Source organism: Aethalodelphis obliquidens, unplaced genomic scaffold (genome assembly GCF_003676395.1).
Source record: "Aethalodelphis obliquidens isolate GAN/ISIS:26980383/991018 unplaced genomic scaffold, ASM367639v1 scaffold122, whole genome shotgun sequence".
Taxonomy (NCBI): Eukaryota; Metazoa; Chordata; class Mammalia; order Artiodactyla; family Delphinidae; genus Aethalodelphis; species Aethalodelphis obliquidens.
The window spans coordinates 1,204,010-1,336,093 of NW_020838066.1; the positions used below are offsets into that span (position 1 = coordinate 1,204,010).

The 132,084-nt window shown below is 43.1% G+C and overlaps 2 protein-coding genes across 4 annotated transcripts; both read left to right on the forward strand.

Annotated features, from left to right (window-relative positions):
- Positions 1–5,615: 5,615 nt before the first annotated feature.
- LOC113615681 (steroid hormone receptor ERR2-like) lies at positions 5,616–8,381 on the forward strand. The gene has a single exon (XM_027098373.1). It carries the CDS (start codon positions 7,032–7,034, stop codon positions 8,379–8,381), a length of 1,350 nt encoding a protein of 449 aa, XP_026954174.1. The 5' UTR covers positions 5,616–7,031.
- Positions 8,382–14,166: 5,785 nt separating this feature from the next.
- Positions 14,167–119,100, forward strand: FAM120A (family with sequence similarity 120 member A). 3 transcript variants are annotated; one of them, XM_027098370.1, is made up of 18 exons: positions 14,167–14,837; positions 34,896–35,142; positions 38,970–39,052; positions 53,568–53,696; positions 54,447–54,543; positions 65,861–65,958; positions 66,203–66,480; positions 77,170–77,257; positions 79,032–79,259; positions 81,835–82,009; positions 91,576–91,825; positions 99,639–99,753; positions 105,089–105,298; positions 107,054–107,237; positions 107,810–107,947; positions 110,272–110,413; positions 110,886–110,982; positions 117,188–119,100. In XM_027098370.1, the coding sequence occupies exons 1-18, from the start codon at positions 14,364–14,366 to the stop codon at positions 117,497–117,499; spliced, it is 3,345 nt and encodes a 1,114-aa protein (XP_026954171.1). In that variant the 5' UTR covers positions 14,167–14,363; the 3' UTR covers positions 117,500–119,100. The 3 variants fall into 3 exon arrangements, with proteins under 3 accessions (XP_026954171.1, XP_026954172.1, XP_026954173.1); XM_027098372.1 differs by lacking the exon at positions 14,167–14,837 and adding an exon at positions 15,186–15,367; XM_027098371.1 differs by lacking the exon at positions 107,810–107,947 and having other exon boundaries at positions 14,171–14,837.
- The last annotated feature ends 12,984 nt before the right edge of the window (positions 119,101–132,084 follow it).

The window sequence follows — 132,084 nt, forward strand, 5'->3', positions numbered from 1 at the left end:
GCCTGGGAGCCCAGCAGGCTCCCCAGGGCCTGACTGGGCAGGGGAAACGCTAGGCACACTCCCCCTGATCCTCTGAGCTCCCGAGGGTCCCTCCAGGTGTGGGAACCCCTCCCCTTCCCAGCTACCCCTCAGGGGCACTGGTCTTGTCTGGCCCCTTCTCCTCCCCACTCACTCCCCCCACATCCTACCCAGTCACTCAGGGGCTTCTCCCATCTCCTTGGGCATCAAGGTCCCACACCAGCGTCCAGCAGGCACCCTAGTTGTTGTCTATTGAGACTTAATTTATGGCCTAACATATGGTCTACCCAGGAAAATGTCCCATGTACACTTGCGAAGAATGTGTATGTTGTTCTTGGGTGAAGTGTACTGTATATGTCTGCTAGATATAGTTGGTTTAGTGTTTGTTTACATCCTCTATTTCCTTATTTATCTTCTTTCCAGTCGTTCCATCCAGTATTGTGATTTTTTAATTTAAAATATATTTTGTCTGATATTAGTATAGCTACTCATGCTCTCTTTTAGTTCCTATTTGCATAAACTCTTTCTCCCATCCTTTCACTTTCAACCTGCTTGTGTCTTTGGATCTCAGGTGAGTTCTTGTAGACAATACCTAGTTGGATCATGTGTTTTTATCCATTCTGGCAATCTTTATCTTTTGACGGAAGAGTTTAATCAATGTATATTTAAAATAGCTACTGATAAGGAGGAATTATTTCTGTCATTGTGATGATATTTATTTTCTATTTGCCCTATAGTTTTGTTTTGGGTTTTTTTTGTGGGGGGCTGTCATTTCCTGCATTCCTACCTTCTTTTGTGTTGACTTTTCTGTAGTAAATTGCTTAAATTGATTCTTAATTTCTTTTTGTATATATTCTATAGCTATTTTCTTTGTGGTTACCATGGGAATTACATTTAACATCCTAAAGTTATAACAATCTAATTTGAATTTATAGCAGCTTAACTTCAATAATATACAAAATATTTGCCCCTCTGTAGCTTCATTCTGCCCCTTTCAATGTTGATGTCACAAAATTACATCTTTATACATTGTGTGTCCAAAACAAAAACTAATAATTCTTTTAAAAGCATTGGTTTGGAGTTACAAACCAGTGTTTCAGTAATACTAGTTTTAACACTAATTTTTTCCCATTAAATGTACTAATCTCTTGAATCATGTAGAATGCAAAAAGTGTAATTACAAACCATTGTTACAATAATACTAGCTTTAAAAATTGCCCATGTATTTACCTTTATTGTGATCTTTATTTCTCCATACAGCTCTGAGGTACTGCTGAGTGTTCTTTCATTTCACTTTGGAGGACTCCCTTGAGCATTTCTTGCAAAACAGGTCTAGTGGCTACACCCTCAGCTTTTGATTATCTGGGAAAGTCTTTATTTCTCCCTCACTTTTGAAGAGCAGTCTTGCTGGATATAAGATTCTTGGTTGATGGGGTTTTTTCTTTAGCACTTTGAATATATCTGCCCACTGTCTTCTGGCCTCTAAAGTCTCTGATGAGAAATCTGAACATAATATTATTGAAGATCCCTTGTATTATGTAATGATTTGCTTCTCTCTAGCTGCTTTCAAGATTCATTCTTTGTCTTTGTCTTTTGAAAGTTTGATTATGTGTCTCAGTGTGGGTCTCTTTGAGTTCATCTTATTTGGAGTTCACTGAGCTTCTTGGATATTTATATTCATGCCTTTCATCAGATTTGGTAAGTTTTCAGCCATTATTTCTTCAACGTTCTCTCTGTGCCTTTCTCTCTCTCTCCTCCTTCTAGGACTTCAATGATGAGTAGGTTGGTATGTTTTATGATGTCTCACAGTTCCCTTAGGCTCCATTTCTTTTCTTCAATTTTTCTTTCTGTTCTTCAGCCTGGATACTTTCCACTCTCTTATTTTCTAGTTCACTGATTATTTCTTTTGCCTGCTCAAATGCCTTTGAATCCCTCTAGTGAAATTTTCATTTCAGTTATTGTACTTTTCAGCTCCAGAATTTCTTTTTTATTTATTTTTAGGCTTTCTATCTCTTTATTTATACTTCTATTTTGTTTACACCTCATTTTCTTGACTTCCTCCACATCTTCATATAGCTCTTTGAGCATCTTAGGACAGTTGTTTTAAAGTCTTTGTTTAATATATATTCCATTAGGTCTATTTCATGGACAGACTCTTGAATTATATTTTTTTCCTTTGAATTGGCCATACTTTCCTGATTCTTTGTATGCCTTGTGTGAGTTTTTGTTGAATGAACACTGGACATTTGAATGTAATAATTTGGTAACTCTGGAAATCAGATTCTCACCATTCCTCAGGGTTTGATGTTTTGATCATTTTTTCAAAATAAAAATAATGTCTTCTTAGGTCTTTTCTGAGCCCTTCTTTGAGCACATTTAGTCGCTTTCTAATTTCCCCCATATATGTAGTTGTTTTTTTAATGTCCTATTCATTAATGTCGGACTACCAAAAGGGGAAAAGCAAAAAATTAAGGCAGGAGAAAAGGGTATTGGCCTTTAAATTTCCTAGAAGGCTGTTCAGCTAGAGGAGAGAAGCTTGCAGTGAGGTGGGGGGGGGGGTATGTGAGGGGAGGTGCAGCAACAATGGCTGCCTGCCTTTTTCCATGCACCTCTGTGATCAGAAGAAGCAATCAGTGACCAGAACACAGATCCCCAATATTTGGGGAACAGGGTCCTTTTTGTCTACCCTGGCTCCTGCAAGCTGTGTGCAAGCTGTTCAATGCCTGCCATGTGGCTAGAGGTGGGGATGTGTAGCTACTACTGTCAGCTAAAAGCTGAAATTGACTAAAATTAACCAAAATTTACCATCCAAGACTTCCCCAGAAGTTGTAAGTCTTCAACAGACTCCAGAGTTCCAAATTAGTTATATCAGACAGAATCTGCCAGTGTCATTGTTGTCTAGGTGGGAGACAGATTTCTGGTGCTTCCTACTCTATTATCTTCCCAGAATCCTTGTCTAGAGTTAATTTTATCTCATTACCAGAAGAGCCTTTTTAGTACTCTAGCTGATGACTTTTGAATGATGTGATTTTCCAATCTGTTGGGACAAGCACTACTTCTGGCCTCAAGTGAACTTCAGGCACTGTATCCTTTCATCCTTCCCAATGGATTTTTCCTCTGCCTCAGGTAGCTTGCTCACATGTATTCACTAATTGATTCTCAGCTGAATATTTATGGAGGAGTCTCTGCAGATCTCTGGAGTCCTCTCTCTGTACATCACTCCTCTTTCCAGTACTCCGCCTTGTGAATTCTAGCCCTCTTGACCAACCCAGATTCCCAGTTTCATCCCCTCAATTTAGGGAGGCTGCCAGGCTCTGTGGGTTCCTTTCCTTACATCATGGCCTGGAAAGTCAACAGGCAGTGAGGTGGGTCAATTGTAGGGCTCATCTCCTTTGTTTTCCATTTCTCAAGGATCTGTCCTTCATTGACTTATGTTCAATGTCTTGAGAACCATTGTTTCACATGTGTTGTCTGTGTTTTTTTGGTTATTATTGTTTCAGGTGGGAGGGTAGTCAGTTCCTGTTACTTCATCTTGGCTGAAAATGAAAGTTTGAAGCTTCAATTTAAAATTAGTTTCTTCCTTATATGATCTCCTAGGATATATTCTCTGATTTTCCCATTGGTACTAATCAATATCTTTCTTGGTAATACAAGTTATATATGCCATTATTTTCTTTTCTTAGTAGTCTGTGAGTTTGTGGAGAATAAGATATAAGTGTGAGTCACAATATGTACTTTACAAATATGAAAAATATAAATGCTTAATAAGCATCTACTTAGTGGATTAAACTATTAAAAATTAACCTTACTTGGCATAGATTTCTAGACTTGTAGGTCATGGAAATATCATGGTGTATGTTGATAGCTGCAAGGAGTTCCATGATGTTTCTTATGAGAACTTTTTTGTTAAGATATAGATATTGATTTCTTAGGGTAGTTAAGTGAATTTGCAGTGAGTTAAATAAATGTCAAAAAAAAAAGGAAAATGGATCAAATAAAAATAGGACATGTTCTTTAGACACGTAGCTCACCAGTGATTCAGTATATAATCAGTGGCTTAAAATTCAGAAGGCATGGCTTTACAGTATCTATATCTTTTAAGGACAGGGTATAGGAAGGGTCTTATCATGCATGTCATGAACATATATCTATTTTGGACATTCAGCATTCCTTTTCCCTTCCTAAAGATATCCAGATATCTTTCTCAGAAGTTGTATATATTGGGCTTCCCTGGTGGTGCAGTGGTTGAGAGTCTGCCTGCCGATGCAGGGTACACGGGTTCGTGACCCGGTCTGGGAAGATCCCACATGCCGCGGAGCGGCTGGGCCCGTGAGCCATGGCTGTTGAGCCTGCGCGTCCGGAGCCTGTGCTCTGCAACAGGAGAGGCCACAGCAGTGAGAGGCCCACGTACTGCAAAAAAAAAAAAAAAAAAAAAGAAGTTGTGTATAGTTTTGGTGAAATGGTCAATCCAGGTACTTGCTTACCATATGAACACCAAAGGAGCCATATTCTTTTCACCATCAGGTTGGAGACATTAAATGTAATCTAATATGGGGCCAGACTGAGGCAATTGCTCAGTTTGTTAGGAATTAAGATCTTTTGCTACAGTATCCACTAGACACATGTAACTATTTAAACTAAAATTAAATAAAATTAAAAATTTAGTTCCTCAGTTGTATACATCGAGTGCTCAATAGCCACCTATGGCTAGTGGCTACCATATTAGACAGTACAGCTCACTTCCTTCATCACAGAAAGTTCTATTGAACAGTGCAGTTCAAGGAACATAAATGTTAGGATAAGATTATTGAGTATATAATCTTTTCTCTTTTAGGGACATGGAAATTTTTATTTTAAAATATTGTATTTATAGTGCTTCTTGCTTTGACAAAACTGTAGGTATCTGTTATAAGATAAATAGACTTAACAGGCATTGTCTCATGACTGTGCTGAAATCCTTATTCCAGGTTGCACTGAAGTCGAAGATGTAGCTCTAGGCCCCAGTCCCCCATCCTGGGCCAGTGCTGCCTGTACCACCTACCTGGGACCCGCAAGGAGTGAGGGAGGGGGAGGAGGCAGTGATGGGCAGGGGAGGAGGGGCTGTTTCTTGCCTTCAGCTCTTTCCCAAGTTCAGGCTACTGCTCCACCCTGAGGGCATCTGCATTTAAGGCAGAACTTTCTCCCTGTCTTCCGGAGGCACTTGCATTCTTGTAGTTCCAAAGGCAAGCCTGGCCTCTTCCTTTGGCAGCAGGGTCTGTGCCAGGAGCCTCAGCTCAGTTTCCAGAGAATGACTATGTGCTCTCACCTGTCTGAGGCCCCAGACACCCTGGAGGAGGTCAGATTCATGTGTTCCAGCCTTGTCAGGGCTGGGTGCTTTTCATATTCTGGTGGGAGAGAACTGCTCTTTCCAGAAACATTTTTATGGTTTTTATCAAATGCAATAGACCATTTAATGATAACTAGTCTCTACATATATCTTAAAATGGTTTTGTACTTATGAATGGAGATTCCTGGTTTAAAAAAATAAAATTTTCATTTGATTTATATCACGTTAAAAAATAAGATTTCGTTTACTAAAAAAATTTGGGGAGAGGGAATTCCCTGGTGGTCCAGTGGTTAGGACTCTGAGCTTCCATTGCAGGGGGCGTGGGTTCAATACCTGGTTGAAGATCCTGCAAGCGGTGCAGTGCGGTGCGGTGCGGTGCGGCCAAAAAAAAAATTATTTTTTGAAGATTCCATAAGGTAGTATGTAAGGGATGACTATAAAGTTCTTCTATTCAAATGAGAGAATATATGCCCAACTGAGTATTGTCTTCCAAAGCATCCCTATGGATGGTTGTCTACTTACTCCTCAGCAGCTCCCAGAGGTGAGGGTGGGAGTCAAGGCAGACTGATGCCTCCTGTCAGTAAGGACTGATGTGGAGAGGAAGAGGTCTTGGATACACAGGAAATGCCAGGAAGGCCTCTGTGTATTTCCACAAGTGGTGGAGAGGGAACACAGACAATCCTTTACAGACTTCAGAAAAAATGGGCACCAAAGAGCTCCCAATTGTTGTTAGATAGGGAAGGGAAAATTAGTAATGAAGGAGTACAGTAACCCTTCAGCTGAGATGGTAACCAGCTGATTATGTAAAATGTTTGTCAGCCACGCATTTGGAAACTCCCTCTATTCTTGAAAAGCCCTAGAAATTTGCATTTAATGAAATTCACTTATACTTTCCCATTGACGCACAGTTTAGAACTATAATGTATACCTGTTTTAAAAAATTATGGTTGAAAGAGAAAATGTATTCATACTTCTGAAGAGAACATGACTTTTAATCCACATAACTAAAGACAAAAAGCACTTTTTAATTCCAGAATACCAAAACAAAAACAACAACAAAATCCTCAAGACTGTAGAGATACCTGTGTGTTCTTCCAGGTAATTTAAATTGACAATCAATTAACAGATTAGAGTTTAGTGCTAGGTAAACATTACATGTTCAAATCCCAAGCAGAGATTAATTTGCTCTCTTCTAGGGTCACACATTTCATGCTGAGCCCCAGCCTGCTGTTCTCCTACTATATGCTAATGTTTACATGGGTCTCAGTCACCTTAGTTGAAACACTGAAAGCTTAACCTTTTAGTGGATAGAAGCCTCAGCTAAGTAGAATATTAAGTAAAGTTATCATTCTACTACAAAACACTTTAATTGGGAAAGAATCATGTAAATAAGATAGACAATATTTTCCTACTTTGGGCTATAGATTAATTGATCAAAACTAAATTGGCTAAAATGTGAAAGAGCTGAAAATAAGTATTTCTGTCATTGGTTTTCCACACATCAGTAATTTTTGCATACATGGGTTGGCTCTCTTTGTCTATTAATCATAACTTTTTTTCCAAAATTTCTTTTTGTAATTTTTATAAAGCCTGGGCCCATGTCCTTTTTAGCATTTTTGTTTATTTTTCAGATTTTTTTTCTTGCTTGTGGGGCAATCTCTTAGTGAAATTCAAAGTTTTCTAGAGGATGTCCGCAGACGACCGGCACCTGGTCTCCAGCTGCGGCTCCTTCATCAAGACCGAGCCGTCTAGCCCGTCCTCGGGCATCGATGCCCTCAGCCACCACAGCCCCAGCGGCTCGTCCGACGCCAGCAGCGGCTTCGGCCTGGCCCTGGGCGCCCACGCCAACAGTCTGGACTTGCTGCCCATGTTCGTGGGCACCGGGCTGGGAGGCACCCCCTACCGCAAGGGCTACGAGGACTGTGCCGGCGGCATCATGGAGGACTCTGCCGGCGGCATCATGGAGGACTCTGCCGGCGGCATCATGGAGGACTCGGCCATCAAGTGCCAGTACATGCTCAACGCCATCCCCAAGAGCCTGTGCCTCGTGTGCGGGGACATCGCCTCCGGCTACCACTACAGCGTGGCCTCCTGTGAGGCCTGCGAGGCTTTCTTCAAGAGGACCATCCAAGTGAACATTGAGTACAGCTGCCCACCCACCAACGAGTGTGAGATCACGAAACGGAGGCGCAAGTCCTGCCAGGCCTGTCGCTTCATGAAATGCCTCAAAGTGGGGATAATGCTGAAGGAAGGTGTGCGCCTTGACCGAGTGCGTGGAGGCCGCCAGAAATACAAGCGCCGGCTGGACTCGGAGAGCAGCCCGTACCTGAGCTTACAGATTTCTCCTCCTGCTAAAAAGCCATTGACTAAAATCGCCTCCTACCTGCTGGTGGCTGAGCCGGACAAACTCTACGCCATGCCACCCCCTGGCATGCCAGAGGGTGACATCAAGGCTCTGACCACTCTCTGTGATCTGGCAGACAGGGAGCTCGTGGTCATTATTGGCTGGGCCAAGCACATCCCAGGCTTCTCCAACCTCTCTCTGGGGGACCAGATGAGTCTGCTGCAGAGTGCCTGGATGGAGATCCTCATCCTGGGCAGCGTGCACCACTCACTGCCCCATGACGACAAGCTGGTATATGCTGAGGACTATATCTCGGACGAGGAGCGCTCCCGCCTCGCAGTACTGCTGGAGCTCTACCGGGCCATCCTACAGCTGGTGCACAGCTACAAGAAGCTCAAGGTGAAGGAGGAGATTGTGACGCTCAAGGCCCTGGCCCTGGCCAACTCAGATTCCATGTACATCGAGGATCTGGAGGCGGTCCAGAAGCTACAGGACCTGCTGCATGAGGCGCTGCAGGACTACGAGCTGAGCCAGTGCCACGAGAAGCCATGGAGGATGAGCAAGTTGCTGCTGACGTTGCCCCTGCTTCGGCAGACAGCTGCCAAGGCCGTGCAGCACTTCTACGGCCTCAAACTGCAAGGCAAGGTGCCCATGCACAAACTCTTCCTGGAGATGCTGGAGGCCGAGGTCTGATGGCCTGGACCAAGGACCGACTCCCACCCAAGGACAGACAAACCGACGGGGAGACCTCCACAGCCACCAGCCTCAACATTCAAGTCCTGTATCATGGCCGCGAGCAGTCCCAGAGGAAGGGGCTCCTGCCCTCCTGACTGTGTGCAGAGCCCTGGGTGCTGTGGGGTAGGGAACGGGGATGGGAGGTCAGGGCGCGGGGCTCATCTGTAACTGGCTTTTTCTTTGGTATGTTTTTCCTCCGCCACGGGCAACGCTGAGGCCTGGGCCAGAGCTGACTCCCCTGAGGCTGGAGACCACTGAGGAAGTGCCCCCTCTCCCTGCCAAATCACCAAGAGGCAGCACTAACATAACACATTTCCTAACCCCATGCCCGACCCCCTGTCCTCTGTCCATGGCCTGCGTGGGCAGTGCTTAGCGCCCAGGACTCTGGCATACTCAAGTGGGGTACCTTCTGGAGGTTTCCCTCTCCCAGAGGGCAGTTACTTTCTTGCAGTGGTGCTGCCTACTCTGGGGTTCTGTGGGGCCCCTCAAGAGGCCCTACACCTTCCACAGTTCAGACGGCTCCCTCCCTCCATCCTTCCTCTAAGCTCCCAGGCCCGGCTCACCATCAGGAGAGTAGCGCCAGAACTCATGCGTTTTCCTGGTGACCCCCCCCCCCGGGGCCCCCCCCCCCCACCTGCCTGTCACCGCGGCCCCAGGGCCTGTCCTCCCCCCCTCTTCCCCAGGAGTCCAGCTGCTACTTCCTGCCCTACCTCAGAGCTCACTCTCACAGTGGGTTCAGCCAGCCAAGACTTCAGGGCCCGTGGGTGGGAATGGTGCTGGCTCAGAAAAGAGCAGGGTCCAGGCAACACTCCCCAGTGCTCCCCCTTCTTCTGGCTTCTCTCACTCCCCTGGGGCAGGTCCAGAGCAGGTAGGCCTTGGGAAGCAAGGGAGATGCAGGGGCCTGACCCCGTCTGAGGGCACCCTGGGCACTTGATCCTGGCAGCCCTGGGAGGACCGGGTCAGGATAGGGAGAGGCCCAAACCAATCTTTGCCGAGCACAGAAAGGCCCAGAAGCAGAGATGAGCAGGCGGGGGAACCCTGAAGACAGAGGCTCAGTGGAGGTCACCAGCCTGCCTGATCTTTCCTGGTATCCAGGGGCAGTGGACACCGAAGCCCCCTCCCCTGCATCCCAAGGGCTGGGTGAATCAGCGCCACAGGAGGGGTTGCTCCTGCCATCCTTGGCCTAAGGAGGTGTAGCGTAGCTCCCTGGGTGCACTTAGAAGACCAGCTTTCTGGCAGGACAACTACTCCGGCCCCCCCATCAGTCCTCCAGGCTGCTGTGTAAGGTGACAGCCACCCCAGTTCGCCCAGGACCGGTTCTGGCACTGGAAGTCCATTTCCCAGGAAACCCCTCAGTCCTGCCCAGATGGGGACAGTTGGTCACCCATTTCTGTGAGTGGCTATGAAAGTTTGTTCTCACCCACTTGTGGTAGGTCGGGGGCAGCCTTGAACATGCCATCCGGTGCTCACGGGGTTGGCTGAGGGCCGCTCAGAGGATCTCCCGAGGGTGAAAGGTTTTGAGCATTATGGAGAAGCTTCTTCCAATCAGCTGCCTTCTAAAGCAGGGATAAGAGCATCCCCCCTGGGGCACATCCCTGGGGAATCCACACACATTCTAACCCGACCTCTTGTCACATGGAGAGGCAGGCAGATCCCACCCACCCGTCGCTAGGACCAGGAGGCCAGGTGCCCTCCGCCACAGCCTCACAGCTTTCCAAGGGAAGCAGCTACTGCTGGTTCCACCTCTCCACCCCGAGACACCGCTCTTTTTAAACTTTTGCTGGGACGTGCTGAGGTCACCCCAGGCAGGAGGGTTGGCTAAATCCTAGCAGCTGCTCTCAGATACCTTCAAATAGAAAATGTCAGGGGTTCCAAGAGACTTCACAGACCAGCAAAGTGTGCCCCCTGCCCCTTTTGCCTGTGGGGATGGCCACAGTCACTTAGCATTGGGATGATCCGGGATGCTTCAGCCCTAGCTCTCTGTGCAGTCTCCAATCTGGGCAGACAGATGCACAGGTGCCTCTAAGGGACCAGGGGCAAAACCCAGGCCTAACTTAGCCACTGGGGGCCATGCCATGAAGTCTGGACTAGGGAGGTGGTACGGTGCGAGAACTTGGGGTCTGCTCTGCGGGAGCCTCCCCTAGCCCCTCACTGTGCTGTGTGCTCGAGGAGGTGGGGCAGAGAGTCGCACCTCATCACCCCATCCTCTGTAGCGTCACTGCTCAAGCATGAGGGCCCAAGCTGTGAGCTGTGGCAGGGGCTTGTGCACAACTGGCCTTTGCAATCCATCTTTTCTAGAAAAAGCAACTCTGGCTAACAGTGCAACAACTGGTTTGCTGTGGGTGGGGTGTTCTGTACACAGGGCAGCTTTGCCTCGCCAGATCACACACATCTGCAAGTGTCCCGGCATCAGAGCCCCTTTAAAGCAAAGAGGGGGCAGTGGTCCTGATGGCTTGATGCTAACGAGATGGATCCTGCTGCTGCTGCTGCTTTTACACTTAAAAAACGCCAATGGCAACAGGAAATGTATCAGTAATGATGAGAATTCTGTCCAATGGGAAAGGCCCTGATGTGCACTTGATGGATCCATTGGCATTCAGAGAAAAAGTTTAGGAGCCAACTTCTTAGTTGGAAGTCTAGCTAGCTTTGGGACCTCCCTGGGAAGAGGGGGGGGCGCTGACCTAGTGGAAGACAGTGGAGCAAGGAGAGTTTAGGACACTCCATCCCCCCAAACAGAGCAAAACTGAAGTTTACCCGCAAATCCGCTGTTCCCGGAAAATCTGTAAAGATGAAATAGCCCTGCTCAGTTGTACTCTCATGATACAGGTCATTGAAATGAACCAAGAAATAAAATGAAAAAAATCCAACCATGGGGAAAAAAAAAAAAAGTTTTCTCATACGCTCTAAGTGAAATGTCGAAAGATAAAGGTGGTTGCAAATAGGAAAGTCCCCACCCATTAGTTATCATATATTGTGAACCCAAGAAGATATTATAATTTTTATTAAATTTTAAATACAGATGTTTGCTTTTACCTTGATACTTAAAAAATTTAACTTCAACCAACCTCTGAATTTGAAGATTATATAAAATATTTGTCAGCCAAACATCTTGCCAGCCACTAACAATGTTACTCAAAACATACGAGAGTTTTTTTTAATGTAAACACATACTTAAACAGGGAAAGTAAGCATAAATGAATTTATGTTTTATACTTATGAAAATGAATTTTAAGGTTTCAAAAAGTAAGATAACTGATCCATGTTCTCAAGGATAAAGTTTATACAATTATAGGATGTGTAAGTAATAGTTACAAAAGCCAACATTTATTGAGCATTTGCTCTGTGGTAAGCACACAAATTGTATGATTTAATCCTTATAATGATCTGGAAGGTAGATACTATTAATATCCTCATTGTACAGATGATAGAAAGCAAGGTTTTAAAAGTTTAAGTAATTTATGCCAGGGCACAGAGGTAGGACTAGACAAATTTGGTAGTCTGACTCCAGAACCTTAGTCCTCTATACTGTCTTAAGGTGAAAATAAATTTATTCTCAGAACCCCAGACACTGGCACCAAAGAATCTAAAATGTTAAAAGCAAGCACATTTAAAAGAAATAAAAACAGTACATAGCAAAAGTAAATATGGAATGCAATGCTATAAATTAAATTACAATGAGTGATTAAAATTAATACTCCTAATCTTGTGAACCTACAGTGGATTATAGAAGGAAATTTGAATATTTGTGGTGTCAGTATTTAACGTGGCTTTAAATGGCTAAATAACATAATCCTGGCTTCATCTCTAATTTTGTGTATGAGTAAGTGGCTTAACTTGCCAAAGTCTGTTTTTTAAAAATTAAACATACTTATCAAAATACCAAGAGCATTTTACTTATGTGTATATCATACTGGCCTATATTTGAGGTGAAGTTATAAGAAATGGAAAAATTCAACTTGCCTTTTCGGGGACAGAGAGTATGGATGCTTCTTGGAACCTACATGGGTGCAGGCTCCATCTGCTCTGCACCTGCTGTTGGGGCCTGCTCCTCTACAGAGGTTTCTCCAGAAAAAAGAACAGACAGGAGGATCGGAGGTAAGTAAAAACACCACTTCCAAACTTCAAAGAGTTCTGAGTTTTTAAATGCTTCATTCTGTAAGACATTAATCTGTTTTAAAAACCATTTTATTGAAGCATAATACACTTATAGTATTAACCTCATTTAAAAAGCAATTACTGCTGAGCTCTGGGACAGAAGTCATGAAAGGATCTCCTTCCAGAAGATGCTACTACAGCAAGAAGGATTTAAATCATTTTCCTTAGGAGGGGTTGCACAGCCTCAGGAAAGCGAGAGTTAGGGAAGATAGGCATTCCACAGTTGGAACTAAATAGACAGGAGGCATTTCACATGCTGTAACAGATCTGTTTTTAAAGTCTCTTCGGTGATTATCTGACACTAAGGCTACTTGTATACTACATTATAGATTGTCAGTTCAGTGTCTGGGCCATGAAATCTGTTACTGGTGTGAAAATGAAAAAGGGGAGCCCGAGGCTCCTTCAGACAGTGAAACCACTCTGAGTGGGTTGAGTCAGATCTGCCTGTAGGGAACCCTGCTACCTAAAAGGGAGCTCCAGTGAGGGTCCCGGCTCACACCACCCTATTTCTCCCAGAAAAGCAGTAAACCCAGGGGGCAGTGGGGTCAATCTGCCACCTTTCCAACTTCCTCAGAATTACGACTCCACTCCTTGTGAACAACCAAGTCTGGAGAGTTATTTCCCAAGTTAATTAAAGACACTAACGCGATTAAGGTTGAGAGAGCAGGTGATCATTTCTCGAACTCGGTAACTACACTTGGGGACACAGCGCAGAGACTTATTCCTTTCTCCATTGGGGACAGTGGCTTCTGCTCCCTCCTCCCTCCCAGATGCACCCAACTTCCAGTTCCTGACCAGCCTGCCCACTTTCCCTCTGCAGCCACCCCGGCCAGGGCACTGGTCCCACCTCAGGATGACTGGTCCCCTCGGGACGAGGACGGAACCTCTTTGGGGTGACCAGACCCCAGGGATTAGGGCTCCTCAGGGCACTGGGATAGGAAGGGGCCTCCTCTGACTGGTCCTTGGGGACGAGACAGGGCCTCCTCGGAATGACTGGACCCGGGGACTAAGATGGGGCTTCCTTAGGGTGACCAACGACGGGACGGGGCCTTCTCGGGGTGACCGGCTTCCGGGATAAGGCCTCTTCAGGGTGACCAGATCCCGAGGACCGAACGCGCACTCCTCGGGGTGACCGCCTCCGAGCGGGTACGGGGAGAGGGCTGCCTGACCGGCTTCCGGGTATAAGGCCGTCTCGGGGTGACCAGATCCTGGAGCCGGGGATGTGGCCTCCACGGGTGACCAGCTCTGGGAGACCAGGAAGGGGACGAGATGAAGCCACCGCTCTGGGACCTCCCGGGAGCTCGCGCAAGCCCAGCGGCGCCGCTTGGGCCCGGTGCCCCCTTCCCTAGACTGGACCTCGCGGACTCTCCCCGGTCTGTCCTCCTCGGTCTGGGACTGGGGTTCAGGTTCGGAGTCCCGGCCCTCAGCATACCGACCGCTCAGCCCGGAGTACCGGCAGCTCAGCCGCGGCACCGCCTCTTCCGCCCCTTCCGCCGGCCCACGTAAGTCAGCTGGCATCGCCCCGCCCCTCCGCCGCCGCCCGCCCGCCCGCGCGAGGCCGCCTCAGCCTGGCCTGGGCCTGGAGCGGCGCACGGCGCAGGTCCCTCCCCGCCATGGCCCTGGGAGGCGGTAGCACATGGCGGCAGCAGCGGCCATGAGCGCGCCCGCGGCCCGGCCCGGCCCCCCCTAGAGCCCGCCGCCCCGGCCCAGGCCAGCGCCACGGCCCCGCCGCCCCCGGCCCCGCCGCCCCGCCGCCCCGCGCCCGCCGCCGCCGCCGCCGCCGCCATGGGCGTGCAGGGCTTCCAGGACTACATCGAGAAGCACTGCCCGAGCGCCGTGGTGCCGGTGGAGCTGCAGAAGCTGGCCCGGGGCAGCCTGGTGGGCGGCGGGCGGCAGCGGCCCCCGCACACGCCGCTGCGCCTGCTGGTGGACGCCGACAACTGCCTGCATCGCCTCTACGGCGGCTTCTACACCGACTGGGTGAGCGGCGGCCAGTGGAACCACATGCTCGGCTACCTGGCCGCGCTAGCCAAGGCCTGCTTCGGCGGCAACATCGAGCTCTTCGTCTTCTTCAACGGCGCGCTCGAGAAGGCGCGGCTGCACGAGTGGGTCAAGCGGCAGGGCAACGAGCGCCAGACGGCGCAGCAGATCGTCAGCCATGTCCAGAACAAGGGCACCCCGCCGCCCAAGGTCTGGTTCCTGCCACCCGTCTGCATGGCGCACTGCATCCGCCTGGCGCTCATCCGCTTCCACGTCAAGGTGCGGCCCGCCGGGCGGGCAGGCTGGCCGGGGTCCGCGTGGGCCTGGGGGCCGGGGGCGGGGTTGGAGGCCGGGGCTGGGCTGGGGTCTGCGTGGGCATGGGGCCGGAGTCGCTCGAATTCAGAGTCAGGGTGGGTCGGGATCTGGAGTCCGAGGTCGGGGTTGGACTGGAGTTTGGGGTAACAGAGAAGGAGCGGGCCAGAGGTCTGGGCCTGAGTCGGGGTCTGGGGTGCGGGCTTGGGCCGGGGTTGGGGTCTGGGGTCCGACCGGGTCGGGATCTGAAGTTGGAGCTGGGCAAGGTTCGGGGTCTGGTCCGGGGGACTGCAGGCGCCTCTCCCCTCCCGGTCTGAACTGCTGCAAAATGGACGCGCGGCCTGGAGCCCGGCCGGCGGCTGCGAGTGCCCGGGGTCTGGGGACTTCGGCTGCTCCAGGCCGTCCGAGAACCTTAAGACCAGCGGATAGCTGCAGGCTTGGAGGGTGCAGTGCCACCATCGCTGAGATCCGGAGTATTCCTCCACTCTTTGAAGCAGGTAGATTACTAACCTGAACTTTTATGAGACGCTGGTTTTCCTTTAGCAGGGCTTGAACAGCAACAGGTTTTTTGGGGGAGCAAGTGGGCTAGATGGCGACAGAAAGGGGTCTCCAGCCACTGAGGGTGGATGGAAGGTCTGCCTACTGCTGTCACCCCGGCTCAGCTGGGGGCAGTGACCTGGGCAGGGCCTGTGGAGTTAGCCTCTTCTTGAGAACGCAGGGCTGGGTCCAGGTTCCCTGGAAGATGACAGTTTTTAGAGAAATTGTCGGATTTTCGTGTGTGTTAGATTTCAAAGAATCATAAATTTTGACATGCTGAAATTTTGTCAGTTCTGTGACTTAGAGTCTACGTGAAAAAGTCTTTGGTTCTGTGTATCTGAAGTGAAGAGAGTAGTTCAGAGTCAGGGCAAAGAGAATGTGAATCAGAGTTTCCAGGATTTATTTCTCTCTGCACAGTGAGGACTCCACCACTTTGGGCTGTGCACTCAGGTAATCAGAGCTTTGACTGTCCGGCATTCTGCTGTCCTTTTGGCAGAGGTCTCCTTCCAGAACCCAGGCCAAGGAGTGCTTGAGGACCTAGCAGCCACGGCAGAGATAACATGCAAATCAATGACCCTTGACTTGAATTTTGATTGCTTCCTTTTTGATTGTTCTTTGTTTAAAATTTTTAGGGGAAATGTTTTGGTTTTCTGACTTTTGCCACTCTGCCTTCCAACGTGTTTGTCATTCCTTTATTTCTGCTTGAAACTGTGCTTGTTCCCAAAGTTTGTGAAATTCAAACTTCCTGATTGCTCTTGCCTGTGCTGAGATGGTGGTGGTTAAGCCTAAAGTGATAGCGGAAGTCCCACCCCGATCCTGTTGCAATTGGCGACAGGGTTTCTAAGTGTGCGGGTCGAGGCTGCTGGAAGAGCGGCGATTGGTCTGTGAGTATGGCAGAGACCTAGCCTGCGTCCCTGGGGAAGTTCGGCTGAGAGCCAGGGACTGCTGCTGGCATTTTCTGCCCTGGAGCCTGGGCTCTCTGAGAAGTAAGACAGTGCCGACTCCCAGGTGTGATCCACCTCCAGAAGATGCCCTGAGTGTTAACAGTTTTATCTTGTTCAGAGATGGAAACTACTACTGGAAAGACAATGAGCTTTCTAGTCAAGTGGCTTTCAAAGGAACACCGTAAATTTTACTTAGGATTAGAGTCAGTTTTGTACACAGTCACTGTATCTTTTGAAAGAACTGCTAAATTCTTTTTTAATTGTAAAATTTCTTGGTATTTATCTTTGTGCCCCTGTAAATGTCTCACTTACCTGCTGGATTCCCAGAATTTTGACCAATGTGTAAGTTAGTAAGAAACTAGATTTAAGATCATTTCTTCCACTTAGGTTTCTGCACTCAAGATATAATTGAGTCTATAATTATTTTGCTTTAGATAAGCTTTTAACTCCTGATATAGAACCACAATATAGTGTTAATTTTACAGCTTAATATAGTAAAGACTCAATTCCTTGGTGGACACTTAACTGGCAGCCTCACCTTTTTGGAAAATGCCTAAGAAATCTAGCTACTAAAAATTTCTCAGCAGCCAAATGAGAGGTCAGGAAGCTTTGGTATAGTGACCCAAAAAGGAAAAAAAAAGCTTTCTGTTTCCTCCTTGAAGAATCAACTTCTCTCCCTTGTAGACTGCCCTCTCCTTTTCAGATGTAATTCTGATAAGCTTAGTTATCTATTTCTAAACTTAGCTTGAGAAAAGGGTGCAGAGGAAAGTCTGCCAGGCAGGCGCACCATTAATAGAAGGAAGTGACACTTCACAAGGGAGAAGATAGAAAAAGCTATAAAAAACACACATAATTCTGGGGCTTCCTTAGAAAAAAAGAAAACAACCCTATGTACTTCAGTAGCCCCTGAGGGCAGTATGGTTTACTCTATGAGGATGATTTTGAGCCAGAAAAATTTATGTTCAGCATTCTCTAAGGGAGTGAAGGGAGTGTACTGTTTTTTAAAAATGCCCATTAAATGGTTAAGTGAATTAAAACCATGATGGCATATCACTACATACTTGTTAGAATGGCTAAAATAAATAATTCTGGCAATGCCAAGTGCTGGCAAGAATGCTGAGCAATTGGAATCGTCCCACATGGCTGGTGGGAATGCAAGATGGCACGCCACCCTAAAAATCAGCTCCCTTAGTTTCTCATAAAATGCATTTACCATGTGGTCCAGCAGTTGTACTCCTGGGTATTTTCCTAATGAAACTATTATTCACACAAAAACTGAACTTGAATGTTCATAGCAGTTTTATTCATAATAGCCAAAACAGGAAACAACCAAAATATCCTTTAATAGGTGAATAGTTAAGCTATGGTACTGTGCAATACTACTTAGCAATAAAAAGGGAGAAACTACTGATACATACAACTTGGATGAGTCTTTATAGCTTCATGTTGAGTGAAAGAAGCCAGGCCCAAAAGGTATGGTTCTATTTATATGACATTCTCTTGAAGATAAGGCTGTAGTGATGGGACCCGATGAGTGGTTGCCTGAGGGTGTGAATATAAAGGGACAGCAGGAGGGAGCTTTTTGGGGTGATGGAACTGTTCTGTAACCTGATGGTAGTGGTGGTAGCATTTTTTTTGTGTGTGTGTGTGGTACACGGGCCTCTCACTGTTGTGGTCCCTCCCGTTGCGGAGCACAGGCTCCGGATGCGCAGGCTCAGCGGCCATGGCTCACGGACCCAGCCGTTCCTCGGCATGTGGGATCTTCCCAGGCCGGGGCACGAGCCCGTGTCCCCTGCATCGGCAGGCGGACTCTCAACCACTGCGCCACCAGGGAAGCCCTGGTAGCATGTTTTAAAATCATAGAACTATACATCAAAAGTAAATAAAAGTTAATTTTACTGTATGATATTTGTATTTTTTTTAAGGTTAAATAAAAATTGGCAAAGGAATTGATGCAAACATCTCACTATAAATAATGTTGGGCATATGAGGCATTTTTCTTATAAAAATCTACCATCGTATTGGCCGTCTCCAGGGTTCTGCAAACTGGCAGAAAGTCTTAATTTCCCGTCAGCTTTGCTTAGAGAAATCTTCTTTGGCTTAGAAGAGTATGTCTTTGCTAAAGTAATAATTGCATTTCTTTAACCATTAGAAGTTGGCCCACACATCAGCTAATTTTGTTCAGGTCATTAAACTGCCCAGCCTGAACTTGGCTTCTGTTAGTTACTAGGAGCATTTCCTCTTGTGTGCCTTGAGTCATCATAACCTTTGAAACTTGGTGAGGACTGATGTTGATTTTAAAATCTTGGTGGCATTAGATGCCTGGAGCTTTACTAAATGTTTCTGCCTCAAGACTTGTGGTGTTGGTGTGCAGGTTTATAATGAAGTCCTTGAAATCTTATCCTGAATCGGTACTCTGGGGTATTTACTCAGATCTTACATAAAGCAGAGCTCATGTTTTAAGTCACTGGAAGAATGTGAGATTAGGCTGTGGCCTGAGATCTTGGGATGATGATCTCTTTCTTTGTATACTTTGTAGGGTGCCAGTCCCATGCTAGGTCATCTCTCACAGTGCTGTCTCATTTAGCCCTCAGTATTTTGTTAATATGGGAAGAAACGGATTGCGATTGCTGATTGAGCAACGTCTGGGGACAAGTAACCAGTAACCTCTTCAAGAGGGAAGTGGTGTGCTGAAGTCAAAGTTCAGTTTCATTGTGTAAGAATGCTGTGGGGTGTGCCTACCTGCAGTTCACTCTCAGGTCAGATCTGATAGCAAAACGCCTCTGCTGCTTTTTCCAGGCAGCACAGTTTCTATCCAAGAGACACTGAAAACTAGCAATGTACTGTTATTCTTAAAGATCTCTAATTGATCAGGGAATACTTACAATTCAGAATCGACCACATTATAACTCAAACCAGCCATACATTTAAAATACTTATTTAAAAATATTTATTTTCTTCAAGTGTACCAGTTTTGTGACTGGCTTATTTCTCTCAGCCATAATGTCTTCAAGGTTCATCCATATTGTAATGTTGTGTCAGAATTTCCTTCCCTTATAAGGCTGAAAAATACTCTATTCTGTGGATGGACCACATTTAGTTTATGGATTCTTGGGTTGCTTCCCCCTTTGGCTGTTGTGACTAATGAATAGTGCTGCTGTGAATATGGGTGTACAAAAATCTGTCGGGAGTCCCCGCTTTCAGTTCTTTGGGGTATGTACCCAGGAGTGGAATTGCTGGATCATTTGGTAATTTTATATTTAATTTCTCGAGGAATCACCATACTATTTTCCACAGCAGGTGCCTATGTATATTTTATATTATATATCATATGTTATCAAAATAGTTTTAGTTTTTAACATTAATGCGATCACTACATTATTCAGCAATTTGGTTTTTTATAAGTGTGTAAAAAATCTTTTCATTTCTATACTTACAGTTCTAATTCTTTTTAATACCTGCATAGTGTATGATTTATCTATCCCCTACAAATGGTATGCACACACAAACTTGATAGATTGAAGAGTGTGCACATTTTAAAAGCCTTACAAGACTATAGAGCCAACATTGCCAGACCTTCAGATTTTTCAAGAAAGTCAGAAATCCAGATTTTTATTTGAAATTATTCCATTTAAAAAACACCTTTAAGCCAAGGAAAATGGACTCTGGGCTAGATTCAGATCTTGAGCCACCAATTTGTGACTTCAGCACTGATACTTACCAACAATTATCACCCATTTTTCAGGTTTAAAGTTAGACTTACCAAAGCCCATTGCCTCTTCCCTTCAACATTGCATTGTTGAAGCCTTTGTGATTATCAAAGCACTTCCATTTCCTGGAGTTACTGAAATATGACTTTCCATAAATGCCATAATTCTGTGGACCTTTTCTGTTATATACTCTTATTATTACCTCTTTTGAGGTTAATACTATGCACATATTCTTTCAACATCTGACAGTTTCCAGTGCACCCTTTTACTGTTCTCAAAGACTTGAGCAGCTGGTTTTATGTACTTAGAGATTACTTCTCCCATATCCCATTCAACACACAAACTGACTATTCTCTCTAATCTGACCTCAGATTAGTCACCTCTAGTGACTATTGTAATTTCACTTTAGCTACCCTAGGGTTTGTGTCCTATAATTAGCAGGAAGAATGATACCACCTTTAAGACTTCAAACTGCATGTCCCCCCTAGAGCCTGACTTTTACTGATATACCCTTCATTCTCCTTTCACTTTCCACAGTTGTCTCTTCTCCCAGTCTGTTCTGATTTCACTTTTAGCCCTAACTGCTTTGAGCCTGATGGTCACCTATTTCAAAGTTACACTTACCACCCTGGAGTCATCTTTGGCATTTTTATCATTCCATCCTGCCAGTCCCTGCAATATGACACATCAGTTCTAGCCCAGCAGTCTCTTACTTACACTTCTGTTCCTCATTTCTAGTATTCCCAACATGTGAACTCACCAAGTTTACCGAAAAGGTCTGGTGGGTTGTGAAACCAAATTATTGGGTGTTTATCAGCATTTAGAAAAATTCACACAGAATAAAATAGAATAAAAAGTAGAATGCAAGACATGTATTAAGGGTGAATACCATTACATTAAACTGTGTCTTACTGTGGATAGTAGTCAGAATTGCCTCTGGATCTGACCAGGCCCCCATGCCTAGTATCAGCAGTGGAACTCATCTTGCACACAATGTCAGAGCACCCTGCAGGGTCCTCAGGTGAGTCATTCTCCTGGCAACGACTGTCAACAAAACCATTAATCCAAACTCCTTATTCAGGCTCTTAGACCCTCCTGCAATCCGAATCCATTCCACCTTCCTTAGTTTTAGAATTCTTCTATTATACTTTTAAAATGCTCCCAACCAGACTGTTTACTGTTTCCCCAAGAAATGTCCATTTCCCAACTCTACTGATGTCTCCCTCTGTCTACCCCACTTTCGCTTGCCAGAATTTTGGTTCTACCTCAAAGCCCATCTCAAAAGCTTTATTGTAGCTACCTTCATATGTATCTCCCCCACTAACTCTAAGCTACTTGAGGCCAGGGACTAATTTTTCTCCTCCTGTATTTCCTATGTTTAGTATAGGCATTCAACTCTTTAATCATATATTTTCTTTGTTCTATTTATATAGGCAATTTAATTATTTTCTTTCAACACCTGGGTCAATGACCATTAAGTACGATTTATTTTCTTTAAATTTCTTATTCTCTCTTCTCTGGTTTCCAGTGATGATTCATTCTCCCTTTAGCAAACATTGAGTGCCTGCTATTGGCCAGGTGTGGAGGAGTGAATATAACAGAAAAGAATGGAATCCTTTAAGGAGTTTACTCTAGTGGAAGGCGGGGGTGTGTGTGCTCGTTTACATCATTTTCCCATGTCAACGTTTGGAACTTCCTTTGATGCCATAGGACAATCTATTTAGTCACTGAAGAGCAGTGATTCTCAACAGGGGCTAGAGGGCTGGTGATTTTGTCAAGGTCTAGAGACATTTTTGATTGTCACAGATGAGGGCATACTGGCTGCAGGCATCTAGAGGCAGGGGCCAGGGATGCTGCTAAACATTCTACAATGCACAGGACAGCCCCACAGTAAAGAATTATCCATTCCCAAATATCACCAGTGCCAAGGCTAGGAAATCCTGATGTGAACAAGTCAAAGAATTCTAAGCTTTGGGCCTTAGTAAAGCCATATAAAGGTTTGAAATAGAGATTTCTAAGTATACCAGGGAGATAAGTAAAAAAAGAGAATATAGCTTAGTTTTCTAAATAAGATACGTACATACACACACCTTCTCTCTTATATATTTCTAGACCCACGTTGCTCTTCATTTTGTTTTATACAATTAGAATTTATACAATGGAAAGAAATTAATTAAAACATACTACACATTCCAGCCTTAGTAAGAAATTGACCATAGGAATAAATACCATGTAATATGTAGAGGAGTTCCTTTTTTTTTAAAATTGGGATATAGTGGACATACAGCATTATATTAGCTTCAGCTGTACAGCATAGTGATTCAATATATGTATATATTGTGAAATGATCACCACATTAAGTCTAGTTAACATCCATCACCATACATAGTTATACTTTTTTTTCTTATGAGAATTTTTAAGCTCTCCCTTAGCAACTTTCAAATATACAATACAGTGTTAACTACACTCTCCATGCTGTACATTACATCCACATGACTTATTTATTTTATACAGATGACCCTTGAACGACATGTGTTTGAGCAGTGTGGGTCCACTTATATGTGGATTTTTGTCAATAGTAAATATTACAATCTGTGGTTGGTTGAGTCCATGGATGCAGAACCGTGGCTGGAGGACTAACTATAAAGTTATACACAGATTTTTGACTGTGTTGGGGGTTGCTTTGCCTAAACACCTCCCTCCCCACTGTCCAGGGGTCAACTGTAACTGGAAGTTTGTACATTTAGACTTCACCCATTTCTCCACCCCCACCTTAAAGAAGCAATACTTCAGAATTTGAAAAATTAGATTTATTTTCCAATGGATTTATAGACAAAGTTTTATAAATAGAACAATTAGATGTAAGTGAATCAGAGTTCAGATAGAAATATTCTAAAATTCTCCAAATGTCTCTATATAGCTGGAATTAGTTTTTACTTATGTTTATGTTTTCTCTAGCAAGTAAGTCCTATGGATGGATGACCACCTCTTAGAACATTATGTTATCCATCTCTTAGAACGCTGGCATGTAGTACGTGTTCAAAATATATTTGAGAAATGGACAAATCAATTCCAGACTCACCAGTTAGTCACCTTGTGCGAGGCAGTGATGGCAGAAAGATGGTAGAAAGTTTGTGTTCAAACCCAGAGTCTAGTCAATTCCACAGATAAGTAGTCTCAGCTTGGCCACCTGGCACAGAGGCTTTATCTTTGAGTAAGCCCTTTATGCTTCTTAATTTAGGAGCTGTGTTGAAGACATCAAAGGGGTGACTGCTTAGGGAAATTGGCTTCATTTAGCCATCTTTTTTTTTCTCCCTTGTTATACCTGGCTCTATCAAACATTGTTTCTAGGTATTTTAGGGCCAGTATAGAGTTGAACTTGGCACACTGATTTATCTGCAAAGGTGATGGTAAATCTACAGTAATTAAGGATCTGTGATCTAGAAACGTGATTCTTTTGTACCCCGGTTACTTGGTATTTCCCGCTTGTCTAGAATAAATTTATTTCTTTGGAAAAACTGAAACTACCCTGTTGGTATTTTGCCAATTAGTGTAAGAAAATATACTGGAAGGAGTATTACTGGAGGGTTGAGTTTTCATAGGTCTGGAGTGTATTGTTCATCTTCATGGGCAGGAGTGCCAGCCAGTCCAGACTGGGAGGGCCTCCCTGGACCGCTTGGATGAGCACAGGCACCATGGTTTTTCAATCTCCTGTACCTATGTGAGCCATTAAATATTTCAATAAAGAATTTGCACGTGTCACCATTTTGAAATAAATTGCATCAGTCTGAGATTCATTTTTCTGAATTCCAAAAGTTAAATTTTGATGTATTTTGGAATTGGATTTTTAAAAAGAATACTACTGCGTGGAGTTAGCTGAATCATTAGGAGATTAATATAGTAGGCTGAATAGACACTGAATACAAATAATGTTGGTGTTTCAACACTCCTTTTTTCTTTTAAATTAATTTTTATTGGAGTATGGTTGCTTTACAATGTTGTTAGCCTCCACTGCACAACAAAATGAATCAGCCAAACACATACAGATATCCCCTCCCTTTTGGACTTCACTCCCATTTAGGTTACCACTGTGCACTAGGTGAGTTCCCTGTGCTATATAGCATGTTCCTATCAGTTGTCCATTTTATCCATAGTATCAATAATATATATGTGTCAGTCTCAGTCTCCCAATTCCTCCCACCCCACCCCTTTCCCCCTGGGTTCAACATTCCTTTTTTTTTTTGCGGTACGTGGGCCTCTCAGTATTGTGGCCTCTCCCGTTGTGGAGCACAGGCTCCGGACGTGCAGGCTCAGCAGCCATGGCTCACAGGCCTAGCCGCGCTCCACGGCATGTGGGATCTTCCCGGACTGGGGCACGAACCCGTGTCCCCTGCATTGGCGCGCCGACTCCAACCCTGCGCTACCCTTTAGCCCCTCTCTATTCCCTTTCTATCTTTATTTGGTATGTCTTTTGCGGTACGCGGGCCTCTCACTGTTGTGGCCTCTCCCGTTGCGGAGCACAGGCTCCGGACGCACAGGCTCAGCGGCCATGGCTCGCGGGCCCAGCCGCTCCGCGGCACGTGGGATCTTCCCGGACCCGGGCACGAACCCATGTCCCCTGCATCAGTATTTTTATTTTAAAAATGTATGAAGTTTAACTTGCATTTCTTTTAGGACATTCACTCTCTTATTTAATTTTTTAACAGAGAAAGAAAATAGTTTTATTATTGAATAAGCATTGAAACAGATTGCAGTTGCATCACAGGCAACCTGCTAAAGAGATTGCAAAGAAGAAATCTCACCCTTTTATGTAGGCTGGCAGATATAATACATTACATATATGCTAATGTCATTATCCAAAGGAAAAATAAAACTTCTGTTTTGACAAGGAGGAAGTTATATCTTGGAGCTAAGTGCCTAGGATTTCTGAGAAAACAGGGAGACGGGGTGCCACCCTCTTATTATTATAATTTTTATCTTTATTTTTTTAATTGTAATAAACTATAACAAAAGTTTTACCATTTTAACCATTTCTTATTTTTATATTAATTTATTTTATTTTTGGCTGCGTTGGGTCTTCATTGCTGTGCGTGGGCTTTCTCTAGTTGCGGCTAGCGGGGGCTGCTCTTCGTTGCATTGTGCAGGCTTCTCACTGTGGTGGCTTCTCTTGTTGCAGAGCACGGGCCCTAGGTGTGCAGACTTCAGTAGTTGGGGCGGGCGGGCATAGCCGTTGTGGCTTGCGGGCTCTAGAGCACAGGCTCAGTAGTTGTGGTTCAGGGGCTTAGTTGCTCCGCAGCTAAGCATGTGGGATCTTCCTGGACCAGGGTTCGAACCCATGTCCCCTGCATTGGCAGGCGGAGTCTTGACCACTGCGCCACCAGGGAAGCCCGCCCATTTTAACCATTTTTAAGTGGAATTAAGTTCAGTAGAATTAAGTACAGTCTTCCCTCAGGTATATGCAGGGGACTGATTCCAGGAGACCCCTCAGATACCAAAATCCAAGGATGCTCAAGTCCCTGATGTAAAATGGTGTAGTACAGTGAGTACAGTCGGCTGTCCATATCAGCGAATGCGAAACCACATTCACACTGCTATGCAGCCATCACTACCATCAATCTCTAGAAATTTCTCACCTTCCCAAAGTGAAACTGTCCTCATTGAGCACTAACTCCCCATTCCTCTCTGCCAGCCTGTGGCAGCCGCCATTTTACTTTCTTGTCTCTATGAATCTGACTACTTAAGGCACCTCATATGAATGGAATCACACAGAATTTATCTTTTTGTAACTGGTTTATTTCACTGAGCATAATGTCCTCAAGGTTCATCCGTGTTGTAGTATGTATCAGAATTTCCTTCCTTTTCAAGGATGCATAATAATTTCTTGTGTGGGATAGACCACATTTTGCTTATCTGTTCATCTGTCAGTGGACTCTTGGGTTGCTTCTACATTTTGGCTATCGTGAATAATATTGCTATGAAGATGGGGGTGCAAATATCTGTTTGAATCCTTGCGTTCAGTTCTTTTGAGTATATGCCCAGAAATGGAATTGCAGGATCATATGGTGATTTTATATTTTGAGAACTGTTATACCATTTTCCACAGCAACTACACCATTTTACATTCCACCAGCAATGTGTGAGGGTTCCAGTTTTTCCACATCCTCGCCAACACTTGCTTATTTCTGTTTTTTTTTTAGTAGCCATCTTAATTGGTGTGAAATGGTATCTCGTGGTTTTGATTTACATTTCCCTATGATTAATGAAGTTGAGAATCTTTTCATGTGCCACTCCCTTATTTTAAAAGACATTGTTTTTCCTTGCTTTTAAGACCACTGCAACCAATTCTTATAGAATAACCAAGAGCTATATAAGATAAGACGTTTATTCAGCCATGATTACAGATTTCCTGAGGAGGAGAGGTTTACTTTTAGAGACATTGCTAATGTATGTCATGACACTAAAATTGCTCTTTTAAAGTAAACAACAACAATAAAAATCTTCTACCAAGTTAGCATTGACTTTCATGTTCTCACTCTTCAGCTCGACTTGAGTAGGGAGTAAGTAGCCTGAGTAAGTTTTACCCACCTCATGCATAGTGTCTAGAATTCTGCTGGATAAAGGTCAGAACCTGATTTTTTTTTTTTTTTAACAAAAGAATTTAGGTTGACTTATCCTTTTATGTTCAGGTTAACTTATATCTTTTAAAGCCAGTAGCTGGTTGGAGGACGTGTCACATTATTCCCTGAGCCTCTGTAAAATTATTCTAAAGAAAAACCACATATGATATTTTTTTCTTTGTGTCAGAAAATCTCTTTATGACAACTCATAGTGTTTCAGGTCCTGCATGAAAAGTATGAAGAAGTAGATCCTTTCTCACATAGCTTACTTGAAAATAAATAGTACCTGACATTTATCAAGTGCTTATTATTTATGAATGATTCTGAGCTGTTTACATGTAGTAACTCATTTAATCATCACAGCTACCCTATGAGGTAGGAGAGTACTATTATTTTTGCAGATGAAGAAATGGAAGTACAGAAAGTATTAAAGTAGGCAGTGGAGTTCACCTGATGCCAGAGACACAAAACCTCACTGTACAAGTGCTTCTTCACTGGAGATTAGGAGTAAGTAACGGTGTTACATTTTCATTCTTATAGGACTTTCCCCATAGCTGCTTTCAGCATTAATAAATAATTACATTCACAAAGTAAGCTTGAGAATTTTTTAGTCATTATTCTTTGTAAAAAATACTGAATTTTGATGTATCTGCCTTTGTAATGATGAAACTTAAAACTATTGAGATAAAAAGATTTACCTAGGATTCTGTGGCAAATATACAGTTACATAAAATTATCCCTAGCTAAATACAAAATACTTCATTGGGACCAAAAATGGGGCGTTTTGCCAGCTACTGAAGATCTTCAACACTGATTGCATACACCGTGTTTCTTGGTGACGAATGGGTGGAGAGGTGAGGCGAGGTGTTTGGTGGTTCCCAGCCTAGTTGTGGCTACCAAAGCACGTATCAAGTGGGCTTCCCTGGTGGCGCAGTGGTTAAGAATCTGCCTGCCAATGCAAGGGACACAGGTTCGAGCCCTGGCCCGGGAAGATCCCACATGCCGCGGAGCAACTAAGCCCGTGTACCACAACTACTGAGCCTGAGCTCTAGAGCCCGCAAGCCACAACTACTGAGCCCACGTGCCACAACTACTGAAGCCTGCGTGCCTAGAGCCCGTGCTCCGCAAAAAGAGAAGCCACAGCAATGAGAAGCCCGCGCACCGCAACAAAGAGTAGCCCCTGCTCACCGCAACTAGAGAAAGCCTGCTCACAGCAACGAAGACCCAACACAGCCAAAAATAAAAAAATAAAATAAATAAATTTATATATTAAAAAAAAATAGTAAACGTTGAATGCTCTGTGCACTGTACTCAGGAGCTCTACGGTTTCACTCCCTTGATCTGAAGTTGCATTTTGATGCAGTAGTGATGGCAGCCATGGCAAAAATCAGTCAAGGCCTAGTGCCTTTAAGGTGGTAGGCGGTCTTTGGTTACTAGCCTGTGGTTTTCTGTGAGGAGGCTATGCATAATTCCAAGTCTGGCTCGCTCTCATAGGAGGCCTTAACCCTTTCTTTATCACCTGTGAGTAGATAGGTCTTGGCTTAATTTTTTAGCTTGCTTTTTATACTCTTTGGGAATTCAAATTGAAATAATCTTCCCAACATTGTATTTCATAGTTTTTACTCATTTCTAAACTAAGAATTAAGAACTAGACATACCATTTTCATTAAGCATAATGTGCCCAGTCTGAGCCAGGAGCTGGAAGGCTAGGGAATTGGAGAAACAGAACACGGGGAATAGGGTGAGTAGAAGAGATGGGAAACAGGAGTGAAAGGCATTCAGACCGGAAGAAAGACACACTGAAAGGAGAAAGAACAGCGATACCCTGTTAGACCCTGATTCCTAGAAGCTTAACCTCTGGAATTTAATTTTTTTTTAATTAAATAACTACCTCTCAGGTTCTGTTTCGATGCAATCCAGGCGTTTTCCTATCCTCACCCAAACCTTGCATCGAGTCTCCTCTGCACTGCATCCAATTCTTTGCCCCTGACTCTACCAGGTTCTTTGACATAAATCTTGAGGAATTGTTCAGTGGGCCTCTTACAGGTATTCTTGGTTGTTGGACTTTATTCTTTCATTCATAGGTTTATGCTGTGTGTGGTGGGCTTTCCTACTTCCCTTAGTTGGACTGCCTGGGGAGAGTTGTGTTTTCACATGATAGACTCTCAGAGACTTTGCCTGCCAGGCCTTTCAGTGCTTTGTTCACATGATGAAATAGCTTAAAACAGTCTCTCAGTTAGTGTCTTGTAGACCAGGGGTCCCCAATCCCTGCTACGGACTGGTACCGGTCCATGGCCTGTTAGGAACCAGGCCGCACAGCAGGAGGTGAGCAGCGGATGAGTGAGCAGAAGCTTCATCTGTATTTACAACTGCTTTCCATGGCTCGCATTACTGCCTGAGCTCTGCCTGCTGTCAGATCACCTGCGGCATTCGATTCTTATAGGAGTGCGAACCCTACTGTGAGCTGCGCGTGTGAGGGATGTAGGTTGTGTGCTCCTTATGAGAATCTAAAGCTTGATCTGAGGTGGAGCTGAGGCGGTGATGCCAGCTCTGGGGAGCGGCTGCAAATACAGATTATCATTAGCAGAGAGGTTTGACTGCACAGAGACCATAATAAATCAGTTGCTTGCAGACTCATATCAAAACTCTTATCAGTGAGTGGCAAGTGAAAGGAAGCCCAGGGCTCCCACTGATTCTGCATTATGGTGAGTTGTATAATTATTTCATTATATATTACAATGTAATAATAATAGAAATCAAGTGCACAATAAATGTAATGCACTTGAATCATCCCAAAACCATTCCTTCCCCCCACCGCCGCCTCCAATCTGTGGAAAAATTGTCTTCCAGGAAACTGGTCCCTGGTGCCAAAAAGGTTGGGGACCGCTTTTGTAGACTATTGTGTTTTGTTTTGTTTTTTTAAAATAAACTTCTTACTTGGGAATAATTTGGGGTTTATAGAAAAGTTCCAAAAATGGTACAGAGAGTTCCTGAATATCCTTCACTCAGCTTTCATGCATCTTAGCATCCTATGAGCTAGTACAACTGTTACAACTAAGAAATTAGCATTGGTACAGTACCATTAACTGCATTATGTATTTCATTCAGATTTCTTCCATTTTCTACCTGTATCCTTTTTGGATTCCCTGTTGCCTTTAGGCGTCTTGTCTACTTACTGATCTCTGATCTGGGACAGCTTCTCAGCCTCTGCTTGTCTCTGTGGTGACCTTGACACTTTTGAAGAACTGATCAGACATTTGGTAGGTTGGCCTCCAGTTTGGGCTCTCTGATATTTTCTTGTGATTTGGGGAGAATGCTCCAGAGGGGCAGTGCCCTCCTTCCGTATATCTACTGGGCGTCTGCTCAGTGTCATGCCTTTTAGTGGAGAATGGTATTTAGAAACCAGATCGGGGTACAGATGTTCTTTCTCCTGGGGTGTTGCTGCTTCTAGGTTCTCTGCTGACACCTGGGAGATATAGGTGTGTGTTTATAGACTAATCCACATGCACACACTTAACCTCTAATGATTTCTGTGCCTGTCTGTCTGTGTTGTCATCTACTTGTGGGTTCTTACGGACATCTCCATGGCTAACCCAACACTACAGGGTCATGCTAGCCTCCTCCCTTTGCACATTTGTAAGCCCGTTCTCTGATAGGGAGACACTGAGGTCATCTACCATCCATTTACCCCAACCTTAACACATGTGAAAGTGATTTCAGAGTTGTTCATTGGCACCCCTGTGACAGACGGTTTATAATACAATTCGATACATTTGTCAGTTTGCATTCTGGCCTACCATCCCTGACTGCTGGCTGAGGTTTTTTTTTAAGTTGTGTATATTAAAGTTTATCCTTTGTATGATATGTACAATGATGCGAGCTTGTACAAATGCAGAGTCATGTATCCATCAGCCAGACTCTTTCATTTAGGTGTTTTGTGGGGTTTTTATTTCCCTAATTGAGTAACTGCTACACCACACTTCCATTGTTCACTTGTTGGAAAGGATTGCATCTCTGTTACCTTGTGGTTTTTAATGCCATGTAGCCTTCCTCAGATAAAGGCAAAATGGATTTTAACCAGTGGGGAAGAATACTAGAATTTCAGAAGTTGAAAGAATCTTAAAGATTCATTAATTTTACATTCCTAGCTAGGCAGGTTGGACATCAAGCCAGAACTGGAACCTGGACATTTTGGTTCTCTTCGCCATCCATATCACTCAGGGTACCTGAGATAGGAAAGATGAGCACGACAAGGGGCACAGATTGCTCCACCTTGCTTTATTATTATTATTTTTTTTATTGAAGTATAGTTGATTGAACTAACACAATGTGTTAGTTTCTGGTATACAGCAAAGTGATTCAGTTATACACCTTGCTTTAGATTTGAAGTCTGTGCTTACTTAAGGGCAGAGTTCCTTTATCTTTTGTTTTAGGAGATTAATTCTAGCAGACAATTATTTGTTTAATGTTAGGTGTGCTTTGGGGGAGGATTAAGATATTGTTAACATTTGCAAATTAGTCTTGTAGTGAGTTATTAATAGTTCATTCACTTTGCTTATTAATGCCAGGCTGAAACCAAGTGTTCTGAATGAATGAGAAATTGTGTTTGGGGAAGGGTCAGTGGAAGGAGGTGACTGTGGAAAGCGCTACATTCCACTCCCCAGAGATAGATGAAACTGCTCTATAAGGCTCTACTGGCTGTTGGTTTCTACTCTTTAGAGTTTATAGTAATCTTTATAAATAATTTAAAGACTGTTCGGGGCCCCTGAACTGGGACTCCCAGAGTTTTTCGTTTCATAAATAGTTTTTACTGTGTGCCAGACACCAAGCTAGACCCTTGATATGTAGATGAGCAAATTGTGTGCCTTGTCTGGCAGGAGACGGATGTGAAAGGAGGAGTATTTGCCCCCAGTGCGGTGGCATAGAGGTGGCCAGTGTGGGCATGCATATATGAGGGCTGTTTCAACTTTTTATTAGATTTTTTTCCTTTAAAAAAGTTTTTTTTCTACCATAATTCAAAAAGAGTCATGTACCACAATGTTCATTGCAGCACTATTTACAGTAGCCAGGACATGGAAGCAACCTAAGTGTCCATCAACAGATGAATGGATAAAGAAGATGTGGCATATATATACAATGGAATATTACTCAGAGATAAAAAGAAACAAAACTGAGTAATTTGTAGTAAGGTGGATGGACCTAGAGTCTGTCATACAGAGTGAAGTAAGTCAGAAAGAGAAAAGCAAATACCGTATGCTAACACGTATATATGGAATCTTAAAAAAAAAAAAAAGGTTCTGAAGAACCTAATGACAGGGCAGGAATGAAGATACAGACGTAGAGAATGGACTTCAGGACACGGGGAGGGGGAAGGGTAAGCTGGGACAAAGTGAGAGAGTGGCATGGACATATATACACTCCCAAATGTAAAATAGATAGCTAGTGGGAAGCAGCCGCATAACACAGGGGGATCAGCTCCGTGCTTTGTGACCACCTAGAGGGGTGGGAGAGGGAGGGGATATGGGGATATATGTATCTGTATAGCTGATTCACTTTGTTATAAAGCAGAAACTAACACCATTGTAAAGCAATTATACTGCAATAATAAAGATGTTAAAAATAATAATAAATTAAAGTTTTTTTTCTTTCTTTTTTTTTTTAAGTATAATTGTGCCACCGTGCACAACTGTGTTAGTTTTTGCTTACTCCCTTTCAGTCTTTTTCCATAGGTGCAGTTTTATGTGGTTGTATGTAGCAGATATTGTATTCTGAAATGGTTTTGCTTAATATTTTATTCTAAGCTTTTCTCAAGTTTCTCCACAACATTGTGTAGTTGCTATGTTTACCCAGCTCCTTAATGTTAACTTATTTTTCCCATGGAAGGCTACCCTCACCCTTTTTATGCTCCCAACGTTTTTTATCAGATACGTTGCTTTCTTAGGCTCTATTTCCTGGCGTAAGATTGCTCCAGAGTCAAAGAGTATGAGTGCTTTACAGCTCTGGAAATATATTGCCTGTTGTTTTACAATGCCCACAGCCTTCCTTGAAAACCTGCCAGATTAGATCTGTCCCTGCCTGCTCTGACTCTATTGCCTACTGCTTTCCCCTGGGTCTCTGGGATGAGGCTGCAGACACCACACTCAGCTCTGAGTCAGTATACCTGCTGTTCCCCTGCTTGAACACCCCACTGAGTGACCACACAGGGCTACCTCCTCCTTTCCCCTCCAAGGGTTGTTGTGAGGATAATGAGGTGATGTTGTGAGGTATGCAGAGAGTGGGTGCTCAGGGAGGATGAGTCTCTGGACCGCTCTTGTCCTGGAGCTGGGCAGAGCTAGGTTCTGAACTGCTGGCAGCCTCAGTTTCCTGGAAGAATAGGTTAACAAACTCTCTTGCAAAATATAGCTTGTACAGTACTCAACTCATACATTTAATTTTGCCCCATCTCCTCTACAGGATATCTGGCTCTATGAAGCAAGCAGCCATGCTGCCTTTTCTAGAACTCCTCTGAGGGGACTGGAGCTAGGGGGTGGTAACTCACAATCTCTCTTCATTTCAGGGCCTCTTAGGAAGATTGTGCAGACTTAATATTAAAGATGTCTGGAAAACAGGAATTGCTGGTGATTTTTAAATGCCTTAAGACATTGCTGTAAATATAAAGTTTTATGTAATAAAGTGATTTGAGGTAGAGAGCATGGACTTGGAGATTATCATTTCTAGATGAAGCTGGGCTAATTAAAATAAATTTTAACTGTAGTTTTCTATTTTAGTGAAAGTACTCTTTTTAGACTGAGATAAAACAGCATCATCCTATTCTAAGACAGAAGAGTAATTGACTAATTGTATGTTGTTATTGTTTTCTTTGTAAAGCAAAATATTTTTATCAAAATACTTATTAAGAGAATGCAAAAAATTATTTTTCCTTTAAATATGCATCTTTAAAAGGACTGCTTTGCCGCTGAGATTTCATTATAACTAACTTTCTAACAAAATTTGCTGAAAGTCAGTGAGAAATGAGAGTAACTCTACAATGATGTCCATCTAGTAGGTGACCATTGAACACTTGAACTTAATTTTTAATGTATTTTAAATTTTAATTCAGTATAGCCACAAATCGGGCAGTGTAGTTCTAGAAATTTATGTTTAAGGGCACTCACTTGTTTTTTACCTTTAGGGCTCTATGGAGAGTTAATTTTCCACAGCTGAGTCACCCAATTAAGTTTAAAATTCTGTTTTCTAAAATACCTTTATCCATTGTAGGGGGAAAAAAAAACCTGCCAAATTTTAGTTGGTTAAATGAGTGTGGGTAACAGCAGGAGAGGAATTGTCTTTGACTTTATATATATAATTTTAGGAAAATGTTTTTCAATGCCCTTTGGTATGTTTTTTGGAATAGAGAAATTCTGGGGGCTTTTTGCTTTCCTGTGGGCGTTGCTTCTCTGCCCTCTTTAGTATGTGATGGACACCTGAGATAGATGGGGTTGACCTTTCACAGTGGGAGAGCCAGTAGAAGTAAGAAGCTTTAGCTTGTAGTTTTCATCACTAAAAAGGCAGTAAATTTAGACCTAGCCTTCACAGTGGTCCTGAACCTGGTGCCATACCACCAGGCCTGGTCCTTTGCACAGAATAAACGAGTGACAATTATTTGGGGGTAAACATGTTCATTCTTATTATTACTCATATGCTGAATGCTTCAGGGTCTATAGTAACTAGTAGGTAGGTGATGGATAATACTTGGCTTTTTTTTTTTTTTTAATCCTTCTGGTTATTTCACCTATTTGCTTTGACTTACTTTGAAGAAATTATTTTGTTTTCACTGAGAGTGGCTGGCTTCTTTCTGTCTCCGTCCTTTACACTTCTTTATTTTCCTCTTCTGTCTCTTTTTTTCCCATCTGTCTCTTTTCCTTCAAAATACTGTCACAGGGGCCACCTGGGATTGTGTATTTTTAAACAGGGTGATCTTTGAACTTGATAAGAAATTGAAAGTTAATTTGCAGTCTGGATGGGATCGTAAGTTACTGACCAGGAGATTATTTCCCACTGAAATTTCTTATTTGAGCAATGTGCTGCATACTTTATGATTGTTAGTTTTGACTGTTTGGCTCTCTTGTATATCTTCCATATCTGGAATTTACAGATTCTGTACAGATATGTCTGTGTATTGAGCACGTGCTGAAGTGGTGCCTGGCCTCTGACGAAGTGGTCTTCTCCCTTGCACAGGTTGCACAGAGCATCGAGGATCATCATCAAGAAGTGATCGGTTTCTGCAGAGAAAACGGCTTCCACGGCTTAGTTGCATACGACTCTGATTATGCCCTGTGCAACATCCCCTACTATTTCAGTGCCCATGCCCTAAAACTGAGCCGGAATGGGAAAAGTCTCACCACAAGCCAATATCTGATGCACGAGGTTGCCAAGCAGCTGGACCTGAACCCAAACCGCTTCCCTATCTTTGCTGCTCTGTTAGGTAGGTGGGCAGTGTGAAAATTCATTTTATAAAGGAGTTCTGTACTCGGGACATACTGTTGTTGTTTTTTTTTAATTTCAATGCTAGAATGTTTGGGATTGTATCTTACTTAAATTTCAAAAAAACAGGGAATGGGCTGGGCTTCTCCTCAGTAACATTCTTTACTCATTATTTTTTGGTGTCACTGAAAATGTGCTTCATTTGTTCTTGTTTGTTTATGTATTGTTCCACTTAGGCCGATAAACTAATTTTGTGAAAAAAAATGCCCTTAAAGTTTGGGGAAAATAACATTTAAAAATCACAAGTGTTAACACAGTTTCACTTATGAAAATTAAACATTTAAACCTTTGGCACAAATTATGTTTGTTATAGAAGAAAATATGCTGTGAAGTTAGCACTGTCATGTTTTCCCCTCATTTTCAGGATTCTCATTACTTTAAAAGGAAAACAACAAAAATAAACTACGTTACCTTGTTTCCAGTGCCTGCATCTTAAGTAAATGTATACATGTCTTTAAAAACTCCCTTGGAGGGGGCTTCCCTGGTGGCGCAGTGGTTGAGAGTCCGCCTGCCAATGCAGGGGACACGGGTTCGTGCCCCGGTCCGGGAAGATCCCACGTGCCGTGGAGTGGCGGGGCCCGTGAGCCATGGCCGCTGAGCCTGCGCGTCCGGAGCCTGTGCTCCGCAACGGGAGAGGCCACAACAGTGAGAGGCCCGTGTACCACAAAAAAAAAAGAAAAGAAAAAAAAACACTCCCTTGGAGGAATTCCTTATGCTGAATACCTAGAAAGGATGAAATCTGGTTTCAACTAAGATTTTATATATTAATTTCTTTCTCTTAAAAATAACTTGGCAATAGGTAATATATTTATTTATCACTTTATGTCTGTAGTTTATAGTTATTTCTTTCTTTTCTGTCCACTTCCCTTTCTTGTGCTTGGAATGTACATGTTTCTAGCTACTTGAATATCCGGCTCTAGTTTGCTCAGAGTTTGTAAAAATTATGTCCACAGTATAAGTAAATGTGTTCTGAGCAAAGCCCTCCTGTGAGTAAAATCCATGAATTTCAGTGATGGGATTGAGGGCTGTTTGGGACACACAGGCCCTTTTTGAAAGATGTGTGGTCTCCAGAAAAGTGCGATCTTATTGTACTCTCTCAATTTCTGTTCTAGTGCTTAGCAGCCTGATCTGGTCATGTTTAAGAGGGGGATTATATTGTGGGTTATTTTTAGAAATTCCTAATTATCAGATTTTTTATAAACATTCCAAAAAAGTTTTATACAACTAGAAATTATAGTGAGACAGCCATAATTTTTCATATATTATTTGGTGATAACATTTCAAACTGTATAACTACAAATCAATCAAAAACTTTCTGATTTTACAAGTTGTCTTTATTTGGATCTAATCTCAAATACATGTCTTTAAGTTAGTACTTGGCTATTTTCTGTCCATTTTCTTAGTGAACTCTTGTGACTTGGGATTTGGAGGATTAAAACCTAATTTCTAAATGTATGTAGTACTTTCATATTTTCAGACATTAAAATATAAAAGGATATTTCCTCAAATGTTAAAAAGTGATGGAGTGGATGGGCACATTATGAAAAGTTTCATATTTACTTAAATGTTACCACAGTTGACTTTAAGTGAATGGGAAAATTGTATGCTTTTAGAATATGGATGCCTTAACTAATTTGGGAAGGATATTTGTTTATCTTATTTAAGGAAACATTGAATAAATTTCTTGGGAGATAATGCCAACTAATACTTTTCTGGCTAACTTATTTTGTGAAATAGTAAAAGAAATGAAAAACAATAGTAACGTTGTGAATAATTTAGTAATAAATTAAGGCTTGGAATTTCTTCAGAAAATTTAGGTAAGTTATAGATAAACGCTTAATTGGGTGAACATTTTTAGTTTAGATTTTGTGTAAAAGTTTCAACGTCCTCAAATAAGAAAGATTATTTTTCCAATAGAAAGTATAATTTCTCCTTTTTTGTAATAGAAGGTATAGCTATATAAGATGTTTTGTTTTAGAAAGGTTGAGTGAAATACTCATTTAAGTATTTGACCCAAGTTTTAACAGACTGTTCTTTTTTTTTTTACATCTTTATTGGAGTATAATTGCTTTACAATGTTGTGTTAGTTTCTGCTTTATAACAAAGTGAATCAGCTATACATATACATATATCCCCATATCTCCTCCCTCTTGCATCTCCCTCCCACCCTCCCTATCCCACCCCTCTAGGTGGTCATAAAGCACTGAGCTGATCTCGCTGTGCTACGTGGCTGCTTCCCACTAGCTATCTATTTTACATTTCACAGTGTATATATGTCCATGCCACTCTCTCACTTTGTCCCAGCTTACCCTTCCCCCTCCCTGTGTCCTCAAGTCCATTCTCTACATCTGCGTCTTTATTCCTGTCCTGCCCCTAGGTTCTTCATAACCTTTTTTTTTTTAGATTCCATATATATGTGTTAGCATGTGGTATTTAACAGACTATTCTTTTTTTTTTCTTTTTTTTTTTTTGCGGTACGCGGGCCTCTCACCGTTGTGGCCTCTCCTGCTGCGGAGCACAGGCTCCGACACGCAGGCCTAGCAGCCATGGCCCACGGGCCTAGCCGCTCCGTGGCATGCGGGATCCTCCCGGACTGAGGCACGAACCCGCGTCCCCTGCATCGGCAGGCGGACTCCCAACCACTGCGCCACCAGGGAAGCCCTAACAGACTATTCTTGATGTTGGAATTGGCTTAATATCTTTTCAGATAGAAGCTTCAAAAACAAATCTCAGATACTTAATACTTACTTCACAGTAAAGTTCTATACATTCCATGAGCCGAGGAAAGCAGTACAAAACTCGGTAACTGATACAATTAGGACTTAACTTTGCTCTTCTGGACATAATGACAGTTTGGTACATCTGTATCATGTATTTGTGTGTTTAGAGTATTATGATTAGCAGTATTGCAAATGAACTCACCTTGTTTTGTTTTCTGTTAGCAGCTGATTAATGAATCTGCTTAGTGTGGAGATGACTAAATCATAATATAAAAATTACAGAATTATTTAGGAAATTACTGCTTCTAAATTGTATCAAGACCACTAACAAACCAAAGATGTTAGTGTATCAGGCATCCAAGCACTACACTGAAGGGAGAATGTTCCCTGCAAAATGCAGTTTCTCAGCTGAATACACTTCTTATTTGTGACACAGCCCTGGTGATAGTGCATAGAGCTGATTGGCACTTCTTGATAGCACTTGTAGTCTGTGCTTTGTACACCTATTTGTGGGTGGTGCTGGAAATTACGGGAGGAGGGTGTTGATCCATGTCACAGGCAGCAAACATTGTCACTTAACCTTCCTTAGATTTTATAACTAGATTCTGCCTCTGCTGTTGAACCTACTTCACAGAATGCAGTTTGAACCATAGTCTCTCATAAACAAATGAAAAGTTGTTTCAAATTGACATTTGGCATCTGGCATTATCAGACTGACCTTAATACTGTGCTGGGGAATTACTTAGGTTTTTATGCAGTTTATTCAGTTTGAATGCTGTTGAGCCTCTACTGGAAATTCACGTTGTGCTTGAGGCAGCTGCAAGAAGTCTGTCTGCTGTATGTTGCTTTGTATTAAAAGATGAAGAAATATTCTCAATTTCTGTGTGGAAGTTTTATGTGGTGTATCAAATGAGGTGGTCCTAAGAAGTCATATTACAAAGTCTGAAACTAACAAAGATAATCTACAAATTATAACATGCAATGATACTAAGTTTCCCCTGTGTCACTCATGATGATGGCTTTTATGGTATCCCTGTTTGTATTCCAGGAAATCACATTCTACCTGATGAAGATCTGGCTTCCTTTCATTGGAGTTTACTTGGTCCAGAACATCCACTAGCCTCACTTAAGGTACATATTCATTTCATTTCCAACATTTGTTGATTTTGATATTACTTTCATAATATAAATAATGTTTCTTTATTGTAGAAGGAAATATACCACAAAATTAGCAATATCCTGCTTCCCGCTAACTTCAGAATCTGTGTTGCCTTAAAAAACAAACAACCTGCCTTATCTTGTTCCCAGCACCTATATTTTAGGGAAATATATAAATGTCCTTAAAAATTCCCTTAGAGGAATTCTTCATGCCATATACCTACATAGGTGGAAATTTTTTAGCTAAAGTGTTTATGTATTAATTTTCTTACCTACAAATATTAATTTTTTTCAATAGATAATATCATCTTCTGTTAGTCAGATCAACATCTTACATAGTTTGATAAGTTTCATAATTTTCTTACTAATTTTTAAATATTATAAAAATCTATTTACAGTTTTAATGCTTTTTTTTTTTTTTTAGTTTTAATGCTTTTTGAATGATGGAGGAGACCCAAGTTCATTACAGAAGTGGTCCATTTGTACTATTTTGTTAATATTTATTTTCTTATTTTTCTCCCCTTCCTGTTTGTGAAAGTAATGAACATCCAAGAAGATTCTCTTAACTTTGATTTTCTAGAGTGGGAAGGTTTACGGTTTGATGTGAACATAGTAGTGAAATTGGTATGAGCCACTAGGGAACTTGGAGTTGTACTTGTTAGTGGCTTCCTGTGATTTTCCGTATTCCCTTTGCTGGGTAAAGTGGCTCTGGTGTTCTCTGCTTTTTAGTGTTGTGATCATAGCTGCCACTTGTTAGGTGGGGAGCTGGGAAGTCGGGACCTACACTGGCTGGCAGCCTGGGCCTCAGTTCCTCATAGTAATAGGGAGGTTGCATTGAATAGTTTCTGAATGCACTTTTCCTATTGTCAGAATTGCCCTCCAAATTGGAGTTTTTGTGTTTTAGCTTATAGTGAGCTTTTGTGATACTTGCAAGTTCAAGCGGTATTCCTTTCCTGCCTCTTTCATCTTGTTACTTGCTGCCTAGAATCCCCTTTCTTTTCCATTTCTTATTGATGGGTCCTGATGTGTTCCTTTTTATCCTAACAGTTCTTTGTATGGGGCTTTTCCACTTCTGTTCAAAAGTCAGTTTTTCTCCTCTTGTTAGAAATTACTTGTTTTCTTTTGCTTTTTTGTCCTTGAAGGGGTACAGCTTTCTCTTTGCTATTGGCCAGAGTGTTCTTCATGTGTGTTTTCATTTACAGAGTGCTACAATTTGTAATCTTGATTCCAAGCTCCTGGTGATACCATTATTGAATTGCAGAATGGGAAAAGTGTAGTCCGAAATCAGGTGGACTCAGAAATATTGTGCTCATTAGGTTCATTAAGCAGTATGCTTTTATAAGTTGAGACAGAATGAAGGCTTGTTTTTTAGAAGGTTTGTAGAGTTTTGAGTAGCAGGGGTGAGAGGCTCCCAGGATCCCAGACCATATACATATATCTAAATTGAGCTTGCCTTCTTTCATGTATCAGAGGTTAGGAGTGAGGAGCTGTTTGAATAATTACTGGAAAACCAACTCAAACTATTGGTAGGTTACAAACATCATTATCATGTATTTTTCCTAATAGTTTGTTAAGAAAAATACTAAGTATGTAAAAAGTTGAAATAGAAAATGTCTATCCATATATCCACCATCTTGGTTAAACAGTTTTTAACAGTTTCTTCTAAAGTATATTTGTATGTGTGTGTTTGTTTTTTTTTTTTTTTTTTTGTGGTACGCGGGCCTCTCACTGTTGTGGCCTCTCCCGTTGCGGAGCACAGGCTCTGGACGCGCAGGCTCAGCGGCCATGGCTCACGGGCCTAGCCGCTCCGCAGCATGTGGGATCCTCCCGGATCAGGGCACGAACCCGCGTCCCCTGCATCGGCAGGCGGACTCTCAACCACTGCGCCACCAGGGAAGCCCTGTGTGTTTGTTTTTTAACTCAACTATTTGGAAGTAAGTTGCAGGTATCATAACACTTCACCTGTGAAAACTGTGGTTTATTTCACCACCACCTAAAAATAAGGATAATCTCTTAATTATATTATTATTATCACATTAACTAAATTAGCAATAATTCCCTAATGTCATTTAATATTAAGTCCATGTTCACATTTTTCTATTGTTCTCTGAAAGTTGTTTATAGGATTGTTTGTTGGTTTTTATTTTAAAGCAAATCAGATTTTTTTTTGCATTATCATCATGTGTATTTTAAATATTAGCTGGGTGTTTTTATGGCATTGTGAAGCAGTCCAAAATAATTTTTCAGTGACTTGATAAGTTGTAGGATTTTTAAAGTCATATTCTGAAAAGCAAAGCATTTTAAAAAATTGCATAACTTTTATGTTAAAAAATTGCATAACTTTTATGTTTTGACCTTTTATACATAGTTTTCTGTGTGTAGTATCGTTTTAATCATTTTAACAAAGACTGTGGGATATTGAATGTGGTTTTTTTCTCATGAACATTACTACCGTATAGAATTATCTGTATCCCATCTGCTTTTTTAGTCTCTTCTTTTTCACAGTAATAAAACTAACTACATCTTTTGAAAATTTGGTTAGTTGTTGTTTATGAAACTTCCTTATGATTTTTGTTTGTTCCTTTTTAACACAGTATGTTGTATACACAGCTTTTAAGGATACCTGATTTTTCATACCCAAGTTCAAGCATTCCTTTTATCATCCTTTATTTTGCCAGTGTTTCACCAAAGTCATATCTACTAGTTTATTGTTCACAGAGGGTTGGTGTTATATGAACTTATTATCTAATAAATTCAAATCACCTCTTAACATGTAATACCATAATCTTAGCCCTGTCAACATTTTAACCATTGTATTCATTTTAATGGTTTTTGTGTTCCTAAACTTCATATTCAGTTTCATGTATTTCAGGTTTTTATCCCCATCAGTCATTCATGACCCCCCCCAAGTACTTCCGGCCCCGGAGTCCCTTCACCATTTCCTTCACGTTGGACAGGCTACTTTGCAAGTTTTATGCTCGCCTTTCCTCTCCCCAGACCTCCCACATGTGTTGTTCTCCTGTACAGCTAATCAGGTTCTATTTTGGTCTCTCTATACCACCACCCCAATTGTGGCAAGCAGACAGTGTGCCCCTCCCCTGGCGCACTGCCTCCCCCCCGCCACTCCCCCCAGGCCTAGCTCTGCCCATCAGCCCCAGGCCAGGCAGGTGCTGGTTTCTCTTGAACTCCTTCTCCCTCTATGTGTCCAATTAAATTAAAATATGTCCTTGAAAGCCCCCTTGCTTGCTTCTGCCTCTTCTCAAAGATCTAAGTGCTAGCTCTTGTACATCTCTCTTTCTGATTTAAATAGTCTTTAGTGTTTATTTATATAACCCTTAAATAAGGTTCACTTATTTTTAGTCACCTTCCTTTTTTTTTTTTTTTTAATTTTATTTATTTTTGGCTGTGTCGGGTCTTCGTTGCTGCGCACGGGCTTTCTCTAGTTGCGGTGAGTGGGGGCTACTCTTCCGTTGTAGTGCGTGGGCTTCTCATTGCAGTGGCTTCTCTTGTTGTGGAGCACGGGCTCTAGGCACGTGAGCTTCAGTAGTTGTGGCACACGGGCTCAGTAGTTGTGGTGCATGGGCTTAGTTGCTCTGCGGCATGTGGGATATTCCCGGACCAGGCATCGAACCCGTGTGCCCTGCAGTAGCAGGCAGATTCTTAACCACTGTGCCACCAGGGAAGTCCCAAGTCACCTTCCTTTACCAGTATTATCTTTTTCCTGAGGCAGCTGTATACCAGGGCAGTCTGTCAGGTCAGATTAGGAACGTTTTGTTTTAAATTTACCTAGAGTTTTACCAAAGTTATCTCTAACTTTATATTTTTTACATGCCACCAGAAGTCACTGAGTAATCCTTTTTACCAATGTCTTTAGGGACAGGATGTGGCAATTGACCCCGGGGAGGAGGGAGTATGGTTCTGGGTAAGTAGCATGTTAGGGTCCCTAGGAACGTGGAGGTGGACAGAAGAGCCATCTATGTCTCACCATGCAGTCCATGCAACCCCAGCACTCCCAAGGTCAGGGCACATGGCAAGGCTCACAGTGGGCCCCCAGGATGAAGCCTGGACTCAAAGGATCTCCTCTCTCTTGGCTTCCCTGAAGGGGAAGCGGGTAGCAGCTGCACCTGCTGTGATCAGTGTCCAGCCAACCAGTGATCTTCATATCCACTGTACGTGGCCCCTGTCTGGGTTTCACACTGGAGCCAGCTGCCAGAGAGAAGAGCAGCATGATTTCAGGCATTTTGAGTTTTATGGTATATCTAACGTACTATGCAAGCTTACTATAGTGAGATTGATGATCAGACTTTCTGGAATCCCTTTTGAAGGAAAGTTGAGTATAAATTGTGCATGAATAGAAAGATGGGCTTCAATTATTCTGAGTTCCACCTTTTAAGGCAGGGGTCCCCAATCCCCGGGCCACAGACCGGTCTGTGGCCTGTTAGGAACCGGGCCACACAGCAGGAGATGAGCGGCGGGTGAGCAAGTGAAGCTTCAACTGTATTTACAGCTGCTCCCCATCACTCACATTACCGCCTCAGCTCCTCGTCATATCGGGTCCGCTGCGGCATTAGATTCTCATAGGAGCGCGAACCCTACTGTGAACTGCGCATGCTAGGGATCTAGGTTGTGTGCTCCTTATTTGCAGGAAAACAAGCTCAGGGCTCCCACTGATTCTGCATTATCGTGAGCTGTATAATTATTTCATTATATAAATGTAATAATAACAGAAATAAAGTGCACAGTAACAGCAATGCACTTGAATCATCCTGAAATCATCCCCCTCCCCGTCCGTGGAAAAATTGTCTTCCAGGAAACCGGTCCCTGATGCCGAAAAGGTTGGGGACTGCTGTTTTAAGGCATTGCAAGAGGTGGCAGTTTGGGCACTTAAGACCTTCCAAAGAAGGAATTCCTGCTTGCATGTTAGTGTTAATTGAAGTTAACTCAATATATTCCTTTCTCAAAAAGTCATCCTGTAGTTTCATAAGAGCTAAGAAGTACTTCCTAAAATCTAAAGACTTTTCGGGCTCTAGAGAAAATAACGTTAGGGGCCTGGAAGGTTGAAAAATTCAACCATTATGCATTGTGGAAGTGAGAGCTATTTATAATTGCACTCCTGGAAGAGAACCACTTTTAACAGATTGATATTTGGTACTCCAGAATTGTTTTTAAATGTACATCCTGCTAATATTATTATTATAATGTCATCATCATCATGCATTCAGTGAGCTGCACATTCTTAACAGTCTGGAATTTCAGTGCACAGATTCATGGTACTGGGCTTTAAGCTTTTAGGTCGTGGAAACTTGCTTCTAGTAAGAAGTCTTATTCTTTGCTCATTTAAAATTTATATGTGGATATCCTTAAATGGAAAATAAAAGACTGAACTCAAAAGATTTTTGCTTGTTTATATCTTCCCATCAGAGCTTCCTTCCCTGTCCCCATTTGGTTTTAAAGTGAAGATGGGGGACTTCCCTGGCGGTCCAGTGGTTGAGACTTCGCCTTCCAACGCAGGGGGTGCGGGTTCAATCCTTGGTGAGGGAGCTAAGGTCCCGCATGCCTCAGGGCCAAAAAACCAAAACATAAAACAGAAGCAATATTGTAACAAATTCAATAAAGACTTTAAAAATGGTCCACATCAAAAATAAATAAATAAATAAATATTAAATAAGTAAAGTGAAGATGGAAAGGTTGGCATTCTGAGGAATCTGCTGAAATCACTGGGACTCAAGAATAGCTTTTCTGTCTCTGTTTTACAGATTGTGGGTGGATCACAGGTCACTTTGCTGGGAAGGAGGGACAGAGTCATGGGAAGGGTTTGTGTTCCCTAGGTGTTACAGGATTGCTTTCAGTTTAGCTCCTTGCTGTTGAGGGACTGGGCCTGCCCTGGGCCTGCGGGCAGAATTCTTCCGAGTGAGCTGAAATGCATGACCTAGCCAGAGGAGGGGAGATTCGCGGTCCAAATGCAATCTGAAAGATAGAGTATTTATAGTGCCCGACTTCTGATTCCTGGGGTGGTGAGTGATAGGGTCAATGAAACAAAAAGAAGCTTACTAGGGTATTTTTGCTTTCTCTGTTTCTTCTCATGACCTGGAATCTTCTAGTTTTATGTTAAATAAGTGGCATATTCTCAGTTTCAAAAATGTGTGCAGACACTGTCAAGCATATTTCCTCCCCTGTGGGTCCAGAAATCTCCGCCTTGTTTATAAGTAGGCCTTCTCCATCACTCTGACTGCAAGAGATACTTCTCTTGGAAATGTGGCTCTTTTGGCAGTTTCCCGACCCTGTGTCTTGGGTGCGCACACATACACCCCTCACCTTGCCAGTGGTCTGTCTGCTCTGAGCACTTCTAGGCGGCTCAACCGGAGATGTCACTTTTCTTGAGACTAGCCCAATCTGGGTCCAGAAGGACATGTGACAGAATTGGGGTTTGCTGGTAGTTTACTTCCAAATTGCCATTCTTGGTTAGAGTGTTTTTTAAATTTTCTTTTTATAACAGTTTTATTGAGATATAATGACATGTCATAAAATCTACTTTAAAGTATACAATTCAGTGGTTTTTAGCTTTCACAGAGTTCGTGCAACCATCATCACTGTCTAATTTTAAAATATTTTCATCACCTCAAAAAGAGACCCAGTACCTTATCTGTTAACAGTCACTCCCCATTTCTCCCCCTCCCCTACCCTCTGGCAACCACTAATCTACTTTTTCCTCTATGGATTTGCCTCTTCTGGACATTTCATATAAGTGGAATTATATGACCTCTTGTGTCTGGCTTCTTTCATTGAGCATAATGTTTTTTCAAGGTTCATCCACACTGTAGCATGTATCAGCACTTCGTTTTTTCTTTTTATGGCCAAATAATAGTCTGTCGTGTGGGTATACCTACCATGTTTAATCCATTCATCAGTCAGTGGACATTCAGGTTGTTCAGTCACATTTTGGCTTTGTGATGCTGTGTGAATATTCAAGTACAAGTGTTTGTGTAGACATGTTTTCATTTCTCTCAGGTGTATACCTAGGACTGGAATTGCTGGTCATATGGTAATTCTATGCCTAACATTTTGAGGAACTACCAGACTGGTTTCCACAGTAGCTATACTGTTTATACTCTTACCAGCTATGTGTGAGGTTTCTGACTTTTCCACAACCTCGTCAACACTTGTTATTGTCTGTTGTTTTATTTTTAGCTGTTGTGGTGGGTGTGATGTGGTTTTGATTTGCATTTCTCTGATGACTAATGATGTTGAGCACCTTTTCCTGTGCTCACTGTCCATTTGTTTACCTTTTTTAGATAAATGTCTATTCATATCTTTTGTCCATTTTTAAATTTTTTATTAATGTGTTGTAAGAGTTTTTTAAAAATATATTCTGTATACAAGTCTCTTATCAGACACATAATTTGCAAACACTTTCTCCCATTCTGTGGGTTGTTGTTTTACTTTCATAATGGTGTCCTTTGATAACTCTTCTGAGACTCAGGCAAGGTCAGCGTCCTGGAGATTACCCACAGATAACTTGGCTGCATATTGTCTCCAGTAAAATAGTGTCTACTCTACTGCGGCCTTCTAGGCCCAGAGTCATATACTGGGTCTTCTCCCAGAAGAGCTCCATTTCCTATCGTACACTTTTAATATCCCTTCTCCCTTTTGTCTCCATTGCTTCTATCTTTAGTATTCTCATAAGCTGACACTTGGCTCTTTTGCCCGTCCTGGGGCCTTCTGCCCATTTATTTGTTCACTGTTTCTTTCTTCCCTAGCTGGCCTGGACCTCTTGGTGGGTCATCTTGAACTGGTTGTACCAACATCACCCTTCTCTTGCTCCTTCTTCCATCTCACCTGCCCAGCAGACCCCTCCACCCTAGATAGGTACTATCTAGAGAAGATTTGAGAACCACACAGCTAATGGATGCCACTGCAAACTTATGGTCTAATTTTAGAAAGATCTAAATAACTGAAGAAATGTGTGTGTTTATGGCTCAAAAGTCTCTGTTGTTATATAGATTTACTGCATCCCAATCAAAATCCAAGCAAGCTTTTTTTTAAGTAGAAATTGAAAAACTGATTTTAAAATTCATGTGGAATTGCAAAGGACGTAGAATAGCATCAGAGATGTTGAAAAGGAAGAACAAAGTGAAAGGACTTAGTATTAGACTCACTTTAAAGCTATAATAATCAACTCAGTGTGGTACTGACATAAGGGTAGTTGAACAGATCAGTGGAGCAGAACAGAGTCCAGAAATAGACCCATATATATATTTAATTATTTTCACCAGAAGTCCCTAAGTAACTAAATGGGGAAGGGTTAGTTTTTACAATAGCTGGATATCCATATGCAAAAATTAAAAGAATATAAAAATTATTCTAGAAGAAAATATAAGAGAGGATCTTTATGACCTTGAGTTAGTCAAAGATTTCTTAGTTAAGAAAATGAAAAGCAAGCAACAACAGTGGGAGAGGAGCTATTTGCAGAATATTGTCTCTGGTAAAGGACTTGTATCCAGAATGTGTAAAGAACAACACAATAAGAAGATACATAACGCAACAACAAAAAAAGATGGGTGAAATTTTGAACAGACGTTTTACAGAATATTCAGTAAGCACACAAAGAGATGCTCCATGGAATTAGGGAATGCAAATTAAAGCCATCATGAGCTACACTACCTGACCACTGGAATGGGCCAAATGAAGGAGACAGATGATGCCAAGTGTCAGTGCGTGTCAGCACCCATAGCTCTGAGATGTGGCTGCTGGGAAGCAGAATCCAGAATGGTCACTTTGAAAACAGTCTGGTAGTTTCTTACAAAGTTAAACATATACCTACCATACAACCCAGCAATCCCGCTGCTAGACATTTACTCACGAGAAATGAAATCCTATGTTCACAAAAATAATTGAACCTGAGTGTCCTGGCAGCTTTATCCATTGTAGTCTCAAACACACCAAGCAGTAGTCAGCTGGTGAATGGATGAATAAATTGTGGGACAGTCATACAACGACATGCTGATAGCAGTGAAAGGAACCAACTACTTTCTTATAATATGTATGAATCCTAAAAGCGTTATCTTAAGTGAAAAGTCAAACACCAAAGAAATACATATGATTGATTTTATGTAAAACCCCGGAAAAGGCAAAAGTATGGTGATAGAAAGCAGGTTAGTGGTTGCCTAGGGCTATGATGGGAAGGGGCACAGGGAACTATTTGAGGTGATAGAAACGTAACACTTCATAATTATGGCGGTGGTTACACTAATGTATGCATTTATCAGAGCTCAGTGAATTATGTGCTTAAAATTGATGAATTTTACTTTAAGTAAAATATCTCAGTAAAACTGATTTTTAAAATTATGGTCTCCAACTTCAACCAAACTATCAGTGTCAGCAGTTAATCCTTTTATTCTCCTTAATATTTATCTTCAACATTCATCATCTCTTCAGACCTCTCTTCAGTTTCACGCTTTCTCTTACAGAGAGATCCTTTACCCGAGGATGGTGAGAGTCCTCAGCTTCTCGTTCCCCTGTTTTCATTCTTCTTCATCCAGGCCCATTTTACTTCCTGAGACTAGACTATCCTGACATTCTTGAGCTGTTGTCACTGAACACATCCAGGGAGCCCTGCGTTACTTCGTCCAATCAACTCCTTGCTCCTGTGTAGACGCCCCCCTCTTTTGGTCGTTGGCCCTCAGTTTGTAAATGTGGTCTAGTCTCCCATATTCTCCTAACTCTCTTTTTCATCCTCGAATCTCCCGAAGGCAACCTTCCATAATGTCCCCAACAGCTTAATCCACCCTCACTGCCCCCTGCGCCCCTCCCCCCCGATTTCTGGTGGACACAGTTGGGTCTTTGTCCAAGGCTGTGGATTTGACAAATGCTTTGTCAAATGATTTTCAGCCTCTCTGGAGCACTTGACACTGTCAGTCATCCTGCTCTCCTCACCCCTCTGGGAAGTTCCTGCCTTGATTCCCAGACCCCAGCTTTGTTCTGTATTCCTTACTTCCACATCCTTTCCTTGTCTCTCGTGTGAGCTGGCTTCCTCTGGTTGCATGTGCATTCCCTAGGATCCATCTCTGTACCTTGCTGTGATCCTCACACTTTCTTTCTGGCACATCTCATCTGCCCTTAAGGTTTCAGCTACTATGTTGATGACTCTCCAGTGTACTTCTCCCAAGAGACCCCTTCCCTGAACCGCGCAGGGTGTATCCCACTGTCCACCAAGTCATCTCCACTTGGGCACTGCACCTGTGCACCAAATTTGATGTTTCTAACTTAGAAATGTCATCACCTTCTCTAAATAGGTTTATCGTCCTGTATTTTGTTTCCCGCTAGTGATACCACTGTCCCTGCAGTCATCAGGTTAGAAATTGAGAATTATCTTTGATTCTTCTCCTCTCTGCATCTGACTCTCTACATCTGGCCTTTCCCAACTTGCTGATCCTATCCTTCTCGACCACCTGTGTTATCGTTACTTAGGTTTACACAGGAGCTGCTAATGTTCCCTCCTTTGTTCCTCTGCCTTCATGCCCATCCTCCGTGTGTCTGGAACTCAGGCCTGATTTCATACCTCTCCTTTTGAAAATCTGTCTGTAGCTCCTTTCATCGACAACAGGGGTTTGGGTTTCACGGATCTGTTGGGGAAAACAAAAGTTGGGAGGGCTACTGTTGTGTTACCAACTTTTAATTATTCTAAATAAGAATGTTAGAGGAAAAAGGAACTCGCCGTCTACCATCATTTCATAGAAAAGGACATTTAATGCTAAAAGAGGCATAATTTAGAGACGACTAGACCAGAGTGTGGTGGCCAGGTGTGCAGTCTGCAGGTCAGGCGGTGGCCCAGCTACTCACCTCGTTGGCTCATATGGGTGCCTGAATGAACTCCTCTGTCAGATGGGGAGTACATTTAAGAGTACACCTCACAGCATTGTTTTGCGGATTAAATGAAGTGATGCATGCTGAGAGCAGTGTGTGGCATATAGTCTAGAAGAACTCAATCACAGGACAGTACAGCCCCAGCTGGATGCAGACACTTCTGCAGGAGGGAGCCCAGGCCTGCCCTCCTTTCCCTGTGAGCCTACTGGTGACCCTTGCTCATAAAACAGTGATGGAATTTTTCTTTGTTGACACTTAATACTTTAAATACTTTAAATTCAAATCCATTAAATCCTTCAGTATATCTGCATAAGTTTCCCCCTGCAGAGCTCACATTTAGCATTGTTTGTGATTAATTGCATTTTAGCATCCTTTTCACAGCTATATTCAGGCAAATGTATACAAGATATGGATACACGTCATAACTTTTAAAGAATCTCAAGGCATAGCCATAACGGTTGTGGTGTTTAAATGTTTTCCTTACTCTTGACTCCTTTAGAAGATACTAGTCCTCAGGATATGTTCAGTGATTCAGTGGTTGGAGGGCTTCCTACAACAAACCGCCAGAGCTCCCTCACACAACTCTTTTCGTTGGTCTGGGGGCTGCAAGACGGCACTGGGTTGGATCTCAGGGCCTGCGCTCTGAGAACCACAGAGGATGCAGAAGCCTTTCTCCCTCCTCCGCTGGGCCATGAGTCCTCCAGGGTGTCCTCTGAGGGCCCTGTTGGAGTCTGGTGAGCATTTTTTCTCCAATAAGAATGTGAGCATCTTGAAGTCAAGACCCTGGGGAGCAGCTCCGTGTTCTTATTTTCTAGAATGATACCTTACCCACAAGTGAATGTCGATCAAATCAGGTTTGTAGTTTTCTTCCTGAAAATTGCCAAGATTTGTAATCCTTTCGCTTTGCTCTTTTCCAAATGGCAGTGAAGTGGATCAGGTTCTTCTGCTTCAGCAGTGATATTATGTGAAACTTTGTTTTTATAATCACTTGCATTTAAAGAGCAGCCAAGATGTAACTTGGGAGCAGTAGCACCAACAGTCTCAGAGGAAGATGTGGGTGCTCACCCTGAGTTGGATTTGGAAGGCTGGATTAGGAATGAAGCTGGGGGAACGCGGGGTGGTGGGGCGTGAGGGAGGAGTCCGGGCCATGGGAAATTATAAAGGATGCCGTTTCAGGGTGGTGGTCATTAGCCTCTCAGAAGGATTTAGGGGCCCTCTAATTATAGGATCTGCTCACTTCAAGGATTTTATAGCCTTAGTGTTGTGGGGAGTGGGGGTAGTGAAGACGAGGATATCCACAGGAACCAAAGTGACAGACTCTGTCATTTTCACTTGAGGTGGGATGGGACGGTATGCGGCTGCCCAGTCGTCTGTGGTGTCCTGGTGTCAGGGTGCACACGCAGGGAGAGGCTGCCTGCACTACCACATTAGCTCCCAACTGCTGGAGGAAAGCCCTTTTCATATTTTGGACATCTACGTACCCAGTAAATTCTGTTGTAACCATGTTAATCGTCATTTGTTCTATATATAAACTCCTTCTACAGTGGCCGGCCTTTCCAGTACTGTATGCAACATAATGAGGTAACCCTAGGCTTTCAGACTGCCAGGGGGAATTCTTTGGGCAACTAGTCTCAAACTGTAGTTAGAGACAGAAAGTCGAGGCCCAGAGAGGGGGTTGTCCAAGGGCCTGGAGGCCACTGGCCATTGCAGACTCTCCTCAGGCAAGGCTGTCCCCTTCCCTGTGGAATGTGCTCACCAGGGGGGAAATGTCGATGGTAGGACAGCTCAGCGTTTCTGTCCTGACTCCTCATTCCTGGGGCTGCCACCAGCTGACCCTCCTCCCTGTCATGGCTGTGGGACTATTAAACACCCCAAAAGTCGGGGAGTGGACAGAACTTCCATTTCTCCCAGACTGGCTGGAACGTACTGTTCCAGGGACCTCTTCTTCATGAGGCGTGTGTGTGTCAGTAGTTTTTCATTCTGCAGAGGGGGAATTGGGTTTCTAGGAATGTGCTCGTGGTCTGCAGCCTCAGACATTTTACTAGTTCCCTGGAGTTCATTGTGATGGGATTTACCTTCACCAAACACTGACCAGAGCAAGGAGATAAATGCTTCCCTAGGAGACAGAGCAGCTAACATTTTCAAACATAGAAAACATTATTTCAGAAGAAAACCATTGCTTGGGACTTCCCTGGTGGTCCAATGGTTAAGTTTCTGTGCTTCCACTGCAGGGGGCGCGGGTTTGATCCCTGGTTGGGGAACTAAGATCCCGCATGCTGTGCGGCACAGCCAAAAAAAAAAAAAAAAACCATTGCTTTTCTAAAGAGAAATTGAATATACTCATGTGCATCTGAAACTTTGCATGATGATACCCTAATAGTATAAATATCTATTTTTCCAGAAGTTCTTCCATTCTATTTCTTAATATTTTTTGTTTTTTCTTTCCTTTTTTATTTATTTATGTTTGGTGTCTTAAAACAGCAAATAATATCTTACAGTTCTAGAGGTCACAACCAAAGTGGGTCTCCCTGGGCTAAAATCAAGGTATCAGCAGGGCCAGGGAGAATGTTTCTTCCGGAGGCTCCAGGGAGAGTTTCCTGCCTTTTCCAGCATCTGTAGGTGCTACGTTTCATGGCTCATGGCCCTTCCTCCATCATCAAAGCTGGCAATGGCCGATGGAGTCCTGCTCTACCTCATGTGTGAAACCTGCTCCTCTGCCTTCCCTTCTACATTAGAGGGTCCTATGGTGACATTGGGCCCATCTGAATAATCCAGGGTAACAGGCTTGGCCTGAGGTTAGCAGACAGCCAACCTACCCCCTCCTGCCGTGTAACGTACCACATTCATAGGTGTGGTGGGCAGGAGTGCACAGCTCTGGAAACACAAAGCCTTTAGATGTTTTTGCCATCTTTTTTATCTTTATGATCTTTGTGACTAAATAGGAAATAAAATGTCATTTCATACTGTCATTCAATTAAAAAAAGTTTTATAAACAGAGTTAGTACCTGATTCATCTTTGTTTCTAAGAACATGGGCATACCTTAGCTTTGTTAAATTAAGGTATCTTTTTTCTGTTAGTTTTCATGAAAAAGTCCAAAACAAACCTTTTTAAAAAAAATTTGCTTACTTACCGTTTCCTGGTATCAACTGCTCTTGGATAGAAAATATTCCTACACTTTATTCCATGTGTCTTTCACCAGACATGTCCCTCAGCAGTCAGGGGTACCATTGTCCTCCCCTTCAGAGCTTACCTTGGCTTTTTGCAGTGGTCTCAGGTGCTTGGGGCTGCATTCATCCAGCACAGCCTCCTGGTGCCTGGTGTTGAAAGAAAGGAAGCATCTGTGGCCCAGGGCTTCTCTGTGCCGTGCTCACATGAGCAGGTTGCAGACATCCCAGAAGTAATGGAAGGCTGTCAGACGCTCTTTTACCTAAGCAGGTTGAAGGAGCTGAGTTATAGTTCAACAACTGAAAGGGAGATCCAGGGCTTGATTCTCAGACCACCAAAGTCTTGGGGCCAAGAAATCACAAATTGATAATAATCAGGCCCTTAGAAGGGAAACATCACCTGGAGTTTCTGGGCCTGTGTTCAGAATTAGTGTATTGACACGTGTGCTTGTCTCCTTAGGTCCGGGCCCACCAGCTGGTCTTGCCACCGTGTGATGTGGTGATCAAGGCTGTGGCTGACTACGTTCGCAACATCCAGGATACCTCGGACTTGGATGCCATAGCTAAAGATGTTTTCCAGCATTCTCAGGTACAAATACAAGCTCCTGGGTAGCGCTTTGTGCTATGGCGTGTGCTGGGTTTGGAAGGGGTTTGAGAGGCACACACCAGCCGTGTCCAGGAGTGCTTGCCCAGCTGTCAGGCCTCTGCCAGCCAGGAGCGCTGGCACCTCACCTAGCTCCTCCAGCCTCCCCTCCGGCCTGCACAGAGGAGGGATTGAGGTAGATGAATGGTAAGGTCTCTGCTGCTCCTAGATTTGCCATCACAATTTAATGGGATTTCTACTAAGAAGACAGATGAATCAAATGGAATTGTGGACCTCTGATTTGTCCATCCCTTCAGGTGATGATCAGGGATTTCTTCTTCCTTTTTTGGAAAGTAAGGATGTGAGGGGGGTCAGGGTTAGTAGAAGAGGTGAAGTTTGTGTAACTTCCTGTTTGCTCTCTGAAGAACTAAAACTGCTCCCCCACTTGCTGGAAATGAAACTGGGTAGCACCAGAGACCTGGCCAAGGAAAAGTTGGAGGACTGCATCCCAGAACTCAGGTCTCCTGACTGCCATGTCAGACTCTGATAAGTGCATTGCTCTAAGAGAATGAATGTTCGATTTGTTTCTTTAATGATAATCTGTTGATTTTCCTTGAAGATTTTAATGTCATTTCTGAACTCTCATTTAGCTTGAAAGGCTGAAGATTATTATACATGTGCTGAATTATAAAAAGATATTAATACACATGACCAGTGGCATACTGATTTACAAAGGTTTTCCTGCGTTTATTTCAGTCTAGAACAGATGACAAAGTTATTCGATTTAAGAGAGCAATTGGATATTATTCAGCGACTAGTAAGCCTATGGCATTTCACCCACCACATTACTTAGGTAAGTAACTCAAAGCCTCTGTGATGGATGCTGACCATGCAATAACCAAAGAGATTTAAATATTCACCCAGTAATCTTGTTGGTTTATTCTTTTGAATTGAGATTTCTATAGTTATACAAATAAGTATAGCAGAACTTCCTGGGCAGACTCAGTGGTAATTCCTGAAAGTGTTGAAGAGCAAGAGAAAACTTATGAGACTGGAGGAGAAGAGCAGGCAGCCATGAGGACCAAGCCTAGCAGATGACGGTGATGCTGAAATCTCTGTCTGTGTGGTGTCCTCTTGCAGAGAGCACCAAGGACATAGAAGACCCTCTGGATCTATAAGTGCCTTCATAAATGCAGTGGATTTGTGTCTCCTCTTGCTGCCTTTTTTGGCAAAATATCAAATTTCACTCAGAGATTTGAAATTGGGGAATAAAAAACAATTATAAACTGTTTGCCTGAAGGCTGCTTGATAGTGAATATCTCATGGGAGGTTGTAAAGCACTAACCCTAAATGCCAACCTCCTTCCTGAGTGAGATTGCCTTTCTTAGGCTCCAGAGCAGTAAAGCTATGACAAATCATATTGCCAACCGTTGTTTCAGTTGTGCTTATTTCATATAATGAAAGAAGTCATGTTCCTGAGATTGTCTGTAGTGACATTCTAGTCCTCATATGACAATTGTACTTTAAACATTCATTATAGTATACTTGGGACTAGAACATTTAAAGAGAAGGAAAATGTGGGGAGAGAAAGGATAGAGAAAGACACTTGACTTAACATTTGGCGTTTATCTGAGCTGATAACAGTTTGGAAGATGCTCTGAAGAGGAAGGTGAGTTTTAAATTAGGTTTAAGTTTGAACTTCTTAAAAATATTTACTGTTCTATAAAGTGCTTTCATGTTCTTATTAAATCATCAAAGGACATTATGAGGTAAGTATTTTATAAATGAAGTCAATACTCTTAGAATTCACTTTCACTCAGTGGTTTATGGACAACAGTGGTGTAATTGGTAAAGAATTTGGGGTATTTAGGGTGATGTTTTCAAGCAGGTTAATGTAGGTGATAACTACCTACAAATCCTTCTATAAAGCATTTCCCATTGCTTCTGACTGTTGCAGTCATCTGAATTGTACAACATGGGACTTAACAAAGCACAGTCACAGAATTACAACAGGGCAGGAAGTTTGGGGCAGTGTAGAGTTCAGTGTATGGCCTGGAATATTGGGATGAAATTGAGAGAGGTTGAGGCAAGATTGGGAAGGAAGGTTTATTTCAGGTTAGATACACATAATTTGGAGCAGGCAGAAACAGATTAATGTAAAAATCACTTTTATTGTTTTTTTTTCTGATAAGTATAAAGAAATAAAAGTATCTGGAGAAAGTGCTCATTGATTTCATCTATATGTGCTGTTAGGGACCCACTAAATGGAGAGTGATGACTGAAACGGAAATCAAGAGCATAGAAGAGGCAACACTGAGTTGGGGAAATACTTTCTTGGCATCCCAAGTGAGAACCTAAGACATATTTTCCACAAAAATATTCTTATAAGTAATAGGTAGGTCATAAGTGGTCTTTTCCAACCATAGTTCATTATATTATTCTACAGGAAAACACATTCAGAATTTTGAAGAACCAATATTGGAAAATAACTTTCTTGTTCATTAGACCCTGTCTGTATTAATCATTTTAGAAACTGGAATATGTGTAGAGTTTTGAAGAAATCTTACAGAAAAATGGGGAGAGTTGACTCTACCCAGAGGTTTCTAAATCCGGCTAGAATTTTAGGTTCTACCACAGAACAGTTTTCAGAAGCCTAATTGGCCTCAGGGTTCTGTATTTTCAAAAGAAAAACCTTCCTGGCCAGACCCCATGTGGACTGGCGTTGGGGGGTGACTGCTGTGTCTTCCATGCTTTTCCTTCTGAGTTTGTGGTTCTCTGCAGCATTGAGAAAAAAACCTCAGATCTCCATACTGTTATTGGATGGTGTGGAATTTACAAAGGAAGTGCACATGCTCCCTGTCCCGTTGCTGGGAGGCCTGGTCTGCATAGTGTGTGGTCTTTTTCAGGGTGGAAAAAGAATTTTTTCCAGCCCATGCTGTTTTTGTACTATGAACTCCCAGAAATTATCTATATTATATAACATATTATAGATTATGGATATTTAATATATAATACCTATCTGTATATATGTATATTTCTGAATTATCTACTAGATAGATTTTTAAAATGTTACAGGTGAGATTAATATTAATTTTCAAGCATTTACTGTATCAGAAACACTGTGTTGGGAATGGGGGATCTAGATATGATTATAATTTTTTCCTTTCCATCATAGCACTTAATGTCCACCATCTCCAGAGAATCTGCAGTCTAAATGTAAGATATGTCAGAATTGAGTTGTCAGCAATATTTGGCTTCCTGGTTGAACAAGTAGTTCTTAAACCTTAGCTGTGCTCCAAAATCATTGGCAGAATTTAAAAATAACAAATAACAGATGTTAGAGGCCCGCCTCAGGTCTGTGAACGTGGACTCTGTAGGCGTGAACTAATCCTAGTGTATTTGTGGAAAGCTGTGCAAATAAAACAGAGGCCTTGTTAGTCTGAAGAAACATGCACTGTGTCCTCTTGGCCTTCCTCAGTGAAAAATAGATGAGCTCTCACTGCACACCTACTAGAATAGCTTAAGATCCAGAACACTGTCACCACCAAATGCTGGTGAGGATGTGGAGCACAGAAATTCTCATTTCTTGCTGGTGGGAATACAAAATGGTACAGCCACTCTGAAGACAGTTCAGCAGTTTCTTACAAAACCAAACATACTCTTACCACAAGATCCAGTAATCCTGCTCCTTGGTATTTACCCAAAGGAGTTGAATACTTATGTTCACACAGAAACCTGCACATGGATGTTTATAGTAGCTTTAGTCATTATTGCCGAAACATGGAAGTAACCAAGATATCCTTCACCAGGTGAATGAATAAATAAACTGCTACATCCAGACAATGGAATATTATTCAGTACTGAAAAGAAATTGGCTATTAAGCTATGAAAACCCATGGAGAAACCTTCAATGTACATTACTAAGTGAAAGAAGCCAATCTGAAAATGCTACATACTGTATGATTCCAACTATATGACATGCTGGAAAAGGCAAAACTATGGAGACATTAAGATGATCAGGGGTTCCAGGGTTTGAGCGTGAGAGAGGAATAAATAGGCAAAGCATGGGATTTTTAGAGCAGTGAAAATATTCCTTATGATACTATAATGCTGGATTTATGTCCTTGTAAGTTTGTCCAAACCTATAGAATACACAACACCAAGAGGGAATCCTACTGTGAACTATAGACTTTAGTTAATAGTAGGGCATCAATATTGGATCATCAGTTGTAACAAATGTAGCACACTAATGCAAGGTGTATACTTTCTGCTTATGTTTTCTGTAAAGCTGAACTGCTCAAAAAATAGTCTATTAATTTTTTGAAAAACGTAAATGAGCCTTTGATGTATTCACTTCCTGCCAGGCACTATGCTGAGTGTTGGACAGGGTGGTAGACAAGACAGATGTCATCCTTGCCCTTGTAGGTGATTGAGATGAGGAATCATACAGGAATGTGAACAGGAAGGTCACGGAAGACCAACCCGGTTAAAACAGTACTTGATTAAACCAGTGTTTAGTTCTGCTCAATTAAATTAATGTTTAGGTGAGGTTTGAGTGTAGAGTAGGAATTTCGCAAGACGACGATAGAGAGGAAGTATATGTGCAGAGGAGACAGAATGTGTAAAGGTCCTGAGGTGAGACGACAGGATGTAGAAGAAACAGAAGAATGTGGTTGGAGCACAGGAAAGCAAGGGAAGGAATGGTCAGGTGATGCTTGTCGGGCCATGCATGGCGTTAGATTTTAGACTTACACTTTGGACCGCGAAAGCTCACTGAAAGATTTTTTTCATTGTAAAAACTTAAATTATTTTGAAACTATCATACACACAGTATATTTGTACAGTAAATTATTTTGAAACTATCATACACACAGTATATTTGTACAGTAAATAAAACAAACATCAGTGGAATGTTACTAGTATTAGAGCCCTATCCCTGTCTCTTCCTGGTCATGTTCCCCTGTATTCCGGCACCCTGAATTTTGTATTAATGGTCCCCTTGCTTTTCTTTATTGTGTGTGTACCCTGAGTACTAATTGGAGCAGCGGAAGTAGGTCGGATGCCCTGGGGAGGTTTTCTGTGGAGGGCCCTCTGTATGGAGGTCTTGAGATGGTGTACCTCAGATCAGGGAAAGGAGGTGGAGCTGGGGGCACAGGGAGAGCAGTGCAGCAGCCAGAATAGGAGTCGTGGCAAGAACAATTGTCAGCAGAGGTGAGGGGGAGACTTCTGTGGCACTCACAGCTCCCAGACCCCGTGCAGGTGCGGGTGCCTGCGTGATCCTCAACGAGGTGCAAGGGATCCTAGGAAAAATAGTTTTTTAGCTTTGCGGCTTCTTCTGTGCTGTAAAATATGGAAGAGGGTGGGGTAGGTGGCCAGCACCAGTCCTCCAAATCCACCTCCAATTGCTTCCATAAAGGGTGGGGCTTGAAATGGGAGGGAACTTTGAACATGCTTAAACTTTTAGGTGGATGATGAAAGCTGAGAGGGGGCTATGAAGGTAGAAGGAAGGTTGGAGGTAATAGTGACCCCCGGTCCCTTGGAGCACAGAGGAGTAGGGGTCTGGTGGGGACTAAGGGAGCCCTCAGGGCAGCAGGCCAGCATGAACAAATAATAGAGAATTGTGCAAAGAGAACCATATTGAAATAGGAGCTGTCACCGCTAAAGCAAAGAACAAATTCTACATAGTGACCACAAAGAAAGGACCTCTGGCTATAGAAACTTCCTAGGTGCTGGCAGAGAGGCCCCATGGGTGTTTTATCTGGACGGGCTTGCCCAGCTCAGGGGCCTGCATCAGCCTGTGTCCTGACAGGCCCCCAAGGCTGGCCACGTTCTACCTGACTGGGTCAGAGGATCCTGATTCACAAAATGCCAGATGGCAAACTTCAGTGCCAACCGCTGGTGACCCATCTACAAGAGAACATAAATGCCTACTGTCTTAACAGGAACAATTAGACTCCGTAGTTGGTGCTCCTGGACCATGGCTCTTGGGACCAGGGCTCAGAAAGGTGCATCTTCAAGTGTAAGGGAGAAGCAAGGACCAGTCAGTGGGCCCTCATTCTGAGCCATGGCTTTACTGGAAGGCATCACTTTCTGGTGTCTTGAGAAGGCGGGTTCCTGAGGCTACACAGTCTGCACAGTGCTCACCAAACTGTTCTGTTGATTGTTGCTGGGCTTCTAGGTTGTGTTGACAGTCTTTTTGAAAATACATCTCTACCTCCCCAACAACACACACTCCCAGCATGAGAGGGGATGGTCAGGAAATGTCCCCCCCTGAACATGAAGACACAGTCTGTGAAGAAGGATGTGGCACCTGCTGGGCTTCCTCAGCTGATGGGAAGAGGCTGTTAGGTCTCCAGGACCCAAGGTCACTCATTCGGGTCCACTGTGGGACACAGAGGTCATGCAGAGTCCATAGTGTGACCTGCCTAGAATAGAGGGCGATGGCATGTACACATGTGTCTGGGGAGCAAAAGTGAGAGAGATCAGAACGCTGCCCACGCTGCTCCTGTTGCTTGAACTGTTGAACTCCTCAGCGTCGCTGCTACCCTACGCCAGGTGACATGGCCCTCAGGACCTCGTCCACCTGCCATCGTCCATGCGCCCAGGCTCACTATGCAGGGGTGGCACAGGCCTCCTGCTGCAAGTGCTGGCTGTAGCCAGGCCGCAGGACCCATAGTGGGCCTGACTGTACATACTACAAGGCAACTTGCCCTGTTCCCACCCAACAGTGTGCCTTTGGAGCTTCCCTGTAACTTCACAAAGGTTTGCCTTAGTATTTTTTTTTTTTTTGCCTTAGTATTTTTAAAGCTTGTCTAATGTTCCACAGTGGGGATGTGCTGTAATCTACTTAACCATGTTCTGTAGTCATCACTAGAATATTTTTAGTTTTTCTACTGTTATAATGATCACTTTTAAAAATTTTTGTCACCAAGTATATGATATTATACTGTTGCTCTACTCTACTAATAAGTTTTTGAAATTTGGCAAGTTATATAATATTCATTCTTATAGTTTTGACTACTAAACCCACTCTTTCCAAGGTTTTTGCTTAAATTTTCTTATTATGGAAAGCTTTAAATGTAACTGAAAAATACAAAGGATAGTATCATGAGCATTAGGGTACGCACTAAACAGGTTTAACAAATGTCTTTAAAGAAATACATTAGGCTTTTCTTTTTTTTTTTTTTTTTTTTTTTTTTTGCGGTACGTGGGCCTCTCACTGTTGTGGCCTCTCCCGTTGCGGAGCACAGGCTCCGGACGCGCAGGCTCAGCGGCCATGGCTCACAGGCCCAGCCGCTCCACGGCATGCGGGATCCTCCTGGTCCGGGGCACGAACCCGTGTCCCCTGCATCGGCAGGCGGACTCTCAACCACTGCGCCACCAGGGAAGCCCTACGTTAGGCTTTTCTAAAAGTCATGTCTGTCCCCCTCTAATGGTTTTTATAGTTCCTTACCTCATATATGGAATAATAAGTCATAGTGTTTTGATTTTTAATTAAATGCTGTATTGTACCTGTCATACTGTACTTGCTGTTTTTGAGATGTGTGCATGTTCATCTTTTTCAATTTTTATCTTTTTAAAGCTAATGCAAATGGCATTGATGTCAAGCCCCCAGGGGTCTGACAGAATAGATGCTGCCAAAGAGAAGCTAAGATGCTATCATGTTAAATAGGAAGTCCACTTATTCTTTCTCCTTGATTCCTGGGTAGATTAGTGGATTCTCTCAGTCTGTTCCTGTGGTCTTTCATTCAGTTTTTAGTCAGTTTATTTCAGTTGATGTGGTATGCAGTGCTATAGGTTGTCTGGTCTTAAGGGTTTTTGAAAGGTCATTTTTTTAAAAAACCTGAAAATTGGTCATTTTAGAAGAACTGAAAATACATCTCCTTTCAGTTGCTGTCTGGTTTAAAAGACTGCAAGGTGTGTCTTCCTGAGACACAGCTTGTCATCAGGTCTGTTGGTGGCTTCTCAGTATTCAGTGACAGAAGGGGACTGCTAGTTCAGTTTATCAGTGACTTCCAAATAAAGGCCTTTAGACTTTTCTTTTAGGTTGTGCTTTTTAGAATTCACAGATGGACAGAAACTGCTTTGTCTTGATTTATCATAGGCTTATAAAACCATGTAGGTGGCTGAATGAAATTTAAGAGTTCTTTTCTTTTGCTATTTAACGCCTACGATTCAAACCTGATTAAGTGAACTCAGGAATTTAATAGATTTGGATAAAATTTGGGATAAGTTTCTCACTATTCAGACTCTTGCTCTTCTAGACTCAGGTGTCACGTGGATTTGAATAATACTGTATCCTTTGAGGTCCGCACATGCTATCCAAACTCAAGGACAGAAGAGATTTGGATAACCAGGGATGCTGTGTAAGCACCAGGATACCTCCTGACCATGGTATATTCCTACACCAACCGTCAAGCAGTCAAAGCAGCCCTTGTCATTGTTGAACAGCTCTAGTTCTCAGAAAGGTCTTATTTATTGACATATTAACCTGAAATGTGCTTCCCTAGGTTAAGTTTTTTCATTGCTCATAATTCTTTCAGGTGCCTACTTGCTTTATTCATGATCTTACTTTAATTTGCCCTACACTTAGCCTTCCATTGTGAGGGCTTCTCTCCTGGACAGTGGCCTCTGACTCTTCCTGTGGGGCCTTGCCAGCACTGTGGCTCCAGGTGGGCATCAGCTGCCCCAGCTCTGAGCTCTTGGGAGTTGGTACTCACTAGGAACTGACAAGGTTCAGTCCTCTAAGAGCTGGGATGATTTCTGTCTCCTCCTTCCCAAAAGCCCCCATGCCTCCTTGGCTATGCCCGGCCTACCAGGCTTCATAGGCCACACCAGTGTCCTGTTGGTTCCCACTGTCCCCCACACTAGCTTGCCTTCGAAAGCTATTCGTTTGGGAGAGGATGAAAACAAATTATGTAAAATTCTCCATATAACTTTGTACCTTAAGTTCTGTAGAGTATTGGTATTGAGTAAATATGTCAACATGGTTAACATAGTTTGAAAATTTTGCTTTGTTTTTTTGCAAGCATTGAAAACTAGTGTTGGTGGTAGGGAATATATTGGTTTATTTATTCTTTAAGTTTTCAAAGCTATGTTTTTTGTGTAACACTTAAGTCATGCATCAGCACCCATCTAAATTATAGAATTAAAAAAATATTACTTTGTTACCATTATTTGTTTAATGTAACATCTTCACAGTAACATGCCCAGTAATAGATGAATATTTGTTAGGTAGGGGTAGGGGTGGCTAGTTCTCAGTAGAGTTTTTGGTTAACACCATTCCTTCTTTTAATCGTATTTTAATTTAGAGAAAAGCTGGTTAGCTTCATACAGGCACAGTAAGTAATTCAAGGGAGTGGATACTGCACAGAGTGTCTTATCTATGAGAGTTCACAGCTAACTAAGCACAGCCGTAAGGGCTGCAATGCATGCTTTCTTTCTCTTATTCTCAAAGTCTTTAATATTTAAATATTTTTAAATTATGAAAATATTTTTCAAATACTAATTAAATACTTTTTTCCCTTTCGTCTGTCTTCATTCTGCATACTTTTCTAACAAAGGCCTACCTCTCTTAGTAAGTATTTGTGAAAGGAAGAGAATGAGAAACTGGTGGTGTTAATCTCCACTCTGAACTGGTGTCAATTCTGAGAAAGATGTCCTTGTCACACAGAAGACAGACAATGACTCTGCTTAGCTGCACGAGGGCACTGAGAACAAGAACTGATTTATAAGAAGGCATGCAGTATGCAGAGGCAGGCCCTCGCTTATTAGGCATTTCTGCAGCCATCAGAGAAATGTAGACAAATTAATTCACTTAATAGACTAGGTTATGATAGAATAGTAACTAGTCCTGTGGGTTCTCAAAGGTTTATTTGAGGTCAGGGATTGAAATATGATTTTAGAAAATGTTCTTTCCTTGGAAATCTTTGCTTTTAAGTTATAGTTTTGTGTGTGTTTTTGTTTTGGGAGGTTTCTTTCTTTTTGTTTTTTCTTGTTTTTTTTTTTAAGGAAAGTTTGTGCTTTCAGGAATTTTGTAGCATATAATGGCCAAAAATAGAGTGAAACATAAATGTTCATCTTCACTTGAATGCTGCTGCATAATTGAAGAGTCCAGTCTCTCATTCTTATTACTCTGAAGTTAAGTATGGCAGGTCAGCTATAAGGAATTGTATACTAGACTTTTTACAGTGGTTTAAGTTACAGCATTAGAGCTTAAGTGGATTTCATAATACTCTTTCACCCAAAATCTGGCTAAAATTCAGAATCACCTGAGAAGGGACTTTCAGTTACGGCATCCCGTATCTCACACTCAGAGGTTCATAACTCATGGACTTACTGTTTGATCAGGAATGTCTCCTTGTGTGTGTGAGTGCAGGCAAATGTGCACATGTGTCTGTGTGGTGAACATTTGTGTGTATGTGAGCGTGTGGACAAGTGTGTAGATGGGACACCAGCCCCACATGCACATGTGCCAGCATCACCATTCCCAGCTGTTTGTCCCACAGCCATCTCTGTTCAGTGGAAAGTGGAAGCTGGGCCAAGCTTCCTGTTCGTGCGAGCTATGGCATTTCCAACTTGAGCACCAGGCGCTTGAGATGGGATCTTCCAACAGATCATGGCTTCTGAGGCTCATGAGTCTTGTGGGGTAGTAAGAAGTGAGCAACGGCCCAAGCCTCAGTGCTCCCTCCCAGTGTCCTTGCGGCCCAGGACTGGATTGGCTCAGGGAGCCTCAGGTTAGGAATCAGTGGGAGTTTCCTTTCAAAGAATGAGAGGGAGGGTTTGGGGCACTTTATTATTTTTTTTAGTTAAATTAAATGTGTGTTTATTTTTCTTGACAAGTTGGTAGTGGTTTATGGGTTGTGTGTTTCTCACCTGATGTCCCTCAGGTTTTGAAGTTAGAAAAGCACTCTTCCTGATAAATGATGTTCGCGTTGAGGTAGCTCTAGGCTTGGTTTTGTTCTGTTTTTAAAAGAAACCTAAGGAAGAGACGGTGTGGCCGTGGGGGCACCAGTAGGGTCTGTTGTGTGTTCTCACTGGGTGTATTTTCTCTGTGTCTCCTGCAGTCTGAGTCCTGATGACACCCCCGGGTCTTGTAGTAGCCCTGGGCTGGCCCTCGCAGCCTGTCCTCTCAGGCACGCCACACCTAACTGTTCAGCAAGTGAACAAAGCCCTGAAGAGTCTCCTCATTTTTATCACATTAGTAAATCATGATATTTTGAAGTGTCTTTGACATGAAGGCCACACTCATCCCCCATCACCGCATGCTGGGGGCATTACCCTGCTCGCCTTGCTTGTGCTGACCCCCACCTGTCCTCAGACCCGCAAGGAGACTGAGTGTTGTGGATATGGAGGTTTCTAAACCTTGGGCTGAGTTGATTGCTTTATGTCATGTCTTTAAGCTGACATGGGACCCACTCCTGCCTGACGTTGTGTTTGGGGCCGTTTCTCTACGTGGCTTCCATTCTGTGCTTCACTGTTACAAGTTAGCACGAGGATAATGAAGGACAACTGCCAGCATACATCAGAACAGGTTTTATAAAGTCATTTTCTAAGGGAGCACAAAATCCCAAGTTTTACTGACCCCGCAGTGCATGTATAATGCATGTGTAACCTGGTCATGGTTTCCTTAACGATGAAAACAAACCAAAAGTATAGGCAGTGACTACCACACTTCACTTTTTGTATTTAAAAGTGTGCTAGTAGCTACGAACCTAATTTTAGTTTAAATAGAAAAATTCCATTGTTTCACGTATGGAAGGGGAATTGCTGTGTCCTTCTTTTGTTCCTTTAGTGCTTAGAGTACTACAGTGCTTCCAGCTTTGTCAGCAGTGAGCAGAGAAAGAATAAGAACACCTGTTAAGTTAAAGACAGAGACAAGCCAGGCATTCAAAGAAATGGACAAAAGCAAAAAGACCATCAGACATTAATTGAAAACTCTTGAAAGTTAGAATTCTAGCCCCAGTGTATAAAATTGGTCATCATAAGATTAAGTATTTTTAATGTTAAACATGAATTTCTGAAGGTTTCTGGGAAGTGGGGCCAGTGGTGTGCTGGCACCTGAGGAGGTGCAAGACAGATGGAGATGTGTGCTAGCCACCGCTGTGTCCTGGGGAATGTCCTTCTGCTCACAGTTGTTTTATTGTTTTCTTTCCGTATTGATGAAACAGCCAGACCAAATCCGTTTGGAATGCCTGGGATAGTGCCACCGTATGTCCCCCCCCAGATGCTCAACATTCCACAGACGTCTCTGCAAGCAAAGCCTGTGGTAAGGCCTTTCCTTTCCTTCCTCAGCTGGTCTGCCCAGCCTTGGTGTGGGACAGCTGCCTTGAAAGCTGCATATGCATCAGATCTTAATGAGTGCTAAAATAATTTCTTAAACTCAGGATATGTGAAGCACCTGCTTCACAGTGTTTGTTGAATTAAAACTTAGCCAAGGCCGGATTATGCTTATGTGTTCCGGGCCATGCAGGCAGTGTGTATGCATGTGTGATCTATACCCTCTGTTTCAGGCCCCCCAGGTGCCCAGCCCAGGTGCTCCGGGCCAGGGTCCACACCCATACAGCCTCGCTGAGCCGGCTCTCGCCTTGGAAACCAGCGGAAAGAATCTGACTGAGCAGAACTACAGTAACATTCCTCATGAAGGAAAGCATACCCCACTGTATGAACGGTCCTCCCCGATCAACCCAGCTCCAAGCGGCAGTCCCAATCACGTGGACTCAGCGTACTTTCCTGGTTCTTCTACGTCATCATCTTCAGACAATGATGAAGGCAGTGGAGGAGCTGCAAAGTGAGTGGTGTATGGAGTAGTTGGTGCTTCCCAGAAGTGTAGCAGCTTCTTAAGTAGCTTGTAGTCCCCAGGGAAGCCACCTTCTGGCTGGCCAGCCCACGGCACCGATGGTTGTGCTCAAACATGCTGTTTGTTATAGGTAGGTGACAGTTACTCTGTGCTTGGACCAAGACTCCTCAGACCGAAAGAAAAGGTTGGATGTTTCCTCGAGGCTTCCAAGGTTGAAAATCTGTACTATGCCAGCCCAAAGCCTTGGTGTCCCCAACCCCCCCGCTCTTTTTGGGTGGAATTTTAGGAAAATTAGTTTGTGTGACCACCAAACATGGTTAAGTTATCTGGTCAAGTTCTGCCTGACCCTTACTCTCTTTTGGGCTGTGATTCTCCTAGTCCCACCCCCAGAAAGCATTTTAAGTTAGACTCCTGTGGCTTTCAGTCTCTTGGCTCCTGGATTGAGGGGGAATCAGAATTTCCTTTCCTCCTGAATTCAGCAACTTGAACCCCAACTCAGCAGCTCATAGGACTGTTCTTGAAATAACACTGTTCACCCAACCAAAACCATGGAAAGCTGCCAGACCCAGGTTGGAATTCTCCCTGTAGAAGGAGTATTTTAAACAATGTGTGTCCCTGAATAAATGCATTTTCAAATACTTAAATTTGTTAGAATCTGATCGAGAAGGTCTTAAAATTCACAGTCCTCCTCCTCCCCTTACATAATCTTATGTTTCTAAGAAACCTGATTTCAAAAAAAGAAAGAAGAAAGGAAAGGAAGAGTCTTTCTTTTCTTTACATCTGCATCTCTTTTTCCTCGGTTTGAACTCTGATTCTCAGTAAATGCCCATGGCCAGTTATTGCTCTGTCAGTTTCTGCTGTATGAAAATCTGAGACACAGTTTCCAGTCTTCCTGCAAATTCTATGGGTGTGTCACCTGAAGCCAGAGATTCTTCCTCTTTTGTCCTCTTTTTCTCCATCTGTAAAATGGGCATTAAGTCTGCTGACCTTGGGCGGCAGTTACTGAGGAGTTTGCTGCCAGCCAGGGATGTGTGCTATTGTGAAACAGAAGCATAAAATGCATAAATATTTACTTGTTGTATGTGCAATCCTAAAATTCTAAAATGAAGGGAAAAGTTGTAATTTAACATTCAGACTTTTAAATTAACCTTCTAGAAAGATAATATATTTAAGACCTACTGAATGAGAATTGCTTTGTTGGGGCTTAGAAATCTGCAGGTGTAAATGAGACCATGTGACTCTTCAGCACAGAGAAGTTTGGGAACAGCTGATAGATGTCTCAGGAGCCCTTTCACTCACTAAGGAACTATGAGTTTTCTTTTAATAATTGACTCATGTCAGCAAGACCAAGATATCTGTAGGCAGGTTCATTTTAGTCAGAAACATTCTTTCTAGACTCTGAAACACAGGTAGAAATAAGACACAGAGCCACTGTGTGTGGCTTGGAGTCCTGTGCAGGTGATGAGCGTTGTGAGCCAGGAGAGGCCCTGGTCTGGGGAGGTCCAGTGGTGATCCTGTTCCTTCGGGTAGGGATGCGGAGATAATGTGAGTTGCCTGCTTAATTTGGCAAGCTGCCCTGTTAGGATATGAGTTGAACTTGAGTGGATAAGATTGCATGAGAGCCCCTCCCTTTTCTTGTGCATACTCAACTCTGCCCTGTTCCCAAAGGTTCTGATCAGTGTTGCCTTCCCTGGAGCTTTTCCTCAATTTTAGTCATTCCTCCTACCTCTGAGCTCTGTAGCACTTAACTGTCTGTACCCCCAACTCAGGGCATTTTTACTATGTTTTTCTGGAGGAGCCTCTGGAAGGTGAACTCCATATGTGGGGATGGCATGGGCCTCTCACCCTCTTGTGGTGTGAAATGTGGTCAGAAAGGCAGAGCACATCCACAATCTGGAATTGAAAGATTGCTAAGCCTGGATCAAGTTATGTGGCTTAGCAATGTTTTTATTTCCTTAAATCTGTTTTTCCATTTATTGTAACAAGTAAGAGATGGGTGTGTTAAAATTGAGAGGGAGGAGGGAAGGAAAAGGGGATAGGGCGCTTGTACCAGAGGCTTCAGGATCATAAGCCAGGCAGAGTAGGATCTGATTGTGGGCATCCCTTACTTGTGGTGGGATGCTAAGAAGGGTAGTGTTCATGATTTCAGCGTGAGGATTCTGTTTGAATAAGTTATGTGTGTACACTTTGGAGGCCGCGCATAGGACAGAGAACTGCCCTCCTAGTTCAGAAACTAAGTAGGGGCAGTAAGTCAGGATTTGGTTTACCTTTGGTTTGGACTGAAATTGGGACTCCTGGATCTGCACTGTGCTCTCAGGATGGTCTTAAGGGAAAGAAATCATCCATTCATTTAGCCAAGCAACACCTGAGCACTTGCCGTCTACCGTTGAGCATAGTGGCAGGCAGCGCAGACGTGGCGTGCTGATGGAGGCCTGCAAAGAAGTGAGTAGACAAATGAACAGATAACCCAAGTGGTGAGTATGCGAGGCAGACACCAGACAAGTTGGTCTGGAGGAGGGATTGCTTCCTGAGAGGCAGGATTCAAGCCGTGACGGAGCGGGGAGAGAGCTGGACGAGTGCGGGGTGGAGGAAGGGAAAGCGGTGTCGAGTGAGGTGGAGGCTGGGTGGCGTACACTCTGAATTCTGTTCTAAGAGTGATGGGAAACATCCACAGTATTTGCTTGGAATGGCCCTGGGGCTAGAAAGATCCCAGTGTTTCTTTGGAAATGAATTTGCTCCAATCTGGGTGCTCTTTGTCCTAGGGATGGACAGGTGTCTGGGTGGCCAGGCCATTTGGCTAGGGAAATTACTGCACAGTTGAACTGAAGTGCCTCTGGTCGTACCACCTTCTGCAGATTGACTGTAGAAACATTTTTAATTGCCCCACCCTAAGACACCGACTTGTACAATAGAGAGGAGGGAGGCCTGCACCGGACCTGACTGGGTGTGCCCTTTCCTGTTCAGTTCCCTCAGGCATTTGCACTCCTTCCACCATATTCCCCGCAGTACTGGGAAATAATCCCGAATATGGGAGATCACAAAATAAATGGCCTCATTTCCCCAGTGGAAAAGCAGTAGCATTTTTTTTTTTAAAGGATGGTGCTGATGGGTAATGGGGCCTGTTACAGAATAACCCTCCCCAAAATACCCCCCCAAATAAGCCCCTCCCCCAAAAAAACCACCCAGCTTCCTACAAATTAAAAAGATAACTGCTTTATATGGCAAAGAATATAAACTTGCAGTTCACAGAGGAAACACAGATGGTCAATAACACGAAAGAATGTTGTTCACTCTCACTAAAAAAAAAATCAAAGGCATGCAACTTAAAACATAACAAGGTACCTTTCTTTAACCTATAAAATTGGCAAACATTGGTTTTTAAAGATAAAGTTCAGTGGGGGACATCAGTGGAGTTGGTGGGACATGAGATTTAGGCCCTCCTGGCAGGTCCTCGGTCTCTGTGGTCACCATGACCCACAGGTGTCTGAGGGCTGTGGATCTTCCTCCTGGTAGGATTTGCACCGTCTGTGTGCAAAGGTGGGTGTTGGGGAGCATTTAAGAGCAAAAGATCTGTGTGTGCCCCAAATGCAGACAATAGAGACATTCCTTATAGGGAATACTATGGAGCCACTCCAAAGAATGTTCCGATGTGAAAGGAAGAACATGCTAAGGTGTCCTGTGGAGGAGTTGCCAGGTGTGAAAGTGCCTCTTGACTGGTCTTCAGGTTCAGATGGTGGCACCTTTGCTGTATGTGTGTCTGTATGCACTCGGCAGGCCCTGTCCTTTATCTCCCTCCCTTTTTTTAATACCTTACCTGGCATTTTAGTCTCTTCAGCTGGGAGTGTTCAGGTGTCTTTCCCATCGCACTGCTGGAATGGACTTCCTGGGTTGTTGTTCTCTTGAAGTCAGCACGTGTCCCTGCAGGGTTTGCAGGTCTGTGCCAGACAAGGAGTCTCAGGCTACGAGAGGCCCCCTGCACACAGCTATGGTGAGTCGGGTGTCCCGGCCAGGGCTGAAGCTGTCCCGAGTCTCCTTGGTGGCTTCGCTTCTGTGGAAACGCAGCCTGCTGCTCATGCTGTGGTTCTTTGTGTGTCAAAGGGCATAGGCCGGTGCCTGGGCAGCTAGTCCAGACCAATTATTTTGAAGTAAAATAAGAAAGGAATGTGTTGCCTAACTAAATAACTTTTTTTTCCTATTCCTTTTCTTAGGGTATCATCAGCATGTACTTCTTTCTCTATTATTGGTTTAAATGTAAAAAACAAAACCAAACCAAACCTCAGGCTATATTCTTGTTTTTCTTTTCTTCTTTCCTGGTCTTTGTCAAATCTTTGTAATTCTGTTTTGGTTGAATTAAGAATTACAGTTGAATTCTTGTGGAGGTGTTTATATTATTTTCATAGATTTATTGGCTTTTAGAATTTGAGTCTGATCTGAGGTTGCTAATTTGCAGTTTTCAGTTACTTTGTATCTTCTTTCTAATTACCATTTCAATACACAATTATAGAATTCAAACATTAGAAAATACAATATAGGAAATCCCCCATGATCCCACCTTTAGAGAGACAACTGTTTTCAAAAGATTGGTGAATATTCAAACACCTTATTGTTTACTGCATATACTAACTTAGGGTTTTTACAATAATGAGATCTTAGGGACAGCAACTTGCCTTTTTTCCTTTTTCCTTTTTATACTGACTACACTTATGTAAGTATGTATTTTTATTTGTATGTATAAATGTAAATATGTATGTGTACACTGAATATTGCTTCAGTGTTTTTGCATGTCATTACTGACATTTTTAAATGGATATTTAAAAGTCCTATTAGGAGAGAAGGCTAACTTGATTTTTCTCCACTTTGTGACTTCATTTGTATAGATTTGTTCTCTTTCCCTGTACATTTACGTACACATCGATTTTGAGGAATCGTGTCATGGCGGCATGTGTTGTATAAGCTTTGCATGCCCCCATGTGGTCCCTGTGGGACCAGATCTGGGCCATAGAAGGTCGCTGTCAGTGCCTGAGAGACTGTTAACCAGTGCAGAGACCCAGTGCTGTCAGGACCCAGTACCCCAACCTCCCACGGCTTGTCTTGCTAGATACCACTTGGGGTTATGTGACCTAGAGCTCCCTGGGCCCAATGTGCCCAATGTGAATGGGAGGGCTCTGGGTTGTTTGTGATTTAAATCAGTTGATGAGTAACCACAGTAAGTGACAGCTATCATTATTATTTAAAAACTAACCACGGGTCCAATAAAATACCAAAACATATGACTTCATTCTTAATGTAAAATACCTAAAGAATTTCATTTAGCGCCCTTGATCTGGTGTCCTAGGAAACATGCTTCTTCTAATGCATCTTTTTTTCCTTTAAGTGGTATTGGTGTTCTACTCTGAGTCCTGTCAGGCTTCCTCTCCAAAGAAACTGTGTGGTTTGCAAAGACAATTACATGTTACCCTGCCCTAGGGTACCCAGTCCCAGACAGGCTAAATACAGCTGCAGATTTTTCCTTTCAGATTGTTACGCTGTTGTGCCAGACAAATGGCTACTTTACATTTATATATTGATTTTTTAACATAAGCTAACATTTCTAGTATCTTCTCAGAAAAACTATTCTGAATTTTTATATTTGGTAAAAATTAATAATTATCTATGCCATCATAGGGAGAAGGTTTGTATTTGTTCTAGCCACCTACTGACCCGTGTAGGCATTTTATGTCGAGCTCATCTGACTCAGGTGTCTCTGAACCTTCACTTGGGTGGGAAAAGCGTGAGAAGTCCTGACAAACATGAAAGAGTAGCATTCGGGACACGAGGCCCATCTGACTGCTACACAGGAACAAGACCAGTACTTCTCTGTTACCAGCTTTTTATGAAAGAATCTGAATGTGTGACGCTAGCTTAATTTGGGGCATAGGGAGACTGTACCTAGGGTGTTTGTATGTGATAATCTTGTGGCTTCCCTTATCAGGGATCTCAGATCTTCACCCTCTGTAGTAGAAGCACCTGACTGCCAGGTCCCTTCCTCAGAATTCTTGGGGGTCTGTTGAATGAGAACAGGCTGTGGATCAAGTCTCCCTTCCATTCCCGAGTTGGGGAGCATATGGAAATGAAAATGTATGCACGCTTGTTGAAGCTTTACATGGTTTAGCCGTATCTGTGACCTTACACACATACACTAGATAGTGCTACTGACGATTTGATCTTTCATGTTTCGCTTCTTCCCTTTAGTTTTATTTGACTTTTCTTTCTTTCCTGTTGACAAGTAAGTCAGCTTGTGGTCAATGCTGTCTTCCTTTTCTGTTCCATAAAAACAAACCACACCCATGGCAGGGGGGCATGTGGCCGATCAGACACTTTTACACTTGGTGTAAATGGACACCAGTCTTATTTCCATCCTAGCATCACCAACCTGCTGACTACAAAAATGTGTAGGAGAGAATTCAGTGGTTAGGACAATTGGCTACTTTCAACCAGCTTTAGTGCAGAAAAAGCCCCAGGTGTCCTGGAATGCAGTGAGACCTTGCATCGCCTCCTGAGAGTCCACAGAACCTAGTGGTGTGATGCTGGCCTTTCTCCTTGCCACCAATCTGGTATGAGGGTATCTGGTATCTGGTATGAGGGTAGTTCTTTTCTGTTGATTACCTACTGCGTCATAAGTGCATCTTAATGGCTTTTTGGTAATAGCATGTGGTAATGTCTGGAATGGTGGGTCTGGGTTTGAATCCAGTCACTTTTGCTGTGGCTGTGAGTGGATTCCTTCTCTCTCAACCTGAATTTTACCAGCAGAGAGTTTTGCCTTGGGGTGAGCAGGAAAATTCAACTTGAGAACACATGCAGAATTCCCTGTGGTCTGCATGGGTCTCAGCAGGTCTCCCCAGGGCACAGCTGATGAAACTTCACATCGACGTTAGCAGTTCTAAATGTGATTATGAGGTGGGAGCAGTTGTATAGAATGGAACCTAACTGAATATAGAAATAATTCTGAAATCTCTAATCTATCTTGTTCTTCAAAGCAAGGCATTTGTTATATTCAAATATTTTGTTTTCTTAAGTTGTAAAGTAATATAGTTATCCTATTGAAATATTCTGGACTTAAAAAAAAATTGGCCATTGTCAAGATTATTTTCAGGCAGAATTTTAGATTTTATAGTATAGTATTAAAAGGTCTTATGAAGGACTTCCCTGGTGGTGCAGTGATTAAGAATCCACCTGCCAATGCAGGGGATACGGGTTCGAGCCCTGGTCCAGGAAGATCCCACATGCCGCGGAGCAGCTAAGCCCGTGCACCACAACTACTGACCTGTGCTCTAGAGCCAGAGAGCCACAGCTACTGAAGTCTGCACGCCCTAGAGCCCGCGCACCACAGCTACTGAGCCTGCATGCTGCAACTACTGAAGCCCGCGTGCCTAGAGCCCGTGCTCCGCAACAAGAGAGGCCTGCGCACCGCAACGAAGAGTAACCCCCACTCGCCACAACGAGAGAAAGACCTCATGCAGCAGTGAAGACCCAACACAGCCAAAAAAAAAAAAAAATTAAAATAAATAAATAAAAATAAAAGGTCTTATGAGCATTTAGATTATGACATTATTTTTAGTTTGATAATCTATATAAAACAAAATTAAGATTTATAAATAAAAATTCTATGTCATCTTAAGTGGGACAAGCTTTCCACTTGAGTAGTAGTGTTGGTATGGTCTCTCCCCATCACACTGTACCCATATAAAACCCAGGTTTTATACCTTCTTTGCCATATACCTTTAGGCTACAGTTATGTGATTTACTCATTCAACTGTTGGACACCTGTTCAGTAGTGACTCTACGGTCTTATTATCTTCATGGAGTTTATAATTGAATGATGAAAACAGACAGTAATTAGACTTAGTGCTGAATATGATGCATGCCATGAAGGAAACACAGAAATGAGAATAGCAAGGATGGGGTGGTCAGGGAAGGCTGCACCCAGTTGCAGCCAAGTCGTACAAGATGAGGCATCACATGTATACAAAAATGTCAATCTGTTGTAAAGCAGGAGGGGTGGCAGTCCAGCAGGGCATGGAAGATAATTGCAGTCCATACACCTGACCAAGAACTTGTACCCAGAACATATAATTTCTTCCTATAAGTCCATAAGAACATTCTGTACATTCTCCACCTATTGTAGAATGTTTGAATAAGCACAACACAAAAGAAGATGTCACACATGGAGAGATGCTTATCTTCATCATTATCAGAGAAGTGCAAATTAGACTATGCTGAGATTCACCGCATTCCTTCCCAAAAGGCTAACACAAGAACAACAAAATACTAAGTGCATCAAGGGCAGGGATCTCCTGCAGGGCTGGATTACAGATCCAACTGTGGCATGCCCCCACAATGGGATGCATGCAGCACTGAGACCAAACCAGCACCTTGTACAATAGTATTGTTGAGCCAAAACTGGACACAAAAAGTGTACAATCGCATGATTCTCTTTATATCGTGTTCAAAACCAGATAGAAGAAGTCTTTGCTGTTAGAAGTCAGAATAACCGTTGCCCTTGAGGAAGTGTCTGGAGCAGGTCATGAAGGGGATCCTGGGGTATCAGCCCTGAGTCGATTTGCTTGCTTACATGGTGTGTTCAGTTTGTGGACATTCATTAAGCTGTTCACGTGTGCATTTTATTGGTATGTTATACATAAATGTTTAAAATTGTAGGTAACAAATGGTACGTTTCTTTATAAAACATGTAAGTATCCAAATAATTTGTTCTAAAATTTCACAGAATAAAAGTCACCAACCTTTTAAGCAGCTCTGTACCACATTCTAATGGAATACTCACTTTGGATGTATGTATGACAAGATTGTCCACTGTCTGTTTCCCTATTTCACAGGTCCTGGCACAGTTATCACATAACATGTCCTGACCATTAGACACTCAACAAATAATTGATTCGCTAATCAATTTGTCCAGCTTCTTATCTACTCACTCATGTAGTAGCTGCTTTTCTCTCGGATTTTAAACAGGATGGATCACTGTGCTCTTGGAATACTTACATTTATTTTTATGCCTTCTCATCACTTGGGTTTCCTCTAGTTTTGCAAAGTTGTAGCCTGAAATTGCACACATGAGTAGCAAACTTGGACAGAACAGTGGTTTCTCTGAGTCCTCACTGAAGATAGGGAGCCTGGATGCTGCATAACTGGGCATCTGGGTGACCTTGTTTCATGCGGAGGTATTGGGGTATCCCATCCCGTGACTGGGATCAAGGAGCTAGAATTAGACTCCAAAATATCACAACATGGGACACGATTCTTGGTTTAAGATGGGACAGGCTTTTCATCTCTCCTCTTTTCTGCAACTGCTTTTTTTTTTTTTTTTTTAAATAGAACTAAAATGAAGTCGCTTGGAAGATAGAATTACCAAGTCTTAAAATCTGTCATGTGAGTCAGAAAGGCAAACCAAGTAAAACCTTTCTACGTTGGCTTGGCTTGCCTTGTGGCCAGCACTGGTTTTAGAAGATAATTTTGGCGTGGAGCCCTGCAGGGGAAGGGACAAGCGAAAGGTGTATGCCTATCGTGGCCCAGGCCATCCCTATAGCTCGCCAGCATTGCATCCCTGCTCAAGCCCCTCTAGATTCCCTCCTTCTCCAGGATAGTGCTTTTCACAAAATTTGCCCAGGTACTGAAGTAAATTTTCTTTGACATTGTGGCCCATAATACACGAATGCACAAAGAGTTTTTGAAATAATAACATTCATACCACATTCACTGCATCTGGTCTATTCCGTTTCTTTTCTTTTTAGCTGCACTGCGCAGCATGTGGGACCTTAGTTCCCTGACCGGGGATCGAACCTGTGCCCCCTGCGGTGGAAGCGTGGAGTCTTAACCACTGGACCGCCAGGGGAGTCCCCATTTCATTTTTTTTAAATCCACTACATTGTTTTCTCAGGCTACTAATGGGTCACAACCCACAGTTTTTTAAGAACACTGATTGAAATACGTCATTCTGGCGTTTAAGATACTCTGTAATCTTCCCCATCTCTTTTTCCCACTTTTACTTTGCCAAATAAAGTTATTCCCCAAATAAGATTCAGTTCACTCCCTGTTCTCTGAGCTCACCAAATCCATTCCCTCTCCTTGGGCCTGGAAGGCGCCCTCCCACCTCTGACTTGTTCGTGTAAGTTATCCCGAGCCTTAGCTCCCATGCCCCTTTCCATGAATAGGAATGCCCCCCTGAATTGTCACTTGACATGTAATACCTTACATTTATTTATAAATTGAGTAACATGTGACCCAGATAACATTCAATCTTCTACTGCCTGATAATTATCAATTAAATATGATTTTTTAAATCTTACTGCTCCAAGATGACTGAGCTCCCAAAGGCGAGGTCTGCCTTTGTCTCCTCTGTACCCTGAGGCACTAGCACATCCTAGACCATCTTTAAGCCGAGCAGTGAGGCATGAGTTAGGCGCTTGATTCCTCTTCCACAGTGGGTGGTTACCACCTACCTGTTTGGAGTAGGTGGAAAGTGTTCCTGTGATAGGATTCTCTCTGGAGATAGGTTGTTGGGGGAGGTGAGATCAGGAAAGCATAAGGTATCACTGAGTCTGTAGGCTTAGTGCAGGCCCTTATTATCATGAGCATGTGTGGGGAGTGGTCGACACTAATCAGTATTCTTGTTCATTTTATGTTCAGCCATATCAGTGGGAACAAAATTGGCTGGGAGAAGACAGGAAGCCATTCAGAACCTCAAGCACGGGGAGACTCAGGAGACCAAACAAAGGTAGTAAGTCTATGCCTTTTATTCTTTCAAATTCTCCTTTCAGCATGTAGTGCTAGGGATTGGTTTAAAGTAAAATGCTCTCTCTTTTTTTAAGCATGTTATTTATGAGTAATACATTGGCAGGGGTGAGAGAGGAAGGAGGAACCCCAGGGCTGTGCTGCCACCAGCCTGCTTTCTTTCACAGGCAGGGTGGTGACCTGGTAGAGATCCTCTTCTCTCTGCTCGCTGCATAGCCTTCCAGAACCCTCATTTCTTGTAGGGTTTTTGTGGTGATTAAGTGAGAAAACCACCTGGGATGTATACATTAAAAATGAAAAAGATAAACTAAATTTTATTTTCCTTTTTTTTTCTATTTCTACGTGTTAATATTCATCTGTAGAAATATCTGTTTAACTTACAAAGCCACATCTGTCCCCACATGTGATCACTTAGGATGAGCTGGTCTCCGGCTGGAAGAGGGCTTGTTTTATACAAGGTGATGGAATATCAGAAATCTGTTTAAAACTCTGAGATATTCTCACTGTTGAATGATTATCCTGCAAATAGGTAACAAAAATGCTTTCTGGATACCTACTATTTGCAAAGTACCTCCCAAAGCATTGTCAGTTGTTCATGTCTACATTCTATGGAATGGAAAGTGTACAAAACACTCGTGAGTTATCCATGAGTTATTCGTCTTAAGACTCATTTTGGCACTTTACGTTTTAATGGATAAAATTAAGCACTTGTTGCATACCACTGTGAAGAATACATGTCGTTTCAAAACAGAAAAATGTATATTTTTTAAGGTGCCACAAAATCAGTGAGCAATTATTATTACTAGGATTTATTGTGAGAAAAAAAAGTTTACTGCAAAAATAATAATTGCTCTTGGTAAACAATTAGGAATTTGCTAAAATTTGTAAAGAGAAAGCTAAGACTCTCCCTCTGCCTTTCCTCCCCTTGGTCCTGCTGCCTTGCAGCAATCCAGCACTGAGGTGATCATTTGGTGTCCACACGCTTTCCTATTCATGTACATACATTCTGTATTTTGGTGATCGGTTGTTACAGAATAAGTATTTTTCACCTGACAGTTTACCATGCACATATTTCTCTGTTAGTATATGTAGATCTGACTCATCATTTTTAATGGTATTAGCTTGTTCTTTGGTTTTAATTTTTGGTAGATAGTTCTCTACATATACTTAATTTGGGGCTTTTAATGACCTAAGAGAATGCCTGAGGTTTGGTTTTTGTTTCTTCTTTAAATAACAACTGGTGGTGGTGGTGAAGAGCAGGCCTGACTCGAGCCTAGTTTTGAGTCCCAGGTCCATGAGTTACTGGTCTTGTTACAACAGATGAAAGGCATACCCTCTCAGAGCATTAGTTTTTTTTATCTGTAGAGAGGATGATGCCTATTTAGTTTAGGAAGGGTCTCCAAAGAAAGCAGAAACACAGGAGTTGGCCACGTCGGGGGAGCCAGGTGGGACCAGGGTTAGCAACCACAAAAGGCCATTCACCCCACGGGGATCCCAAGGGAGGAGCCGTGGGTGGGGGTCACCCAGCAGAAGCTGCAGCAGTCTTCCAGGCTCCCACCCCCAACACAGGCATAGTGGGTGTCCGATTACCACTTCCTCTGTCCAAGGAGGAGTGGATCATAGCTCCCTTGTCCTCATTGGCGAAGTTGTTAATCACATGTCTCTGGATAGGACTCTGTGTTGCAAGTGGACAGACAGGTTAAAGGAGTGGAAATGTGACATGAAACCATTTTCCCCTCTCACCCATTGCTCTGTAGGCAGAAGGTTCGTCCACTGCCTCTTCGGGCAGCCAGCTTGCTGAGGGAAAGGGGAGCCAGATTGGCACTGTTCAGCCAATTCCGTGCCTCCTGTCCATGCCCACCAGGAACCACATGGACATCACCACCCCGCCCCTGCCCCCCGTCGCGCCTGAGGTGCTGAGAGTGGCCGAGCACCGGCACAAGAAGGGGCTGATGTACCCCTACATCTTCCACGTCCTGACAAAGGTATGCACAGGGGCTGTGGGTGTGGCCGTCATCTCACAGTGGTCACTCCTGTGGAGCGTGTCCTTGTTCCTTTTGGAACTGCTTTTTATCTTACCAGCTACTTGAAACAAAGTTCATTTTCCCTTTTCTAAACTTTGAGGAAAAAGATGGAAATTTATACTTACAAATATAATAAAAGAAGAACTTGGGAAAAGTCTTATTTTCCTCTTCAATTTAATACAAAATATTTTTGAAACTTCTAATTAACGGCACGTCATATTATTTTCTGATTTGTAATTTTATTCTTTTTACTTCTAATTTCAAAATTTCCTACATCACGTTTATGCTGTAGTGTCAAGTTAAATTATGATGTCACATTCAATATCTGATTTATCATCTGTCCGAGAAATACCCAACTTCTGAGTGGCTGATAGCAGTTCATGTAATTCGACTTGTTCCTCTACCTCACTGAGCACTTATAGCAAAAAATGGAATACAGGACCTCGTCAATTTATTATTATCTTACTAAATGTATGCTTAAATAGATATACAGTGTGGTATTAATTGTTTCTGAATCTTAGTGTCTTGACTAGATCTATGTGTACTTAAATTTCCTCAATGATTTGTAGTCTTTATGTTTATAATCACAGACCTACAATTTAACAAGTTAACTTGGTGACCAGATTTCTCACGCAGAATTGGTGAATTACTGTATGTATATTTAACATGTTTTCATCAGTATCTATACCACCATATATGATCGAACTTCTTTCTTCCTATTTTCTGTTGTCCATCTATGGTTTGTAGAATGGAGTCAGTAAATACAAAAGTCACTCCCATTCCACAGCACTCCTGAGCTGGACTTTAACCGTTAATTGACTCATTTGAACTGCTTACTTTCATATTTTATAAATTAAAGGACATGAAGAATATTATATTTTGTGCAATAAAGGAAAAGAAGACCAGTACTACTTATTCAGGTCCTTTAATGTATTTTTAAATTGTAATTGCCTCCAAGTCTCATCTGTTATTTGACATGGGTATGCATGTGTGGTATCACTTCTCAGATTATGGTTATAAAGTAAACATTTTATTTTTCAGGCCCAACATAAATTATAAGGGTAAGTGAAAGTTACTGTTGCGGGAAAAGGATTTTGCTAAGTTTAAAGGGACCCAAGTTTGGGGAAGATTGTGCTCTTTCTCTTTGTGGTTATTTGGAATATGAGGTCCCTGGACCCCCTGCTGTTTGTGCCCTGTCATGCTGGTGGATCTGACTTGGGGACTGTCGGTTAAATCAATCTGAGTGATGCAAACTGCCTGTCCTCCTCTTCGGTACTCACTGATTTCAAGGGCAAATATTGATAAAATCACTGTGGTTGAGAAAAGTGAACTCGACTATCTTCTGATTTTAAGGTGCCACCTAAAATTTTTCAATATATTTGGGAAAAGTTTAGACTAAAATGTGTACTGTTTTCTGGGACCTGAGTAGCTCTGGTATTAAATTGTCCAGGCTGAGACATTTGTAGTGAAGCTTCATAACAAGAATGTAGAGAATTATCAAAGTCTCATAATATTGAGAGAGTAATACTCACTAGATGAGTGTTAACCACATGTAGCTACTAGATTAATGAGTATGAAGGTTCTGATAAGGGAAAAGACCAATTTTGAAATAAAATTTATGTGAAAGAAAGAGCAAACGCAATGACATAATTAAAAGTATGTATCAATAGAGTTAATAGACACTGGAGGTCATAAATATATTTTTATGTTATGAATATACATAAATAAAATTTCTTGTGAAATCTCTTGAGATGTACCTTGATGGCATAAAATATTCAAGACAGGACCAGGGTCTCAGGTGCAGGTGGTCGTAGCAGTCATTTGTCTCCTGGAGCCACAGCAGAGCCCCTGCTGTGTTGGCAGAGGGGGATGGGGGTGATGAACAGAACGGGGCTTCCTTCGTTTTCTGCCCCTAGTGACCATCATGCCCTCTCAGTCAGTGTGACGCGTCTGTTGAGTACTTGGTGCACTGGGGCAGAGGCCTGATACATGCCGAACACTTTAAAAATGAATAACGCTTAAAAGAGTTCTCTTAGGTAGATCGTTTTTGTGTATGGTAATTTTTTATGGAAGAGCTTGGTAGAGAAAATTTGTGACCATTTTGTTTTCAGGGTGCTCATTTCTTGGATTTTGTATAGGTCATTGAAAATTATGAATTTCATTACCTATGGCTATCTTGACTCATAAATAAAATTTGCCACTTCTCAGCATTTTCTATTCTATTTGTTGTCTGATGTTATCTATCTAGACTGTTTCAAAGACTTTGGGATCATCTACATGGTTTTCTTTAGTTCTTGGTTCCAGATTAAAAATAAAACAATGTTGATTTTATTTTGACTCTTTGAGCATATGTTTTGACTACAACCTGCTAAATGAACTCTTCCTAAACATCTTGATGTAGGCAACTTATTAAGCAATTGATTTGGAATAGAATTGCAATTTCGTTAACTGGAGATAATACAGTATATTTCTGTGAGTTTATTGTAAATTCAACATGAAAAACGTGCAATATTATTCTGCTTTCTTCCATGCAAAGGGTGAAATCAAAATTGCTGTTTCTATTGAAGATGAAGCCAGCAAAGACCTGCCTCCCGCCGCCCTGCTCTATAGGCCAGTTCGTCAGTATGTTTACGGAGTCCTGTTTAGCTTGGCAGAAAGCAGAAAGAAAACTGAGAGACTTGCTTTTAGAAAGAACAGACTTCCACCAGAATGTATGTACTGTAAAATCCATTGTTTGTTTTCCTCAGTACCTCGTAATCTCTTGTGCATTTTTAAAGCATTAGAAGGATCGTAACTGAGTTCGCCCTGAGAGTCCCCACATAAAGGAGGTGGGCTTCACTGGGGCTCTTAGGAAAGGAGGACAGGCCACGGGCTGTTTTCCTCAGTAACATCCCAGCAATGGTGTTCATTCAGTAAAATGATAAAATAGCAGGTTTATGCTTTAAACTGAACGTTGATCTGGAAACAGTCCTGACGATTGCTGTCCTGCTGTGGTTAGCATGTCCCAGACAGAGCAACAGCAGTGTCTGCTCTGCTGTCCACGAGATATGATCCACTCTTTCCAGAAGTCAGTGTTCCTGGGGCGGTCCCACCAGCTATGCACAGGGCCACTTCTGTGCAGTTGATGTATTGCTGCACACATCCCTGAAGCTGAGAGGGGACTTGTAATGATTTCCCTCAGAGACCTCTGGCTGATCAACTCTGGGGGTGGAGGGAGAAGTGGAAAGACAGAAAACGTTTGAAATTTTGGCAAAAGTTGAGGTCAGAGTGTTCCCTCTTCTAGTGAGCCAGTGTAATTTGGTGGCGGGGGCGGGGGAATCATGCCTTTCTGTTCTAGGTAACCTTATCTACTAATGTAGGGAATGTAAAAGTCACTGTATATTTAGTAAGAAATATAGAAAAGTTTCACAAAACATGCAGTCTAAAATAAGAATATTATGAAGTGTGGAAATTGTAGATTACTAGATCATCCTCTAAACTAAGGATATTTACTGATAAATCACCTTCTTGTATGGCAGGTCAGTACAGTCCTGGTAACGTGGGTGAAGCTGACCAGTTCAGGGACAAGTGTGGGAGTGGGTCTTACCTTTGGAACTCAAAACTAGAGAGATTCTCCAATGCTAAAAACTCAGTACTATAGATTCCTAAGGTTTCTATTTCTAATTACTATGACACAATTGTGATTCTGTAAGCCTTTAAAATGAAGCAATCTGTCACTACCCTTACTTGAAGATAGTTGTACTGAGAGTGGCGTATATGACTGTAGCTGGAGAAGGTGATGCCGGCTCTGCAGGGCCACCTCTAGCTGATACTTCTGCCTTGATCAGGGCTGTAGACACCATGTGAATACCGAGTGTTGTCAACGGACACTCTTTTCAAAGGCCCAGTACGTTCCGGATGTACAAATCCTCATTCTTTTCTCACGCTGTGTGATTTATTTGCTCAGAAAAGAAGGACCTTTCTAACTTTGCACGGGATTGGTCAGTTTTCTGTGCTGGCCCACCCAGGCCACCCTGGCTCCACAGCTGTGACGTCCACTTCAGTTCACCTCCGTCTTCGTCCCTATAGCCCCTTGGGTCTCTGTTGGGCATAGAATGCTGAGTGCTACAGGGTCCCATGCAGCCCCACTTCCTGCCGTATCCTCAGCTCCATAGCACCACATTGGCTTTCATGGTGAAAGGCTGTTTCTTTCATTTGCTTGTTTGTTCCAGAAACATAGTCATCTTTATGCAGAAACTCCTCAGGAGCTTTCAGTGATCACAACCTGGAGACCCTCAGGTAGACCCCAGGTCGGGCTCCCCTTGGCAGTGTTCACAGCTTCATACAGCAGCCTGAATATGGCTGGTGTGCTCTGTTCGTGCCCTCAGCAGTGGGCAGTGTGCATCCCTCGTGTCTGGTTCAGGGAGTTCTGCGTCACAGGTGAGCTGCAGGTGCCAGGTGCTCTCGGGAAGTCAGAGACTTGGTCTGTTCTGCCCTGCTGCCAGTCTGAGGCTTTAAAACACTGTGGAACACACAGCTGGCAGCACACAGCATGCTCCACTCCCTCATCAGTTAATTTGTACCTGGGTGGTACAGGTGTCTTACTGGCCTGGGAAAGGCTGGCCTGTTAGCAGACAATAGGGGAAGCAGAACCCAGGGGAGAGTATTAACTAAATGGACCAACATCCTCTGAACATAAGCAAGAGAGAGGCACATTGTGGTGAAGGGCTGAGTGTGCAAACCACACCATAGGGCCTGATGCTGACAGGGTCACTTTGCCTGTAGCAGGCTAGTTCTGGCCGGGGCTGGAGGGCATGGGGAATGGCATGATCAAGAGAAGAAGAGAAGAAGGGTGGTACAGTCTGGGTGACTCAGATGAGCTCTGTGAGGCTATGGATGGAGGTGCCTTGACCTCATTTGGAGGGGGGAGGCACAGGGGAATACAAAGGAAAGGAGGAGAAAGGTGTACTAGTGTGAGGTGGACGGGGGAAGTGTGAGGTGAGTGGAAGAAGGCCGTAGCTTCAAAGAGAATTTGGCAGGCATGTCTTTTTCCTTTCCTCCTGCCTCCACTCCCCTCCCCACTCCTCTGACTTCTTTTTAAGGATGGGACAGACACAGTTGTTTGTCACCGCTATGTTACTTTTGGCTAATGGGAAACACTGACTCTTATGATGCCGCTGATATAGGTTTCCAAGCTTGCAACATCTACTAAGTGACTATGCATTTTACTATTCTTACTGAGAAAATGCTGTAGCTTCTTGATGGTCTGGTTGAGATGGGAAAACAACAATGTCTGATCATGCCAAAAAGAGCATTTTCTCAGGAGTTCTTGGTTGACAAGATTTGAAAATATGTTGAAATCTTGTTTTACCTACACTTACTCTTAGACCATATGTAGATGAAACGAAATCAATGGCACTTTGCAGGAGATTCATAAACCACGTGAAAGTGCACCGTAAGGTCCTTGGGACAAGTTTGTTTTCCACATGCCCACTGACTTTGCCTTCCACTTTGGTAGTCTGGTAACCAAAACCGAGCTATGTGGGTTCCAGGTAAACCCACCTACTCAAGTAGGTGATGCACCTGCCTCTGAATGTGAGGGTTTTGATCTAACATGGCTTCAGAATGCTGTGCGTACATAGGCATGTTCCTGGTGTGGTCACTGTGACCATCAAGAGTTTTCCCAAGAGGGCTTTGTTGTCAGAACTAGTCAAAGGACATATTGAAGTCTATAGGGTTGTTCAAAAATACTTAACTCTCATTAGATATAAGACATGTATTCATTTGGACATTAGTTTCTTGCTTAAGGCATATGATAAAATGTTCATAATCTACAGTGAATTTTCGTGTGACTCACCAAAGTTTCATTTTTAAAGTCATTATATGGTTAAAGTAGGATATCTATAGTTGGATCCTTAAAAAATTCCAGCCTTTGAAAATCATACTGAATTACATGCTGGCAGTTTATTTTTCTGTTCTTTTCTGTCCATTTCTAGGCTCTATCATTTTGCTTTTAGGAATTTAATAAGAATACTTGTTTTATTGTGGCAGCATGCTACTGAAGTCACTATTGTGGAATTGGAAATCCTACCAGTCCAATCAGAAGACTGCTGACCCAACACAAACAGATTCACCCAGATGTGTTGGATGGTGATGGTGGCAGTTGCTTTGGGGAGAGATGGGAACAGGGACCTAGCTGTCTCTGTAGCTGCTGGAATAAAGGCTGGGCCTGGAGACAGGCGCCTGGGTCTGAGCCAGCCCTGGCCTCGAAGCCTTTGTGTGTGAAATCCAGATGGCGTGGCTGCCTGTCACATGCACTTCTGCCCTGGAGTCAGCTCTGGCCTTTAGTGCCCTATTGACTCTTCTCCCTGGGGGCGCTCCTCAGCCACCCGGGCACTGGGGTTCCCCCAGGTACTCTCCAATGGTGAAGGGGCCAGAAGAAAGGGTTCAGGTTCTAAAAAGACTACAGGATAATGAGTCGCCTCATCTATAGCTGAACCGTTAAAAATCCAGGAAGTGATTTGTGAATTTAAAAATTATTATCCACTTAATAAAACTGGCTTGTTTTCTGCAAGTCTCTTCAGTACCTCAAAATTAAGTAAAAAAAAACGCAGGCTTGGGAATTCCCTGGCGGTCCAGTGGTTAGGATTCCCCTGCAGGGGGCACGGGTTCAGTCCCTAGTCAGGGAACTAAGACCCCACAAGCTGTGCAGTGCAGCCAGAAAAAAAAAAAAAAAAAAGCAGGCTTGTAGAAAATAGATGGGCATAAATTATAGACACGTGAGATGTAGTTATGGAAATAGAAAGCAAGTTTATATACTATGTTTATATTTAGTATACTTATGCTATATTTGTATTTCCCCATATTCTCTACTTTTTAAACTATCAAGAAAAGCCAAAAGGAACATTGATTTCTTTTTCCTGGTCTACTTTGCTTTAGAAATTTTGTTAGTGCCAAATAATTGGGACTGCTAATTGAAAATAAATAAGTTAAATTTGTTCATTGTGAATTACATTATAAAACAGAATACTATAGCATGACCAATATTAATTAGTGTGCTGTTTCAATATGTGTGAAAATTGGTTATCGTTATCATTTTTTTCTTATGATTTTATGAAGGCTGTTTATATATTAATCTGAATTTCTTTATCCTTCAAAGCTTTCCAGAAGTAGCATTAGCAAACTGCCTTTTCCTCACAGAACTTTGAGCAGCTGAGCTCAAGAGACAGCTGTTGGGGAAGGCACTGTTGTGTGATAGGCAGTGTTTGATGGTACTCTTTTGGATTAATGTTTATGTCATAGTTCCTTGAGCTTCGGAGTTTCTAATATAGTAGGAATGATATAAATGGGAAAAATGAAGACTAGGAACAGTGTTTACCACATGTCTGTAACACCATGTTCTGTGTGCCCCGTGGCCTACTGAGCATGTATATGTTTGTGGACAGTAGGATACCCCCAGGCTCAGATATGAAAGGTTTAAGGAAAAAATTCATAGTCTTTTACTTTTGAGAGTCGTGGAGGGTGCTCACAGATGTGTCAGCATGAGGAAATGGGGGACTAGCTAGTTGAAACCCCATAACCTGTACACAGTGCTGCTTGGTAGTTAACCAGCAGTTTTCCCCATTGGAAGGATTGACCAACTCTCATTGCACCCATTTTTCTGTTTCTGCCCTGATACGAAGGAACTAGAGTTTTGTTTTTATTTATTTGTGTGGTTTTGTTTTTTTTTTCTATAGCTCCAGAGGAGAGCTCAGGGAATAAAACAATGGCTCCTTCCCCAGATACACACACTTGCACAGACACAGACCAAAGGGTCCAGTTGGCCATAGTATTGGAAGTTGTCTCCGTCTTTTTCCTTACCTGTAACCATATTGTGTGTGTGCTACAACTCTCACTCCTAAGCCCTTATAGCAGGCACTGCTAGTTGCTCATGGTGCTCTGGCACTGAGCTTAGAGACATACTTCATCATATGGCACTATAGGCAGCCACTACCAGTCAGCTGGAATAGGCTTACAAAATGAAACGTTCATTATTCCTGGTCTGGGATGGATCCCAAATTCAGCATTCTAACAGATTTCTAAGGTAGCTGGTTGTCGTGTGTGTAAGTATGAAAATAGTAGATGATTAACGTCTGATGGAAAACATTGGGTTTTTACTGACAGCTTAAGTCTTAATAGTGTTTTATGTCTGGAAATTGTATTTGAAGAGGTACTTCCAGTAAAGAAGCTGCATTATAAATTTAGCTTCCAGTAATACAGAAAACTTGTGCCCTGGAGTTGTTTTTGCCAGTGTAAAAATTCAGTTTAGTTTCAGGTAAGGAAGACAATCTAATATTCAGTTGTTTTGAAGTCGTCCACTTGAAATCATGAGTTTTCCTGTCAGTAGAAAAGACAAGATAAATATTTATTGATGGTGACACACAGAAAATTTATTCATGGACAGTAGCTGGATTAGCTAACCTCTGGGATTCTCTTATTCTTGTTTTAACAAGGTAGCATGAACATGTCTTTCCAAAAGGGTGCCTTCACAGAGAGGGTTTTATACCCCAGTGCTCTTGTCTGCATGCACTTGGAGTGTTCTCATAATCCAGCCACCACGTACCATCTGGATAATCCCTGTATAACCAGTGGGTTTTGCAAAAATGATAAGAGCCCAGGTTACTTGCTGTTAGCTGGCTACTTTGCATCTGCTTATTCCTGTGAGCTGAATCAGAGACCGAGCCTTCCCTCCTGGGCAGCAGCGACTTGGGGAGAAGCCTGGAGCCAGAGGGAGAGAAGGTACCGTGTGTGTACCAGCCACCCCAAAGGGCAAGCTTGTAACACAGAGGCTGCCATGTGTCAACCCGAAAATGGGATGTCCCTTGGAATTCATTAATCTATAAAACACTAACCTTTAATTAATCTAATGTAATGAGCCTATACAACATAAGTTGATCTCACACAGTTGAAAGCACATAACAGGGGTGCAAGATGCCTTTGTGTTTCCTCATCTGGATTGTGCAAGAGAGTGAGTCGTTGGCCCCTTTTTTTAGTGCCTAGTTCCAGGGCTGGGCCAGCATAAGGCAAATGAGGGACCCAGGCCTCAGAATTTAAGGAGACCCTTGTTCTCACACTGGCACGTGGGAGTTGGCACCTGAGCCCTGGGTGCCTTTCCTGCCTCACCCAGTGCACACTAGGTGCTCAATAAATATCTGTTAGGTGATGGGCCAAAGGTTCCACAGCTATTAAGTGGTGGTATACGCAAAAGATCTCCAAGTTTTCAGTTTAAAAACAGATACATGTTAAAAAAGTAAAGCAAATTGGAAGCATCTTTGCTTTTGGAGCAAAGCTTTTTGTTACTGCACATTTATTTTCTCTGAGAAAGACATGTATTTCCTAAATTAGATATGAGCCATTCTTGTCATGACTAGTGCAGATAAGCAACAAAAATGCTTTGAATATGAGAGGAAGCTGCTATATCTGATGCCTCCTTTACAGCTGCAGTCTCCCCTGCCCTGTCCTGTGCTCCTGGTGGGTATGGACTGCATGTCCCTGCTAGTATTGGGGCAGTCCTTTCTCTAGGACATGGGAGTTCATGAGCATCAGCTGGCGGTCCTCAGGCACGAGTGTGCTCTCATCTGTAGCCTATACAGGCTGAACAGGATCTGAGCACACAGCATCATGCCAGGTAAATTCAGGCATACTTAGGTCCCTCAGAGCCCCAGCTAGTGTGGACAGCTGTCTAGGGCAGCTTCAGGGAACATGCAAGTGAACAGACACACTTGTGAAGGGACTGCTGGTACCTCTGACCTCCACTTATCCTCGATGTAGGACATGGAACATAAAGTATGTATAGGTCTAAGCATTCTGAACTTGAGAATGAAAATCTTCCACCAAAAATTTATTTCTAGAATGAAAACAATGTAATAAAATGATTGCTAAAAATTATTAAAGAGAGACAAGAGCAGAGCTGACAAAGGGGAAAGAAATAAAGGGATGAAGATGAAGACAGCTTTAATAAGAATGCCTCTTTTGAGAAAACTCAAGGGAGACTCCTGGCACTATAATCTGAGTTTTTTAAGATGCAGTAAACTTATGCCCTGTGTGCATGCGTGTGTGGTGGGTGTGTGTGTGTGTTTGTATTTTGGGGGAAGAAAGTGAGAGACCTTAGATTAACTAGGTTATTAACCCAGATTAACAACCAAAGATAAAATCTAATTAGTTCCATTAAATAAATCTTTGCCATCAAAATGAAGATGTTACATAGAAAAAATAGATTTATGTATTTTTGCTTGGGGGGCATGAAAATGAACTTTGTGAACTGACCTAATAGAAACATAGCATACTGGTTGTCTTGTAACCTCCTTTCACCTGTTTTCTTGGGGCTGACAATGTGCCAGCCTCTCAGACTGTAGTTGGGACAAAGGTGGGTGGGGTGTGCTGCACCTAGGAGGGCCCTGTGGTGGTGACGGCCACCCTCTGCATACGGGTGGGCATACGGGTGGGCGACACGTGGAGCTGTGCGCGCTGGAGGTCGGCAGGAATGGGGGTGAGTGCTAGATTGTGAGTCCGAGGACAGGGTCTGCTGGACAATGGGGACCTTGTGAGTTTGTGTCTGGCACCTAAAATATAGATAAATTCAAAGACATGTATTTATATATACATGTATATCTCTGTTTTGACTTGATGGATTTTAAAACAAACATTTTAAGTTAAAAAATTTTTTTTAACATTTAAACACTAAGATATACAAATGTAACTTAAAGGGATTTCCCAATGACAAAACAGTTACTTTTTTGTAAGGAAATTTTCAGAAACTGTCTTGACTTGTACCCCTGCTCAAGCAGCCTGATCCTGGGAGTTGGGGTCCATGCAGAATGGCTGGTCATGGCCCTCCTCTGCAGCACACTGTCACCTGACTTGACTGGGGTTGATTGTGCAAAAGCTTGCTTTTCCTGTTGCTAACAACTGTGTATATCCAGGTATCTGACTTCTGAAGTTCTTCGTGACATTGGAAGAGACAATTGTCTTGTCTGATTTGTTCAGACTTGGGGTGGAGCTAGAGATGAGCAAGTTAATCATTTAATTTTGTCAGGATTTGGGTTCTTCACAGTCTCGGTTTGCCTCAGGTGTTACTTTAGGGAAAATGAGCCCAGGGAGGGGGTATGGTTATTTGGATATAATTGATGTATCCAAGATCACATTAGAATCATAGCACCGTCCTGGTTTCTGTATCAGCTGTCAGCCATGTGAGGGGAGGGTGGGGTATGCTAGCAGCTCTCTGGGTCAGGGGCTCCATGGGGCCCTGCTTCAGTTCTGATGTTTATTGACCAAAGTGAGCTATTTGTTACAAAATTCACACCCAGATCTGATGAAATTGTTTACATCAATGCACTTTGGTGAGAATTTTTAACATATTTCTCTGCAGTATGCTTTATCTCCATTTTTTTCCTTCCCCCGTCACAGTTTCTCCCTTAAGTTATTTGGAAATGATGTGGGAAAATGTGCATGTTTGTGTGTTTTAAGAATTAATTGATGCTAATAGTGGTAAGACTACGGTGGATAAAAGGTCATTTTTTATATGAAATCAACTTAGAACTTCTTGATTTTTTTTGAAGTGAAATGGGGAATTTTACAGTTTGTCTTCAGTCTTGCTGAAGAGAAATACTGTGTGCTGACTTCACCTGGAATTTCAAAACATGGACTGTCGCTTCCGCTTGCCACTTTACTGGGCTTTGGGGATCTCGCTACGTGGTAGTTTGTCCCTGCCAATCTTTAAAATAGACTTCAACAGTTATATTTGTTAAAGTAGGAGGTCCTTAAGTAAAGTGGCTACCAAATGCAAATTATTTCTCAGATCTAATTAGTATGACATGTAGAAAAAGGTTCAATTAGGTTCAATAGTTCAATTTAGCTATCTAAATTGGATTTTCCATGGATTTCTGTGATAATCACATACTTTCTGTAAATTGTACCCATTGTTATTACTAAAACTATTAATGGATTTATAATATGAAAACAAATTTTATCTAACATCCTTGATTTACACATATTAGTTATATGGGGAAATCTAGTTTGATTTGATTGAGAAGAAATTTATTGGTGGCCGGACTGAAAATCTGAATGAGTCACCGAAGTTCATAAAGAACAAAATGAGGATTAGAGGTGAGGATTGATGACCGATGGCTTACTAATGAGAGAATCCGTTGTTATACCAGAATGACATCTCCATACTGTAATTATTAGAGCTGTTTGTTTTTGTTAGGCTTAAAATAGCTGAGATAGGGCATAAATGGTTCTCTGATTTTCCTTCCTGTAGTTTCACCAGTGATCATTAAAGAGTGGGCAGCTTACAAAGGGAAATCTCCACAAACCCCAGAATTGGTGGAAGCTCTTGCCTTCAGGGAGTGGACCTGCCCCAATCTGAAGAGACTCTGGCTGGGGAAGGCAGTGGAGGACAAGAACCGCAGAATGAGGGCCTTCCTGGCCTGCATGAGGTCAGACACACCAGCCATGCTCAACCCAGCCAGCGTGCCCACTCATCTCACGGTGCTGTGCTGCGTCCTACGGTAGGTGCTGCTGGCCGCTGCCTCAGCCGCTGCGTGTTCTCTAGCAGGTGCTTGTACAAATGCCTCTCCAAGACGCTTTCTGTGTGAAGGAGGTGGGGGTTATTCCAGATGAATCATGTTGTCGGTTGAAGTTTGTCCTCATCTCATATTTTCATATATTATAGAAATATAGGCCATGTAAATGCAATGTGGATTTGAACTGATGCTATATAGTATGTTTATAGAATAGGTATATTTGATGAACCTGTATTTTATGTAAATATCATAATGATTTTAAATATAGTTTATCCTTTAAATGTTAAAGCTTTTGAAGGCTATTGGGGAACTATATTATGTATTATTTGTAATTATTCTTCAGGGAAAATGTGTCTCTTCTTCCTCCTTCATTTATTTAAGCATATGTAGATCAGTATGGACTCATGGTTATCTCTCTTCCTAGGGTTATAACCTGATATAACCTCGTTACTTGGTTGTTCAGTTTGTTCCAGCTCAGACCTTGGGAGTTCGTTCAGTGGCTCCTATGTCCCCTGTCCCCCCAGCATGTCCTTGCTTTCTGGCACCACAAGATGCCCAGGCTGTCCTGTATCTTCCCTGCCCTGGGACCTGCCATCTCTAAGGGGCTGGCTCCTGCCTTGGAGAGAGGGGTTTAAAAACCTAGATGTGGGCACTCTGTGCTTCCAGACCGTCTCAGCCAATGGGCCACAGATGCCTATGTGGACACTGTTGGTGTTCTGAAGTTAATTTGAATTGGCCTGTATACTTGAATCAGGTGAATTGGTTTTTTGAGGGTTTTTTTTGGAACCAATTTCAAACTTAGGAAAAAGTTGCAAGTATAATACAAAGAGCTTTTTTTTTTTTAAATACTTGATGTTTAAAAAAAATACTTGTGATTTTCTAACAAACAAGGACACTGTCCTATGTAACCACAATACAGCCGTCAGGATCAATCAACATTAATACTTTATTTCTATCTTAACTTCAGGGTTTTGTTTCAGAGCCTCCCTTTGTATTTGGAGGTGAAGTCCCATTGGTCTTCAGCAGATGCTGTAGAGGGAAGAGCTGTTCCTCTGCTCCTCCTTGTCTCATCCATGCTGTGCATCTGTGCTCTGACCACTTGGCAAAGGGGGTGTCTGCCTGGCTTCTCCAGCGAGGCCGTTCCGTCCCCCTCGTAACTGATACGATTTCATGGGAGGCACTTTGTGTAAAAATGCCATTCCTCCTCAGACTTCAGTGTATTTATATCAACATGGGCTCCTGGCTTCATCGATGACTTGTGGTCCACTACTGCTGTCATGTAATTTGGTACTCCACTGTCACCTGTTGGGCCAGTTGGGGGACTCGTCAGTCTGGCCTCCATGTGAGCACTTCTGTGCAGAGATTCTGACCTTACCGTGGATGCCCCCTTTTCCTAGCAGCCCTGGTTTCTAGTGATGGGGTCAGTATTGGACACCAGGCTCTTGACAGCAACTTTGCTGCTCCCAGACCTTCCCCAGTATGCATACAGGCACACAAACAACTGCATGTTTATAGACTTCCGCTTTTGATTTCTTCAACCTGGCCATCCTAGCTCTCCCTTCCCATGTGTATGGTCTCTGGCCCTGACAAACAGTGAGAGCATGGGGCCCAGCTGCCATACAGGTCGTCACAGGCCCCAGCCCTGTGTGTCCCATCCCCCTGGGCTGGCCCCTTCTCCATGGTCCCCTGACCCCCACTGGGTCTCACCTGCTCCCTGAGGATGGGGGCAGAGCTTTAGTCAGGTGTTTCTTTCCTGAAGTTTCTTACATTCATAACAGACTTTAAGGCCAATAACTTATTTAGAAGCCTTTCCTTAATTAAATTGAGGTTGACTAAAATTAGCCTACTGTATCAGTTTCTTATCATTATCTCCATTGAGGATTAGCTAGTGAGAAAGACTAGTTTTTTTGTTTTGGTTTTAGAATCCTCTTCTGGTTTCCTCTGATGGAGAGTTCATTTTATATTAGCCAAAACGTTAAGATTAAGACTTTGGGTGCTCTAAGATCAAATTAGCGGTAATAATTTTGGTTACTTTGTTTGTGTTTCTTCCGAGTTTAAAATGATGTGTGGCCTTTAATCTAGTGGGTGGACAGCTAACTGTCTACCGTATACCTCACCTGAAGGTCCCACTGGGCACTGAGTGAGGATGATGTGTGCTGTGCCTAAGGCTTGTTTGGCTGCCTCTTGGCCAGAAGCAGCCGTACATTAGTGGAGGACAAGCCACTGCTGTGTTGATGTGAGCACAGTGCTCACATTATTTCATGCTCCTTGGGGTGGCGGTGCCTTCACGTCTTGTCTCTCCATGCACTGGGCCTCTTGGGACACTGGGTTGCCTGGTGGGTGCAGACTGGACAGTGTGACCAGACCCCACTCTTTTTTTTTATATATATCTTTTGGGTTTTGTGTTTTTTTTAACTTTTTATTTTATATTGGAGTATAGCGAATTAACAGTGTTGTGGTAGTTTCAGGTGCACAGCAAAGCAACTCAGCCATACATATACACATATCCATTCTCCCCCATACGCCCCTCCCATCCAGGCTGCCACAACATTGAGCAGAGTTCCCTGTGCTATACAGTAGGTCTTTATTGGTTATCCTTTTTTTTTTTTTTTTTTTCTTTTTTTTTTGCGGTACGCGGGCCTCTCACCGCTGTGGCCTCTCCCGCCGCGGAGCACAGGCTCCGGACGTGCAGGCCCAGCGGCCATGGCTCACGGGCCCAGCCACTCCACGGCATGCGGGATCCTCCCAGACCGGGGCACGAGCCCGCGTCCCCTGCACCGGCAGGCAGACTCTCAACCACTGCGCCACCAGGGAAGCCCTTGGTTATCCTTTTTAAATGTAGCAGTGTGTACATGTCAATCGCAAACTCCCTAACAATCCCTTCCCTCCACCCTTCCCCCACTGGTAACCATAAGTTAGTTCATTCTCTAAGTCTGTGAGTCCACTTCTGTATTGTAAATACATTCATTTGTATAATTTCATTTTAGATTCCTCACATAAGCAATATCATACGGTATTTCTCTTTCTCTGTCTGACTTACTTCAGTCCGCATGACAGTCTCTTGGTCCATCCATGTGGCTGCAGATGGCATTATTTTATTCTTTTTAATGGCTGAGTAATATTCCATTGTATATATCTTCTTTATCCATTCCTCTGTCAATGGACATGTAGGTTGCTTCCATGTCTTGGTTATTGTAAACAGTGCTGCAGTGAACATTGGGGTGCATGTATCCTTTCGGACCATGTTTTTCTCCAGATACATTACTGGGCCCCACTCTTTGTCTTTGTGGCCCTTCCTTGGCCATTACCCCCAGAAACAGCTATGCTTCTTTTAGGCACTGTTCAGATGGCCTTTGGAAAGTCCTTCCAGATTTCAGGATTGTCCTGGTCCCTGTTTTTATTTTTTTGTGTTGTTTATAAAAAACGTGCTCATTTTAGAACTTGAAAAGGTTAATAAATGCAGCTAGTAATCTCTCATTTCACCAAACCTCTTCCTGTGCTTATCTCTGTGGTGTCGAGAAGCTACAGTGAGTGCAGCTCAGGTTCCCTCGTATTTGCTACTCTGGTGGAAGCCAGAAGACATGCTTGGTTGTGCAGACTGTTGTGTGCATTATGGGCTTGGAGCTATGGAGTTTCCCACTTGGAAAGACTCACAGTTTCAGATCCTGAGGAGGAGGGGCTTACTGAGGCGAGGTGGTTGGGGAGAGATGAGAGAGAATGGCTTATGGGGCCAGTCTTGGGGATTTGGGGCCAGGACACCAGTAAATGGGTTGGTCCACTTCTGCGAAGAGAATTTGTTCTACCTTCGTGAGTGTTTTGGGCCACAGGGACAAGCAGGTAAAGAAGGATTCCCTGCATGGCTTCTGTTTGATTGATGGGTATGACCTGCTGAGAACGTGGGGTGAAGAGTGGGAAGGGCATGGAGCAGGGGTTTGTTGGGGGGAGCGGTGCAAATGAGTAAGAGGGTTGGTGTATGTCTCCAAGGGCCTGCCAAGGACAGGCTGTGGCTGGGGCCGTGGCCCAGTGGTCTTTCTCTGGCGAAATTGCAGCTGTGTGACAAAGGTCTGCTGAGGATGGGGGAGGGGGCAACAAAGGGCAGAGCCTGTGTCCCAGATATGGTAAGGCCCTGTGGAGGCCACACAGCATGACCCTTGGCCTTGATGGCTGGGGTGGGGCAAATGTCCGCAGTCACAAGGTTGGGCTGTCATCCCAAAGGCTCTCCCCTTCCTTTAATCTTTTTTTTTTTTTTTAGCATAATTTCAAACTTGAAGGAATTATAAGATTAGTACAAAAAGTTGGTGGCTATTCTTCACCCAGATTCCCCACATATTAACCTTTTACTGCAGTGGCCTTCTCCTCTTCTCTCCATGTGTCTGTGTGTTTGTCCTTAATCCCTTGAATGGAAGTTGTGAATGTGATACCCCTTTACCCCTAAACTCTGTATGTTTCCTAAAAAAACAAGAGCATTATCAAAATCAGAAAAATAATACTAATACATCTGATCTACAGATCTTACTCAGATTTCTCCTATTATCCCAATAACATCCTTTGTTAGCAACAAAATCTTGCCTTGTGCTTGTGCTCAGGTGCCTTGTCTCCTCCAATCTCAGGCAGCTTCTCGTGTTTCTTTGGGTTGATGCAGAGATGTTTCTGAAGAATAAACACTGGTTTGTTTGCAGACCAGGGACCTGCAGATCATACGTCTTTTAGACAGCATGTGAACTGATGCGTGTGGCTGCTCCAGGAAATTGTGTTTAAAAACAGGCAGCCAGCCCCTGGGTGCAGTTTGTCAACCTCTGGGTAGACTATTTTCTCCGTCTAGATTTGCCTCTGTTCCTTCGCAGTGAGATTCCGCTTCTGCCCTTGGGGCAGGCATACCCCAGCCGGGAGGTGGTGGTTTTCTCTATGCTTTCACTAGTGATATCAGCACCCATACAACAGCAATCAGGAGAATGGGGGAAGAAATGGCAGTCAAATCTCTAGAAATCCTTGTAGTGAAGATGAGGAGGGGCCAGCATCTGAGCAGAGGTTCAGTGTGAGGGTGAAGCAAGTGTCCAGAACAGAACAGAAAGCAGCCTTTCCTAGGGTACAGCTGAGACCAGACAGACGAGATCCTTATCCAAGACAGCTTCTGAGAAGACAGACTGAGTTACGTTCTGGAGGAACTTAATAAATACAAGAAGGGAGATAGAGGGCTTGAGCCCCCAAACAAGTGCAGGCTTTTCCAACACCCCAAGGAGCATACCAGGGTCCAGCTCCCCATCTGTGCCAATAGGAGGCAGACCACGTTGGTCCCCCAAGTGATGTGGAGACCTGCTTCTGTTCCAGCTTCCGTGCTTCTAAAGGGGAGTGAGAGGAGAGGTGACGAAGGGGGAACTGCAGATACCCTCAGACTTCCACGGTAGGAAACTTAAGACCCGACCCAGGAAGAAGACATGGAAAAGAATGTCTAGAGAAAACTGAGAAACACAGAGTGATTGAAAACACTGTCAGTGCACAGATAGGAAGAGCGTGAACACGTGAGATAACCAAGGGTCAGTTTTTGCTGCTCTCACCTTTGCCCCTGACTGCAGTGCCATTGGTGCCATCCATGTTCTATGGTATTTAAGCTGTCTATCTATGTACATGTGTATCTTTATGAACACACTTCATACTCTTTCTACATCCAGAAAGTCTTTCTGAGGACTTACATTGAAAAACAAATAAAGGGTGACTTTGTTAAAATGTAAATAGAAAGCCAAATGGAGGAAGTGGTAGGTATTCTAACCCAAAAAGCTTTTCATTGTTGCAGCTGAACTGACTGCTGAGAGTCTTTGCTGCCAGAAAAACCAGGAAAGATCTTAAGAAAACCAGCCTGTCCCCAAAACAATCTTTTTCTGATGCATAATTTTTAAAGAAACGTCTAGCCTAGGGCTAGGGGATGAAGAGGGGAGTTAGTGTTTCATAGATCTGCAGGACGAAAAGAGTTGTAATGATGGATGGTGGGAGGATGTCTGTGCAACACCGTGAATGTACCTAATGCCCTTGCACTATCCACTTAAAAATGGTTAAAGTGGTAAATTTTATGTTATGTGTGTTTTACCACCATTTTTAAAAAATAAGAAAGAAAAAGACTGTATAACATGGATACTTAGGCAAAGAACATTGTATATTGAGCAAAATCTTTCCACAATAATTTTTTTCAGAGAAAAGTAGGGAGACTTTCTTCAGATTTGCTGTTTCTTGCATCAAGCCCTGGTAAAAACTCAGTATGATTGTTTTATTTAAGATATTTGGCACTCAAACAATTGCAAAGGGTGTTATTTTTGTCATTGTAAATGTTGACAGTTTAATGAAGTAAAACTTCTACATCACTCGAATCTAAATACCATACACCCACTGTTTGTTTACCTTGAAATTGCATGCCCTTTCTGCTTCTACTACATAATTTTACCATGAAGTATATAAGCTCTGTGCCTCCACTTCCCCATCTCTACAATGGGATAGTAATGGTTCCTGCCTCAGAGTTGCTGTGACCACTTGAGGAATCAGTGTGTGTAAATACTCAGACTAGTGCCTGGCACCAGCAAGCACTTTCATTTTTCTATTGGGATTTTTATTGAAAATACTTCTCTTAATCAGCTGGATGAAACTTCCTCCTTCACCTTTTAAGTTTATGTTCCTGCGGGTGGATGTTAATTATTACGGAAATGAGAGCGGGCTTTGTACCAACTCTGATGCTGATTTTTGTTGACTTAAATTTTAAGCACTGAGAAAACGTTCTCAGCAGACAGTACTAGAAAGAGTTTTGTTAGGCTTGTCACAGTTCTCCAGACTCCTTTTAAGCTATTTGCCAGAGATCACATAGGGATCTATGTATCTCCAGAAGTTATTTTTGGTGATCATCTGGCAACTTGGCTAGGTCATCCTTCAAGTTTGCTGAATGCAGAGACTTAGGAACCACTGGACATGCAATGAGACTTATGACGAAGTTCTTAGTGGTTATCCCTTTACTCTCTCACACCCAAATACTATTTGGGATTGTGCTTTGGCTTAATGTCCTGGAGGTTGTCACTGGGGCAGTGCCGTGCGGCAAGGTGAGTAAAGGGGAAATGATTGGCAGAGAAAAGGGACTGTGGACACCTGGCAGTTCTCAGGTAGATAGTACAAATGGAAGTTGAAGTTGTAGAAATTGATTTCCCTTTAGCTGCTCACACCAGGGTGGCCCCAGTAAGTCTGTGTGTCCCCAGGGATTGCAGGTACCAGTTCTGAAGGCTGAAGCTTTAGTTCTTGTCCCTGCTGTCCCTTCCTATTCCACTGCAGGGCATTCACCTGCCACTGCCAGAGCCCCTTCTGTGCAGACGGTTCGCACAACACTTACTCTTCATCAGGAGATAAATCTTGCTTATTTGGACCTAGGGCCTGCCTCCCAGGTATCCTGTCTTGAATTAAAATAGATAAGTCATATAAATTTGCGCTTAACATATATTTTCAGGGTTTCAGGGTAAAATTTGTGCTTAACTTTTACCTCACAAAAGTAAAGTTGTATCAGAAAATCACTTACCGGCTGGTTTGCAGTGTGTTTAAATTTAGTGTTATTTTTAATTACTCCAAACATTCTGATCAGCGCAGATGACGATTAGGTTTTCACTTGTAATTGGCATCATCCAGTGAAAATAGAAAAGCTGGGTAAGAAATCCATATAGGCCTCCTTAGCTTGTGTCCTCCTGAGTCTCCTTAGAACCTGAACACCAGGTTATGCATGTGACTGGTGACTGCTCCATCCTGACACCAGGCCTTCTCTGTCTACCCGCTGTAGGTATATGGTGCAATGGCCTGGAGCACGGATACTGCGTCGCCAGGAGCTGGATGCCTTCCTGGCACAGGCGTTGTCCCCCAAACTCTATGAGCCTGATCAGCTGCAGGAGCTCAAGGTAATTGACAAGCCTCATTCCTTGTTTTGGGAAGTCTTGTTTTGGAGTTCTGTGAGACACAGCTAACCTCACGGAGGAGTCACTCAGTGCACTAAACTAGTTATAATAATGACGTGAACTTAGAGCCTTCAGGGCAAAAGGAATTTCCTTCCCGGTTATGGAAACAGTCAAGTCTACTTTTGTTCGATAAAGGTTTTCCCTTGTTTACCAATGGGTGTTTATTCTTGTTTTCCACATCAGGAAATAAACTTGCCTTTTATTTCAGGTGGGGATCCCAAACCCTGGGAGGGCTTGGTCCTAAGAATTTACTAACATCTGGCCAGGATTCTTTTTCTTGTTTCGTTCTGTTGTTCCTAAATACAACATTCGTTTTCTCTAAAAAATAGTCTTTGCCCTCCTAGTATTGTAAATCCCTTTTAAAAAAACCACTTGAAGAACAATGTTATGTCATCATCCCTGTGCCCTTTTAGTCAGCATTTAACATCGTATTCCTTTTAATTTTCCCTTCTAGTATTCCTTTTTTTCTTTAATTGTTTTGACAGTATTAATTTTCTCCATGTTGTCACCTGATTTTTTGGTGTGCTTATCTTTTCAGTGCACTTTTATTAGTCACTGTGTCCACATGGCTGTACTCGCTTTCTAATTTCTACACTAAATTTTAGAAAATTCAAGACTTTTCAGAGTTAGCTAAATTAGTGGATCTGCCTTTTCTTTTTAATGTACAGGGTTTTGTTTTTTTTCTTTGCCATTGGTTTGGTTTTCTTTTGTTGTTGTTTGTGTTTTTTGTTTGTTTTTTACAGAATTTGATTTGTAATCAAGTAATCTCTTTTGACAAAATCGCCTTCACTTTTAGATCTTTTTGCCATTCTTTATGAAGGCGTTCTTTCCCTGCAGAAGAGTTTTAGGCTCATTTGATGGGTTTTCAGTATTCTCCTGTTGGGGCTCAATAAATCTCTGGTTTCCCCTAAACTACTGAGTTAAATTCAGTAATCCGGTGTTGACCCTGAACTGTGTGGAGCCCATGTCATTTGTGGTCACCTTAGGCTTCTGATGACTTTGAAACAAGCTAAACTAAAGACAACCAAACTTAGGAGAATCTACCTCAAATTGTATTCTTTGTAGTTTAAGCTTTTCTGTTTGTTAGGCAGAAATTATTTTTTTTTAAATGGTTTTGAATTGAAGTTTTCCTTCTAGAATATTTGGCCGGGTGTCCCCCCGAGAGGCTGGTACTAAGTGCAGGCTCTCCCTCCCTGTGTCCTAGCGTGTGGTGCCACCGCCACCATCTTCATCAGCAGACTGTGCTCAGGGGTGTTGTAAATACTTTTACTAGAGTGTGGTGCCATCCCTCTACCTCTACTTCCTGTTTCTCTTATTTAGATTATTACATCAGTATTGACATCCCAGTTCTGAAAATCAGACCGCCAGGTATCAGGTATGCCCACCAAGCCTTATTCACCATCAACTTGCTTTTACTCAAAGTTCATCTTCTCCCATATCCTTTTCATTTTTGGATCAACACATAGGATATAACTTTTGAAAGACAGTCGCACTCTAAGCTTTCATTTTGGTTCTTTTGAGGTCTTAGTGCTTTCATAATTTTCTCCTGATTCTTCATCTAAAGCCAGGCGTTTCTAGAGCTATGTTTAGAAAGACCCATTTTATGTGCAGTTACTTCAAGCCCACCACTATCCCTTTGGGTCTTGCTGGTCTGGAGGTCTGTGTTCCTTTCACCAAGGACAGCCTGCATCGTTAGTGCTTCATTCACGAGCACCATAAATTCTGAAAGAGCTGGAAGGGAAAATAACAGCATTCATTGGGGGGAAAGATAGTTGGGTTTTTTTTAAGATCAGAGATCCTCTCAGCTATCAGACTGAGAACTGATAGGAATAATCATTATTTAAATGAACAAAAATCCCTATGCAGAGACTGAGGGTCCCAAAGTTCAGTGATAGAAAAGTAAATTTCAAAATTGCTTTTTCACTTAACCGTTAAAGTTGTTTTGATATTTCAAAAGCAATGACGATGCTTTTCTATAAAATACCATTTTCCTGTTGAGGATATAGTCAACTCTTGATTTTTGTTGTTCTTTTAGGGGCCATTATCCAGTTTGTGGATTGCCCAGATCCTGTTTTTCTTCTCCCATTTTTGTCCATTATACGCTTTGAGAATAAATAGGAGAAGAGAAAGAAAAGACCTAATTTTGAACAGTTTGGCCTCTTGATGGCTATTCTGATAGGAGGTTTGGTGGGAAAAGATGTTGAAACCGTTGGTTTAAATGAATTTGCAAGAGTTTCATCTTGTCCAGTCTCTGTCCTCCCGCCACGACCCTGAATAGTTGAGTGTTCTGCGTGGCTCCTTGAGGATCCATGACAATGATTGACTGACGGCCTTCACTTTTTCCCTGGTTTATTTTTGTGGCGCTTCTCCTAGGTTACCAGCACAAAAATAATGACTAAGGTAAAATCAGCACTGACACTGTGTTTGGAGGAGGGCGGGTGAAGGATGAGGAGAAGGACCTTTGCACAGTTTTAATATTTATCCAGTTTCTTTCTCCCTTGCTTTTGACATCCCTATAATTGCCTTAAATTCTTTTAACAGTTTCACATGCCAAGTGCAGAATTAAAAGATGGAAAATGAAGAGCTTTAAAGACAGTAGTAGGGACGTGCAGCATGTCTGTGATACCTGTAAGAATTGTTGTGCGTATAGGTAAATATGACAAATCAAAGTAAGAGTCTGTTGCCCAGTAATTAAAGTTGGACCAAGTAACCTCACTGGAATTTGGTTCTTGAACTAATTGGCCAGAGCTACATTCCATTTTGTATTTCCTGTAAGATCATAAAATTTTGTCACTATTTTTCTAGTTGAGGAACTTTGAATAATGGTGAATATTTTATCTTATGTGGTATAAGAGAATGAGGTTGGAATGTGAATATTGCAACCATTTCTATGATCAAGGGTTCAGATTCTGGTGCCACCAGATCAGTTTTGTGACCTTGAGCTCTCTGTGACTCAGTTTCTCCATCTATGAAATGGAGTACTACCAGCAGTATCATACATGAGATTGTTGAGATGTTAATGAAATAATATATGGAAAAATACTTAGTGATGTCTGATACATATTTATTAAGTGCCCCATAAATATTAGATAGTATTATGTGTGCAATTAACATTTAGGGGATGAAATATAAAACACCACGTAAAGTAATTAAAAATTTTTTTGAATGAAGTGAAATCCACACAGCAATTGAGATTTTATTCACATTATTTTGGCGGTTTTTATTTTAAGAATTTTTCTCTATTGAATTAATGGTAGTTGTTATTTCTAAAACAAATTGACTTGAAAATCATTTTTTAAACCCGTAAGAACACAGTTCTTCAACTAATGATGAGGCCATTTAAAATAAATATATATGTGTGTGGATAATGTAGATTTATCCATTCCTCCCATCTGCTCACTGGGAGGTTACTTGTTCTAACTAGGGTGCTTCTGTGTTCCATGCACCGGCTCCCATTGCTTAGCCTCAGCACGCAGATGGCCATCTGCCCGAAATGGTTTTGAGCTGTATTAGTTAAATAAGGGCTAAGGGTGGGTATGACCAACACCACCAGTGACTAAGAAATGACAGCAGTATCGGGTTTCACCAGAAGGACCCCACTGGCACTTTGTTATAAAGCAAACGGCTTTAGAGCAGCATCAGCACCATCGTTCCCTTCCCCTCAGCCTTGACCTGGTCCTCCCTCCTCTGGCTTGGAAGGCTGTGGGCTGACAGTGAGAGAGCGGCTAGAGGCCTGGTTGCCATGGTCCCTGCAGAGGGGCCAGGGGATGGGTTTCTGCACAGGCAGCCTCCAAGCTTGGGCTGGCATTGCTGCTGTGCCACTTTCCCACAGCGTCAGTGTTTAGGGAGGCGAAACTCCCTCTTTCTGCCTCAGGACTCAGAAGAAGGGAGTTTCCACTTCCTTTCTGCAGTGCAGAGAAAGACAAGGCCGGTGGGGATCTCAGTAAGTTAGGTGACTTTTTTTTTTTTTTTTTCCATTTTGACCCTCTTTCTCTCCCCTTTCTGCTCATAAATGTAAAAAGGCATCTAATTCTATCATCCTGACCCCACCTGCCCTCAACTGAACATGTTTATTAGTTCCCTTTTCTGACACTACATTAGAGAAGCAGGAGCCAGCAGAGGTGGGCTGGGAGGGGTGGACAGACTTCTCCAGGTTCAGGAAGTTCTTTACTGCATTGACTTCAAATTTAAAAAAAAAAGGGGGTGGGAGGTTGGAAAACACAGTGTTAGCTGATAATGGGAATGTTGACACTGACAGCACAAAACATCAGATAATCAAATTCATTAGTATTTGGCACTGGAGCCATCTTTTTTATCTTTAATGAAAAGCCAGTTTACCTGCCACAATTAGGCATTGCTTAGTTTGGTACCCATAAAGACTGCATTCTCAAGAGACCATCACCTTAGAAAATAAGCATGGAAGGTGGGAAGACAGAAACCAGGACAGTTAAAGCTCAGTCCTGGATAATCCACAAACAAGGTCCTTCACTGATAATCAAGAGTTGACTGTATTTGTCAGTGTTTCTTATCCTACACATTAGATGCTAGAAGAAAGGGCTGTGTGTACAAAGGAAGGCTCACAGCACTAATGACTGAGTGAGAAGAACCCACAGATACAAGTCTTTAGCTTCTGATAGTCTGCATGGTTCAAATACAGTGTTTTTGCTGTTGTGTTCTTTCATTTATAAGCTATCCATTTCTCCTAAAACATTTTGACAGTCTCATTAATAAGTTGCTATCTAAAACATTAACATATAAAATAATGTAAACATAAAGTACAAACTTAAGAATGAAATTATACCAAGTAATTTTTTAAGATAACTGCTTGAAAAATGCAGAATCTTAATAGAGTATTCCTTTTTACAACATTTCTGTTAATATATTACCAGTGTTTAGAATCTTCAGTGTAAAATTTTATTTCGTAAATGAATTGTGGGCTTCTTAACTTCTAAGGAGACTATTAATAATTTGTTACTTTGTCATGTGTCCACCTTAAATACAGTATTACTTGATACTTGTGTAACTCTTTACAAATTCCAAATTGAAATATTTCAGTGTGTTTATCAAACAGTCTCTTAAATTTAAATTTGTTAAATAATGTAAGTCTTTCTGTTCAGACAAGTCAGTGTTAAGACACTGTAAGGTAGTGATAGGGCTGCTTAGGGGGCATTTGGTTGAGGAATATGCTCATTACCTGTGGAGAGTTGTAGTCAGACATTGTAAGAATTGGATACTGTAGTATTCTTACTCCATAGAAATCACTCTTTTCCATTTAAAGATTGAGAACCTCGACCCCCGCGGCATTCAGCTGTCAGCTCTCTTCATGAGTGGCGTGGACATGGCCCTGTTTGCGAACGACGCGTGTGGCCAGCCAGTGCCCTGGGAACACTGCTGTCCTTGGATGTATTTTGATGGGAAGCTCTTCCAGTCCAAACTCCTCAAAGCAAGCCGGGAAAAGACCCCACTCATCGACCTCTGTGATGGTCAGGTCAGTTGCAAGAAAGCAGGCTGGGTGGGGCAGGGAGGAGCAGGTGGCCACCTCCAGCCAGAATGAAATAACGCTCACTGGCTAATCTGTCGTCTTTCCTACCGAATTTGTAACAAGCCTGTGCGACAGGAATTTGATTTAGATTGGGCCCAGCCCAGTGTGTAACCAAATGCCAGTTTAGTGCCCAGCTCAGGATATACACTTGGTTCTCATTATTCACGGTAATTATATTCTATATATTCGCCTTGAACACTGAATTAGCAAATACTGAACCTTTGCTCTTAGGGGAAATATACGGTTAGGTTCCTGCAAGCCTCCCGTCACATCATCTTCATCAACCAGTCAATATGTAACCTTGTTTTACATGTGTTTCTGTTTAAATACTTCTTAATGCATATATATTGTTAATCCACTCACATTGAATTTATGGCCGACAGCACTATAACTCAGCCTCACCAAAGCTCATTTAACTAACACGTGCATTTTCTCTGTAAGGTACATCACAGCCTAGCACTTGGGAACACTAGTCAGTACTCAGCACTGCTCTTGGGGCCGTTTGAAACAGCAAAATCATTCACAAAAACACGAAAAGTGTGGCACTAAGGAGACAGTGAACAGGACACATGTTTACAGTATAAAAGCTGAAACACGAAGGCAATGCTGTGTCTTCTTCAAGCTCAGGTGGCAACTCAAACTTTATCCCACTTAGCAAATGTCTTCAAATGACTATGAAAATGCCAGGAGTATTGATTTTGAGGTTACAAATAAATTTTAGCAAGTGGGTAAGTGTGCAGATGTGGAACTCATGAATAATGAGGATTGACTGTACTTTTTAAAAATCCTGATTTAAAAATAAAGTGAAGTAGGTTATGAGGTTATCTTGTCCCTTTGTATAAAAGAAGCTCACATGTGCTGCAAGCTTTTTAACCTTAGACTACAAAACATGCATTCTCCCACGTGCTGCTTTAGTCAAGCTCAGTCTAAAGACAGATTTACAGAGTAAGCAGATTTTCAATTTCTCTGATTACAGATTGGTTGCTGGTGTACATATTTGTGTATTTATTAACAAAAGACACTCAAGTTGAATGTTTCTGATGTTTTTTCACAGTGGAATTTGACATACACAAGTTGTATTGTCCACATTTGTGCAGGTGACTGAACAGTCATCTCACAGACAGCCCCACAGACAGATCAATTGGGCTGTTGTCCTGTCCAGTCTCAAAGAGCTCTAGGCTTCCCTTAAAAAGCATCTATCACTCTGTGCCTCAGTTCCTTCTCTGTAAAATACAGTAAATACCTGACCTAAAATTAAATTGATAGGAAAGTACATTTTAAAGATGTGAACTAGGCATCATCTACCCCCTGGTCCACAAGTGGAAGGAAGGCTGTGAGCATGATCTGTCTGGACTTACTCATTGATTTTGAGAACCAAATTCATTTTCAGTTAATAAACTTTATAGTAAATGGTTCTCACCTGAAGATATGCTGAGAAAGTAGAAATTTAAATTCCTGTTTTATGAGATTAAGATTATGAGATGAAGAGGTATCTGTTAATCTTTTTTTTTGCATTTTTGCTTTTGGGGTCATGTTTGCATTCTGTAAACAAGTATCACTGAGCAGATTGTGACTGTGTTATTTATGGGTAAATAAGTAGGCATGGCACAGTGGTCAGCATGTCTCATTTCTTTCCTGTTCTTTCCAATTCAATTGAAACCTTGTGAGTGAAGTTTTCACATGCCAGTCCTTGACTTCCAGGCCGAGCAAGCCGCCAAGGTAGAAAAGATGCGGCAGAGCATCCTGGAAGGGCTGAACTTCTCCCGGCAGAGCCACCCGCTCCCCTTCCCACCGCCAGCGGCGCTGCCTTTCTACCCCACCTCCGTGTACCCACGGCACTTCGGGCCCGTCCCACCAGCACAGGGCCGAGGGCGGGGCTTTGCAGGTGAGTGTGTCCACCACTGTATGTAGGGACTTGCTAGAGTGGGGAGACAGACGCACGTACAGCGTGCAGGCCTTCTTAGCGGGCAATATCTTGCTGTGTTGAGACCTTGTAAATAATTGACAGGCTTAGTTATGAAGTTGGCAGCAACATCTCTTCACATTAGAAAGGAGCAAACTTGATCCCGGAAGAGATTATGTATGGGAAAGGGAGCGGGAACTACAAAAGCTATTAATAGCAGAGATAAGATTTTAAAATTGGTCAGTGTAGCTGAAAACTCTGCTCACGTTTGTGATTTAAGATTTTCTCATGTGTGGGGTCAGTGGAGCTCTCCTCCACTAAGGCCACCTCCCAAGTCTGTGGCAGAGCCCACAGCAATAGTGTTCGGTCCCCAGAGGCTCCTCCAAGAGCAGGCAAGGCGACATTTCAGTGTTGTTGGTGACAGGAGGGGTCAGGAGTCTCCTCCCTGGCAGCTGAAGGACATGGGGGTTACTCTGCCTGAAAGCCCACTGGTGGCTCTCCCTGAACCCAGTTCCTCATGGCTTCTCCCATCTCTCTCCACCCGGGTCCCACAGGAGTCTGTGGCTTTGGAGGCCCCTATGGGGAAACTGTAGCGACAGGCGCTTACCGTGCCTTCCGCGTGGCGACAGCAGCAGGACACTGCGGAGCCTTCTCAGGCAGTGACAGCAGCAGGACTAGCAAGTCACAGGGCGGTAATTATGCCACACCTCCTCCTAGAGCTTCTGTCCGCCAGCAGCTTCCCGCTTCTTCTGACTCTTCTTCCTCCTCGTCTGTCCTGACTCCAGCACCATATCCTTCCTGATAGGTCCCCACTCTGGCATTCACTGCTGCTCTTCTCCCAGCCTCTGCCTGCCCCCAGGTCTCTGCAGCAGCTTTGCTGTGGCCCATCTCTGCCTTCCAGAGGGGCCAGTGTGTGTCCACACACAGCCCTTCTTCTGTGCACCTGGCCCCCTAACCATTGTCTTCTGTGTTAGAACAGGCTGCCCAGTAATACCCAGTGATGTTTTTTTCCTGTCGTATTCCCTAACAGCCCCCTCTGGGTAAAGAGGATGATGCTTGTTTAGAAGATTCTAAGGGCATTGTACAATTCTTGGCATGAAAAACTTTATCGCAGTTTGTTTCATAGAAACATTTTTAAAGAAAGATCTAACATCAGATATATAAATAGTCTATTTTAAATTCGCATTGCTTCTCTTCTTATTTGTATTAGGCTTGTGAGGGAGAGAAAAAGTCTTAACATTTAGTCTTGAAATACTATCTTGTGATTTTGCTGTACTTTGAAGCCCATGACTTGTGACTTTGTCATAAATCCCACATTTTGGGACTGCAGATCTAAACATGGCTATCAAGTCTACATTACAGGATTACTCAAATACAATTTTGAAGAACTTTTAGGATAGGCAAGCCTTTCTTGACCGGGAATATTTTTCCAGCTCAGTTACTTGCATACTTACAGAAGCTACCTAGAGACATCTTTTGTAGCAGTAAGACTCTTACAGATGAATGCTGCCCTCTCTCTGTAGCTGTAGGAGCCACTTCTCCTCTCCTACTGCATGCCCCTCTCCTGCCTCCCCTGAGTTCTCCCGGCTGTCCAGGGTGCTTTTCCTCCTGTTACTGCGCATCATGCAGTGCACAGTAACGTGTGTTCTCTGCTTCACAATCAGCTTCAGCTTCTTGCAACCCTTACCTGGAAACTTATGCTGGCCTGCAGTTGTGATAAAATACTGTGGTGGCAGGGAGGGCAGGAGGGGGGAGTTCTGACTATGAACATTGTTTGGTCAGAAGTGGTTTTTTAGTCTGAAATGACAAGAGGAGCCTGCTTCTTAACTTCCACCAAATTGTGTCTGGAATCCGGATCTGTGCTGTCCAGTATAGTAGCCACTGGCCACACGTGGCTCTCGAGCACTTGAACTGTGGCTCATCCGAACTGAGCTGTGTCCTAAGCACACATCTAATTTTACAGACTTAATACAGAAAAAAGAATGCAAAATGTCTCATTCGTAGTTGTTTTTTATATTGCTTACATGTTGAAATTAATGTTAATTTGGGTATATTGGGTTAAATAAAATATCCTTTTTTTTTTTGGCTGCACCATGTGGCATGCGGCATCTCAGTTCCCCGACCAGGGATCGAACCCATGCCCCCTGCATTGGGAGCGCAGAGTCTTAACCACTGGACTGCCAGGGAACTCCCTAAAATATACATCACTCATATTTATTTCATGTGTTTCTTTGTACTTTTTTAACGCGGCCACTAGAAAATGTAAGGCTTGTAGATTTTGTTGAACAGCGCGACCTGGCTGTTAATCATCATGGCTAATACCAAGATGATGGAGAATTTATTATAATCCATTCCATGTGCCAGAAAAGAAGATGCTTGAGGTTCTGTTTTGTTTTGTTTTTATCAGAAATTTTGGTACCAACTAATTGTTTGAGGATTTTCTTAGGTAAGTCAGAAAACCTTAGAATATGCAGGCTACCAGTAGTTAATAGAAGTTAGTGAATACAAAGAATATTTGTAACCCTGCCTAGGGAAATTATCGTTTAATAATGCAATAAGAAGTAACAGGCTAGCTTTACTGATTAATTTCTGTAATGCTTAGTTAAGGTAGTAAACTTGTAAGTAGTTACTCAAAGAGAAAGACATTCTGAGTTTGCAGATTTCCATCTTGGTAATATAGGAGGTGTGCCATAGGCACCCAATGCTTTATTGGATCTATTTCTACCTAACAGCCATGCTCATTTTGCAGTTGTAACCTATTTCAGTTGTCACGGGTTCTTTAAATAGCCAACACAGTTGTCTTACTTTCAGGTGTATTTTTAACAACAGCTTAAAAATAAAACCATTAAAATCAAACTTGTGCACATAGATAGTTCACATAATAAACAAGTCTTCACAAAGCAAGAGAAAGGGGCTTCATATGAAATGGAAACCACATTTGAAAAGAAACTGCTTGCTTATTTCTCTTTGTTAGTCCTGTGATTGTAAAGATGTTTTTTCATCTACTTTTGTGCAGGAATCCAACCTATACCTTCTCAGGGAGGGAAGCTAGAAATAGCTGGCACCGTGGTTGGCCACTGGGCTGGGAGCAGACGGGGCCGTGGAGGCCGTGGGCCTTTCCCCCTACAGGTAGTTTCTGTTGGAGGACCAGCAAGAGGGTAAGTTCTGAACAATGAAAATTTATTTGTGTAAGCTTAAAAAAACAGCCTCTTACTTGTTACTTTAATCATGAGTTTACTAGGAACATTTTTACATCATTAAATACATTCTTCTTTAACATCATTCTTAGTGGTTGTATAGGATTCCATTATATATAGCATTATGTAATTATTTAAACCATTATTAAATAATTATCCCAAAATTACTCAGTTAACCATTTTTTAATGTTTTTTAAGAAAAGAACATTTTTGAAGTGCATTATTTTGAAAAGTGAATACACTGGATATGTACCAAAAAAATAAGATTGATTACTTGGACTAAATCTTTGGTGTGACCATGATTTAATAAAGTTTGTGCTTCCTGTAGCGTAGACTAGACACCTTTAAATCCATTTGATATGATTTTAAATGTTTAAATGTTATCTGTAACAGATTCAAGTCTGTTTGTTTTTGTCCTCTTTTATGTGTTTAGGCGTCCAAGAGGAGTTATTTCCACTCCAGTGATCAGAACATTTGGAAGAGGTGGAAGGTACTATGGCAGAGGCTATAAAAACCAGGGTGCGATTCAGGTAATAACACAACACAGTGCTAGTGCCGGTTCACTCCTGAGTGCCTGATCGTCCCAGGCCAGTGTTTCAGTGCCTGTGTCCAGACAGGAGGGGTGTCGGAATGTTTCTGTAGCTACTGAGCTAACACAATAGCGGCACATGGTGCTTACCAAATGTACATTCCCTCAGACCCAGATCATTTTATCATCATTTGTGGTAAAGAGAGCATGATCTCGTGTTCACATGCTGTACATAGGCATTTAGCTGAGAATAATCCAGGAGCTATTAATGCTGTTTATATTATAAAACATTATGTAGGTAAATCACATTTAGGATTTAAAAGAAAATTGTGACTTTAAATCCTGGAACAGTGCATCTTTTTCTCCTCCTGGACCATCTTGACTAGCTCTTCCCTGAAAGGATCAGCTCATGAGAAAACAAAGTCACATCTGTCTTCATGAAAGAGCTAGAACTGCCGCTTTGGATATTCCATTTTAGGACTTGGATTCTGATGAACTTCCCTTGAGAACAATCTTTTAAAAACACCAATCAGCCCTAACAATGTATTATGTTGTCTCATTTACTGAATTACGGCGTTTAGTCAAAGTACACAGTTTTTTCCCATAGCATCCTTGTAAACATTAAGAGGAGTACACTCTTGTGACTCATTTATTAATAACCCATATTTGGAAACTTACTTGGCCGAGAGAAAATAAAACTTCTGCCTTTGCCAGGTGATCTTAGTGTCTTGGTAGCTTCTGTTTTGATGAAATACATCAAGCAAGTCAAGTGCAGAGGCAGTCTCTTTCCTGAAAGCAGGCCTAGGCAGCCCCTCTTCGTAGCACAGCATCCAGCAAGGGGGAGGTACTCAGCTCGTTCTGGCTCTCCTGTAGCCCCACCCTGACCTTCCTCAGCCTTCACCAAAATGCCCTTTTGAGCTAGAGGCACTCTCGGCCTCTCGACTGGTTTACAAGAGGGAGGAGAACTTCATTCTTACTGGTTCTCCAGAGCTCATCCTATAAAAATGCCTCTGGTTGTATGTTATGGTCATACATGGTGGATACAGGGGCCTTTCCTAAGCTGGTAGTGGGGAATATGTGTCCCTATATTGCTTAAGCACTTTTATTTTTAATGTAAAACCGAGATACCAGAAACCGCAGAGACACACAAATATAGCTTCATCAGTTATAAGTCAAATAGCCATGTAGCCATCACCTGTGTGATGAATAGCATTTTCCTAGCCATATCAAGAGCCCCTCACGGGCCCAATCCCAACACTAACCCCCTGCCTCCCTCTGCACAAAATAACTACAACCCTGGAGTTTCACACTCAGTTATTTCTCCCTTGTCTCTTTCTGGTTTTATCACTCACGTGTGCGTTCCTAGACACTGATGTTGAATTGTGTTCATTTTCTTATAGTTTGCTATGTCTTCTAAGTCTCTCTGAATCAGCAGGCTTCCCTCCCCCACTTTCTTTTCCTTCATTTATCTATTGAAGGACAACCCAGGTTATTTCACCTACAGACTTCTGGCTTTTGCCGAGTGCACACTCATACTCATGGTGCTGTTTCCCATGTGGCTCTGACCTTTCTTGCCCGCTGGTAGCTGGGTCTGGATGGTGCATCGGACTTCGGTTTGTCCCTGTGGCAAGACTGTAGTGTGTGCTTTCATGTCTGCTTATCTGTTTTTATGTTAGGACCTGTTAATCTGTTCATATACTGCAGATTGCAAAATGAAGATATTCTCATTCGGTCATTTCTTTTTCTTTATTTATTGGGGTATTTTTATAAAAAGATGCTTCCCATTGCTTTCTGGTTTTGGTGCCTGAGTATTACAGCCCTTACAGGAACTAGGTCAACACATGGTTTTTTGTAGCTCACCTCACCCATCCTTGGCCACTGGGCCCTTTGCTGTGACCTCTGGTCTTCAGTAGCTTCCTGTCTGGTGTATCACCCAGCCCAGCAGACCAGTGACAGTCGTTTCTCTTAGTTTCTCAGTTTCTTTAGTGAGAAATGGCATTTCAAGTAGGAGCACCGATGGACCCTGGCTGCCATAGGGTCAGTCATTGTTCCTAGTGTTCTGTGTACATAGACACACAGAGTCCTGTTTCTTTATATATGTAAACACACACACAACCGATGTGCCTTTTTATTGTATTTTTTAAAGGTATGATTCTCATGAATTCACACTGATGTTTCCAGTTCAAACTGAGGACTATAGGCTTTTATTTAGTCTCATTTCTGTTACATCTCTATTTTCTTTTTTCTACACCAAATCACCATTTCTAGGCTTTTCCTATGAACGGAGCTAGAGGGAAAAGGTGTACACATGCACACTCACATATACTATGCACACGCAAACATATATACATGTAATCTGCTGCTTTTTTCCTCCCTAATTAAACTGACTCTTCTAATTCAAATTTAGGATTTTAGGAATTTGACTTAACCTTTACTGTTTATATCAGTATGCCTTTTCTTCCCTTCTGAGAATCTTGGTTCCTAAGAACCCAGAGGATGATTAAATTAGAACATCCCGTAACTCATTATTTACTTCATCCCACATTGCATACACAGTCTGCTAGGAATAGCTAATTCTTCCATCACCAGCACAGTCACTGGGAACAATTAAAAGAAAATGTTGGTATATGCTTCCCCCATTTTCCCCTGTCATCCTCACAGTTTTGAAAAACAGCTTTGCTACTATTGTCTGCATTGTCCAAAGTATACTCCTTTCAGCCACATTTGTCCAGGGTTTGTAGATAACTGTGTCCCGTGCCCCACCAGCCTTGAGTCTGCTGGTCCATTTTGTCCGTCTAAGGCTCTTTCTTTAGTGGGTTCCTAGGGAAGACTTAGGAAAACAGTGTTTAATTTGAAAACAGTTTATTTTCCTAGCAATTAGAAATATTGGTTCACATCTTCTCAAGTGACTTACACATTATTTGATTTTCTTCTGTTATAAAGCTTTGCTGTTAAAGACTAATAATAATTGAATTGTCTTTCCCTTTGAAGTCATTTGCTGTTTTGGCTAAATGCCTAAATTGTTTTCGTTTTTCCATCAGAGTTTAGTGACATGCCCTGCTGCTGGTCATTCTTGGTCAATGCACTCAGTATGCAATGCTTTCTTTCCAAATGCAATTTCAAATTTGTTTATGTGAGAAAATTTTCTTGAACTACTAGTTTTTCATTTCAGTTCTTTTGCTTTGCTTTGTTTTCATCTCTGGTGCTCCTGTCGTACTAGACCTTCTGGGTCTGTCTTCGGTGTTTGGCATACTCTTGATTCCTTTTCGTCTCTTCCTTTCTCTTTTGAGATGTAACTCATATACTATACAATTCACCTGTTTAAAGTGTACAGTTCAGTCTCTTCCTAAGGTCATATGCAATCACCGTTAATTCCAGAACATTCATCACCCCAAAAGAAACCCCTTATTCATGAGCAGTCATACACCCCACCCCCATAGTCTCTGGTGGATCTGCTTTCTGCCTAGAGTTGCTCTCCGTACATTGCATGTAAATGCACACGTTGTGCCCCATACCAGGACTTCATTCTGTATTACTGCTGAGTGATGCTTCATTATATAGATGCACTACATTTTGTTTACTTGTTCATCAGCTGATGGACATTTAGATTGTTTCCACTTTTTGACTATTATGAATAATGCTGCTATGAACATATATGTACAAGTTTGGGTTCCCCCCCCCCGGTTTTATTGAGATGTAATTGACACATAATATTATATTAGTTTCATGTGTACAGCATAATGATTCGATATTTGTGTTTATTGCAAAATAAGTCTAGTTAACATCCATCACCACACATAATTACAAATTTCTTCTTGTGATGAGAAATCTTTTAAGTGATGAGTATATCTTGTGATGAGTATATCTTTTAAGATATACTCTTTTAGCAACTTTCAAATATATGAGTACTGTTAACTATAAGAGTGTTGTTAACTACTGTTAACAACTTTCAAGTATATAAGAGTACTGTTAACTACACATTTTCACTTCTCTTCAGTATGCATGTAGGAGTGAATTTCTGGGTCATATGGTAACTCTGTGTTTAAGCATTTGAGGAACTGCAAAACTGTTTTCAAAATGGCTGCACCATTTTCCATTCCTATCAGCAATGTATGAGGATTCCAATTCTCTACATGCATGTCAATACTTGCTACTATCTGTTGTTGAGTTTGGCCATCCTAGTGGGTATGAAATGGTGTCTCATTGTGGTTTTGATCTGCATTTCCCTTTCTTCATCTCTCTGATTTTAAAAATTTTGTTCTTTCACCTTCAGGTACTATGATGTTTATTTGGTGTTGTTTCTTCTAGTTTAGTGTTCATTTCTGGAATTATTTTTTCTTTATTTTAAATTCTTCCCAAAGTTTTTCGCCTCACTTTATGGCTTTTCCTGGTTTAATCTGTGCTCCTCTTCCTCATCCTGTCCTGTCACAGCCTGTTTTAAAATCAAAGGAAGCAGTCTTGGTCTTTTATTGACATGCCTTTCTGATGTATTTCATTGTCCTTAGGGATGTTGTTCCATCTTTTATTGCCATAATGCGTGGATTCCTTGGTACTTCCTGTTGCTCGTTTTTAAGTGAAAGTAGTATTCTTGCACCTTGAGAAGGACAGATGATGAAGGGCAGCTTGTTTCCTAAGAGTCTCTGGCCTTCCTTTCTCTGTTGTTGCCATCCTGATGGGGCCAGTGCTGATACGATATGTCAGTGGGACAGAGGAGGCAGTGCTGCCCCGTGCTTGTGGTGCATATAGTGGTGGAGGACCCCTTGCAGTGGCCTAGGCTTATGGGAAGAATTAGCTGTAGAGAGAGGGAGTGTCTGTTTCCAAGCAAGTACAGGCTGGCATTCCTTCTTAGTCTTCCTGCATCCTTCATAACTATAGAGAGGTTCCCTAATAAGCAGGCGCCTCAGCACATTTCCTGTAGCAGGCACCCATGGGGGAACTGCTTAATCACCACTGGCAGTACTCTGCCACAAGTGTGTGTTTAGTCTGGCAAGTGGACTTTTCCTCGAGAGAGTGAGGGTTTTGAGATTTGAAAGCATGTACTTGAGGTCTTCAGTATTATTTTTCTCCGCTTCTTGGCCCTCCTATATTTTTATATTAATTATGTTTCTCAAGGTTCCAAGAGAATGACAGTAGTATTGACTTCTAGAAAAGTTTACATGAGTGTTTCTGAACTATAGGATTGAAAACTAAAATGAGAAGACACTGTGTAACACTGAGCCCAAATGGGGACCATGATTACCTGTGGTGTACAAGAGGGCGTCTCTAAAGCAAGGGTGATAGGTGCCTCCAGTTCCACCCTGTATACAGACTACAGAGTGGATGGCGTATATAATAGAATGTTCAGAGTGTAGAAAATTTAGATGATAGAATGGATAGCGTATAAAATAGAATGTAGAGAGTGGATAGATTATAGAGTGTATATAGACTGTAAAGTATAGAGAGTACAGTTGACCCTTGGACAATGCCGACTCTGCGCAGTTGAAAATCCATATATAACTTTTTTTTTTTTTTTGCCGTACGCGGGCCTCTCACTGCTGTGGCCTCTCCCGTTGCGGAGCACAGGCTCCGGACGCGCAGGCTCAGCGGCCATGGCTCACGGGCCCTGCCGCTCCGCGGCATGTGGGATCTTCCCGGACCGGGACACGAATCCGTGTCCCCTGCATCGGCTGGGGGACTTTCAACTACTGCACCACCAGGGAAGCCCCACATATAACTTTACAGTCAGCCCTCCTCCATATCCACAGTTTCACATCCGCAGATTCAACCAACTGTGGATCATGTAGTAATGTAGTATGTGTTTATTGGAAAAAAACCGCATAATGGCGGACTTGCGCAGTTCAAATCCATGTTGTTCAAGGGTCAACTGTATAGAGAATGTATAGAGTATATAATAGAATATATAGAGAAGAGAGTGCATAGAGTATATAATAGAATGTAGAGAGTATATAGAGTATACAATAGAATATGTAGAGTTTAGAGAATATAGATTATGGAGGATATAGAGTATGTAATAGAATGTATAGAGAGTATACACAGTATAAAATGCATAGGGTAGAGAGTACCTAACAATGAGAGATACAGCCATGCACTCGCTGTGTTCTGTTCTTAAATCTGCAGTGAGTGTCATCAGGCCTCAACTGGTGTCTCCTCTCACCCGCTGTTTATCAAAAACTGCCTTATCGCTTGCTGTGCTTCATTTTAAATAGGGCAAGCCTCCTTATGCTGCTTCAGCAGAAGAAGTGGCCAAAGAACTGAAGTCGAGATCCGGGGAATCTAAATCCTCCGCTGTGTCTTCAGACGGGTCCCTGGCTGAAAACGGAGCGGTGGCTGAGGAGAAGCCGGCTCCCCAGATGAATGGGAGCGCGGGCGACACCAGGGCCCCCAGCCACTCGGAAAGTGCCTTGAACAATGACTCTAAGACGTGCAATACAAATCCTCACTTAAATGCACTAAGTACAGACAGTGCTTGCCGTAGAGCTGATGCTCTGGAGGCAGCTGTCTTAAAGAAAGAAGAGTAAACTTATTTTTTATAGAGGGTGAAGGATGCTGGAAGGGTAAGGATTTAGGAATATCTGGAGAGAAAGAGAGCCTACAGTTATGTACATTTTTTCCTTTCCGTAAGAGAAAAATGAGGACTTTGGAAATTCGGATCCCTCTTTGATATCAGAGATTTAAACAACACATTTTTAGTTTTAACCAGTTGTAGTCAAAATGCTACAATAAAACAAAAAGAGAGAAAGAAAATGAAGAGCATTTGACTCCCACACTTAAAATGAAGTACACACAAAGTTTAAACTGGTTAATGACAAAAGCCTATAGCTGTGTTTCTTGAACTATAAAGAAAACAAATTTTGGCAGTCTTTAAGTATATATAGCTTAAAATATCATTTTTAGCATTTGGCACCATATGTATGCCATTATCTTTGATTTTGCATTACTGTTCACAAGAAAGCTTTGTCTAAGGCTTTGATTTTATGATTATGAAAGAAATTAGGCACAACCACAGTTTTTCTTTCTTACTTAAATTTCATCACTGTTGATGTGGTTCTTTTGTGTTAAAAAAAAAGTGCAACTATCAAAACTAAAAAAACTATAGAGTAATATTGCCGTTCTGCTGATTTTAAATATACAGTACATCATACATACTTTACAAGCAAGTTAAATGGAGATAAAGTTGAAATCATAGAAGATGCAAATGACCTTTCAAAATCAACACACTGTGTTCTGAAACTTTTCGTGACTTAATACCATGCATCTGTGATCAATGAACTATGTGGTTTTGAATCGGACGTAGACCATTAGTGCTACTACTTGAGCTAAACTTCTGCATGGTTCATAATTTTTAAAGTGTGTAGTTAATATTATGCATGTTATTGTCCTTTCTTCCATTCTTACCAGTATGTGCCCATTTGCAAAACAAAAATGCTAATAATCAGTAATAGTCCTATAAAAGATGTTAACTCTGTTTAGTCATTGACTGATCTTGCTCTAACCTTAAAATTTTGTGATTATTGACCTCTGTTGCATTTATTCTAAAACCCCCCAAATTATCTAGCTGTTTCGAATATCAACATTACCCTGGTGTATTCACTGCTGTATGCATTATTGTTCTTTGTTGCTGTTTTATGCCTTCATATTAGCAAAATATGAAATTCTGTGAAAAACAAAAAAAATCCCTTTGATCTTTAAAAAAAAAAAACAAAAAAAAACAACCCCCCCTTCTGTAGCAGGAAACAAATTGCTTGTTCTTGAGAACTTTCCCATCAAGAATTTAGTAGAAGCAGGTATACTTATATCATTTTGATGTTTTTGTTAATGTTTCCAAACAATGTACTTTGAAATCAGAATCACTTCTTATTCGTTTTCATATAATTCTCCTGATGCTCTTCATCACACATTAGTGATCAGAAATGAGATGTAATTCCCCAATCCCTGCCCGCAAGACCTGAGTAGGATCTTACTGTAAGTTGAAGGGAGTTTTGCCCTAACTCATGGATTGTGCAAGAATGAACTGCTGTTGGGTTTGACTGATTGTAGATGGGTTGTGGTGTGGTGTATCTGAAGGCTATTGAATGCAACTTACAATGCTTAATAAAAATCTTTATTCTTTTAGTATAAAGATGGTACGGCTTTTAAATTCCTTGTAAAAACATACATTTTACTAAGGTTTAATTCAAATTGAGACAGCTACTGAAGAGCTTAGTCAAATAACCAAAATTTAGAAATATTTTGCCCATTGCAGGTAATTCCAGGTTTCTAGCTCTAAAGAAACATATGTGGTCAAAACGCAAGTTATGCTGATGTCTGAATTTCATAGTTACAAAAAAGACATTCTCTAATAGAGCAGGCTTAGAAATAGAAATTTAATTAAAAAAAAAAAAAGCCCAAGGAAGAAATACATTTGATCTTGATTAAACCACTTTTTGTTTTTTACAAGATCCATACAGTATTCAGCTTTGTTTCATTTTTACTTAATGTCCTTTTTTGTTCTAGTATCTACCGCATTATATTTAGTTGTCATGTCTCCTTAGTCTCTTCGTTCTGACAGTTTCTCAGACTTTCCTTGTTTTTGGTGATCTTGTGACAGCCTTGAGGAGTAGTCAGATATTTTGTTGAATGTCTTGTAACTGTGATTCGTCTGATTTTTTTTTTTTTTTTTCATGAGTGGACTGGGGTTAGGCTACATAAAATTAACATGCCTTATCACCATTGATAGCGACTTGATCATCTGGCTGAGTTAGTGTTGGTCAGGTCTCTTCACTGTTAAGGTTGCCGGCTCCTACTCCTTTCCATACTGTGCTCTTTGATAGAGCCACCATGTGGCTCACGAGTGACTCACGAGTGGGGAGTCATGCTTGAGTTAGCTAGTAAATTATTTGGAATTCTTGTGCGTGGCAAATTTGTCTCTTCTCCGCCATTTCCCCATATGTTTTTACATCATTGAGTTCTGAGTGCTTAGCACAGGACAGGGGTGAACGGTAGGCATTTAATACACTTTGGTCCTTTTTTTGTGAACATCCACTGTAAATCTCTCACGTTCTAATAACACCTTCAATGATGATACTAAAACAGGACGTGCTTTTTTAGAAGCACTGTTCTAGGTGTTTTAGCTCAATTAATGCTCACAGCAATGCTATCAGGATGACAGTGTTATCACCACCGAAGGTTTTTAACTTATTGGAGGCCACACTGCTAGTGAGCGGTGGAGACAGGGTCTGAGTCCGTGCCCTTTGGAGCCCACGCTCAGAGCCTTTGAGGCGCCCTTTAGTCCATCATTCCCCTACACATGGCCCGCCCAGCTCCTCCGGAACCGCTTCTCCGGGAGGTGCGGGGAGGTGGGACTGTGTCCCCGCCTCCGCGGGGTGGGCAGGAGGGGAGTGGCCACACGGGAGAGACGGGGGCGGAGGGGGCGGTGTCAGAAGACGTAGTATCAAAGATGCTGGGACTGCGGGCGCGCGCTCTCGGCCGGGGTCGGAGAGGGGAGGGCCGCCTCAAGGCCCCGCCCGCCCGGCCTCCTAGTCAGAGGAAGACGCGCCCGGGATGCGCGCTTCCGGCCTTGCGTGGAGGGGGGTGGGGCCATGCGTAGGGCGGGGCAGGGCGGGGCCTTGAGTAGGGCAGGCCCGTTCCTCCGTGCGCTGACGGTGCGCGCGCACCTCTTTCCTCCTATTTGTGAGTCCTGCGTTCCGCTGCGTCCCAGCGCTGCTACCCAGGCTAGGCGCGAGGCGACCGCGGGAGGTCGGCGGTGGCCGGTTCGGTGTCCACACTGCCGACACCTGGGGCCGAATTCCGCGCGCAGAGAGCTGACCGGATCCTCGGGGACCGCGAGAGCTAGGCCGGGTTCCCTACACGGTCACCAAGATGCTGACATCGAAGATTTCAAAGCTAAAAAGAAGGAGCTAGAAGAAATTGTTCAGCCAGTTATTAGCGAACTATGGAAATGCAGGCCCTCCCCAAACTGGGGATGAAGAACCAGCAGACAAAGATGAGTTGTAGACATTGCTCTGCTAGTGCTGTAATACTGTAAATAACTGGACTCAGGAACTTTCCTTAGGAGAAAATTGAGAGAAAAGTCTCGAATGTGATTGGAATCTTCACCTTGGAGTGGAGTTGAAAATGCTGTCGCCCAAGTAGCTGTTTACTGCTTTTCATTAGCAGTTGCTCACGTGTCTTGGGGTGGGGGGCGAGGAGGAATTGGCTATCATCAAAAGTAGGTAAAAAATCTGGGTTAGGATATGTGTTCACCTTGAAAATGTTCTATTTAACAATTGGGTCATGTGCATCTGCTGTAGGAACTCGTTTTCTACCATAAGTGATACCAATAAATGTTTGTTATTTACACTGGTCTTAGAAAAAGAAAAGAAAACCCTCCAGTTCCGGGGTTGGGCACCGGCACCGCATGTCCCTATAGCCTGGGAGCCACCTACGCCTCTGTGGGACCCACCACGGTTCCCGGTGCCCGGGACTGACGAGGCACTGTCCTGAGCTAGTCTGTTCCAAGCAAGCCCTGAGTGTTCTCCTGGTTCTGACAGGTGTGCAGACTCCAAATGCTGTTAACCCTCTACTCCTACAGGCTGTGGCTCTGGGATTTGGAGGAAATAAAGGAAGCACCCACACCTCTCCTCTCTGACACTTGTCTGGTCAATCGTGTTGGCCCCACCGTTCCTCAGGGACGTAGGTTCGAGCTCCTCTGCGTTCGTATCATGCTCTGGTCCACAGTACCAAGAGCCACGATGGCCCCCCAGTCCTTGCTTGCACTCATTTTGCGAGGCAGTGGGGTGCGGGGCGGGCCTTCCGCTTTACAGAAACCTCAATTCCAGTGAGGACTCACCAGCACGTTTAATTTAGTGTCAATTGCAAACGCCTGTCAAGTTTCCTCCATTGGACTGTCTTTTCAGGGAGGGTTGTATTCTCAGTGCCACCGGCCCCTACCCCCAGATGCCAGCAGTGCCTCCCCATCATGACAACTGCATGATGCTGCCCTTCCCCTTCCCCACCCCCGCTCCTCTCTGGAGCAGGTCCTCCCCGCTGAAGAAGAACCCTGTGTTTTGGAGACGGGAGAGGGATGGAGGCACAGGCCTGGGCAGGAAGCAAAGGGAGGCCGAGCACACCACGCTTGCTTGGGGACAGGCTGGCCATCTCTCCCACGTCACTAGGATCACGGGGGATGGCCTGAGTGGCATCCAGAAATAGGTGAGGGACCAGCAGCTCTGCGTGGCACTCTGGGGCTCGGGACTGAATTCTGACCCCAGCGTTGTTCGTAGGACAATTCACATACTCTCCTGGGCTGATGGTTTCTTTTCCCTTTCTTCCTTTTTGAAAAATAGCTTCTACTGATTTTTTTTTTCTGGTTTCAAAAGTAATATGTTTATTGTAGTAACTTTAAGAAATATAGGTAAACAAAAAGGAAAAGAAAATCACTATACTGTTAATATTGTTAATATTCTTAATCACCATATTGTTAATATTTGGCCTCTATCTTTCATTTTTCTATGTAATATATAATTTTTTTTGCAGAAAATAAACCATTATACATGTTTTATAACATTTTCTCCCCACCTACAAAATATTTTATGGCTCTTTCTCTCTACCATTTCATATTCTTCCATAGCCCCACGATTCCACGGGTAGCTGCACCATGAAGTACCTGCTTGCCCCGTGTGGCTGGACATGGCTTTATTTTGGCATCCCCCAGTATTGATGGAGCATCTGTGTTGGGTACTGCCCTAGGTCCTGAGGCTCAGAGGGCAGCAAGCGCCCTCCCTTCATGGGCATTTACAATTGGGGGCTGGGTGAAGTATACCTATGTACAAATAAGACTATTTCAGACAAGAAGATGAGGAAAATAAAACAGGGTGATGGTTGCGAGGCAGGGAGGGCCTCTGGGATGGGGGATGAGAAGGATAGTGGTCTGTGGAGAATGGGGTCAGGCTTGGGCCCGGGGTAGGAAGCAGTGGATGGAGAGAATTCATGAGTGAGAGGGAAAGCCAATGATGCAGGGTGAGGGTTCTGGGCATGCTGGTGGCCCTTCAGAGGTTGTGACCAGTCTCCAGGTGGTCACAGCCTGGGAGGCATGCACACCCTACAGGTGGTTAGCATTTCACCAGAAGGACTGCCTAGGGGTGGGATGTGAGGGTAGGTTGTCTTGGTCCTTGGTGCTGGCCAGACCCTGACTCTTTGCTAGAATGACGCAGAAAACAGTTTTCTGGTTTTCATCTGCATTGCTTCGATTGCCAGCGAGGGTGATATATCCCTTCTTAGGTTTACTGTGCCCTCAGTTTACCATTTTCTAATTGACAGAGAACGTCTAATGCCCTGGCTTTTTCCTGATTCCAAAATCCCAGGCCAAGGCAAGAATGTTAAGAAATAATTCAGCAGTTGTACCCTCGTCCATATGATTGCCTGCAAGGACAAAGAGTTTCCGACACCTCCCTCCTCGTCCCCCCTCTTGGCCTCAGAGGGAGCCTGTTGCTGCACTGGGTGCCTGTTCTTTCCTGATGTAGGTGTTCTCAGGAGTAGCTCTCTCTTCCAGGGAACTTATTCTACCCTCACATTTCCTGAGAATGACTAATTTATTACCCCCTTTTACTCCTTAATCCCCACTTAGTCAAGTGAACCTTGCAGAGGCCACTTTGCCTGGAGCCCTGTCTTCGCCCTGCCCATGTGGGCCTAGGCTGTTGCATGCTTGTCCTCTGCTCTTTGCTCTATTAGCTTCCCTAGCACAGACTGGGCCACAGATGACCCGAGGACCTGTAGACAGGGCCAAAGTAGCTCTGCACTAGATGCTTCACCCTGTGCTATGGGCTGGACTGTATCCCCTCCACTTTCATATTTTGGAGCCCTGACCCCAGTCCTTCAGAGTAGGACCTTATTTGGAAATAGGGTTATTGCAGATGTAATTAGGTAGGTTAGGATGAGGTCCTGCTGGAGTGGGGTGGGCCCTAACCCAACAAATCTGGTGTCGCTATAAAAAGGGGAAATTTCGACACAGAAACAGATACACACCAAGGAACAAAATGGCCATGTGAAGACTGGACTGATGCTACCACAAGCCAAGAAGCTACCAGAAGCTGGAGAGAAGCCTGGAGCAGACCCTTCCTGGGGCCTTCAGAGGGGGCATGGCCTTGCTGGCACCTTTATCTTAGACTTCTGGCCTCTGGAACCCTGAGATGACACATTTCTGTGGTCCTAAGTCACCCAGTGTGGTACCTTGACATGGCAGCCGCAGGAAGCTGATACGCTCTGCATGCTGCCGTCCTGTTAAGTGCAGACTGTACGCTGCCCAGGGGTCTCTGAAACCATGGGGGGTGGGTACCACCACCCCAGACCCTTAGCTGGGTGTGACTTAGCTCTGGCTGCATGTGTTTCTTTTTTCTTGACACCCAGAACAGTGACTGGAAATGGCCCAGGCAGACCTGAATGTGAACGGTTCTACCTGGAATGAACCTGCCTGGTAGCAAGAACTATGGCCCTGCCTCTCAGATGGAGGCTGATTTCAGGCTGAGGGTCTCGTCCTCACTTGGTATCAACCCAGCGACCACGTTGGGTCCTATACAAGTGCTCCCAAACCCATGCATCTGGAAAGAAAGATCTTAGGTCTTCCCTGCTTAGAGAGATTCCTGGATCTCCATCGGTCCTTTTGTCCACCTGTTCGTCATCTGGGCCCACTGGGGCTGGCGTTGTGCTTGTTGCTGAGGACTCAGCCATGAGCAGAATAGAGACCTCTCTGTGCTGTGTCACGTCACCTGAGTGGACAGTCATGTGGAAATGCAACGAGAAAAAATAAACCCATGTGAAAATGGAACAGCAATGATAATATGCTCTATGAAGGAAAATGCAGAGGAAAGGAGGAACTTACTATGGTGGAGGAAGGTGTCAGGGAATCCTCTGATGAATGACCTGGAAGCCAGGTGGGAATTACCCAGGCAGAGTTTGAGCTGCATCAGGGTGGGTACCCTGGTTGGCCTTAGCCTGCTGTGTCTGGCAGGCACTGGCACCCATAGCAGACCTAGCCAGACCACATTGCGCCACACCCCCTCGTGGCATTTGTGCATGTCCATCCCTGCAGACCTGAGTGACCCCAGTGTGGGCTATAGGAGGGCCACCCTGGTCCCAGTTTGACCAGAATAGCCTTGTTTGCCCCTGTTCTGGTGTTTTATTAATAGCACCCTTTTGGATAATAAATTATATGGCCATCCAGCTGAGTGAGTTTGGTCTACAAACTCACTGCTTCCAAACATCACAGGGGCATCCTAGAGATGGACAACAAGAAGGGCACACTTTCGTACCCATCAGAAAAACCCAGAAGGCTTTCAAAGTTCCTGTGGCTTACTGTTCATTTCAACTGGTTCTGGTTCTGATCACCATGGTCCAAGTAGCCCAAGAAGCTCTTAGAATTTTCTTTGCATTCATCAGATGGATTCATCTGATACAAAAGCACACATCCAACCTTGAATTGGTATGTCCTTTCTGACATCTCCCTGCAAGACAGTTATTAGTTTTCTGTCTCCTGCCTGGCATATGAGCTCCTTGGAGGTAGGAATGGTGTATGCCTTGTTCACTGCTATAACATCTGCAGTAGTTGTGTGCCAACACATTGGATAACTAGATTAAATGAACAAATTCTTGGAAACATACAACTTACCAAAACTGAACCATGAAGATATAGAACATCTCAATAGATCTATAACTATTTAGAAGATTGAATCAATAATCAAAAACCAAGAAAAGCCCAGGACCAGATAGCTGCACTCAATTCTACCACACATTTAAAGAAAAATTGACACCAATCCTTCTTAAACTGTTCCCAAAAACTGAAGAGGAGGGAATACTTCCTAATCCTTTCTATGAAGCTAGCATAACCCTGACAAAAGCCAGACAAAGATTCTACAAGAACAGAAAACTACAAAACAATATCCCTTATAAACATTGACGCAAAATCCTCAACAAAATACTAGGAAACCAAATTCAACAGCATATTAAAAGGATCATACACCCTAACCAAATGGGATTTATTTCTGGGATCCAAGGATAGTTCAACATCCTTAAAATCAAGAAAAAAAAAATCAATGTAATACAGACCACATTAACAGAATAAAGGAAAAAATAATCATCTCAATTGATGCAGAAAAAGCATTTGACAAAATTCAACACTCTTTCATGATAAACAAACAAACAAAAAACTCTACAAACTAGGATAGAAAGAAACTTCTTCAGTGTAGTAAAGGCCATATATGAAAAGCCCAAACCAAACATCATATTCAATGGTGAAAGACTAAAAAAAGCTTTCCCCTTAAGATCAGGAACAAGAGAAAGATGCCCATTTCACCACTTCTATTCAGCGTGCTATTGGATGCTCTAGCCAGAGTAATTGGGCAAGAAAAATAAATTTAAAAAGCATTCAAATTAGAAAGGAAGAAGTAAAATTATTTCTGTTCATAGATAACATGATCTTATGTCATGTAAAATCATCAAGATTTGGGAACTCTAAAGATTCTACAAATAACTGTTAGAACTAAAAAACAAATTCAGCAAACGTGCAAGATACTGAATCAACATACAAAAATCAGTTTTGTTTCCATACACTAAGAGTGAACAATCCAAAAAGGAAATTAGGAACATAATTCCACGTACAATAGCATCAAACAAACAAAATACCTAAGAATAAACTTAGCCAAGGAGACAAAATATCTGTACACTGAAAACTTATATAAAACATTGCTGAAAGCTATTAAAGAAGATACAAATAAATAGGAAGACATCCCATGTTAATGGATCAGAAGGCTTACTGTTGTTAAGATATCAATATTACCCAAAGTGATCTACGGATTCAACACCATCCTTGTCAAAATTCCAATAGCTCTTTGTGCAGAAATGGAGAGGCCAATCCTCAGATTAATATGGAATTGTAAGGGGCCCAGAAGAGCAAAAACAATCTTGGAAAAGAAGAGCCAAGTTGGAGGTCTCACACTTCCTAATTTCAAAACTTACCACAAAGCTACAGTAATCAAAATAGCGTGGTGCTGGCATAAGATACACAAACAAACCGATGAAATACAATAGAGACCCCAGAAATAAACCCTTGGCCCATATGGTCAAATGATTTCTGACAAGGGTGCAATGACCATTCAGTGGGGAAAGGAGTGTCCTTTCAACAAATGGTGCTGGGAAAACTAGATAACCACCTACAAAAGAATTAATTTGGACCATTACTTCACACCCTATACAAAAATTAATTGAAAATGGATCAAAGTCTTAAACTTAAGAACTAAAACTACAAAACTCTTAAATGAAAACATACAGTGGAAAGCTTCATGACACTGGATTTAGCAATGGTTTCTTAGATATGACATCAAATACACAGGCAACAAAAGGAAAAAACAGATGAATTGGGCTTTACCAACTCAAATAAAAAATGAGGAAAAGATGCAAAGACATTTCTCCAAAGAAGGTAAATAAATAACCAATAAGCACATAAAAAGATGCTCAACATCACTAATCATTAGGGAAATGCAAATCAAGACCACAATGATCATGGAGTTTCAGTAGAACCAAATTGTTGCCATTAAAAACTATTATATTGGGCTTTCCTGGTGGCGCAGTGGTTGAGAGTTCGCCTGCCGATGCAGGGGATACGGGTTCGTGCCCCGGTCCGGGAAGATCGCACATGCCGTGGAGCGGCTGGGCCCGTGAGCCATGGCCGCTGAGCCTGTGCGTCCGGAGCCTGTGCTCCGCAACGGGAGAGGCCACAACAGTGAGAGGCCCGTGTACCGCAAAAAACAAAACAAAAAATTATTATATTGAACTATACATTGAGAAATCAATCAAAATAAAAATATTTACTTCAAAAAAACCCCACAATGAGATACCACTTCCCACACATTAGGATGGCTTTAAAAAAAATTAAAAAAAAACAAACAAAAAACAAATCCCAAACCAGAAAATAATGTGTTGATGAAGATGTGGAGAAATTAGGACTCTTGTGCACTGTTGTTGGAAATGTAAAATGCTGTAGCTACTGTGGAAAACAGTATGGTGGTTCCTCAAAAAGTTAAAAATAGAATTACCATATGATTCAGCAATTTCACTTCTGGGTATACACACAAAAGAAGTGAAAGCAGGGACTTGAACAGACATTTGTATACCCATACTCATGGCCAAATGGTGGGGACAACCCAAGTGTCCATCAACAGTAAGCAGATAAACCAAATGTGGCATAGCCATATAATGAAGTATCATTCGTTCTTAAAAAGGAAGGAAATTCTGACACATACTATACCATGGATGAACCTTGAGGACATTCTGCTAAGTGAAATAAGCATCACAAAAGGACAAATACTGTATGATGCCACTTATGTGAGGTCCCTAGAGTAGTCAAATTCATAAAGACAAAAAGTAGAATGGTGGTTACCAGGAGCTGGAGGTAAGGGGTAATGGGGAGTTAGGGTCAGAATTTCGGTTTGGAAAGATGAAAATAGTTGTAGAGATGGATGATGGTGATGGCTGCACAATATTGTAAATGTACTTAATGCTACAGACCTGTACACCGAATAACGGTTAAAATGGTAAATTTTATGCTGTGTATGTTACCACAATTTAAAAAAAAAAACCAAAAGCCCTGTACCTGCAATTCAGTACACTTTGTTGAGTAGTAGGTGAGTGAATAAATACATACTGGAAGATGCTGCTTTTCCACTGGGTAATAAGGTGAATAAAACACGTCTTGTCCTCAGATGCTCACTGCAGGGTATGCGGCACTGCAGTCATACTTCACCAGAGTGCCAGGGCGGAGGGGCAGCACATGGCCTTGTAGTTTGGAAGCCCAACCACCTTACCCCTACAGCATGCCAGGCTTCTTGGGGTGGGTGGTGAGGTCCTGATGCTGGCACAGACACGTGGGTGCTGTGCCCTGGAGAATGAGGCAAACTTGGGGGACGGATGCTGAGGTAATGGGCAGACCACATGGAGGGGCCACTGAGCTTAGCGTGGCAGAGTGCTAAGGCCACCCCTATTCCTTTCTGGGTCCTTGCAAGTAATTTCCCTTCGCTCTCCTTCCTCAACTCACCCCTTCCAGGCCTCTGCTTCCAGGTCACCTCAGGAGCTCTCCGCCTCTGCCCAGCCCCCAACCTGTGCCAGTTTCCCCAGGGCACTGTGGTACCCAGCCCACTATATGTGTTGCTGTCTCCCTTTACTGCCATATGAGCTCCACAACACTTGGGGCTGCTGAGTGCTCCATGGCTACAACACTGCTCAGCACACAGCAGATGTTCAATATATGTTGACGTAAATGAATGAGAAAGAGGGAGGACATAGAGATAAGGCAGGCTTTCTGATGGGGGATAAGAGGGAACTCATTGGGAGAAACCAAAGAGAGGAAGAGTCTGGGACCCATACTGAGTCTTATTTTAGTCTGTAGCTGGCAGGCAGCCTTGGAAGAGCTTTGAGTAACAGGAAAGTATTTCAGTGGACACTTCCAGATGCAAGTGGACACAGCTGTAGACAGGGGAGTCCTGGAGGGCAAGGAGTAGAGGTGGGTGGTGCAGGGTGACCAGAGCCATTCCAGAGGTCAGCAATGAAGGACTTGGGGGTCAAGGATGGGCTCCCATGCCTAGTGTATGTGCTCAGGGTGCCCTGGGAGGTGAAAGAGGGACGGCAGTGCAGGCTTAGGCCCTGGAGAAGTCTGGGTTCCTGGCTTGCTCCTTCCTCTCACTAGCCAGCTGACCTCCTCCATGAGGCAGTCAACTACTTTGGGCCTCAGTTTTCACTTCTGAAAAATGGCACCAGTACTATACCTCTCTCTGATACCTGTTTATATACCTATCTCTAAAGTGGCAGCAGTAACACCTAAGGTGTCAATGTGAGTGCTGAGTATGTAATAATCACTACCCAGGGGGTATGCTGAGTGCTTTATAAGCAGCTGGGTGAGTTCTGGTCCATGTCTGAAGAACTAAGCACAGTGCACTGTACCTGGTAAGCATTTGACAAATGCTGGGTACCTACTATCATTATTTGTAAACTAGGAAATGGAAGTGGCAGAGATGAGGACTGCCCACAGTCAAGTTGGTCTCCAGAAGTTTCTGGCTTCGATGGATGATAAGTGGGGGGATGTGGACACTGCTAGTTTAAGTGCTTCTGTACTGCCATGGGGGAAGGTAACTCAGCAGTGCCCAGGCCAGGCTCTTCGGGGCCTCCTTGCAGACTTTGATCTACAGGCTGAGTACTGTTTATCCGCACCAATTCACATTAGGGTGTTAATTGTGGACAATGCTTAATAGTCACTCCCTAAGACTCTGGAGGGGAGCGTGGCGGCTAGAATTCAGGTTGGAAGACCTTGTGCTCCAGATCCTGGGCAGCTCACCAATGTGTGAGAGGGTGAGGGAGGGAGATAATCCCTTTCTCCCCATTTCCCCCTTCAACATCTTCTTTTTCCCACTCTCACATTGTCCCTGAAGCTGAACCACTGAAGCTTCGGTTGAGGGGTCACCTGTAGAGGGAAGGTGGCTGACAATGTGAAGGCAGATTTTGACTCAACAGGAGGGAGAGCTGCCTACAAGTGGAGCAAGTTGCCCTTAGCAGCTGTAGGTCTCGGCTGGGTACCTGTCAGGGATGCTTCTGTGAGGTGAGCTGGGCCAGGTTTCCTGCCCCAAGCCTGGAATTCTGTGCTTGTGGTGGCCAGCATCTCCTAGCACCATGCATATTTTGCTTAGGGAGGGTGGGGAAGACCGACAGAGTGAGGGAGCACAGACAGGTTCCTTACTCTGAATTAGGAGCCAGCTCTATTCTAGCATCCTGAAATGATCACAGATGCCCAAAGGATGCAGCAGCTGGGTAGGGGGCAGGGGAGAGCCAGGCCCCCTTCCCATCTCACACTCAACAAAGAGCCTGACCACCACAGGTGAGGAGGGAGGACCACTTTAGGGCAAAGGATGCTGGGCCCAGAGCAACAATGCAGCACCTCTCGGTTCCCCCCTCCTCCTATATCCTTGTTGCCACCAGCAGAACTCAGCAATTTGGGACACAGACAGGAGGCCTGGGACCTGCTGTCCTCCCTGCACCTTAGGTCTCCCAGGCCTGGGGGCTCCCTCCAGGGCTCCTGGGCAGCTCAAATTCCAGGTAACTCCTTTCTCTTTACAGAGCTGACCCGTCCCAGCATGCTCCCGGGTCCCCTGAATTCTGTCCTCCACTGAGGACTGAGCATCAAGGGAAGTCCATAGATCGTGTGAGGGAGGGTGGGCTGTCTCCAGCCAGGAGTAAGGGGGAAAGGGAAGTTGTATTCCAGCCAGAAACTCAGTCGGTAAGGTAGGAAGGAGGAGGGAACAGGAGGAACCCCCCACCCCTGGCTGCCCCCTGCTCCGCTGCTTATCAGATGAAACTTAGAGCCAAGTAGTTGCTCCTCGGCCTTCTTAACCAGGAAGGACGTCGTCCTCCTCCTCGGGGTCCCACCTCACACCCAGAGGGTCTCTCAGACCTGCCTTCCCCCTGTACCCCCAGTCCACATTCTCCCCGGGGAATCCCCCTACCCACCTTCTTCCAGGTGACAGTCTCCTAGCCCACCTTCTCCCCTGGAGGGGTGTCCCAGTCCACCTTCTCTCCCTGCAGGTCCCCCGACCCACCTTCTCCTGGCAGGTCCCCCGGTCCCTCTTCTCCCTCAGCAGTGTTCCCCCGGCCCACCGTCTCCCCCGGCGGTGTACCCCGGCCCGCCTTCCCCGCGGTCCCCGGCCCGCCTTCCCGCGGCGGGAGCGGCGGCCCAGGCTGGCGGGCGGAGGCGGCGCCACCCGGGGCGCTGACGTAGAGGCCGCTCGGCGGCCGGGGGTCCCTTCGGTGGGGCCGCGGCTCTCCGCCCGCCGCCCCCGCGCGTCCATTCCCTTTTGTGTCCCGCGCGCGGCCCGTCCCCCGCGCACACTCGCGCCCTGCGCCCCGCGGGCCGGCGGGCGGCTCCCGGCGCGGCCCTGCACCGCGCGCCCCGCTTTGTGTGGACGCGCCAGCCGGGTGCGCGCGGGCTGTAGTGCGCCCCCGGCCCCGTCCCCGGCCCCGGCCCGGGCCCCGGCCCGCCCGCCCCTCGGCCCGCGCTGCGCTCCCGGGTCGGGCCGGGCGGGCCGGGCCGGGC

What these genes read in the sequence shown, in the direction of transcription:
- LOC113615681 (XM_027098373.1), top strand. Translation starts at nt 7,032, where the DNA reads ATGTCCGCAGACGACCGGCACCTGGTCTCCAGCTGCGGCTCCTTCATC.
- FAM120A (XM_027098370.1), top strand. Translation starts at nt 14,364, where the DNA reads ATGGGCGTGCAGGGCTTCCAGGACTACATCGAGAAGCACTGCCCGAGC. An exon ending in TCACCCACCACATTACTTAG is followed by an intron (nt 54,544 to 65,860) that starts GTAAGTAACTCA and finishes TTGATGAAACAG; the next exon opens with CCAGACCAAATCCGTTTGGA. An exon ending in AAAACCAGGGTGCGATTCAG is followed by an intron (nt 110,983 to 117,187) that starts GTAATAACACAA and finishes CATTTTAAATAG; the next exon opens with GGCAAGCCTCCTTATGCTGC.